Genomic DNA, 109080 nt, shown 5'->3' with positions numbered 1-109080 from the left:
AAAAATCATCACGAGTCCACTTCAATTTACTTTCACTGACTCAACAGTCCCCAAACTCTTCTTCACCCAACCTGACACCAGATATGGATCAGTCAGAAGGCAAGGATCCATTCTCTACAAAAAAATCTCACTCCTACTGGGAAAGAAACATCTCTGTCATCCTTTCCTTTCTTCCCACTCTTCACAGGCATATCAAACTCAAAACCTTGCAGCTCCGAATCCGCTCCTCCTTCAAACTCTATGTCACTCTCATCAGTCTCAAGTTCTGAGCTACTGAATTACGTTTATCCATTTTTGTACTTCTCTCTCAACATCCTCTCTTGTCCCAGGTTTTCCCCCTTTTGTTTCTTCAACTTTTCCGCTTTCTTCAAAGCTACTGAAATACTGTTTTCCATTTTTGTACTTGGCACCTATCCACCTCCCGTTCTCGACCTCCATATTCACAACCCACAGGAGTCAAGCTGCCAAAAAGAACATCTTCTATTGCTCTGTAACCTCCGGGACGATTAGCACAGCTGTTGCTGGTGTGACGTCAAAAAACCTTAGTGTTGCTTCTCGACTTATGATGGACTGTTACTCGACACATTGTAAACAAATGGATACATTATAAGTAATTCATGATTGATATTTTATGTTATGCATGGCAAGGTTTGTTGTTAGTCATTTACAGTCAAGTTCCTAAATTCAATTTTGTTAGACTAAAATGCGTTAGACTTGTTTGACTTTACGTTAACTCAAGCGTTTTGCAAATTGACTACACATTGAAAATTCATGAATAAGTAGAAATGGTCACCATTTTACCCCATTTCAATATTGTGCACCTGCTCCTCAGTTGCACACAAAACAAAATACATCATGATGACACAAGCTGTTGGATCTGGTTGCTGGGCTTTGCCTGCATTTTCAAACAGGCCCTGCTCTCATGTTACACATTACTGTTAGTGAGAGGAGTGTTACTTAGAGGCACTTGCTCTGTAGTGTATTCCTTCATCTTCTCAGGGACTTGAAAGGTAAGACTGCATCTTATTCTACTCTTTCTGAAATAATAATGTTGCTTGTAGACTCCACAGTTTGTTTAGTGTTGGGAATCTCCACATTTTCTTCACTTCCACACTGAGTCACCAGCTGCTTCAATTTAGGCTGTTGTTACATGAGGATGGTTTCAGCAGCTATCAACTCTTGCAGTTGTGTTCATTTGTTTTCCGTATCTAAATGACTTGATTGAATATTGCTGTCGTTTTGGTCTCGTCGGTCTCTGCTTTAAACAACGTAATGTCTTGCCAATGTTGCTGAATGAACAAATAGTCCAGTACCTACGGACCATTGTGGGTCATCCTACCTCAGGCTCACTGACCTGTATAATGTCACTTGCTCTCACTTGCTCTTCCTTATTCCTCTATACATGTGACGTGACCATCTTGAGCGAGGTGTAAGATGAGAGTTTGGAGATACAAGCATGGCTGGAGAATAATTCACCTGGCCCTGTATGTATAACCTGGGCTGTGCTGTTTCTTTAACTTAAATATGACATGGGTACTTCTGCACTTCTGCTGTTTTCTGTTGGAAAATAAGTCATTTACGTAGCTGTCTTAGTATACATACTAGTGTACAGTATTTAGGCCAATTATAGGCCATGTCTTATTACTGTTACTACATCCATTTGTTATTACTATGCTATTACAATGTGATTACTGATTTCATTTAGAAGAAAAACTGAAAACCACTCTCACAGTAGCCCCGTTGCTGTGCTCCATAAAGTCCCTCATCTCCAATAAAAGTCTCTCTCTACAATGAACCCCTCTCATTAACCCCCTGCTATTTTGTGTAGGTTTATTGTTACACCCTCCTCTGATCAGTAATTCAATTATCCGGATTGTATGTGTGATGAACCTTTTTCGTTTTGAATGCATGTACTGCACATGCACTGACATACTGTATATAGCACAACTCACTGGCAGTGCTCAATTACTATTGACTGAGGGCCACGTGACTAACTAACTAGCCTGCTGATTGCCCCTATGTTTCCCAATACTCTATTTCACTGTAAATTACCCCAGGGACAGGTTGCTGCAGCAATGTTGTAAAGTAACCCAGATCAGAGGCATACATACGCACCACTGAGTCCGTGTGGATATCTCCACAACCCTAACCCTAGTGAAGGGGGGCATGTGTCCCCGTCCTGATGGGGGGTGGAGGGGGAGTTTACGATTCAGCCTGTAATCCCACTAATCCAGAGCAAAGTCTTAAATTGCCCCTGCTCCTTCTCAATGGGACTGAGCATTGTGGCACACACTTATACACCAACACACATAGACTACAATACACACCACACATATTAACGCGCCCAGGCAGACGCTCCAATTAGTGTGCTCATCGACCCCTCGCCGATCGACACACACAGTGATTCTGGGCCAGTCTCCGTCCCTTGGAGAGGTACCTAGCCGTGAGAGAGAGCAGGAAAAGAGACAGAGGAGTATTTATAGAAGAAAATGGGGCCTCACAATACCCTTTTTGGAGAGAGGTTTTATTAAGGAGCGGAGTGGAGCGAGGGTGTCCCAGTTTTATGATTAACACTGTGCAAACGGGCTGGAGGACTGCAAGGGCACATTCTGAGAGGAGATGCTGGAGCAACTCTGTGTCAAGCCTCCACTGGTGTTTCATGCACTGTCACCCTTTTCTCGTGTTGAGGTGGCAATGTGGATGACTCTGAATATAAGTTCTTTTTAATTGGCAACCCCTCTTGTTTAAATGGGGGTTGTTGTTGTGGTCCGAGTTTTTTTTTTAACTCTTGTGACACAGTTAGGGAGCCAGGTTGGATACTAGCTCACATGCAGGCCACCTGCAGTTTGATCAAGTCTGATACAAGATGAAGAAATTTCTGCAGAACAAGAAAGGCAGATACTCTTTCAGGAACCAGAACAAGCCCGCCGTTCCTCGCTATCCATCTAAGGATGACTGTAAGTCTCTGTATGACTTTTATCGACTTGTTGAAACACATGACTGTACTGTTTCAAGGCTTTTGAGGTTGCAAACAGAAACTGTCTCTGTTGTAGGGTTAATGTTAGATTATCTGTTGCACATGATCAAACAGAATAGATATTTGTATAATTCTATATTTGGTATGTGTGACCAGGAACATTTTTGGAAGCAAACGCATGTATTCATTCTGATCCTGTTTTAATGCTGTATACCTGTTATAGTTTATATAATGTTGTAAATCTTCCAAAATGAAACATTAGTGATTGGAGTGTATTACCCCAAAAAGCACAATAATCTGCACTCCTAGATTTAAATGTGTTTTCTGTGTTTGATTATGGCAGATATTTTTGCATAGAAAACATTGCTTCTTGTACACTTGAGTCATTCTCATGCAAGTAATAGAGTGGTATTATTTCCTAGCCTTCCGTCAGATAGAGATTCCATGAACTTGGATTCACTTTGGAAGAGAGTGCTTCCCACTCCTCAAGGTCAAGTACTCTGAGATGCCTTTGGAGTTTTGTTCGAGGTCGGCGACCCCAAGGGTTTGACAGGGGCTGAGAGCACCGCACTGCTTCTCTTATTCTCGTCTCAATCTGCAGGCGACAGAACATCTTTCAGTTGATCCTCATCATACTCCATGTGTTTCTTCATGCTCCTCTCCTCTTTGTCATTCTTATTTTCTCTCGTGTAGTCATTGCGATGCCGACGTCCAATCAGTGCTGGCCAGAGGAGTTTGGCTTCCAGCTGGGAGGAAGTGGTCCTAGCTACATCCTGTCTGTGGAGGAGGGGAGCAGTGCCTACTTGGCGGGGCTGCAGCCAGGTGACCAGGTCAGAGAAATTCTAGGTTCGAAGCTAAACCGAAAGGCCTAATCAGTCATTATTTAAATCCTTTATTTAACCATTATTTAACAAGGCAAGACAATTGTCAAACATGCATTTAATAGTACTACAGGTATGTTATACTACGATGTTATGATCATAGTGTAATAGTATGAACAGGGATTTATACTGGAAAAGCTGTTTCTCGGTCTCTTCCTTATACTGTCTTCCTTATACTTGTGGGGTCCCACAAGGGTGCGTTCTGAGCCCTCTCCTGTACTCCCTGTTCACCCACGACTGCGTGGCCACGCACGCCTCCAACTCAATCATCAAGTTTGCTGACGACACAACAGTGGTAGGCTTGATTACCAACAATGACGAGACGGCCTACAGGGAGGAGGTGAGGGCCCTCGGAGTGTGGTGTCAGGAAAATAACCTCACACTCAACGTCAACAAAACTAAGGAGATGATTGTGGACTTCAGGAAACAGCAGAGGGAACACCCCCCTATCCACATCGATGGAACAGTAGTGGAGACGGTAGTAAGTTTTAAGTTCCTTGGCATACACATCACAGACAAACTGAATTGGTCCACCCACACAGACAGCATCGTGAAGAAGGCGCAGCAGCGCCTCTTCAACTTCAGGAGGCTGAAGAAATTTGGCTTGTCACCAAAAGCACTCACAAACTTCTACAGATGCACAATCGAGAGCATCCTGTCGGGCTGTATCACCGCCTGGTACGGCAACTGCTCCACCCACAACCGTAAGGCTCTCCAGAGGGTAGTGAGGTCTGCACAACGCATCACCGGGGGCAAATTACCTGCCCTCCAGGACACCTACACCACCCGATGTCACAGGAAGGCCATAAAGATCATCAAGGACAACAACCACCCGAGCCACTGCCTGTTCACCCCGCTATCAACCAGAAGGCGAGGTCAGTACAGGTGCATCAAAGCTGGGACAGAGAGACTGAAAAACAGCTTCTATCTCAAGGCCATCAGACTGTTAAACAGCCACCACTAACATTGAGTGGCTGCTGCCAACACACTGACTCAACTCCAGCCACTTTAATAATGGGAATTGATGGGAAATGATGTAAAATATATCACTAGCCACTCTAAACAATGCTACCTAATATAATGTTTACATACCCTACATTATTCATCTCATATGTATACGTATATACTGTACTCTATATCATCTACTGCATCTTTATGTAATACATGTATCACTAGCCACTTTAACTATGTCACTTTGTTTACATACTCATCTCATATGTATATACTGTACTCAATACCATCTACTGTATCTTGCCTACGCTGCTCTGTACCATCACTCATTCATATATCTTTATGTACATATTCTTTATCCCCTTACACTTGTCTATAAGGTAGTAGTTTTGGAATTGTTAGCTAGATTACTTGTTGGTTATTACTGCATTGTCGGAACTAGAAGCACAAGCATTTCGCTACACTCACATTAACATCTGCTAACCATGTGTATGTGACAAATACAATTTGATTTGATTTGATTTGATCTATGTGATCAGGTGCTGGAGATCGAGGGCCAGAATGTGTCCACTTTGGGATTCCAGGCTGTCATCGCCATCGCTCAGACCCAGAGGAACATCCCTCCCAGCATCGGAGTTGTGTCTCGCATCCAGCAGGTCTGAACTCGCTCTGACTGGGACTCACCTGGCACCATTATGTTGTAGCACAATGTTTGATACTTCTGATTGATTTTAAGTTCCTTTTTCTGTATTTCTGTTTGTGCCTACTGAAAATCTGACTCACTGTATTTCTTATTTTTTTCGTTGTTGTATTTTACCCCCTTTTTCTCCCCAATTCTTTCGATCTTGGCTCATCGCTGCAACTCCCCAACGGGCTCGGGAGAGGTGAAGGTGGAGTCATGCATCCTCCAAAACATGACCCACCTAACCCCACTCCTTAACACCTGCCAGCTTAACCCGGAAGCCAGCCGCACCAATGTGTCAGAGGAAACACCGTTCAACTGGCACCCGTTGTCAGCCCGCAGGCACCCGGCCCGCCACAAGGAGTCGCTAGAGCACGATGAGCCAAGTAAAGGTTCACCGGCCAAACCCTCCCCTAACCCAGACGATGCTGAGCCAATTGTGCGCTGTCCTATGGGACTTCCGACCACTGCCGGTTGTGGCACAGCCCGGGATATGAACCCGGGACCGTAGTAAAACCTCTAGCACTACAGCATATAATGCAGTGCCTTAGACTGCTGCGTCACTCAGGAGCCCCCGACTCACTGTATTTCTGATACCTCATGTAACCTCAGAAACTGTAGGGGCAATCCTGGATTTGCCATGCTAATTTCATCGGCAAAGCCATACTTTTCAATTCATTAGTGAAAATAAATTATCTCTATCTTAATATAATACAGTGAAAGTTAAATAAGAATGAAATCTCTGCTTCTCAGATGGACATCGTCCCGGGTCCTGACGGTCGTTTTGGCTTCACCATCGTGGGAGACTGCCCCCTCCTGGTGGAGGATTGTTCCCCCTGCTCTCCGGCAGGACGAGGTGGCCTGCGGGCCGGCGACTACGTCATGGAGGTCAACAGGATCCCGGTGAGGCACCACGAGATGGCGGCGGCGCTGATCAAGGCGTCCCAGGGGCGTACGCTGAGACTAGGGGTGCTGTGTCTGGGGCCCAGACGGAAAATACGCAGCAGTGAGAGTATGGATGAGATACAGCTTGAGGGAGACGGGATGAGGACGGACCGCAAACACAAGGCCCTGGAGTTCAACAGGAAGGTGAGGCTTTCTATTAAACTAACTGTTGAATGAGTTGGAGCTATTCAGGGGAGTATTGATGTCCGGAGAAAACAACATTTTGAAAGAGAATACTTTACTGTTAAAAAATCATTACGCAAGCCTACTGAGCTTACTTCCTTAGTTAGCTAGTTGGATACTTTTTTGTGAAGGTATACCATCATTCTTTAGGGAGTCTGTGTACTATATAGGCCCTTCAACAACAGTTATTGATATATTTCAGATTGACCAGATTTTGGGGGAGGAGCCTGAGGTGAAGGAGAAGCTGTTTGCAGTGCTGAAGCAGTATGCTGCGGAGAAGAAGGTTGATTGGTTGGCCTCTGTCCTCCCAGACATCCTCACCACTGACGAGCAGCAGACGCTCATCGGCCACATCAGGTACCTACCCTTGAGTCTCGGCTCCCAATGGTATCATCCATAGAATGTAAATAAAGATACATACTGTAGACTTAATCTGTAGTTGTGTTCGGTATAGGCTCTTGAGAAAGAGGAGGTAGCCTACCACCTGTACTCCCTGCTGAATTTGACTCAGATTATGCCCACAGAGATACATTCAAACCTTCCCATTTTGATATATAGACATCCTAGTACAACCCAGGTGGGATGCAGCCTCCTAAAATCCCAATTTCGGAGTCCCAATGAAAAGTAATGGTAATCTATGGGGATTATTTTGCGATGGGTGTGTAAACAGGCTTTTCCAATTGCTCATTTTGCTGGTGGAGGGATTACGGTGAGCTTGCTTAGTGTCAAGCATTGTGAACGTTATCACAAGACCCCATCTGCTGCAGACAGGGCTCCAAGACCAGACGGAGAGCACACGACACCGGTACCTTGGTCTTGTCTTGAATCTAAATTCAGTTCAGAATCTAAAATGACACCTAGTGTCTTATCTTTATTGCCTGTGAATTCAAATGTGAGGCCAGATTCTCTCTCTGTGCTTTGACACCAACAAGAAGTACCTTGGTCTTGTCTTGATTTAGCTGGAGGAAGTTGTGAGCCATCCAAGTATTTAAATCACAAATACAGTCTAATAATCCGTGGAGCTAATATCAGACCCCTTAACTTTTTCCATCTTTTGTTACGTTACACTTTTTCCACCTTTTGTTACGTTATTCTAAAATGGATTGAATAGTTTTTTCCCCCTCATCAATCTACACACAATATCTCATAATGACAAAGCAAAACCAAGTTTTTAGACATTTTTGCAAATGTTTAAAAAATGGAAAACTGATATCACATTGACATAAGTATTCAGACCCTTAACTCAGTACTTTGTTGAAGCACCTTTGTTAGCAATTCTAGCCTCAAGTCTTATTGGGTATGACGCTACAAACTTGGCACACCTGTATTTGGGGAGTTTCTCCCATTCTTCTCTGCAGATCCTCTCAAGCTCTGTCAGGTTGGATGGGGAGCGTTGCTGCACTGCTATTTACCGGACTCTCCAGAGATGTTCGATCGAGTTCAAGCCTGACCTCTGGCTGGGCCACTCAAGGACATTCAGAGACTTGTCCAGAAGCCACTCCTGCACTGTCTTGGTTGTGTGCTTAGGGTCGTTGTCCTGTTGGGAGGTGAACCTTCACCCCAGTCTGAGGTCCTGAGCGCTCTGGAGCAGGTTTCATCAAGGATCTCTCTGTACTTTTCTCCATTCATTTTTCCCTCAATCTTAGTCTCCCAGTCCCTGCTGCTTAAAAACACCCCCATAGCATGATGCTGTCACCCCCATGCTTCACCGTAGGGATGGTACCAGGTTTACTCCTGACGTTCCGCTTAGCATTCAGTCAAAAAGTTCAATCTTGGTTTCATCCGACCAGAGAATCTGGTTTATCATGGTCTGAGAGTGCCTTTTCTTTTTAGGTGCCTTTTAGCAAACTCCAAGTGGGCTGTAATGTGCCTTCCGTCTGGCTACTCTACCATAAAGGCCTGATTGGTGGAGTGCTGCAGAGATGGTTGTCCTTCTGGATGGTTCTCGAATCTCCACAGTGGAACTCTGGAGCTCTGTCAGAGTGACCATCAGGTTCTTGGTCACCTCCCTGACCAAGGCCCTTCTCCCCCGATTGCTCGGTTTGGACGAGCGGCCAGCTTTAGGAAGCGTCTTGGTGGTTCCAGACTTCTTCCATTTAAGAATGATGGAGGCCACTATGTTCTTGGGGACCTTCAAGGCTGCAGAAATGTTTTTGTACCCTTCCCCAGATCTGTGCCTCGACACAATCCTGTCTCTGAGCTCTTTGGACAATTCCTTCGACCTCTTGGCTTGGTTTTGCTCTGACATGTGCTGTCAACTGTGGGACCTTATATAGACAGGTATGTGGCTTTCTAAATCATGTCAATTGAATGTACCACAAGTGGACTCCAATCAAGTTGTAGAAACATCCCAAGGATGATTAATGGAAACAGGATGCACCTGAAACAGGATGCACCTGAGTTTCTAAATACTTAAGTAAATAAGGTATTTCTGTTTTTTTAAAATAAATTAGCAAACACTTCTAAAAACTTGTTTTCGCTTCGTCATTATAGGGTATTGTGTAGATTTATGAGGAAAACAAATAATTTAATCAATTTTAGAATAAGACTGTAACATAACAACATTTTTAACTGGAACGGAAAGGCCAACCAACCTCTCCAGTCTGTCCAGAAGGACATCATGGTCAACAGTGATGAATGCAGCACTTAAATCCAAGAGTACAAGGACAGAGAGCTGTTTGGAATCTGTGTTAGCTCTAAGGTAATTTATCACTTTAACTAAGGTGATCTCTGTGCTGTGGTGGGCACAACAACCAGATTGTATTTCTTTAAAAATATAGTTGGCACTTAAAAACCTATTTTGCTGTTTGAAAACCAATTTCTCCAGAAATGAAAGGTTGGAGATTGGTCGAATTTGCTAAAGAGCTGAAGAATCTAGATTACTTTTCTTCCGAAGGGGTTTCACCATTGCAGCTTTTAGTGCAGTAGAGAAAGTGCGTGTGAACAGGGAGTGATTAACAATAGCTTGCACTTCTTCAGATATGCAACTAAAAACTGGTTTGAAGAAGGTGGTGGGGATAGGATCCAGAAGGCAGGTAGAAGGATTAAGTTGTGATATCACTTTCCTGAGCATGTCTGTGTCCACCAGGGAAAATAAATCCATATTAACTTTGCGTGGTAGGCTAGGACACATATCAAACTTCTCATCAGGTCTTGCTTGACTGCTACCCAACCTAATGTTGGTTAACTTATCTCTGAAATATGCCACAAACTCATCACATTTAGATGTGGAGAAAAGTTCACAGGTTTGCGGGGGTAGGATTTATCAGGCCATCAATGGTCAAGAAGAGCACTCTCTCATTATTCTGATTATTAGTGATCCAGTTAGAAAAATTAGCCCGTCTGACATTTATAATTGACTTGTTATATATGCCATTTAAGACTGAGATTTGCTTTTCCTGGGTTACAGCAAGGTCAGTGTACTTAGAAAGTAGGTTTTCCTTTTCTCGCAGCCAAGCTAACAGCCAAGCTAACAGCCAAGCTAACCGCCAGAGGATCTCTTCCCTAAGATGCATGATGGTGGTGCATTTTCCAGTTCCACCTTGTCTTCATCTTGTGATTGTGTGGAAATCATCTCACACCTGACAAATTTGTGCCCAGCCATTTGTGCCCAGTTCACGATAATCACTGGTTGAGTTGAGTGCCATTGATGATCAGAAGTTGAGCTCAACAATGGCAAAGCCAGTTTTAGTGTGGTCATTTCAAATTCTACCCGATGTCGACAAATCTTGCCAGCCTTGTTCCTGTCTGAGATCAGCTCAAGGATCTGCCAATTGTATTCATCACTGTCTCTGCCTTTTTGAATTAAATTTGTTTGTTTGTGACCTCAACTGAACTCAGAGAATACTGGCTGCTATGGCTAAAGACTGATGTTGTCAGACATTTTAATGAAGATATATTTGCATAACCGTTTGTCTTATGTTTTTTCTTGTGTGGAAACGACCAACAAGACTCTCACTAAACCCTTAATCCAAGTACACTTTTTCCTCTAGAGTTGTCGCGATTACTGTTACTTCTATACTCTATGAAGGGAATAAATTAGAGAGGGGGATGGGCATATTTAATGTGAGATCACACTTCCTGTCGGTTTCTAAGTCGTTAATCTGATTGGTTGGTCTGAGGAATCCATCTGTGGGAATGTGGACCATGTGGTCATCCGGGTGGGGTCTTACCAGACCATATCTTTGATTATCTGACCTTAACTTGTATTTACTAGAGGGAGGCAACGACACAGAGGTAAACAATGTGGATGTGGTGGATTGTGGGTATTGTATCTCAATGTCACTTACTGCTACAGTCTTTACCGTGAAATACTTGTTTACGAGCCCTTCCCAACGACGCAGAGTTTAAAAATAATCATAAAAATACAAATAAAATAGTAACACAAGAAGAATAAATTAAAATACACAAGAATGGAGCCAGTACCAGATCACTGTGCAGAGGTATGAGGTATTTGAGGTAGATACACTACCCTTCAAATGTTTGGGGTCACTTTTTTCCATGAACTCATACATGAAATGAGTATAGTCAAGACGTTGACAAGGTTATAAATAAAGATTTTTAATATAAATAATAATTGTGTCATTCAAACTTTGCTTTCGTCAAAGAATCCTCCATTTGCAGCTATTACAGCCTTGCAGATCTTTGGCATTCTAGTTGTCCTTTTGTTGAGGTAATCTGAAGAGATTTCACCCCATGCTTCCTGAAGCACCTCCCACAAGTTGGATGGGTTTGATGGGAACTTCTTACGTACCACACGGTCAAGCTGCTCCCACAACAGCTTAATAGGGTTGAGATCCGGTGACTGTGCTGGCCATTCCATTATAGACAGAATACCATCTGACTGCTTCTTCCCTAAATAGTTCTTACATAGTTTGGAGCTGTGCTTTGGGTCATTGTCCTGTTATAGGAGGAACTTGGCTCCAATTAAGCGCCGTCCACAGGGTTTGGCATGGCGTTGCAAAATGGAATGATAGCCTTCCTTCTTCACGATCCCTTTTACCCTGTACAAATCTCCCACTTTACCACCACCAAAGAACCCCCAGACCATCACATTGCCTCCACCATGCTTGACAGATTGAATGAAGCATCTCACGAATGTCTTTGTGATCCAAACACCTCAAACTCTGTCCCATGTCTGTGTTTTTTTCCCCATCTTAATCCTTTCTTTTTATTGGCCAATCTGAGATATTACTTTTTCTTTGCAACTCTGCCTAGAAGGCCAGCATCCCGGAGTTGCCTCTTCACTGTTGACGTTGAGACGGGTGTTTTGTGGGTACTGTTTAATGAAGCTGCCAGTTGAGGACTTGTGAGGCATCTGTTTCTCAAACTAGACACTTTAATGTACTTGTCCTCTTGCTCAGTTGTGCACCGGGGCCTCCCACTCCTCTTTCTATTCTGGTTAGGGCCAGTTTGCGCTGTTCTGTGAAGGGAGTAGTACACAGCGTCGCACGAGATCTTCAGTTTCTCGCATGGAATAGCCTTCATTTCTCAGAACACGAATAGACTGACAAGTTTCAAAAGAAAGTTCTTTATTTCTGGCCTTTTTGAGCCTGTAATCGAACCCATAAATGCTGATGCTCCAGATACTCAACTAGTCTAAAGAAGGCCAGTTTTATTGCCTCTTTAATCAGAACAACAGTTTTCAGCTGTGCTAACATAATTGCAAAAGGGTTTTCTAATGATTAAATAGACTTTTATAATGATAAACTTGGATTAGCTAACACAACGTCCCATTGGAACACAGGAGTGATGGTTGCTGATAATGGGCCTCTGTACGCCTATGTAGATATTCCATAAAATATCTGCCGATTCCAGTTACAATAGTCATTTACTACATTAACAATGTCTACATTGCATTTCTGATCAATTTGATGTCATTTTAATGGACAAAAAACATGTTTTTTTTGAACTTTTGAACGTATGTACATGAAGGCAGAGTAAAGTGACTGGGCATCAGGATAGATATTAATAGAAGTAAAATAAAGTTTGCGTATTGTGAATGTCTGTGTGTTTGTGTTGTGTCGTAATGCGTGTGTGTGTTATGTCGGTATGCATGTGTGTGTTGTGTTTGTGTATGCATAGGTAGTGTATGTGAATGTGTGTGGGTTTTGTGTGGGAGTGTCAATGCAGTGTGCGAGAGTGAGTATGTATATGGTGTGTATATATAGTCTGGTGAGTGTGCGTAGGGTCAGTGCAATATAAAGTCACATCCTTTGGGTACCATTAATATGGTATATCAGGTAGGTAGTGATGCCTAACAATTTGGGTCCTGAGTTTTTCCTGAACACATGACCAGACCAGAGAAAAGTCTTAGTGATATGATTAGACACTCAGTATAGAAATGGTTATACTGTAAGATCCTGTACTATCTAAGGTTATACGGTTGTGTATGAATAATTTAATATTCAAATGCAAAGCCATTTTGTTCAATAAGACAGTGATTCCTGATCCCCAGAGGACAGCGACACTTCTTTCCTTCTTTATTCTCTAAATATAGACTGAGTGGCATTTAACAGGCCAGGAAAATGTGTTTGTTGTATTCCACTGAATTGGACTCTCTCCCTCCTCTCCTCCTCTTTATTTTATTTTTTCTTTCTTTCTCTCTCTCTCTCTCTCTCTCTCGCTCTTGCGCTCGCTCTCTTTTTTGTCGCTAACCCCCCCCCCCCTCTGTGTGGATTTTCTGTGATGGATTTTTATCTTAATTATTGTGCTTTAAGCTCTTGCTCGTCTGTGGTTGGTGACCGTTCTCCCTTGACAGTTCACTGCTGGCGATGGTTCTTGGATGCACTATGCTGATTTTGTCCCATACCGTTATACTGCATTAAGACTTCAACATACCATTTGTGAACCTATGCACTTATTCACATTTACTATTGTACAAACCTCTTAACGTTCCTTCTGATTCTGAAATATGACAGACTACTGACAGTAATGAGCTGTTTGGGGTGAGTACTGGTTTTATTGTTGGGTGTTTTGGGCTGTGGTACTTGCCTTTGTCTTGCAGTGGTGTACTGCTGAATGCACACATCTGTTTCAGTACAGGTAGAGACACCGCAGTATAGTGTGTCCGACTTGCCGTAGGTGGGCAGATAATTATCCTGCTACAGTACTGTACCTGTGTACTTTTACTTTGAGGGGTAGTGTGTGTTGGCTGGCAGACCATACTCTTTTTCAGAGACTTGTTTGAGTGTTTTCTACTATTTATTGTTGTGCAACGATTTAATGCAGTGGTCTGAATTGCTTTTTTGCAGAATTGAATTCAGTGTTAACTGTATACTTTCTTGCTTGCGTATTGACTCTCGTCACTTGAGTGAGACAACGTGAAACATTCCAAGGATTTTCTACCAGATTATATGAATCATACTTTTTGTCTCTAGCGATTCCTAGAATACGCGATAACCTAGAACTCATCATGATAAGTGATGAGGCTTTTTTTTTTGTATCTAATCTCTTGTGTTGTTTTTTCTATAGCTAAAACTGGATTATGGAAGCTCCAGACTATTATGGAATTGTAGTCTGTGGAAAAGTTACCCTAAAAATGACTGAACTGAAGGTGCTATTGATCATTTGATTTATTGATCCTGCCATGTTTGATGTATTGGTATATGAGTTATTGCTGCCATATTGATTGTGTTTAAGGAAGCTAAACTAATGCCAACAAAAAAAGAGTGTTCTTTAATGTGGTGGTGCATACCATAGAAGTGTAATGTACTGTAACTACAAAAGCCTCCTCACACATTTACAGTAAATTACAGCATTACTGCATCTAGCAAATCACTTTACAATTTACATCCACTCTCAACCATTGATCTTCCCTCATAGGTCATCATCACATTGCTCTCCCACTGCAACGCTCCCTTTCCAGACAGTTTGCAGTGTATTTGATAGGTGTATTAGAGAAATAAAGGAGGTTTCAGCTGCGTAATCACCACCATTACTGGTCAATGCTTTATTGGCCTTAAAAAGCTTCCTAATGCTGGAAGACATCTGGGTCTGATGGCCACTGACCAACGACATAGTGACCCTAATCACTGGTTTTCAAACCACATAATTATCTCCTAAATCCCTCCCCTCAATCTTTAATGTCCACCGGTCATTTAGTGCCTGGCAAGGGACAGTGTGGCAAAGCAAAGTAATAAATAGCGACAGTACAGTCTCTCACATCTGGAATAGAAATTAAATGAGGTCTCCCAGTTAGATTTCTATTTGTCATTTCTCCCTTTGGAGACATCCATCCTCCCTCCACCGTCTTAGATAATTATAGAGCACCACTCAACTCTGCTGCAAATGAGGTCACATTGGCTGAAAACTCAATTAGTTCCAAAGATAAGACAGTTTAGACAACTTTTATGATGAGGCGGCTGTTTGAAAAAAATAAAATCGTGTATTGAGTCGTGAAGGCTCAATTGTAGTTGTGGTGGCAGATACGGTTTTCTTAGAAATACCACTGAAGAACACAAGGATGCCAGGTAATAATGTGGCTAGAGATGTAGAAAAGCTAGTAGAGAGAAAGCAACTCTGTGGGTTGGTGAGAGACCAAGCTAAACGCTGCTGCATAAGTACATCACAACAGTAATGAGTGTCCACAAATCGCTTTCCGTGGAACAGCAGGTTCTACACAAGTTCCAGATAGGTCTCCATGTGTCTGGATAACTCAGGAGCACTGTGGAAGAATCCTAGCTAATTAGCAGAACATTCCCCAATGATGGCTAGAATCCTTATTGTCTCTGTGTCCAATTTGCTTGATATAGCTGTCCAACTGGTTTGAATTTGCATAATTTGCGAGTTCATTTTTACAAGTTTCTGCACGTTGCTTCTCTCTCTCTCTCTCTCTCTCTCTCTCTCTCTCTCTCTCTCTCTCTCTCTCTCTCTCTCTCGTTCTCTCTCTCTCTCCCTTTCTCTCTCTCTCGTTCTCTCTCTCTCTCCCTTTCTCTCTCTCTCTCTCTCTCTCTCTCTCTCTCTCTCTCTCTCTCTCTCTCTCTCTCTCTCTCTCTCTCTCTCTCTCTCTCTCTCTCTCTCTCTCTCTCGTTCTCTCTCTCTCTCTCTCTCTCGTTCTCTCTCTCTCTCTCTCTCTTCTCTCTCTCTCTCGTTCTCTCTCTCCCTCTCTCTCTCTCTCTCTCTCTCTCTCTCTCTCTCTCTCTCTCTCTCTCTCTCTCTCTCTCTCTCTCTCTCTCTCTCTCTCTCTCTCTCTCTCTCTCCCTTTCTCTCTCTCTCGTTCTCTCTCTCTCTCTCTCTCTCTCTCTCTCTCTCTCTCTCTTCTCTCTCTCTCTCTCTCTCTCTCTCTCTCTCTCTCTCCCTCTCTCTCTCTCTCTCTCTCTCTCTCTCTCTCTCTCTCTCTCTCTCTCTCTCTCTCTCTCTCTCTCGCTCTCTCTCTCTCTCTCTCTCTCTCTCTCTCTCTCTCTCTCTCTCTCTCTCTCTCTCTCTCTCTCTCTCTCTCTCTCTCTCTCTCTCTCTCTCTCTCTCTCTCTCTCTCTCTCTTTCTCTCTCTCTCTCTCTCTCTCTTTCTCTCTCCCTTTCTCTCTGTTCTGTTTGTGTCACATTATTTGTGTTTGTAGCCAGTTAGTCTGTTTCCAGGAAATTCTCCACTTCATTATAATTGATGTCTCGCCACTCATCCTCACCTGTGCCTCATGACACTCACCTGGACTCCATCACCTCCTTTATTATCTTCTCTATATCTGCCACTCTCCTTTGGTTCTTCCCTCGAGTGTTATTGACTCTGTTTCATGCCGGTGTGTTTCCTGTTTATTGTTTTGTTTATTTATGAAAACACTCACTCCCTGAACTCACTTCCCGACTCTCAGCACACTCGTTACATTTATACTGTATGTACTCACATGATCTGTATTGGATGATGTGTTCATTGGGAGCATGTGTTTTAATTCCCATAAACAATTCAATCTGTATTAATGCAATGTGGTTCATCAGTTCTAATTTGCTAATGCATACACACCATTCCTGTTTAAACCAGCTGTCCGCTGCCCTCTGTGTGTGTGTGTGTGCGCGTGTGGTGTGTGTGTGTGTGTTGTTTTCATCATCAGCTGTTGCTTTTACATCTGTGTCACAATTGCTGTAATGAACCGCATGTTTTATATCTTCAATTAGCAAAGAATTAGTTCTCTGATTAAATAACACCATACCGCTGTTCTCTTGGTTACGTTATTAAAGACAGACAAGACGATGGCTTTTGATCAGTGTGATTGTCTACATGATGAGAAGATGATAATCCTTCAGCTCATATCATTCTCCCTCTGAGAATCCCACAGTTCCTAGAGAGGCTCAGAAAAGCTATTGTTCTGCTCCTCAGATAGATAGGCAGGCAGATAGATAGAGAGATGACAGCACGAGAGAGAACAAGAGAGGGAGAAAGGGAGAGAAAAGTGATAGAGTAATATATTGCTGACTCCCACACCTTTGCTGTCGCTGTGTTGGTATCTCAAGCTGCAGCAGAGTGAATCCACATTGTAGCAAATGACGCCACTGCACAGAGGGCTGCCTCACTGACTGGCTCTATAGACATCTCTCTCCCTCTTTCTCGCTATCCAACCTTCACTTCTCTTCTTTATCCATGGACTACAGCGACTAAATGGAAACGTAGCGACTTTTTAGAAGAAGTGCGTTTGTTTTGTTTCTCGTCAATCTATGGATTTCTAAGTATGTTTTATGATGATTCTCTTTCACCAAGTCAACAGTGATATGTATTCAGCTGCGTGAATTTTCTTCTCCAACCTGGATGCTTGTTTCTCAGTTCTAGCTCTGACTTTTTCCTCTGAATCTCAGATCAGGGCTTTGGTATGAGTGGTGTGTTTTTTGGCACCAGAGTTGATACAGACTACTGAGGTATCTAATAATACCTTCTGATTCCCGGAGATCTCCAGAGATCTACATAATTTCTCTCTTCATCATCTCTGATTCCTCTGGGCAGAGGTGACAGACTGTTGAAGGGTGACTGCTGAGGTCTACCTGGTGGTAGCCCCTTGGATCCAGGGGGGAACTCCACCCATCCACATCTCCACCCTCCCCCTACTTTCTCTTCCTCTTTACATGCTGGTCCCTCTCTCACCATGTTCACCAGGATCTTCATCCCCAAGAAGCACCGGCAGCGGTTTGACGAGGCCGTTTCCCAGAGCCTGATCCAGAGGATCTGTCGCAGTAAGAGCATCAGCGAGCCGGGCCCACAGGGCCGTCTGAGACGTAGCCGCAGCGAGGACCACCCCGACCGTCACTACGGCTCCAAACGGGCCAGCTCAGTACCCCGGGACCCCGGGGAGGACAGAGGGGGAAAGGAGAGAGGAGAGAGGGGGGTACAGGAAGTCTATGTCGGGCATACCTGTGCATCAATCAGGAGCCAATCAGAGGTTAGTATACAGTATGGTGTATTTAGCTATGACTCCCACTCACCTGAGAGAGAGAAGATTTAGAATATGCTGTTTGTGTGGTTGGAGTTAGAAATAATGGACATTAATTGGACTTAAAATTACTACTGAAGGACATTTAAAAAACAAGTGTTCCAACCCTCTGGTTAATATCTGGGTAATTCTGTAAATGTTTCAATGTGATGTTTGTTGATAGATGATTTGGAAGCACCTGTTGATTAGAGAACCGTCTCTGTTAACCATTGAGTCTGTTTACTCACCTGACATTATAACGCCACACAACGATTATATCTTTCAGGGTCCAACCGATAATAACATGGAGGAATTAAGATTATGACTCAGAAAGTCAGTACCATACAGCAGGCTCAGCTCAAGCCATACAGTAGCTCACTCCATTCCAGTTTTACAGATATACTTTGCAGTAGACTCAAGTCCGTGTTTTACCAACAGCCCCTCCCCATGGCCTATATCCTAATGAGCAGCATGTTGGAATATGTCCTGTGTAATCATCTACCATTATTTATGGTAAACTGCCTTTTGAGGGGTAGGTTTCAAGTCAATATGGAATAGTGAATAGAGCAATATTGAAATCTCCAGTGATGATAGGTTACTTGATTGATTGTTAATTGAATCATCAACATCATGTTTTTAGCTCCTCTTCTGTGCTGCTTCTTGGGTTATGGAATGGTACTGATGTATATAAAGTACAAATGGTAGATGAGGGGAGAGATGAGATCTGTTTTCTTCACCTTTTCTAACCCACCAGGTTCTTATCCCCAGTGCTTTGCAGTGCTGAGCCTACCCTCTGTGTCTCTGTACGTATAGCACAGTACAGTACTCTAAAAGCCCATTTGAATAGTTTTCATCTGTCCCATTTTACATAACGAGCATAAAGACAATCAAATAATGGATTTGACCCGTTTCCTCTCCTCTCCTTCTTCTGCTTTATGGAACTCCTGTTAATATCATATGATGTTGCCTTGAGTAGTTTCCATGGCAACCGTGATATCTCCATCCCAGTCTTTGATGGTAATGCTTCTTTCTGGGAGCCAGGGAACAGAGGCATGACTGTCTGAGCTGGAAATGATACCTGTTATGTGGTATTCCTACTGGACACACTAGCTGCTGTTTATTTTTTACTCATTCACATTCCTTTATTGTTCAAGTTACATAACAGACACCGTGATGTGGGCATGATAATATTAAATCCCTGTATAATTGTTATTTACTGTTGAGAATGCTATGCTATTCTAACCACCCAGTAGTACTTGATAAATACAGTTGAAAGCTGTTGAAAGCCCATTGATAAAACATCAGTACACAACAAAGGTAGTAATGTAGTTCCTGAAATATTACAACTATAATGTTACAACCATATCTTTTACTACTTCTACTGTAAAAAATGTATACAAATGTATGTTCTGACAGAAGATAATACACACTTTGTAATGTTCCCTCAGCCTCCATGCTCCCCCTAGGACAGTAAGGGTTTACAGAGGGAAGAAGAGTTTTGGGTTCACCCTGAGGGGGCATGCCCCTGTCTGTATCGACTCTGTCATCCCAGGTAAGTGATGACACACTGCTGATTACACTTCTCTATGTGGTGCGTTGGGTGGATGAAGTTCTATGTTTTGTGTTGGGTAACACTGTATTGTACTGGGCTGGTATCAGGTGGGTGGTGTTGGCTGTTGGGGATGCTGTAGTCAGTAGTGGGTGTTGGGATGCTGGGAAAGTGGGATGCTGTGGCCAGTAGTGGAGGTTGTTAGGTGTTGGGGATGCTGTGGTCAGTAGTGGAGGTTGTTAGGTGTTTGGGATGCTGTGGTCAGTAGTGGAGGTTGTTAGGTGTTGGGGATGCTGTGGTCAGTAGTGGAGGTTGTTAGGTGTTTGGGATGCTGTGGTCAGTAGTGGAGGTTGTTAGGTGTTTGGGATGCTGTGGTCAGTAGTGGAGGTTGTTACATGTTGGGGATGCTGTGGTCAGTAGTGGAGGTTGTTAGGTGTTGGGGATGCTGTGGTCAGTAGTGGGGGTTGTTAGGTGTTGGGGATGCTGTGGTCAGTAGTGGAGGTTGTTAGGTGTTGGGGATGCTGTGGTCAGTAGTGGAGGTTGTTAGGTGTTTGGGATGCTGTGGTCAGTAGTGGAGGTTGTTAGGTGTTTGGGATGCTGTGGTCAATCGTGGAGGTTGTTAGGTGTTGGGGATGCTGTGGTCAGTAGTGGAGGTTGTTAGGTGTTGGGGATGCTGTGGTCAGTAGTGGAGGTTGTTAGGTGTTTGGGATGCTGTGGTCAGTAGTGGAGTTTGTTAGGTGTTGGGGATGCTGTGGTCAGTAGTGGAGGTTGTTAGGTGTTTGGGATGCTGTGGTCAGTAGTGGAGGTTGTTAGGTGTTTGGGATGCTGTGGTCAGTCGTGGAGGTTGTTAGGTGTTTGGGATGCTGTGGTCAGTAGTGGAGGTTGTTAGGTGTTTGGGATGCTGTGGTCAGTAGTGGAGGTTGTTTGGTGTTTGGGATGCTGTGGTCAGTAGTGGAGTTTGTTAGGTGTTGGGGATGCTGTGGTCAGTAGTGGAGGTTGTTAGGTGTTGGGGATGCTGTGGTCAGTAGTGGAGTTTGTTAGGTGTTGGGGATGCTGTGGTCAGTCGTGAAGGTTGTTAGGTGTTGGGGATGCTGTGGTCAGTAGTGGAGGTTGTTAGGTGTTGGGGATGCTGTGGTCAGTAGTGGAGTTTGTTAGGTGTTGGGGATGCTGTGGTCAGTAGTGGAGGTTGTTAGGTGTTTGGGATGCTGTGGTCAGTAGTGGAGTTTGTTAGGTGTTTGGGATGCTGTGGTCAGTAGTGGAGTTTGTTAGGTGTTTGGGATGCTGTGGTCAGTAGTGGAGTTTGTTAGGTGTTGGGGATGCTGTGGTCAGTCGTGGGGGTTGTTAGGTGTTTGGGATGCTGTGGTCAGTAGTGGAGTTTGTTAGGTGTTTGGGATGCTGTGGTCAGTAGTGGAGTTTGTTAGGTGTTGGGGATGCTGTGGTCAGTCGTGGGGGTTGTTGTTGGGGTGATCTGATCTTGAGGGGAGTTACCTGAATATACAGTATGTTTCAGGAGGTGGAGGCGTGTCTCTGAGTCAATAACTAATCAAATCAAATGTTATTTGTTACGTACACATTGTCCAACATCCACCCACCAACATCCACCCACTGTTAAATAGCCACCACTAACATTGAGTGGCTGCTGCCAACACACTGTCATTGACACTGACCCAACTCCAGCCATTTTAATAATGGGAATTGATGGGAAATGATGTAAATATATCACTAGCCACTTTAAACAATGCTACCTTATATAATGTTACTTACCCTACATTATTCATCTCATATGCATATGTATATACTGTACTCTACAACATCGACTGCATCCTTATGTAACACATGTATCACTAGCCACTTTAACTATGCCACTTTGTTTACTTTGTCTACACACTCATCTCATATGTATATACTGTACTCGATACCATCTACTGTATGCTGCTCTGTACCATCACTCATTCATATATCCTTATGTACATGTTCCTTATCCCCTTACACTGTGTATAAGACAGTAGTTTTGGAATTGTTAGTTAGATTACTTGTTGGTTATCACTGCATTGTCGGAACTAGAAGCACAAGCATTTCGCTACACTCGCATTAACATCTGCTAACCATGTGTATGTGACAAATAAAATTTGATTTGATTTGAATAAGACAGACAGGACAGTCATGCTGGGCCATGCTTTTATTGTTGTATTAGTTTGATGCAGGGCCCTTAAAGGGGATGAGAGGATAGTGAATACATGGAGTGATGGGGATGTTGCTGTATGCAGTGATGGAGATGTTCTGCTGTAGTTCTAAATGAAGAGGTTGGGGCAGCAGATTGTTAAGAGTGTTGGGCCAGAAACCGAAAGGTAGCTGGTTCAAATCTCCAAGCCAACTAGTTGAGAAATCTGTGACATGCCCTTGAGCAAGTTACTTAACTCCAATTGCTCTGGATAAGAGTGTCTGCTAAATTACTAAAATGTCAAATGTTGTACCAGAGTATAATAATATGGGGTTTACCGGATGCTCATCTTTGTTAGGACTGAGGCGGGGGAGGAGTGTGTGTGTGTGTGTGTGTGTGTGTGTGTGTGTGTGTGTGTGTGTGTGTGTGTGTGTGTGTGTGTGTGTGTGTGTGTGTGTGTGTGTGTGTGTGTGTGTGTGTGTGTGTGTGTGTGTGTGTGTGTGTGTGTGTGTGTGTGTGTGTGTGTGTGTGTGATGCCGACCACCCACTACAGATCTGAGTAGAGGCCAGCAGTAAGTTACTCACTGACTCAGGACAGCTGTATATGGAGATGCTGTGGGTGGATGAGATAAGATCGTGATGTACAGGCATCCATAAGAACACACTGTCTCGTGTCAGAGAGCCTGCATGGCCATGTGGTACTGTACACCTACTTAAGAAGGATAAATAATAATAATATTATGCTAAATTGGTTCCTGAAGGCCTTCCGGCAGAACCCAATACATCAGGCAACACATGGTGCATAAAAACAACAACAGTCAAATACCACGTACTGATTTGATTAATGAGGCTTTTATAAATGTTGTGTTTTTGCGTATCATCTTGAATTGTTATGTGTCTTCCCTCCTTTTCTCTCTGACTCTCATCCCCTTGTCTCTCTCTCTTCAGACAGCCCTGCTGAAGACTGTGGTCTCAAACCAGGAGACCGTATCCTTTTCCTCAATGGGCTGGACATGAGGTACACAAACCTGTTATGTCTTTACTTTACCTTATGATGCACACAAGAGAGTGAGTCAAGCTGGGCTGGTGTGTTTCCTTGTGCACGCACATGCGTGGATGTGTGTGTGGAATGGCATTTGCGAAAATTCTTGTGGGAAGTCCTTTTACGCCCTTTAAACTGACTTATTTTCCCTTTTTATTCTGAACTTGAAGAAGTGTAGGAGTGCCCATTAGAACACAGCCTGGCTGGAATCACATTTGTTCAGGAGGGCTCTGTCAATATTTCACCGCCCATAGCACAATATCACCCACAGTATCACCCACAAATACCTCATTATACCACCCCAGTAACCATGTAAACTATGGGTCACATGGGTGAGTAGTCGAGCATACTACTGAATACTGTAGATAGTAACTCTCTGTACCTTTCAGTGTCTGTAGGAGCTTGTCCAATGACAGCACATTGATTTTATTACTGACAGTGACTGTGTGTGTGTGTGTGTGTGTGTGTGTGTGTGTGTGTGTGTGTGTGTGTGTGTGTGTGTGTGTGTGTGTGTGTGTGTGTGTGTGTGTGTGTGTGTGTGTGTGTGTGTGTGTGTGTGTGTGTGTGTGTGTGTGTGTGTGTGTGTGTGTGTGTGTGTGTGTGTGTGTCTTCAGGAGCTGTTCCCATGAGAAGGTGGTGTCCATGCTGCAGGGCAGTGGTGCCATGCCAACCCTGGTGGTGGAAAGCGGCCCCTCTGGTTACTCCCTCCCTGACCAGGAGGACCAGGAGGACAATTCCCCAAGCGTGGCCCCTTCAGTGGCCCCAAGGTCCCGCTCCCCGGTCCCCCTCAGCTCTCTGCAGTGGGTGGCTGAGATCCTCCCACCCAGCATCAGGGTCCATGGACGCACCTTTAGCCAGCAGCTGGATCACCTGCTCACCGTGCAGGAGAGATACACCATCTGCAAGGCCCTGGAGACCTTCTTCCAACACAGGTGGGGGGGTGGGGTATTAGAGGATGGAGAGAGACAGAGAGGGAGAGAGGGAGAGAAAGAGACAGAGAGGGAGAGAGAGAAAGAGACAGAGAGAGAGAGACAGAGAGGGAGAGAGGGAGAGAGAGAGAGACAGAGAGAGAGACAGAGAGAGAGACAGATAAAGAGACAGATAGAGAGACAGAAAGAGAGAGGGAGACAGAGAGAGAGAGAGACAGAGAGAGAGAGACAGAGACAGAGAGAGAGAGAGAGAGAGAGAGAGAGAGAGAGAGAGAGAGAGAGAGAGAGAGAGAGAGAGAGAGAGAGAGAGAGAGAGAGAGAGAGAGAGAGAGAGAGAGAGAGAGAGAGAGAGAGAGAGAGAGAGAGAGAGAGAGAGAGAGAGAGAGAGAGAGAGAGACAGAGAGAGAGACAGAGAGAGAGAGACAGAGAGAGAGAGACAGAGAGAGAGACAGAGAGAGAGAGAGACAGAGAGAGAGAGAGAGAGAGAGAGAGAGAGAGAGAGAGAGAGAGAGAGAGAGAGAGAGAGAGAGAGAGAGAGAGAGAGAGAGAGAGAGACAGAGAGAGAGAGAGAGAGAGAGAGAGAGAGAGAGAGAGAAAGAGAGGTATTTTATCTCCTTTCAAATGTCAGGAATTATGTTTTATTCATTTGAAATGGCTTACACATCAATAGTAGATATTACATACATTTTATGTTTACCTACCCTAAAGGAGAGTTACAGAAAAATAATCTGATAGTTCCCTACCAAATAACATCCTACCCCTCAATAATCTGCTTGAATCCTAACATGGTTCATTACATCTTATTACATGCACTAAATGTAAATGATATAATATCTACATTATATAATGGTAAACTTGTCTAATCTAAAGCAATACATGTTATTTTACAGAGTACAGAATCAAAGAGTCACCAAGACAAATTCCCTATCAACGTTACTGAATAGCAATAAACCTTTTCGAAAGTAGGAATTTCTTTTGATACTTTTATTTTGGCATGTTTGAGAAAGTGAACTTGCAGTTAACAAGCTACCAGGTGCATGGGGAAAAAGTATTCTTAATGATAAAAAGAAGAAAAACTCCAGCACACTGGTAGGAGTTGAGTTGTACCTCCCCAATACCCTGATGAAACATTGGTTAAAAAATCTATTCAATTCATGGAAGAATGAATATTACCAGTGTGCCTGAGATTTTTATGTATTTTTATTTTAGCATGTTTTAAAATACTTTTTGTAGCAACAAAAAGGTCAGATTTCGATTTGTTTTGTCTGTGCCGTTCAGAAGTCTCTAAAATAGTGACCTTTTTCATTGTATATGTTCAGGAACGTAGACACCCTGATTGTTGATGTGTTCCCGGTGTTGGACACTCCAGCCAAGCAGGTGATCTGGCAGTTCATCTACCAGCTGCTGACCTACGAGGAGCAGGAACACTGTCAGAGCAAGATCTCACGCTTCCTGGGCTTCAAGACCGCAGGTGGGTTAGCCATTAGCAACATCTCTCTGCCTGCTTGGTTGGGTCTGTTGTGTGTGAGTGATTTGAGTTGGATGTGGGGTCTCTGTCTGGTTATGCTCTCACCAGTTTAGATTTGATATAATGTTTTGTCTTTCAGAGTGGAAGATTTCTTTGCATCTTTACAGGCAAGGCCTTGCAGAGGCAAAAACGTAGACAACTAGAAGTTACAATGAAAATAGCTGACAACTAGAGAATATATTTATTGTTCAGTGGGAATTGGGTGGGATGTTCTTAGATATTTCCTCCTGTCATTCTAATTCATTTGAATTCTTCTCTCTCTTTCTGTGTGTGTGTGTGTGTGTGTGTGTGTGTGTGTGTGTGTGTGTGTGTGTGTGTGTGTGTGTGTGTGTGTGTGTGTGTGTGTGTGTGTGTGTGTGTGTGTGTGTGTGTGTGTGTGTGTGTGTGTGTGTGTGTGTGTGTGTGTGTGTGTGTGTGTGTGTGTGTGTGTGCGTGCGTGTGTGTGTGTGTGTGTGTGTATGCAGCAGCAGAGCCTGAGCCAGAGCCAGGTGCAGGACATGAGCACCACAGGAGGAGCAGCTCAGTGCGTGTGTCAGGTACCTCCTACAGAGGCACCGTACGGGAGAGGAGCTCTGACGACTGCATCATCGGAACACACTTGGGGATGGGTACGAATGTGATCAGCTCAACAACTATTTGTCCTTATCCTTGATTGGAAGGGTTTCCTCTCAACTAGCCACTCCAGGGCTGAGGGTTGACTTGCTGCTTCTAACAGAGAACATCTATCCAAGCCAATTATTGCATTAAGCCCATCTTAACTCTCATAGGGCCAAATCCTAACTTGAGAAATGCCTACAGTAACTTGGAATTTAGCATAAACCTTACATTGACGCCAATGGGAGATTTGTGCAGAAATTCAAGTTACAGGTGTACTGTGTAGTGTACAGTAAATCTCAAGTTAGGATCCAGCCCATTGCTCAAAATGCACTAGGCCTCTGTCACTTCTCCATGCTGTTAAGGACATTATGACGCTTCCTGCTGTCTCCTGCTGTCTCCCCTCCTCTCTGGGCTTGAGAGGAGGTGGATCCTCATGACTGTTTGTCCCTTCATGTGGACACAGGGATTCATGTGGATGCACCAGGGAGTGGGACACCTGGAGAGAGACAGTGTGGAGACGGCACCTCCTTCCCAGAGTCCCCTGACCTGAATCACGTGGGTATAAAACTGCAACACAATGGTCAGCCATGCAGAGCCAGTGGTGCTAATGACGAGCCATCTGTTTATAAAGAGAAATACTTACAGGGCTCCGCTGTACTGCAATGCTTTTACCAGGAAACACTTTATCTGGACGTCTGCTCACAAACCGTCTGGAAATAGTATTACATAGTTACAGTATGTTCATATTTAAAAAAAATACAAATATGACGCATGTTGTTTAGGATTTTTACGCAAGGTTAATAATGGTTAACAAACTATCTAGTAATGATTCATAAAGCGTTTATAAGCAGACCTTGTGATAAAGAGTTCCTAGTGCTTTGTGCTAACGGCCTGCTCACACCCCCTACGACCCCTAGATGTCAGGAGTGTACACAGAGCTGGAAAGTGTGTACACAGGGAAGAATGCCATGCAACAGAGTCACAGTCGTTGCTCTCCACTGACCCTACCAGACTTTGAGGAGCTGGGACAGACTGACGCCTATGGCCAGTCTCCTGCTCGTTCCTCCCTCAGTCAAGGTAGCACAGGTAACACAGACACACACACACCCCCCCACACACCGTTGACATGGCAACCACTTGAAGCCAATGGTCAGTATATCATAAAGGTTACAACGACATCACCATTAACGTTGTCACTCATGCTCGCTTTAAGGATGACAAATTAGATCATTTAAGATGGAACCCATCTGGTTTAAGATACTTCTTTAGAGTAAATTGAACAAACAGCTGCCACGTGGGTCAAGTTTTATTTCAACCAAATAAAACGCAGAGTCACAAAGTCCTTAGTTAGATATCTTTGAAATAATGCAGCGTTTCTTCTCCCCCCCCCCACAGGGAACCGTAAATCAGGATTGTCTCTGACATGGAAGGAGCCTCTGCCCGACCCTCTGTATGAGTTCTATCATGAGGGAACCATCCCGTCTCCCGGTAGCGTTGACTCCAACCCTTACGTGAGCCTGGAGAGCCCCCCTCCGTCTCCCCAACACTCGGATGACCCCACCAGCCCCCTGTACAGACGCAGGAAGCTCTTCACCTTCTCCAGACCCCCCCGGAGCAGGGACACGGACAAGTTCCTGGACGCTCTGAGCGAACAGCTGGGACACCGTGTCACTCTGGTGGATAACTTCCTCCCTGGAGAGAACGATTATGAGGAGGTGAGAGACAGAGACAGTAGATGAAGAGATAGTCACTGTGAGGAGGTGAGAGACAGAGATAGTAGATGAAGAGATAGTCACTGTAAGGAGGTGAGAGACAGAGACAGTAGATGAAGAGATAGTCACTGTGAGGAGGTGAGAGACAGAGATAGTAGATGAAGAGATAGTCACTGTGAGGAGGTGAGAGACAGAGACAGTATATGAAAAGATAGTCACTGTAAGGAGGTGAGAGACAGACAGTAGATGAAGAGATAGTCACTGTGAGGAGGTGAGAGACAGAGACAGTAGATGAAGACATAGTCACTGTGAGGAGGTGAGAGACAGAGACAGTATATGAAAAGATAGTCACTGTAAGGAGGTGAGAGACAGAGACAGTAGATGAAGAGATAGTCACTGTGAGGAGGTGAGAGACAGAGACAGTAGATGAAGATATAGTCACTGTGAGGAGGTGAGAGACAGAGACAGTAGATGAAGAGATAGTCACTGTGAGGAGGTGAGAGACAGAGACAGTAGATGAAGACATAGTCACTGTGAGGAGGTGAGAGACAGAGACAGTATATGAAGAGATAGTCAATGTGAGGAGGTGAGAGACAGAGACAGTAGATGAAGACATAGTCACTGTGAGGAGGTGAGAGACAGAGACAGTAGATGAAGAGATAGTCACTGTGAGGAGGTGAGAGACAGAGACAGTAGATGAAGAGATAGTCACTGTGAGGAGGTGAGAGACAGAGACAGTAGATGAAGAGATAGTCACTGTGAGGAGGTGAGAGACAGAGACAGTAGATGAAGAGATAGTCACTGTGAGGAGGTGAGAGACAGAGACAGTAGATGAAGAGATAGTCACTGTGAGGAGGTGAGAGACAGAGGCAGTAGATGAAGAGATAGTCACTGTGAGGAGGTGAGAGACAGAGACAGTAGATGAAGACATAGTCACTGTGAGGAGGTGAGAGACAGACAGTAGATGAAGAGATAGTCACTGTGAGGAGGTGAGAGACAGAGACAGTAGATGAAGACATAGTCACTGTGAGGAGGTGAGAGACAGAGGCAGTAGATGAAGAGATAGTCACTGTGAGGAGGTGAGAGACAGAGGCAGTAGATGAAGAGATAGTCACTGTGAGGAGGTGAGAGACAGAGACAGTAGATGAAGACATAGTCACTGTGAGGAGGTGAGAGACAGAGACAGTATATGAAGAGATAGTCACTGTGAGGAGGTGAGAGACAGAGACAGTATATGAAGAGATAGTCACTGTGAGGAGGTGAGAGACAGAGACAGTAGATGAAGACATAGTCACTGTGAGGAGGTGAGAGACAGAGACAGTATATGAAGAGATAGTCAATGTGAGGAGGTGAGAGACAGAGACAGTATATGAAGAGATAGTCACTGTGAGGAGGTGAGAGACAGAGACAGTATATGAAGAGATAGTCAATGTGAGGAGATGAGAGAGCCAGAGAGTCACAATTAGACAATGTGAGCTCTAAGAGAATTGGTTTGAAATGTTAATGATACCAGATCAAATTGGCCAACAGGCCGCCTGGGCCTACAGTAGTGTCATTGAGTTATTTAAGTATCTACAGTGTAGTAAATCGAATGTTTATGAATAAGATACAGACGGTACAGTATGTGAAGTTGTTACTGTGTCGACAGATACAGTATTTATGGAGTTGGTTTCCATTGTTTCTGAAGAAAAGCGGTGCATATGAATAGGAAATGATTAGATACATTATCGTCGTACAATAAAGGTCGTTTATAAGGTGTGTGCAGACTATTCAGGATGTATACAGTGATAAAATGACCTTCAGATTATATACAGTATGTGTGCATCTGATTGTAAGGTTTCTGAAAACTGTATAAGGTTATAATATGTAAATCAGATGACATGGGTGTGTCTAATTATAAAGAATGAGAACGATCATTATCTGCTGTGTCCAGATGAGTTTCCAGGATGAGCAGGAAGTGAGCTACCTCCCCCACCAGCTGAGCAGTGCCAGCAGTGAGGACATCAGCAGCAACGATGACGCCACCTCCCTCACCTACTCCTCCGGGTCAGAACACATCCCCATTCCCCCGCCCCCCCAGAGCGCCCCGCCGCCCCCACCCTTCCCCACCCCCTACCCCCGCCACCATTCGGCTTCTCCGACCCCCTCCCCATTACCTCGGTCCTCTCTCGCTTTTCCCCGAACACATCCCCAGGGCGCGCATGTCCTTCCAGCCGCAGCACCCCATCATCCCCCTCCCCCGCCCCCTCCACGGACCTTCACGTACAACAGGCCGACCCTACACAAGGTGCTGCCGACCAGGGATGAACTACAGGGCCGTTTCCACCACCAAGCACCCCAGATGACTCTCCCCCTGGCCCCTTGCTACTCTCCCCAGCCCTCTCGCCCCAGGAACCTGCCACGCCAGGCCAGCCAGCCTCAGCCCCTGACCCAGCCCATCCTGTGTCCCCAGCCCTCCCCTCAGCCCAACAGGCAAAGCCAGCTCGCCCTCCAGAGACACCACCAGCTTCACCACCAGCCCTACCAGCCCAGGCTGAGCCACCAGCCCTACCAGCCCCAGCTGAGCCACAGCCTGCCCCCCCCAGACCCCACACCTGTCCCAGCCCCAGAGTCACCCTCTCCAGCCCCCTCTCCTGCCCCAGCCCCAGAGTAACCCCCCCCAGGCCCCTCACCTGTCCCAGCCCCAGAGTCATCCCCCCCAGGCCCCTCACCTGTCCCAGCCCCAGAGTCACCTTCCCCAGCCCCTTCACTCAAAGACCTACGAGACCCCTGTCTCAGTGTCAGAGCTCCAGAAACACAAGGTCCCCCCCACCGCCCCCTCCACCACTGCCGCCCCCATGCGACCCGCCTCCACTGCCCAATTCCAGTCCCTGTGCTGGGGACACCAACCACATGAGTGTCAAGAGGCTACGCTGGGAGCAGGTAGAGAACTCTGAGGGGACCATCTGGGGACAGGTACGTGTGGAGTAAATTATGTTAACCCTGAACCTGGAATAATACTGTTTGTTGTTGTTTTGTTCAGACATGTATTGACATATACTTTGTCTGCTTTAGCTTGGAGAGGACCCCGACTATGACAAACTGAGTGACATGGTGAAGTACCTCGATCTAGAGCTGCACTTTGGTACCCAACAGAGTTCCAGTAAGTTCTTTATTATGACCTCTTTTCATCAAACATCTCATCTCGGGGTGTCATATCATATAATGTATTCATATCACTGTTTCTGTTTTACCAGTTAAACCACCTCTATGATGCAATGTTTTAATATTGTCCTTCTACCGTCATTGTCTCTGATTTGATATTTATTTATTTTAACATGGAGTCCCACTGAAGGTCTCTTTTGCAAGGGAGCCATGCATATATAATGCAATATAATGATTTTATATCATCGCTGTGTAAGAGTACATCACATTCATTAATTCAACATGGCTTTTTTTTGTTTGTTTCATTGTGTAAGTGTATTGCTGATATTCCATGTTGTTGCCTTCACAGTTCACCAAGTTGTCCCATGGTCTACTAAGCGCCTCCATTCACCTGCTCATCAAATCCATTATCCATATGGCACCACCTCCCATCCCATCTCTCCTCTCTTCTCTCATTACCCATCCATCTTTAGTGCCTGTTAGTGTTTCCACCTCTGGTGCCTGGAGAGCAGCATCCTTACACTGTGATTAAATGTGTCAGTCTCTCTTCCAGAGCCAGCCTTCCTGCCCGAGAGCTTCAAAAAGAAAGACGTGGTGGAGATTCTGTCTTATAAGAAGGCCTACAACGCCTGTGAGTATGACCATGCCGTAGCCCCCAGGGATCTGAACCTTTCTCTCAATGATCTGAACATACCCTCTATGGCCACGTGGGTCAAACACAGGTTCTCTGATTTCTACAGAAGCAGTTGAATGGTATTGTTATTGTTGTTGTTTTTGATCAATGAAGGCCTGTGACTGTCAATGACTGCTTTGTAGTGTGTTTTCTGTGAACCCCAGGATGAGTATCAGTTGCTTTTGTAACAGATCCAAATCAAATACAAATAAACCTAGTCTCCTCCATCCCTCCATTCCATTCCTCCTCTCCTCAGCCATCCTGATCGCCCACCTGAAGCTGTCTCCAGGTGAGCTGCGTAAGGTGCTGATGACAATGACCACAGACAGGCTAGAGCCGGCCCACATCAAGCAGCTGCTGCTCTACGCCCCCGATGACCAGGAGGTCAAACAGTATCAACGCTTCGACCAGGACTCCGCCAAACTCAGCGACCCTGACCAGTTTGTCCTGCAGGTAACAGAGACACTGTTGTGTCAATGTTTCCCAAATGGTGGATCGGGACGTTGTTTATATTGGTCCAATCAAATCAAATGAAATTTGAATTGTCACATACACGTGTTTAGCAGATGTTATTGCGGGTGTAGTGAAAATCCGTCTAGGCTGCGGCTAGAATATTTAAAAAGATCTATTTCAGTATTTTACTGTATAATATAGTAGTAGTTTACCACAGTATTATGCTACTATCCTAGCAATAGTAACAATATTTTTCAAGTTCATAATCTGTGTGCCCAGATGCTGATGGTCCCTGAGTATAAGACTCGACTGCGGAGCCTCCATTTTAAGACGACCCTGCAGGAGAAGACAGAGGAGATGAAGGCTGGATACGAATGTATCTACAAGGCCTCAGTGGAACTCAGGAGCAGCAAGAAACTGGCCAAGATCCTCGAGGTAATACAACCACTGTAACTCGCTCCGTGGGAGATGAATACAGGAGCTTAATGGTTGAGAAATGGCAAACGACTGTTGATTTCATATTCTTTATGGTACCCTGCTGTCAAAATCTATGGTTATTAAAGAACCAGGAGGATTTAAGACCAAAGACCCAAGATGATTCAGTTAAGAATTGCAATTTTGAAGATTTGTCTGTCTGTAAAATCATATAGGATAAGGTAACAAGAAACAGACTCTGAGGTATGCACAATGTTTTTATCGTGTTGTGTTACCTGTAAGCGGTTTCTAAACCTCTGTTTCTGTTGACAGTTTGTGCTGGCAATGGGGAATTACCTGAATAATGGTCAACCCAAGACGAACAAAACCACTGGCTTTAAGATCAACTTTCTCACTGAGGTATGGATGGATGTTCATGCTCTTGCTGACTGTGCTTTAGCCTCATTTGCCTCTATAGCATTGGTTCTCAAACTAATTCTCAGGGATCCCCAAATGTTTCACAATTTTGTTGTAGCCCTGAACTAAGTCACCTGATTCATCTAGTCAAGGGCTTGATGATTAGTTGACCATTTGAATCAGGTGTGCTAGCTGTGGAATAGTTCAAATACGTGGAAAGTCCCCGAGGAGAGGTTTGAGAACCCTTGCGCTATAGTATTTGTGTTGTCTTTGCTTTCTAATGCCAAATCCTATCTCACCTTAATTCTTACAGCTCAGCGCCACTAAAACAGTGGATGGTAAATCCACCTTCCTCCACATTCTTGCCAAATCGCTATGCCAACACTTCCCAGAACTGTTGAACTTTGCCAGGGACCTCACGACCGTACCACTCGCAGCCAAAGGTACAGTGAGACGACACCACACAATGTTCTTTACCTGGTTCCATCCTTCAGCGGGACTCTGAGGTTCACTAGCAGAATGAAGACCTTCTATTTAGTACATTGACACAGTCCACAATATGTTCTAAAAGTCATGTTCTTATCCGTTTCCTGATAATCCCCGGTCGTTTCCTGATAATCCCCGGTCGTTTCCTGATAATCCCCGGTCGTTTCCTGATAACCCCCGGTCGTTTCCTGATAACCCCCGGTCGTTTCCTGACAACCCCCGGTCGTTTCCTGACAACCCCCGGTCGTTTCCTGATAACCCCCGGTCATTTCCTGATAGTTCCTTTTCAACATTCCGACATGCCTTACAGCAGTCATCGCATAAGACTGAAACACGACAGCAATTACTTTATAATGAATGGCATTCACATTAGACACTAGACTTTGCAATGGATTTGTCTCATATGAGTCATACTGTGTGGTTTTGTATTGAACTTTCTCTGCAGTGAATCAGCGAATCCTGACAGCTGAGCTGGGTGACCTCCACTCCACCATCCAGGACATCAGGACAGCGTGTCAGATGATCCCTGCCACGGCTGAGGACCACTTCGCTGCTGTCATGAGTGTATCCTTTTATCGACAACAACAATTCCCTTCACAACAGAACATTTCCCACACACACACATAATCACGGTAGGCAGTATAGTTAGTGTGTGCCACACAGTAACACACTGTAGTGATTAGTAGTAAGTAATTACACTGTAATTGTATATAATTACACCATACATAACAGTCATCAGGATGTTACTAGTCAGAATGTTTCACTGTGCTTCAAATGGTCTGACAGTTTGACAGTTGTATCCTTGACCCTGGAGATAAAGGGCTTCCTGGAGAACAGTCACCCAGCGGTTCAGTCTCTGGACTCTCTGCAGCTGAGAGCCATGGATGAGTTCACTAAGGTGGCCTCTTACTTCGGAGAGGACAGCAAAGTCACCTCCACTGAGGCCTTCTTCGCCATTTTCGCCGAGTTTACTTCCAAGTTTGAGGTGAGCCGGTAGCCATAGTGATGCCCTTGATAGGTCTCTGACCGTACAATTTGACAGCATTCAAGTGTGTCTGTGACTCATGCATGATTTTGATTGGTTCATGTTTTCCAGAAAGCACTGAATGAGACCCAGGCTACAGAGAACCCCTGTATCCCCAGAGTGGCCTCTCCCCTGGCCTGGTAGAGATGAGAGACTGGATAACCCCTCTGCTCTCCTCAACCAAAGTGCCAAGACAACACAAAGAAACAGTCACAGCTACTGGGACACAAACAACATGATCTTCAACACCTATGGCCAGGAATTCTTCCTGAACATGTCATCTGACCAGAAAGAACTCTGAGCCCTAGGGCCCACAGTTGTCCCTGGTAAGGTCTAGTAGTACAATAAATTAGTAATGAAGATTAATATGTTTAGATAAGAGTATATATTTGATATTGGATTATATAAAATTGAAATTATATTGAAATTGTAAAGCATAGATGTATATGGAAATGACATTTTAGATGGCTGATAGTCAAACGTATATGAATGTTATCTAGAGCTGAGCACTATTTTTAGGACTTGATCTGAAAAGTGCACAACAACAGAAACTCAAATTCCATTCACACACACTCACTGCCTCTTAGATTATGTGATGATAGAACGCAGTATTAACCTACCAAGAATCATTACATTGGCATGACAATAGTACTGTGAATTATTATTTTAAAAATTAGAAGCTTTCTGGTGTCAACGTACCTGCAGTCATCCTGACCTGCAGTCATCCCTGCAGTCATCCTAACGTACCTGCAGTCATCCTGACGTTTGGCATTTCAAAAGTTCCACTCGGCAGGGGAAACAAAGAAAATAATGCCAGACTCCTGCGGGTTTTAAGCGTTTTATAGTATGAACCACATGACATAAGAGGGTTAAACCCACCGGGGCTAGTATTTGGATAGCTGATAACAGAAAGACATCAATTCATTTGAGTGGTCTTGGCAGCTCTTACTGTCACTGTGGTTGGTATTGATGAACCGTCCATCTCTGCCACATCTTGTTTTAGAACAAATGTTCACTTTTTTCCTGATGTTAATTTAAAGCTGTTTTGATGGTAATTCTTTAATACTGTACGTGTTTCTACTTTCCCTCCATAATTCCTTTTTACATTGGAATTTCAGTCAGAGCTGCCATCATGAAAATACAGATGTATTTATTTACAGACCTGTCGTACCAGGCAATTTGTCATCATGTTCAAAAAGACACTGCAACACATTTAAATATTGCCACTAGTGCAGTACAGTGTTGACAACTGTCCGAAGCATTTGCATGTTTGTATAGGTGTTGTTTTGTGTTATATCTGGATTTGTTTACTTTTATTATATTCTGACAAATTGGGTCTGAAATGTAGGCCTATTATAACATTTGGTCGATTGAAGTTTATTGTTAATTTATTCAAATGTTCATTTTGTAAAAGTGTGTTTTATATGTTTTCATTGATATTATTGGAGTACTTTGTATAGTTTAAAAAAATATAGACTTTTTATGTTGGCCATACGGTTGCTTCTGGATCGGTTGTATTTGGATCTGTAAAAAACAAAACATGAATGTTTGACAAATAAATCTGCCTGAGACCCTCGTGCTTCTTTGGCACTAATGACAATCATGGACCAAATACAGTGGAATTTGTTTTGTGGTGATGCCGTTGCCATAGTAACAGGAAATGGCAGTAAATCCTTTGCCATCATCAAATCAAATCAAATTGTATTAGTCACATGCGCCGAATACAACAGGTGTAGGTAGACCTTAAGGTGAAATGCTTACTTAGGAGCCCCTAACCAACAATGCAGTTTCAAAAAATATGGACAAGCATAAGAGATAAAAGTAAAAAGTAATTAAAGAGCAGCAGTAAAACAACAATAACGAGACTATATAGAGGGAGGTATATGCGGGGGCACCGGTTAGTTGGGGTAGTATGTACATGTAGGTAGAGTTATTGAAATGACTATGCATAGAGAACAACAACAGAGTAGCAGCGGTGTAAAGGGGGGGGGGGCAATGCAAATAGTCTGGGTAGCCATTTGATTAGAAGTTCAGGACTCTTATGACTTGGGGGTAGAAGCTGTTTAGAAGCCTCTTGGATCAAGACTTGGCGCTCCGGTACCGCTTGCCGTGCGGTAGCAGAGAAAACAGTCTATGACTAGGGTGGCTAGAGTCTTTGATAATTCTTAGGGCCTTCCTCCAACACCGCCTGGTAAAGAGGTTCTGGATCGCAGGAAGCTTGGCCCCAGTGATGTACTGGGCCGTTCGCACTACACTCTGTAGTGCCTTGCGGTCGGAGGCCGAGCAGTTGCCATCCCAGGAAGTGATGTTACCAGTCAGGATGCTCTTGATGGTGCAGCTGTAGAACATTTTGAGGATCTGAAGTCCACAATCATCTCCTTTGTCATTTGTCATGATCACGTTGAGGGACAGGTTGTTGTCCTCACACCACACGGCCAGGTCTCCGACCTCCTCTCTATAAGCTGTCTCGTCATTGTCAGTGATCAGGCCTACCAGTGCTGTGTCATTGGCAAATTTAATGATGCTATTGGAGTCGTGCCTGGCCGTGCAGTCATGAGTGAACAGGGAGTACAGGAGGTGACTGAGCCTTCACCCCTGAGGGGCCCTTGTGTTGGGGATAAGCATGGCGAATGTGTTGTTACCTAGCCTTACCACCTGGGGGGCGGCCCGTCTGGAAGTCCAGGATCCAGTTGCAGAGGGAGGTGTTTAGTCCCAGCATCTTTAGCTTATTTATGAGCTTTAAGGGCACTATGGTGTTGAACACTGAGCTGTAATCAATGAATAGCATTCTCACATAGGTGTTCCTTTTGTCCAGGTGAGAAAGGGCAGTGTGGAGGGCGATAGAGATTGCATCATCTGTGGATCTGTTGGTGCGGTATGCAAATTGGAGTGGGTCTTGGGTTTCTGGGATAATGGTGTTGATGTGAGCCATGACCAGCCTTTCAAAGTACTTCATGTCTACAGATGTGAGTGCTACGGTTCTGTAGTAATTTAGGCAGGTTACCTTAGTGTTCTTGGGAACAGGAACTATGGTGGTCTGCTTAAAATATGTTGGTATTACGAGCATAGAAGTAGTTTAGATCGTCTGGTAGTCTCGTGTCACTGGGCAGCTCTCTGCTGTGCTTCCCTTTTGTAGTCTGTAATAGTTTGCAAGCCCTGCCACATCCGATGAGTGTCGGAGCCGGTGTAGTACGATTCAATCTTAGTCCTCTATTAACGCTTTGCCTGTTTGATAGTTTGACGGAGGGCAAAGCGGGATTTCTTATAAGCTTCCGGGTTAGAGTCCCACTCCTTGAAAGCGGCAGCTCTAGTCTTTTGCTCAGTGCAAATGTTGCCTGTAATCCATGTCAACAACAAAAACAACCAAAAAATTGTTACAAACAACGCAAATAAACTACCAAAAGAAACACAATAGGTTAGGGGACACGTAAAACCTTTGCCTTCCTCTCCGGTGCCGTCAATCCATATGGCAGCATCAATCCATATTTCAAAGCCTTTGAGTTGCTCACCGTTTGCTCGGCGTCATTCCAGAATACTATGAGCAATTTTTGTCAAAATTCCTGAAAAGCACACTGAAAAAGTCGCTGTCATACTATTATATCCCAAAGATATGTATCATTTAGTTGATTGAGATGTTGAGATGTTAACAATTTTACTTTGCTTACAGATGTAGGAGGATCTATATTAGCCTATTAATATTCATATTATAAGTGACATTTGTTTGGTTTTAGTCCTCATCAGAGGTTCTCCACATGATTCTGGAAGATCTGAATGACATTCAAAAACGCCCAAAGTAAGTTTTCTCCTCTGACTCCTCATTGAGGCATGGCCCTTGCTTTGCTCGGTTATCTGACTGTGGTTGTTTTTGCCCCATCTGCCCACTGAAGGAGGTTTGTATCCTGGTGGTGTCTCATTGTGTGCTGAGCCGTATGTTCCCGTTGTGGGGATACCACTTTGTGATGCAGCCCCTCAGCCTCCAGGACCCCACCCCACAGACCCTGGTTCCAGACAGCCTGGCCATGATCTGTGCGTGCCTACTCAAACACAGGGTAAAGCAGATGCGGAACACTGTTGGTGGCAAATTTCAACATCATTGTTGCATGTCAATTTGTCCATATCACAGACATACCAGTTGTGAGACAAATTCATTGTTTCCTTTGTAAGGTATTTTGATATGATGTACACCCTCCATGGTTTTGTGATCTTTGAGGGGTTGTGTCACAGGCCTGTCTGTGTGTGTTATATAACAGGGGTATTCAACTCTTACCCTACGAGATACACGGGCTGCTAATTTTCTGTTTTACCTGATAATTTAACACATGTGGTGTCCCAGGTCTTATTCAGTCCAGGATTAGAGGGGAGCAACAACAAAAATGCAGCGGAACTGGCTTCGAGGTCTAGATTTGAGGGTTCTATAGGTTAGCTGTTCAGTGTGTTGTTCTATAGGGTAGCTGTTCAGTGTGTTGTTCTATAGGGTAGCTGTTCAGTGTGTTGTTCTATAGGGTAGCTGTTCAGTGTGTTGTTCTATAGAGTAGCTGTTCAGTGTGTTGTTCTATAGGGTAGCTGTTCAGTTTGTGTGTAGTGCTATAGGTAAGCTGTTCAGTGTGTGTTGTGCTATAGGTTAGCTGTTCAGTGCGTGTTGTGCTATAGGTTAGCTGTTCAGTGCGTGTTGTTCTATAGGGTAGCTGTTCAGTGTGTGTGTTGTGCTATAGGTAAGCAGTTCCGTGTGTGTGTGTTGTGCTATAGGAAAGCGGTTCAGTGTGTGTGTTGTGCTATAGGTAAGCTGTTCAGTGTGTGTTGTGCTATAGGTAAGCTGTTCAGTGTGTGTGTTGTGCTATAGGTAAGCTTTTCAGTGTGTGTTGTGCTATAGGGTAGCTGTTCTGTGTTTTGTGCTATAGGTAAGCTGTTCAGTGTGTGTTGTGCTATAGGGTAGCTGTTCAGTGTGTGTTGCGCTGTAGGTAAGCTGTTCAGTGTGTGTGTGTTGTGCTATAGGAAAGCTGTTCAGTGTGTGTTGTGCTATAGGTTAGCTGTTCAGTGTGTGTGTGTTGTGCTATAGGTAAGCTGTTCAGTGTGTGTTGTGCTATAGGTAAGCTGTTCAGTGCAGGTTGTGCTATAGGAAAGCTGTTCAGTGTGTGTTGTGCTATAGGTAAGCTGTTCAGTGTGTGTTGTGCTATAGGTTAGCTGTTCAGTGCGTGTTGTTCTATAGGGTAGCTGTTCAGTGTGTGTGTTGTGCTATAGGTAAGCAGTTCAGTGTGTGTGTGTTGTGCTATAGGAAAGCTGTTCAGTGTGTGTGTTGTGCTATAGGTAAGCTGTTCAGTGTGTGTGTGTTGTGCTATAGGTAAGCTGTTCAGTGTGTGTTGTGCTATAGGGTAGCTGTTCAGTGTGTGTTGTGCTGTAGGTAAGCTGTTCAGTGTGTGTTGTGCTGTAGGTAAGCTGTTCAGTGTGTGTTGTGCTATAGGTAAGCTGTTCAGTGTGTGTTGTGCTATAAGGGTAGCTTTTCAGTGTGTGTTGTGCTATAGGGTAGCTGTTCAGTTTGTGTGTAGTGCTATAGGTAAGCTGTTCAGTGTGTGTTGTGCTATAGGTTAGCTGTTCAGTGTGTTGTGCTATAGGGTAGCTGTTCAGTGTGTGTTGTGCTGTAGGTAAGCTGTTCAGTGTGTGTTGTGCTATAGGTAAGCTGTTCAGTGTGTGTTGTGCTATAAGGGTAGCTTTTCAGTGTGTGTTGTTCTATAGGGTAGCTGTTCAGTTTGTGTGTAGTGCTATAGGTAAGCTGTTCAGTGTGTGTTGTGCTATAGGTTAGCTGTTCAGTGTGTTGTGCTATAGGTAAGCTGTTCAATGTGTGTTGTGCTATAGGTTAGCTGTTCAGTGTGTTGTTCTATAGGGTAGCTGTTCAGTGTGTTGTTCTATAGGTTAGCTGTTCAGTTTGTGTGTAGTGCTATAGGTTAGCTGTTCAGTGTGTTGTTCTATAGGTTAGCTGTTCAGTGTGTTGTTCTATAGGTTAGCTGTTCAGTGTGTTGTTCTATAGGGTAGCTGTTCAGTTTGTGTGTAGTGCTATAGGTAAGCTGTTCAGTGTGTGTTGTGCTATAGGGTAGCTGTTCAGTGTGTGTTGTGCTGTAGGTAAGCTGTTCAGTGTGTATTGTGCTGTAGGTAAGCTGTTCAGTGTGTGTTGTGCTGTAGGTAAGCTGTTCAGTGTGTGTTGTGCTATAGGGTAGCTGTTCAGTGTGTTGTTCTATAGGGTAGCTGTTCAGTGTGTTGTTCTATAGGTTAGCTGTTCAGTTTGTGTGTAGTGCTATAGGTTAGCTGTTCAGTGTGTTGTTCTATAGGTTAGCTGTTCAGTGTGTTGTTCTATAGGTTAGCTGTTCAGTGTGTTGTTCTATAGGGTAGCTGTTCAGTTTGTGTGTAGTGCTATAGGTAAGCTGTTCAGTGTGTGTTGTGCTATAGGGTAGCTGTTCAGTGTGTGTTGTGCTGTAGGTAAGCTGTTCAGTGTGTATTGTGCTGTAGGTAAGCTGTTCAGTGTGTGTTGTGCTGTAGGTAAGCTGTTCAGTGTGTGTTGTGCTATAGGGTAGCTGTTCAGTGTGTGTTGTGCTATAGGTAAGCTGTTCAGTGTGTGTTGTGCTATAGGTAAGCTGTTCAGTGTGTGTTGTGCTATAGGTAAGCTGTTCAGTGTGTTGTGCTATAGGGTAGCTGTTCAGTGTGTGTTGTGCTATAGGTAAGCTGTTCAGTGTGTGTTGTGCTATAGGTAAGCTGTTCAGTGTGTGTTGTGCTATAGGTAAGCTGTTCAGTGTGTGTTGTGCTATAGGTAAGCTGTTCAGTGTGTGTTGTGCTATAGGTAAGCTGTTCAGTGTGTGTTGTGCTGTAGGTAAGCTGTTCAGTGTGTGTTGTGCTATAGGTAAGCTGTTCAGTGTGTGTTGTGCTGTAGGTAAGCTGTTCAGTGTGTGTTGTGCTATAGGTAAGCTGTTCAGTGTGTGTTGTGCTATAGGTAAGCTGTTCAGTGTGTGTTGTGCTATAGGTAAGCTGTTCAGTGTGTGTTGTGCTATAGGTAAGCTGTTCAGTGTGTGTTGTGCTATAGGTAAGCTGTTCAGTGTGTGTTGTGCTATAGGTAAGCTGTTCAGTGTGTGTTGTGCTATAGGTAAGCTGTTCAGTGTGTGTTGTGCTATAGGGTAGCTGTTCAGTGTGTGTTGTGCTGTTGGTAAGCTGTTCAGTGTGTATTGTTGTGCTGTTCAGTGTGTGTTGTGCTGTAGGTAAGCTGTTCAGTGTGTGTTGTGCTATAGGGTAGCTGTTCAGTGTGTGTTGTGCTATAGGTAAGCTGTTCAGTGTGTGTTGTGCTATAGGGTAGCTGTTCAGTGTGTGTTGTGCTATAGGTAAGCTGTTCAGTGTGTGTTGTGCTATAGGGTAGCTGTTCAGTGTGTGTTGTGCTATAGGTAAGCTGTTCAGTGTGTGTTGTGCTATAGGGTAGCTGTTCAGTGTGTGTTGTGCTATAGGTAAGCTGTTCAGTGTGTGTTGTGCTATAGGGTAGCTGTTCAGTGTGTTGTAGGTAAGCTGTTCAGTGTGTGTGTGTTGTGCTATAGGAAAGCTGTTCAGTGTGTGTTGTGCTATAGGTTAGCTGTTCAGTGTGTGTTGTGCTATAGGTAAGCTGTTCAGTGTGTGTTGTGCTATAGGTAAGCTGTTCAGTGTGTGTTGTGCTATAGGGTAGCTGTTCAGTGTGTGTTGTGCTATAGGTAAGCTGTTCAGTGTGTGTTGTTCTATAGGGTAGCTGTTCAGTGTGTGTTGTGCTATAGGTAAGCTGTTCAGTGTGTGTTGTGCTATAGGGTAGCTGTTCAGAGTGTTGTAGGTAAGCTGTTCAGTGTGTGTGTGTTGTGCTATAGGAAAGCTGTTCAGTGTGTGTTGTGCTATAGGTTAGCTGTTCAGTGTGTGTTGTGCTATAGGTAAGCTGTTCAGTGTGTGTTTAGGTAAGCTGTTCAGTGCTTGTTGTGCTATAGGTAAGCTGTTCAGTGCGTGTTGTGCTATAGGTTAGCTGTTCAGTGCGTGTTGTGCTATAGGTAAGCTGTTCAGTGTGTGTTGTGCTATAGGTAAGCAGTGCAGTGCGTGTTGTTCTATAGGGTAGCTGTTCAGTGTGTGTGTTGTGCTATAGGTAAGCAGTTCAGTGTGTGTGTGTTGTGCTATAGGAAAGCTGTTCAGTGTGTGTGTTGTGCTATAGGTAAGCTGTTCAGTGTGTGTGTGTTGTGCTATAGGTAAGCTGTTCAGTGTGTGTTGTGCTATAGGGTAGCTGTTCAGTGTGTGTTGTGCTGTAGGTAAGCTGTTCAGTGTGTGTTGTGCTGTAGGTAAGCTGTTCAGTGTGTGTTGTGCTATAGGTAAGCTGTTCAGTGTGTGTTGTGCTATAAGGGTAGCTTTTCAGTGTGTGTTGTGCTATAGGGTAGCTGTTCAGTTTGTGTGTAGTGCTATAGGTAAGCTGTTCAGTGTGTGTTGTGCTATAGGTTAGCTGTTCAGTGTGTTGTGCTATAGGGTAGCTGTTCAGTGTGTGTTGTGCTGTAGGTAAGCTGTTCAGTGTGTGTTGTGCTATAGGTAAGCTGTTAAGTGTGTGTTGTGCTATAAGGGTAGCTTTTCAGTGTGTGTTGTTCTATAGGGTAGCTGTTCAGTTTGTGTGTAGTGCTATAGGTAAGCTGTTCAGTGTGTGTTGTGCTATAGGTTAGCTGTTCAGTGTGTTGTGCTATAGGTAAGCTGTTCAATGTGTGTTGTGCTATAGGTTAGCTGTTCAGTGTGTTGTTCTATAGGGTAGCTGTTCAGTGTGTTGTTCTATAGGTTAGCTGTTCAGTTTGTGTGTAGTGCTATAGGTTAGCTGTTCAGTGTGTTGTTCTATAGGTTAGCTGTTCAGTGTGTTGTTCTATAGGTTAGCTGTTCAGTGTGTTGTTCTATAGGGTAGCTGTTCAGTTTGTGTGTAGTGCTATAGGTAAGCTGTTCAGTGTGTGTTGTGCTATAGGGTAGCTGTTCAGTGTGTGTTGTGCTGTAGGTAAGCTGTTCAGTGTGTATTGTGCTGTAGGTAAGCTGTTCAGTGTGTGTTGTGCTGTAGGTAAGCTGTTCAGTGTGTGTTGTGCTATAGGGTAGCTGTTCAGTGTGTGTTGTGCTATAGGTAAGCTGTTCAGTGTGTGTTGTGCTATAGGTAAGCTGTTCAGTGTGTGTTGTGCTATAGGTAAGCTGTTCAGTGTGTGTTGTGCTATAGGGTAGCTGTTCAGTGTGTGTTGTGCTATAGGTAAGCTGTTCAGTGTGTGTTGTGCTATAGGTAAGCTGTTCAGTGTGTGTTGTGCTATAGGTAAGCTGTTCAGTGTGTGTTGTGCTATAGGTAAGCTGTTCAGTGTGTGTTGTGCTATAGGTAAGCTGTTCAGTGTGTGTTGTGCTGTAGGTAAGCTGTTCAGTGTGTGTTGTGCTATAGGTAAGCTGTTCAGTGTGTGTTGTGCTGTAGGTAAGCTGTTCAGTGTGTGTTGTGCTATAGGTAAGCTGTTTAGTGTGTGTTGTGCTATAGGTAAGCTGTTCAGTGTGTGTTGTGCTATAGGTAAGCTGTTCAGTGTGTGTTGTGCTATAGGTAAGCTGTTCAGTGTGTGTTGTGCTATAGGTAAGCTGTTCAGTGTGTGTTGTGCTATAGGTAAGCTGTTCAGTGTGTGTTGTGCTATAGGTAAGCTGTTCAGTGTGTGTTGTGCTGTAGGTAAGCTGTTCAGTGTGTGTTGTGCTATAGGTAAGCTGTTCAGTGTGTGTTGTGCTATAGGGTAGCTGTTCACTGTGTGTTGTGCTGTAGGTAAGCTGTTCAGTGTGTATTGTGCTGTAGGTAAGCTGTTCAGTGTGTGTTGTGCTGTAGGTAAGCTGTTCAGTGTGTGTTGTGCTATAGGGTAGCTGTTCAGTGTGTGTTGTGCTATAGGTAAGCTGTTCAGTGTGTGTTGTGCTATAGGGTAGCTGTTCAGTGTGTGTTGTGCTATAGGTAAGCTGTTCAGTGTGTGTTGTGCTATAGGGTAGCTGTTCAGTGTGTGTTGTGCTATAGGTAAGCTGTTCAGTGTGTGTTGTGCTATAGGGTAGCTGTTCAGTGTGTGTTGTGCTATAGGTAAGCTGTTCAGTGTGTGTTGTGCTATAGGGTAGCTGTTCAGTGTGTTGTAGGTAAGCTGTTCAGTGTGTGTGTGTTGTGCTATAGGAAAGCTGTTCAGTGTGTGTTGTGCTATAGGTTAGCTGTTCAGTGTGTGTTGTGCTATAGGTAAGCTGTTCAGTGTGTGTTGTGCTATAGGTAAGCTGTTCAGTGTGTGTTGTGCTATAGGGTAGCTGTTCAGTGTGTTGTGCTATAGGTAAGCTGTTCAGTGTGTGTTGTTCTATAGGGTAGCTGTTCAGTGTGTGTTGTGCTATAGGTAAGCTGTTCAGTGTGTGTTGTGCTATAGGGTAGCTGTTCAGTGTGTTGTAGGTAAGCTGTTCAGTGTGTGTGTGTTGTGCTATAGGAAAGCTGTTCAGTGTGTGTTGTGCTATAGGTTAGCTGTTCAGTGTGTGTTGTGCTATAGGTAAGCTGTTCAGTGTGTGTTGTGCTATAGGGTAGCTGTTCAGTGTGTTGTAGGTAAGCTGTTCAGTGTGTGTGTGTTGTGCTATAGGAAAGCTGTTCAGTGTGTGTTGTGCTATAGGTAAGCTGTTCAGTGTGTGTTGTTCTATAGGGTAGCTGTTCAGTGTGTGTTGTGCTATAGGTAAGCTGTTCAGTGTGTGTTGTGCTATAGGGTAGCTGTTCAGTGTGTTGTAGGTAAGCTGTTCAGTGTGTGTGTGTTGTGCTATAGGAAAGCTGTTCAGTGTGTGTTGTGCTATAGGTTAGCTGTTCAGTGTGTGTTGTGCTATAGGTAAGCTGTTCAGTGTGTGTTGTGCTATAGGGTAGCTGTTCAGTGCTTGTTGTGCTATAGGTAAGCTGTTCAGTGCGTGTTGTGCTATAGGTTAGCTGTTCAGTGCGTGTTGTGCTATAGGTAAGCTGTTCAGTGTGTGTTGTGCTATAGGAAAGCTGTTCAGTGAGTGTTGTGCTATAGGTAAGCTGTTCAGTGCTTGTTGTGCTGTAGGTAAGCTGTTCAGTGCGTGTTGTGCTATAGGTTAGCTGTTCAGTGTGTGTTGTGCTATAGGAAAGCTGTTCAGTGAGTGTTGTGCTATAGGTAAGCTGTTCAGTGTATGCGTGTGTTACAGGGTAGCAGTTCAAGCCAGGATGCTCAGGAGCCAGCTTTACTGTTAGAGGATACAGTAATCTACAACTTAGTCTTGAATCAGGACTGTTAAACAATTATTTGGTTTTTATTTTAGAAATTGTTTGTCCGACACACCAGACTTTACTGGTAGCCGGAGATTGAAGAAATGATTACTAGACAATCATCCTCCATCAATAAGACCAAATGAATCATTTTCTTACTCATGTTGTGTGTTCATGTGTGAGCATGTGAGTGATAAAGCCATGACTCACAACCTTTTCACATTTTTCTTCATATACTTTATTCAGAAAGGGAGTATAACCAAGCAGTCATTTTACATTTGATTTATTTCTTGTTTCAGCTCAGTCTGCATACAAAACTAGCTGAGCTCAAAACGCAGCTTTAACATTTGTAGTTTAATGGCATTTGTTCATCTTTCAGAGCCCCGAAACAAGGTACTCTTTCTGCAGAAGGATAAGGCAGCAAGTTAAAGGAAAAGATGAGATAGAGGGGAATCTCAGCAAGACTACATGGATGATGGTCTCTGAAAAGCAGTACAAATACTGAACATGTTTTCAGTGCAACTAAAGCATCCAGAAATATGCCCTTTAGTTGATCCCATTCAGGGTCTCTTCTCTAGGAGCACAACCCTGCATTACACTCAAGGAAAAAGCAACGTGTATAAAAATAAAAGATAATTAAGCTTTTCTGGTCTAGTGTATCCAACACCACCTCACTACTAGGTTGTTACATTGGTTTGTGTGTAAAACCCAGCTCAGTGGGAAAGGTAGAGCAGAATGATCTTCCATATAGAAACCTGTTCACTGGAAAGCAAGCGCTTGTGGGGTTTAGACTTGGTTCAATATCAGCTGTTGAAGTGATTCACTAGTCAGATGACAAGGTAGCTACAGTATAAGCGCTTTAAAACAGTCCTTTCCTATATTCACTTATACAGGAACTGTCACTTTAATGCCCCAGCAACATTGACGTAAACGCAGAAGATTAGGAAGGCACCTACAAGCCAAGAGGATCAGCATGTACACTGAAAGTATATAGACCTATCCCTGCTACGAGTTATGGAACCAGTAAGGCCTGCTTCAGAAAACTGCATGATTATTACCTCAAGCTACAGGGAATGTGTTTTAGGAAATAAATACAGAGAGCAAAGGATGGGTTTCATACAAAAACAGGGATAAAAAAAAGGTATAATTGTGAGATAGACTGGAAACCTGCTACACTTCAGCAACAGTTATTATTTTGGCGGGATTCTACTTTTACCCACGTTTACTGTGCTTCACATTTACAAATAGTATTTTTCATTTCTTGAACTAAGGCCATCATCAAGAACAACACACCAATATCAAAGAAGTCTGTCGGTCCACTGTTAACAACCCACTCTACTAGCAGTTCCTTAAGCATCATAAAACAATTCCGTATGTTAGCTTAGAAACCCAGCCCCGGGCCCTTAAAACTCATTAAGGTGCAACATCCCATGCAAATGCATACCGTTTTCATTCCAAACCTCATCATGCCCCCAAAATCTACAAAGCTTTATCGAGGCTTCATCAGTGCTACAGTTACGATTTCCTGGTGGGGAGGGGCCAGGGGGAGGCCTGTTCTGTAGTTCCACTGGGGTGGTTGAGTTGATTGTATGGAGTTGTAGCTGTAACAGGCCTGCAGTAGAGCAAACCAAGGGGGTGGTGAAGGGAAAGTTAGTGTGTGGAGGACACCGGGAGTTGGAGTTGAGAGAGAGCAGCAGATGTGTGGTGATCTGAAGGGAGCTTGAGGTAGAAGTTGACAGTAACCACAAGTCTAGGACCAGATCACCCTACCCCTAGACCTAAAGTTAACCATTAGGGGATGACACTAATATCTGACCCTGGACCTGTGGTTAGGGTGAACTTCTAACCACACCTGGAGAGGAGATGGAGAGGGGACAAGGCCAGTCCTCTTCCTTATAGAACGGTACTCTCTGTGTCCAGATCTGAGTCTTTGGGCTGGGGCACGGACGTCATGGAGGGGGCAGTCACTGGCTGCTGGTCCACAGCAAACTCAGGGATGAAGGCTCGGGTCAAGCCTTTGAGAGACAGGGCTGGGTCTGGACAGGACAGAGACAGTGAAATGTTAGTGCTGCAGCTGACTGAGGAGTTCATGTTAAAAGTCTGCTAAGCTGTAGTTGTTTGTTAAGAGACTGTATAAAATCACTCACTTATTCTTTAGCTAAATATTGTGGATTAACTAAGTAAAAAATACTAAGAATTCAATAAATAAAAATGCCTAAAGGAGAAAACAAAAGTGGATTTTAAAATCAAATGGTGACTTGTGTTCAATGTTAGTTTGTTTTGGCAAGGATGGTTGACATGCTTAAAAAAGACAAGCATAATGCAAATTGAACCTGCAGTACAGACAATCACTCCCCCCATGCTACTACCTTCAGGGTCATCATCTGAAGGATCTGACATCAAAACAGTGGTTTCAACCGATGCAATCTATGACCATTTTCCATTGGCTTAAATATAAAAATAGCAGTGCACCATCAAGTAGCGTTAAATGCCAGCCACACTATGTAGCATATCAGAGATGATGCTGAGACAGATTTATTCTTAAACAGAGTCATGCTAATGCTATCCACATTCCATCATAAAGGCAAATAATGCAGCTCTCTTTATTGAAAACCACATCACAGCCATCATCCGCACAGAGTTAAAGAGAGCTTCAAAATGCATCCAAGGCTTGCACCTTTAGTACAATCCTGTTCCATGCATACCAGAACACTAAAACCTGATGAGGTTGGGTTGCCAAACTAAAACACACCTTAAGTCAAGTTAGGCATTAGGCATGCAGTGTGTTTAGCCTAAAGTGAATATGTATGAAAGGCTATGATCATGCTTAATATTCGGATGTACAATAGTATAGGCCAAAACAAGGAGCAGGCCATTATGGGGACAAGTCTTCCAATCAAGATGACAACGTCTTAACAAAAAAACATTTCCAGAGGGCGAAGACTGCAATTTAAGGCTTTGCAAAAGACATCATGACACAATCATCAAATTCAAAAAGTTTATATTCTGCCAATTCCATGAATCAAATTGTTTTTTTAGTTTCCCGGTATGCTTTCATCATTTACAGACGTCCTTTGCAAATTCCACATCAAAATGTTACTGATATTTAAATGATTTAATAATGAAGGTTGGAAGTCATGATGATTCACAACCAATGGGAACAATTGTAAAAGCAGGCACAAGTGGCATGTTTCTAAAAGTATGATGTGGTAATGGAGTAATGCCGAAACGGATGGAGTGCAGGAGCTGCAAAATGCAAGTATCACCTGACAAACCTTTCATAAATGCTCCTGAACCTGTGGACACAGGACTTTTAGATAAAACATTGTCAATATACTGTCAACACTAGAGGAAAAGGAGGTACTGAATACTGAACCAATACTATAAACTGAAAGAATGTCGTGATGTCTGTTCTGTCTGTTTATAGACTGTTGTGAATATATTATGTGGCGTGTTGCCAAATGAATCTCCCTTCATGGGACAATAACACATCACTTGACTGGACTCACCCATGATTTTGTAGGCTGTGCTGCAGATCCCGTTGGTATCGTTTCCCTGTGTGGGGGGCTGAGGGGGCGGAGGGATGTTGGGCCTGTTTCTGGGTTTGGGGACGGGGCGCGGCCGGGGGAGGGAGCCTGACTGGAAGGGAGAGGGGGCCAGGATGGGCACCGGGTATGTCCAGGAGGGTGGTGGAGGGTGGAGGGGTGTCAGGCGGGGTGGGGGTGTCTGGAGGAGACTGGTCTGTCCCCAGGTAGTCTCCTGCGGGCTGGCTGAGGGCCCTAGGGTGGGGCGGGGGACTGACCTGTGAGGGTGTGGGGGCTGTGGGGGCGGGTGGTTGGGGGCCTGGATGGGGGCTGGTTGCTGGATTGGCGGCGGGGGTGGTAGAGGGCTGGGAGATGGGGGAGGTAGGGGAGTGGCTTGAGGAGGAGAGGGGTCTGGGAGAGGGGCTGAGGGACTGGCCCTGGCCCGAGAAGGGGTGGTGGTTGGTTGGGTTACTGGACTGGCCTGAAGGGGGATTGATCGGCTTGGGAGGGGCAGGGGCCGGCTTCTTTGTACCTGGTTAGTGGAGAGGGGTGGACTTCAGAAAGGATCTTATGTCTACATATACTTTATTTTAGGCTACTTGAAATTGTAGGTCTACGTCTAACAGGGGAGCTACACTGGGGAGTCACAAAAACAGTGGGTTTTCAGCTGCTACACTGGACTGGTTAACTATCGCCAGGCTGAGCAGAGCCCAAGTCACTTTCTGTAGTGTTCTCTGGCATGAGGCGCGCATTCAATTCCTACAAATAGAACCAGAGCGCCATTTTACACTAAGCAGCACAGGCTCTTAAAGATCTGCGTTGCTTACACAGGTTTCATTGAAATGAATAGGAATGTCTTACACTCTGCAACAGTTACACATCCAGTGTAGCATGCTTGTAAATCTATGTCAAATGTAACAATATAACTGCTAGTGGAAATTACCTTGTAATAAGAGGCTTACTAATGAAAAAGAAAATAATAGGTTCTTGATAAAAATGTCCTCATGATACCATTATGCATATAGCTCCAAATAAATGTCAAACAACCTAATACAGCTAAGCTGAATTGCTTTAAGGAGTGTCTCACCTCTGCGCATCATGTGTGGACTGGGCCCCATGGATCCAGCCCCAGGGCCTCCCACTCCCAGCTGTCCCCCAGCTCCCCCTCCTCCGGCTGAGCTGGCTGTGCACGGGTGGCCACCACCTGAACCGTTCCTCTGGTGGAGGGTCGGGGTGGAACTGGGTTCACGCTTTGGGTTGCTTAACAGACAGACAGAGGCCCTAATTTTAAGTACAAGACTCAGAATTTAGCGTAGTGCTATGAAAATGTCCATCAAATTGAAGGCCTGTTCTGTGAGCTTTTTGTCCTTAACTGCACTGGGCGGTGTCTTCGGTTTACCTTCTATATTCTGTCCAATGGGTCAATAGAACAGTCAAAATGAGATTGAATGGAAACCTTTCATAAACGGATTCAAACTCATCCTTCAAAAACTACATAAGCTCAATGAGAAACGGACCTAATGGTCAAACAACATCTCTGCTGATTCATGTGTTCTAGCGTGAGAGCAGAGGCGTGGGGAGGGCCCTCGGAGGACGGCTGGCTCACACCAACCATTGTTGTAGAGCCAGTGGTCTGAACTGAGATGTACCCACAGTGTTATTATAATGATTACTTGTTAATTGTTTGAGGAAAATGCAGTTAGACAGCGAGAGAAAAAAACTCTAGGAAAATAATATGTGAGAAACCCATGCGGTCACGTCAACATCTTCTATCTCTGTAGTCATTTTCCATTCAAAAATGATTCAAATTACCATGAAACGTTTATATTTGTAGAAGAGCAGTGACATCACCATAAACAGTGCACACATACTTATCAGCAAATGATCATCAAAAGGTTGCAGGCAAAAGGATATTTCCTTCCCATGCAGTGGAGTGGCATGCGTGTCTGTGCTCCCCAGTGCACCACACACCCTTACCTGAGTTCCTCAGCGGTAGTAGCGAGAAGCTGCTGCGCTGCCACCAGGGCAGCCATACTCAGTGCCAGGCTAGGCTGGCAGCCCTCCAACGCCAAGCCCCCCGGTGGGGCCTGGAGCTCAGCCACGCACCCTGTGAACTGCCCAGGCCCTGGGGCCTCTACCGGGGGTAAAGGGGGCTGGAAGGCGGGTGAAGCATGCTGCTTTCTACCTAAGGTGTTGCTGCCTCTACGGGGGACGGTGTTATGGTCCGACAGTTTGTTAGCAAAACTACAGAGAGGAGAGAGGACAGAGACGGCAGAGCCACGTTGAGAAAGAAACCCGGGCGACAGGACAGAATCACCAAGTCCCAGAGTAGAGAGCGTGAGAGAGTGGAGAGAAAGAGAGCGAGAGAGTGGAGAGAAAGAGAGTGAGAGTAGAGAAAGAGAGCGAGAGAGTGGAGAGAAAGAGAGCGAGAGAGTGGAGAGAAAGAGAGCGAGAGAGTGGAGAGAAAGAGAGAGAGTGGAGAGAAAGAGAGCGAGAGAGTAGAGAGAAAGAGAGCGAGAGAGTAGAGAGAAAGAGAGCGAGAGAGTGGAGAGAAAGAGAGTAGAGAGAGAGAGAGTGAGAGTAGAGAGTGAGAGAGTGGAGAGAAAGAGAGTGAGAGAGTGAGAGAGAAAGAGAGCGAGAGAGTGGAGAGAAAGAGAGCGAGAGAGTGGAGAGAAAGAGAGCGAGAGAGTGGAGAGAAAGAGAGCGAGAGAGTGGAGAGAAAGAGAGCGAGAGAGTGGAGAGAAAGAGAGCGAGAGAGTGGAGAGAAAGAGAGCGAGAGAGTGGAGAGAAAGAGAGCGAGAGAGTGGAGAGAAAGAGAGCGAGAGAGTGGAGAGAAAGAGAGCGAGAGAGTGGAGAGAAAGAGAGCGAGAGAGTGGAGAGAGAGAGAGCGAGAGAGTGGAGAGAGAGAGAGCGAGAGAGTGGAGAGAGAGAGAGCGAGAGAGTGGAGAGAGAGAGAGCGAGAGAGTGGAGAGAGAGAGAGCGAGAGAGTGGAGAGAGAGAGAGCGAGAGAGTGGAGAGAGAGAGAGCGAGAGCGTGGAGAGAGCGAGAGCGAGAGCGTGGAGAGAGCGAGAGCGAGAGAGTGGAGAGAGCGAGAGAGTGGAGAGAGCGAGAGCGAGAGAGTGGAGAGAGCGAGAGAGTGGAGAGAGAGAGCGAGAGAGTGGAGAGAGAGAGCGAGAGAGTGGAGAGAGAGAGCGAGAGAGTGGAGAGAGAGAGCAAGAGAGTGGAGAGAGAGAGCAAGAGAGTGGAGAGAGAGAGCAAGAGAGTGGAGAGAGAGAGCAAGAGAGTGGAGAGAGAGAGCGAGAGAGTGGAGAGAGAGAGCGAGAGAGCGAGAGAGTGGAGAAAGAGCGAGAGAGTGGAGAAAGAGCGAGAGAGTGGAGAGAAAGAGAGCGAGAGAGTGGAGAGAAAGAGAGCGAGAGAGTGGAGAGAAAGAGAGCGAGAGAGTGGAGAGAAAGAGAGCGAGAGAGTGGAGAGAAAGAGAGCGAGAGAGTGGAGAGAAAGAGAGTGGAGAGAAAGAGAGTGGAGAGAAAGAGAGTGGAGAGAAAGAGAGTAGAGAGAAAGAGAGTGGAGAGAAAGAGAGTGAGAGATACTCCACACCAAATAGTCAAAAGGGATGTTATGTAGATTTGTATTCTAAAGTCACAAGGATAAACTAGAAGCAACTAGAAGCCTATAGCACTTAAGACATCCAAAAATACACTTTAAAAAACCCATGTAAGTATGATCATCAGAGCTACCAATCAAACCAAACATTCAAAGTGTAATTTAATATATTATTGGTTGATTTATACAAGTGAAAATCCTTTTGATTTAAATAGCATATCCTCAGCTCAGAGCACTGGCAGGTATAGGATCAGTCTTTGACCTTTCACCCCATGGCAGTTCAAAGTAGAGGGATGGAGCTAGTTAATTGACCATTAATTAACACATTTAGCATCTCCTGGCTTCCACACACAGCCTACAAGCCACTGATGCAGACCTGTGGAACATCTAGATTTTAAAAAGTCTAATAAATCCATGTAATATAGTCTAAACTTCACAATAAATCCATTATTTATTTTAGACCGGTCTAAAGAAACATGATATGAACAAAATGTAGTCTATTTCAGTACAAGAGAATAGCATACTCGGAGTTGTCCTTATGTTCGGTCCTGATCTGGCATTATTTTATAGTGAAGAATACAATGGAATAAAATATAAATTATAGTTTCTCCAAACAATCTGAGGGAGTGCGTTGAGCAGTTAAAGAAACAGGTACTCCAATATGCTTAATTTAGAGTTATTCATGTAACTTTTGTGGTGATACAAACGTTGGGCTATACGTTTATACATTCCAAGGCTGCATGACACGACTAATGATGATTTGAAAAGTTGCATGAAAGGCATGAGCTCTGCTGTGTTTTTTTGCGCAGGTTGTATACACTTCATCAGTCTCTCATTCCCAATTTGACAAGCACTAGATAATGCCTCGAATTGTCCGGCAGCATCCCCTTTGTGTGGTCGTAATGCCCCCTAAAAATATCCAGGCCTTTTGTGGCCAGTGGCAGATGTGCCCTTGGGCTGAATATAACAATTTTAATTCACTTTCCCCTGCGTGCTGTTTACTCCAAATCACCTCTCACTCACACGGTTCTCCGTCACGTGATCGGCTCTTTCTCACAGGCTACAAGTGAAGACGGACATCGAGGACACAACTGTGGGTGTTCTTATCAAATTCTGAGGTGCATATTGAAGATATTGGAAGAGGAAGAACTGTCCACATCTACTTTTTCAGCTAACAAGATGAGTAGGCCTAACAAACAGAAAAAGCACTAACCTACATCAATCTACGATCCCCCATAGTACAAAAGTTGACCTATTCTGTGAGAGAAATAAATATTCCAAACAGTCTGGGACAGTTGTGGGATGCGATAGATCCCTAATAAATACAACCACTAGCAATCAAAAAAAAAACATAACCAATGAGGCTGATGCAACAGATCAGAACGTTTAGCTTAAAATATTGATAGATAAGGCTATTTCATCACATAAGCGCAGCAATGCTCACACGGCAGGAGGGTATAAGTGTGAATGTTCCATTAGCAGGAAAACACCATTATCAAAAGTGACCAGAAATGGGATTATGCATGTAATGCTATTATTATAATTTTTTTTTTAAAGGTGCATTTATGGTGAAAATTAACTTACCCAACTTGAAACTCACGTGCTGCATATGTATGCCAGTTAGGCTCTTACAGTCCTCGGGGGCGGCAGCGTAGCCTAGTGGTTAGAGCGTTGGACTAGTAACCGGAAGGTTGCGAGTTCAAACCTGCCCTGAACAGGCAGTTAACCCACTGTTCCCAGGCAGTCATTGAAAATAAGAATATGTTCTTAACTGACTTGCCTGGTTAAATAAAGATAAAAAAAATAATGTGCTTAAATTTAAAGTTATTTGGCCACTGTAGTTGTGATACAAACCTTATCAAAATATGGGCCTACATGAGGTGTGCGACTATGATATGAAGGGATACATCGTTTCTTGCCTGCGCTGGGCATCATTCACAAGTGTGATGGGTGACAATATTAGCCTATTATTGATTTCATCTTGTCTTTACAAAGAGTAAATAATAAATGTGTGAAATTTCTTTTGCACCTGTCTTGAAACGGGCAGCGGGGGAAAATACATGTCAGCTATGCACTTAAAAAGCAAATGGAGGATGCTTTTCCTGTGGTTAATTTTCGTGCCAGCCATGTTGTAAAGAGAAACAATGTGTTTAACATTAGGAAAGTTGATAAATAAATATAGTAGCCTATAGAAAGCTGATGGGTTCCTAGTCTTTTAAGAGGACATCACTCTGTTTTCTCAAGCAATTGTATGGCCTATTGAAATGTTGCGCAACATGAGCTCTCATGAAGTGTTTGATTAGATTTTCAAAGACATTTCCATTGATGTCAGAGTGACTAGAGGGACAATAGAGTGCTGAGTACCAGGCAGTTAGCCAGTTTGGTAGACTACTAATGAGCATAAAAATAAAATAAAAACTTTATTTAACTAGGCAAGTCAGTTAAGAACAAATTCTTATTTTCAATGACGGCCTAGGAACAGTGGCAGAACGATAGATTTGTAACTTGTCAGCTCAGGGATTTGAACTTGCAACCTTCCAGTTACTAGTCCAACGCTCTAACCACTAGGCCACCCTGCCGCATCATCAGAGCTCGGAGAAGCCTAACTACCGTGACTAAACGGTCACGTTGAATTTGACTGCCTTCGTGACTCGTGACCACTGGTGTGGCGGTAATACAGTCACCGTAACAGCCCTAGCTACTGTTGGTGGTTACCTGTCCTTGCGAGGGTTATCGTTCTCTGGCCCCACCATGCTACCAGGCCTCTTCCTCTCGATGGTGGAACAGTCGTACTCCATCGAGTGGATGGAAGGAGGGGTGGGCATGGCGAACATCCCCGATACATTAAACTCCACATCTATGCAAAGGCGGAGAACAGACAAGTAGAATTCCTTTAGGCGCCATTTAAAAACAAACAGATCTATCTTTTTGAGTAACCTGGGAATCAGATTTATACCACTGAAAGAGTAATCTGATGACATTCCCATTGTTCATGATCCTGTACACAGGAGACTAAGTACCTCCCTCCTAAGGACCCGGTCAAAGGTTACATATACATACCCTCAGGGAAGAACCAGTCAGCGTGCTGTATGATAGGTTCTATGATGGTCACCACATGAACAGAGGTAGCAGCAGCCATCTCAGCTAGAGTCCTGCAGGCATACAGAGGACAGCAGACATGTTATAAACAAACACTAACAAACATTTGTTTTTTAGTTTGAAAAGTAAGTAACTCCCCCCTTTCTCACCCCTCTGTTTTGGCCCACAGCATGTTTGGTCCCAGTACAATGGCGATGTTGCTAGGGGTCATCTTGTTGACCTCACTGTCCTGAGCCAGCTTGGACAGGAACTTCACCAGATACCTACGACACAGACGGGCACAGGTAAGGCAAAACATTAGATGTTAAGAAACAGGGTAACATATCTTCATAATACACACATCTTTGTTGTGAAGCAAAGTTGTGTGAACCAGTCCATCTGTTACCCACCGTAGGTTGGCTTTGTTGTTCTTCGGTAGTTGATCACACACAACCCATAGGGCCTGCAGACGCTTGTCTGGCTCTGAAACGCTGGGCAGAGAGACAGAGGGACAATCACAGACCCGTTTCATGGTTGCTATAATTTCACTCCTTTTTACATTTGATTTCTCATACTTTTATTCCTGCTCTACTTGGTGACACTTCATTTCACAGCTATACGAGACGGTGTGTGGTGGCTTACTTAGACGCCTGAATCCACTCGTCATAAAGCTGGAAGCTCATCAGAGGTTCTGGCAGTTCTCTCAGGTAAGACTTCAGGGCTCCTGGAATGAAAGGACAGTTACGTGAGGAATGGTCTGACAGTCATTTCAGTTATATTACTTGAAAACTCTTGCCGAAACATGTATAAAACGTGAGTAGGGCTTAGCACCGTACCAGCGACAGCATGGGGGTCTGAGTAGAACTCCTCCAGCTGTGAGGTGGAACAGTCCAGAGCAGCCTTGAGCTTCTTCAGTTTAGAGGCCCCTGCTGCGATCCTAAACAGGCCCTGATACAACAACACAGACACACAATCCGCAAACAATGCTTAAAATGATACATTTCCTTTTGTCATAGAAGGGTCCAGACACCTTTGGTCATTTCACTTGATTAAAATAAATCAATAAATCCAACAATCATCCTCGCTGTGCAGTACGGGGGCTCTGAAAGAACATGAACAAAAACACAAATACGTCCTTTTAGAAACAGAATCACTTTCAGTATAGTGATGCAGGTCTTTAGATGTTGTACACGTGAAATTGTGTCATTTCGAACTTTATCCGCAACGTTACATTCAATTTTGTACGACTCGAGCAGTTTACCCTGTACAGCTGTTCCATGGTGTAGCCTGCTGCTAGAATGGACGGAACGGTGTTGTTCGAGTCGCCAAAACATAATGTAATATAACGTTGCGGATACGTTTCAGAATTACACAATTTCACGTGTACAACTAAACACTATACCCTATTGTTCATGTATTTTTCCCGAGCCCCCAAACTGACAAAGAGGATGAGGAAGTGAAATCGCTGGTTGGGTAAATAAAATAAAAATGAGTGAAATCGCAAAAACATAACATTAACTCCAAAATAGAGATTTGGTTGTAAAAGAGCTAAATTCTCCTTTAAATCACTACACAGACACCCAACCCTGTATGTATTCATTCATTCACACACACCTCCACTCTCTCTCTCCCAAACAAACAGTCCCTCTCTTCTCACCACACTGACTGTGTTGTGTTCACCCATAGAATGAACGGGAAGATAAACAATGTGTTGAGAACTAAAGACTGGGAGGAGTAAACACACAGCTGATATATTATGACCAACAAGATACTTTGTTGTATTCTAAAACCGTGCAAACACAAACATAGCGTCCTAATAAATCGCAATTACAGAATAATTGCTGACATTTCTAATAAGTGAAAAGAACTTTGAACATTGCAACAGATTTCAATGTTTTTGTCCAGTCTCTCCTCATGTTCATTTTGGTAAACATTTCAAATGGATGGGTTCAATTATTTCTAGGACCAGTTTAAGTGCATTTTGTGTTTCGTATTTGGGTCCACTTGAGACAAAAATGTTCAATCCATTTCCTCCATCCTATTATTCCACCCATCCATAATTACATTTCAGTCCTCATCTTACTATGATCCCCTCATTTCCCCCCCCCTCCAGCCAATGCTTCCCTCCATCTCCCTACCTCCTCCTTCATGCCAGTCTCCAGCAGCATCATGACGCAGGCCTCTAAGGGCAGAGCGATCTCTCTGCTACTCCTCTTCAGATGCTCCTCCAGCCCCGTCCCAAACGCTGGCTTCTCCGTCCACGAGTCTGAAGGGAGAGCGAGAGCGTGGTAGAGAGAGAATGGTAGCACTAAGCATGGTGGTAACAACACTACAGTCGTTATGGGTCTGCAGCGAGAGAGGTAGGTAGTCACCCCAGGAAGAGCAGTGTGTGGATGAGAGGTTTGGAGGCCTGGGAATGGTAGCACTAAGCATGGTGGTAACAACACTACAGTCGTTATGGGTCTGCAGCGAGAGAGGTAGGTAGTCACCCCAGGAAGAGCAGTGTGTGGATGAGAGGTTTGGAGGCCTGGGAATGGTAGCACTAAGCATGGTGGTAACAACACTACAGTCGTTATGGGTCTGCAGCGAGAGAGGTAGGCAGTCACCCCAGGAAGAGCAGTGTGTGGATGAGAGGTTAGGAGGCCTGGGAATGGTAGATTTCTAGGTCAACACTGTCCCCTCTAGTCAACCATCAGTCACTCCCTCCTCTAATAAAGCCAGCTGTAACGAATAACCAGTCTCCATCCATGGTATGTGTTCCCACTCTGTGGAAAGGAAAGCCCAGGTAGGTCTGACGTGAGCTGTAAATAGTGTTGGACTTTGAGTCATCATAACCTACATGCTGAGAGCAAGGCTGTCTGATTTAGACCAAATGTGTTGGGTTTCCTAGATAAAAACAAGCGAACAGGACACAGCTTCACCACCACAGAGAGGGAGAAGAGGGAGGGAGGATGCCCATACTAAAAACAGAGTGGAGGCACCAACATAAAATGTCTTCTCTGTAATCCTTTTCAGTCCTACAGAAACAATAAGCAATTCTCTATATTTGACAGAGCCTGCCAGTTGCATTCAGCCATCATTGAGAATAAGCAATTACTTTGACTGAGAGATGGTTGATGTGGCATTTTACTTTACGTATAAGTGATTGAAATGTTCTAACATATGTTAGATGTTAAATGTTCTAACCAAGATGCTAACATCTGTAGACAAGCCGGCAGGGGGAAATAAAGGAGACATTAAAAGGAAAGACACCCATTTTGAACGTTATATCGTTTTTGGGCATCTCTAAACAATGTTCTATCGATTCTGGGGGTCATTCCGTTTTCATGTGTATCTGAGCTCTTGCCGTTCACGCAGGCAGAAATATAGCCGGTATGGCATAGCATTTGTTTGATTTTTTATTAACTTTTATTTAAATCAGGGAAGACCAATTGAGACCAGGACCTCATTTTCAATGGTGTCCTGAGACCATAAAGTAAAATGCAAAAAATATATATAACAAGACACAATAAAAAAGTACATTAGAACATCAGCCATCATAAACAAGTTATTCAAATCAATCAAAACAATTGCACACCTCGTTGAACTCATTTATCGTCAAGGTTATAAACTGCCTTAGTGGAACCAGGAAATCCAAATGTCATTCTTTTTGTAACTGATTCCAAACTTTCGGAGCGTGGAAACTAAAAGTGGATTTACCTAATTCCATGGAGACCTGAGGAATCTGAAGAGTTAACCAACCCTTTGAACGGCTTTGGCATGTCATTCTTTAATACGTTCCGATTCCTTTTAGACCGCGAAAATGTATATCACACATGTCAAATTTCAATACTGGCCAATGTCAAAACCCGGGATGTTGTTCTCTCTTGAATGAGCCATTGATCAGATTTTTTTGCGATATTCCTACCTCGAGAAATGTATAATTTAACAGAGGGTCCACCACATTTCTCCTATTTTTCTGCTTCTTCAGTCCAGGGTGCAAAGGCATGCTGCTGTTGCGGACCACTCCACTCGGCGAGGCACACGATCTGTGGTTGAACATGGTGAGATTGTAGACCCCTAAATTGATAGTGCAGTTTGTTTAAGCGATTTTACAGACAACTAGCTACTTCATATGCTGATATTGACTTTAAAAATATTATTGTGTGTAGCTACATTTGCTAGCTAGCCAGCCAGCCCATAGAGAGAGCATTGTACTGTGGGTTTTGTAGTCGACTTGACCTGCAAAAGACATCAACATTTCACGTTGCTACCAACCTTATAACAAAATGTTCTCGCATAGTGTTATTTTTAACACTGCAAATTATAAAGAATTGGTGCTTTTGGGTGGATGTTTCCTTTAAGACTTCAGCCTAATTTAACAATAACACCATAATATACTGGACAGAGTTCCTGTATCACGCTCAGTTAAACCTTTATGAGCCTGAAGTAGAAAAAAAGAGCCTGTGGCTAGAGGGGGTGGGTTGGAGAGAGAAAGTGTTTTTTTGGAGGATGTGAGGATTGGTCTGTACAGTGCATTCAGAAAGTATTCTGACCCCTTTACTTTGTCCACACTTTGTTACATTACAGCCTTATTCTAAAAAAATTGTTTTCCCTCATCTACACACAATACCTCATAATGACAAAGTGAAAACAGGTTAAGAAATATCTGCAAATGTATTAAAAATAAAAAACTGAAATATATTTTTTATGTACGCATTCAGACCCTTTGCCATGAGACTCAAAATTGAGCTCAGGTGCGTCCCGTTTCCATTGATTATCCTTGAGATGTTTCTACAACTTGGAGTCCACCTGTGGTAAATTCAATTGACTGGACATGATTTAGAAAAGGCACACCTGTCTATATAAAGTCCCACAGTTGACAGTGCAAGGCAGAGCATGTCAGAGCAAAAACCAAGCCATGAGGTCGAAGGAACTGACCGTAGAGTGCCAAGACAGGATTGTGTCGATCTGGAGAAGGGTACCAAAACATTTCTGTAACATTGAAGGTCCCCAAGAACACAGTGGCATCCTTCATTCTTACATGGAAGAAGTTTGGAATCACCAAAACTCTTCCTAGAAATGGTCGCTCGGCCGAACTGAGCAATCGGGGGAGAAGGGCCTTCGTCAGGGACATCACCAAGAACCCAATGGTCACTGACAGAGCTCCAGAGTTCCTCTGTGGAGATGGGAGAACCTTCCAGAAGGACAATCATCTTTGCAGCACTCCACCAATCAGGCCTTTATGGTAGAGTCGCCAGACGGAAGCCACTCCTCAGTAAAAGGCACATGACAGGATTCTCAGACCATGAGAAACAATATTTTCTGCTCTGATGAAACCAAGATTAAACTCTTTGGCCTGAATGCCAAGCGTCACGTCTGGAGGAAACCTGGAACCATCCCTACAGTGAAGCATGGTGGTGGCAGCATCATGCTGTGGGGATGTTTTGCAGCAGCAGGGACTGGGAGACTAGTCATGATTGAGGGAAAGATAAATGGAGCAAAGTACAGAGAGATCCTTGATGAAAACCTGCTCAGGACCTCAGAGTGGGGTGAAGGTTCACCTTCCAACAGGACAGCGACCCTAAGCACACAGCCAAGACAACACAGGAATGGCTTCAGGAGAAGTCTCTGAATGTCATTGAATGGACCAGCCAGAGCTCGGACTTGAACCCGATCAAATATCTCTGAAGAGACCTGAAAATAGCTGTGCTGCAATGCTCCCAATCCAACCTGAAAGAGCTTGAGAGGATCTGCAGAGAGGAATGGGAGAAACTCCCCAAATACAGGTATGCCAAGCTTATAGCATCCTACCCAAGAAGACTCGAGGCTGTAATAACTGCCAAAGGTGCTTCAACAAAAGTACTGAGTAAAAGGTGTGAATATTGTGTAAATGTGATATCAGTTTTACATTTTTAATACAGCTGCAAAAAATAAAAATGTTTTTTTGCTTTGTCATTATGGGGTATTGTCTGTAGATTGAGGGGGAAAAACAATGTAATCCATTTTTAGAATAAGTCAAGGGGTCTGAATACTTCCCAAATGCACTGTACAGACCAATCCTCACATCCTTCCAAAAAAATCTATAACCTCTCCACCCCACCCCCCTCTAGCCACAGTTCTGAATACTTTTCCGAATGGACTGTATCTTGCTGCGAGAGGTTTTAGGGGGGAGTACAATGAAGTTGTCTCTAGACAAATTTGACGTAGTACTGCATTTCCTTCCATCATGGTTAAGGCTAGGATTGGAGGAGGATAACTTCTGGGCATGTTCAACCAGCACGGGGAGAGGAAGACTGTGTTGTACTGCACCTGGCTGTCGGAGGGTTTTGGGGGGGCAGGAGTGTACCTTGCTGTGCTTGGATGGTTGGCAGGACACTCTCCAGCACAGTCAGAGATTTTCTATGATAATCAGCTTGGGCCTCTAAGAGCTGGGAACACAACAGAACATTGGAGGGGGGGGGGGTCGAGAGAGATGGTAGAGGGAGAGTGTTAATCATCAACAATGAGGACTTAAAAATGAACTGCTCACCCAGTCAATCTACAGCTGTGAACATTCCCACACATGCACAAAAACACCCACCATTACATAGTAGCGGGCATAGTCCCCTTCCTTTGAGAAGAAACTGTACATGTCTGCAGCCAGTTGGTCCTGAGAGAGGAGCAGACAATAGATCATTACAACCAGATGACAGAGGAACCAGCTCTCAGAACTTACATTTCAAACTTAAAACACATCCATTTAATGACAAAACATCACATCAACAGTAATTGCCCTATGCCCGTTTTATTATTGACCTAAGTGGTGAGTGGCGAAGGGGTCCAAGGCACTGCATCTCAATGCACGAGGCGTCACTACAGTCCCTGGTTCCAATCCAGGCTGCATCACATCCGGCCGTGATTGTGAGTCCCATCGGGTGGCGCACAATTGGCCCAGCGTCGTCCGGGTTTGGCCATCATTGTATATAAGAATTTGATCTACACTGACTTGCCTATTTAAATAAAGGTAAAATATATATATTTTTTATCCACCTCTCTGGTCTCCATTATATCAACATCCAATCAATGCATTTCAGGTGGCAGCTCTGTTAGTGTTAGCGGTGGGTATGGCCATTGGGCCTTCGACCGTCAATCAAATCTGTCTGCTGTTAACAGGGCCTGGGTAGAGCTGTAGGGTTCGTAGGGCTAAACAGGCTTGGAGAGTAGAGGAAGGAAAACACACAGGCATGTCGTTTCCTGGACAGATGAACTGACACACACCACTCCATACAAACGCAATACACTGAGTCAGCAACATACACAGAGGGGCCACATGTGCACACAAACAGCTGACTGGGCATTCTTCCTAAAGCAAGCAGCCACGACGTCACTGAGGTTGGAATGTCCACTTCTGCTCTCATGTACAGTACCAGTCAAAAGTTTGGACACATCTACTCATTCCAGGGTTTTTCTTTATTTTTTTACTATGTTCTACATTGTAGAATAATATTGAAGACAACAAAACTATGAAAAACACACATATGGAATCATGTAGTAACCAAAAGTGTTAAACAAAATAAAATGCAATGTATTTTTGAGATTCTTCAAAGTAGCCACCCTTTGAGTTTACAAAGCTGTCATCAATATGAAATATATTCTGACTTGTTCAACACTTTTTTTGGTTACCAGATGATTCCATAGGTGTCATTTCATAGATTTGATTTCTTCACTGTTATTCTACAATGTAGAAAATTGTCAAATAAAAACCCTTGAATGAGTAGATGTGCCCAAACTATTGATTTGACAGAAAAACTGTACCAATCATTCCATATTCCAACTTCCTCTTCTGCAAGCAGTTAACATTCGGGACTGAGGTCTGTGATTTATCCTAATTCATACAGCGGACTGGACGTCCGACACACTTACCTTGCAGAGTTCCATTTTGTTCATAGCTTCATCCACCTCTTCTTTCAGCAGGTCTGCCTTGGCCGTCAGTGCCTGCGTGTTTGTTCCTGAGATTATTGACTTGGTTGCCTGCAACCACCTGGAAGGGGTAGACCCCACACACACACACACCAGGTTAGAAACTTGTTACAAACTTCAGAAAACATGTCATAAGCACAATATAACATGAATAAAGGTCATACATGTAAATAAAGGTGATACAGGTGATACAGTTGAGGACAGAAGTTTATATACACTTAGGTTGGAGTCAACTGGGGAATTTTTACTAGGATTAAATGTCGGGAATTGTGAAAAACTGAGTTTAAATGTATTTGGCTAAGGTGTATCTAAACTTCCGACTTCAACTGTACATAGGCTCACCTCGCTCTGGCAGAATCGTAGTCCAGCACTAGCCTGGCTAGCTGCTTCCTCTGTTTCAGGATGTTGGGAATGTCCACCTGAGAATATGGACAGATCACATTCATATTAAGAATGTATGGTACTTTTCCAAGTACATATTGACTCAATGGTTCTTTGATGCTGTGTTGGAGTAAGAATTGACTTCTATATATTGGCTACTCTTGAGACCGGTTTGGGATGAAATAAGGCACTAGCTAGATGTCTCCTTCTCACCTCTGCTAGCTGGTTGAGTGGGTCTAGGACATCCTTCTCTATCTGGACCTCATGCTGCAGCAGCTCTGACGCCAGCCTGTTCTCTGCCTCCCCACACACCTCCATCATCTTCCTGTCAGGAGGAGACCCCATACACACAGGTCATTCAGACGCCACAGGAAGAGCCACCGGATCAGCAGTTAATTACTTTCCTTCAAATAATATAAAGGACTGATAACGGCAGAGAGGGCCATCTACATGTCGCATTCGTCACTAGTCTTCGTTGGGACCACCTTTCAAATTCCTCATCCACACATACTGTACATCATGCACAAATGAGAGATTGACCTCCTCCTAAAAGCAGACAGTAGATCGGTTTCCATCCAATTGGTGACAGCGTTTCATTCTAAAATCTGCATAAAAACAATATAGGCAATTTCCCACCAGAGATGTGTTTCCATCTAATTGACTTGTGTATAAAAGCCTGTGTGTGATGACGTACTGCATATAAAAATAACTTTTGCGGTTAAATTCCCACGTACCGAATAAAAAATACAAGTTAGATGGGTTTCCATCGCATTTAACTCTACTGATGGTGTTCTCACCAAAATAAAATGGGTGTTATATAGCGAGTGCGCCCACTCTGGTATTGGCACGTGTGCTCTAGCCAACAGCTCACAGATACAGTGCGGGTATAGCCTACTAGATGATGAGATTATTAGGGACATAAAAGCAAGATCATGTTTATTTGTCAAATGGCAGCCAAGCATCGATGATCATGTAACCAGAATAAGACACTCAATATTTATTGGAAAGGCGAATCAATCTCATCACCTTACACTTTCACCACCCTGTGAAGTACATCGTCATTTATTTAATCTGTAGCCTAACAAACTGCACGCTTTCCCAAGTCGTAGTGGAGGACTAGAGGTCAACCGATTAATCGACATGGCCGATTAATCAGGCCCGATTTCAAGTTATAACAATCGGTAATCTGCATTTCTGCACGGCAATTACATTGCAATCCATGTGGAGACTGAGTAGCAGGCTGACCACCTGTTACGCAAGTGCAGCAAGGAAGCAAGGTTAGTTGCTTGCTAGCATTAAACTTAAAACAACATCAATCTTAACATAATCACTAGTTAAACTAGTAATATCGTCAACCATGTGTAGTTATCTAGCTTGTCCTGCGTTGCATATAATCAATGCGGTGCCTGTTAATTTATCATCGAATCACAGCCTACTTCGCCAAACGGGTGATGATTTAACAAAAGCGCATTTGCGAAAGAAGCACAATCGTTGCACCAATGTACCTAACCATAAACATCAATGCCTTTCTTAAAATCAATACACAAGTATATTTTTTTACCTGCATATTTAGTTAAGATAAATTCATGTTATCAGGCAATATTAACGCGGGAAATTGTGTCACTTCTCTTGCGTTCTGTGCAAGCAGAGTCAGGGTATATGCAGCAGTTTGGGCCGCCTGCGAACTGTGTGAAGACTATTTCTTCCTAACAAAGACTAATTAATTTGCCAGAATTTTACATAATTATGACATAACATTGAAGGTTGTGCAATGTAAGAGCAATATTTAGATTTAGGGCTGCCACCCGTTCGATAAAATACGGAACGGTTCCGTATTTGACTGAAAGAATAAAAAAGTTTTGTTTCGAAATGATAGTTTCCGGATTTGACCTATTTAATGACCAAAGGCTCATAGTGTGTTTTATTATATTATAATTAAGTCTATGATTTAAAATTTGATAGAGCAGTCTGTCTGAGCGGTGGTAGGCAGCAGCAGGCTCGTAAGCTTTCATTCAAACTTTACTGTGTTTGCCAGCTGCTCTTAGCAATGCTTGAGGCACAGCGCCGTTTGTGACTTCAAGCCTCTCAACTCCCGAGATTAGGCTGCCAATACTATCGTGTCTATAAGAACATCCAATTGTCAAAGGTATATGAAATAAAAATGGTAGAGAGAGAGTCCTATAATTACATACCTAAAACTTCTTAACTGGGAATATTGAAGACTTATGTTAAAAGGAACCACCAGCTTTCATATGTTCTCATGTTCTGAGCAAGGAACATAAACATTAGCTTTTTTACATGGCACATATTGCACTTTTACTTTCTTCTCCAACATTGTGTTTTGCATTATTTAAACCAAATTGAACACATTTCATTATTTATTTGAGACTAAATAGATTTTTATTTATGTATTATATTAAGTTAAAAATGTAAAAAGTGTTCATTGTTCATTGTTCATTCTGTATTGTTGTACTTGTCATTATTACAATAATAATAATAATAAATATATATTTAAAAAAATCGGTATAGGCTTTTTTGGGGCCTCCAATAATCAGTATCGGCGTTGAAAAATCATAATCGGTCGACCTCTAGGGAGGACCACACAACTTGTCATCGCCTGACTCAAAGTTTACTTCGATAAGATAGTTCTTATAGAAATATTTATGCATAAAAGCATTTCAACTGACATTTCTCACATAATGAATTTTACATACACAAAAAGATCCAACCTTATCTAGGGTATTTTGTTTTGATGACATTTGGAAAGTTAATGACAAATGTTCAGTTTCAATCAGGCCTGTCAAGACATTTTTTATCCAACATGTACTTTACTCTCATAAAAAGGTCAGATGAACACCTTGGTAGTAACAGTAAAATCGATGGGTAGCTTCCAGTCAGTTTCTAGATCCTCTTGTTTGAGTGCCTGTCCATTTCTGTCACTGTCTTACCATGCGAACAAGGCAAGCTAGTGCTGTTACATGGAGGAACTGTCTGGCACACATCCTCATTATGTGGATACACACAACCACACTAAGCACTTTCTGATCCGCCACGAAAACAAAAATTTACAAAATACAGACGATAATAACAAATTAGGCCAGTTTGTTAGCTCTGAAAACATAGTCCCACATTCTCCATCCCCCTGAGCAAGGCAGTTAACCCACTGAGTGCCAAAGACGTGGATGTCGATTTAAGGCAGCCCCCCACCTCTCTGATTAAGAGGGGTTGGGTTAAATGCAGAAGACACATTTCAGTTGAAGGCATTCAGTTGTACAACTGACTAGGTATCCCCCTTTCCCCCTCTCTAAGGTTCATCTGTTCCATATAACCAATGTCAGAAAAATGGTTGGTTGTCTAACCTGTCACCCTCACTCACCCAATCAGAGACTCCTCTCCCAGCTGACTGCCACCGTCCACCATGGCTTGAGACAGCGCCGTCAGAGGAAGCTTTTTCTGTGAGGTGTGTGTGTGTGTAGAGAAAAAGGGAAGAGAGAGATGTATATATTTATTAGATACCATCTGAGGCACCAACAATTGACTCATTCTAATAATGTCAACAAAATGTTTATGCTTAGTTTTTTAGGGTTTATCAGTGGAAAGTCATTTTCCAATGTCATGAAGTTGGTCAATAAAGAATAGTAGAAAGAATGAGGATGTTACTGTTATTGCTCTGTTAATAGCTACAGTACTTTGACATACTGTAAAAACTAGATACAGTATGATGCCTTTTCATTCCTTTCTATTCTCAAAGCTGGAATGAAAAGCATGGGAGGAGGGATGAGCAGAGCTGGAAATGTAGCTATGAGAAAAGTAAAATGTGTGTTTTTACCTGACCATTTCCTGTGTAAAGGCGTGGTACGGACTGGCATTGACACAATTGTACATGTTGGAGCATGAGAAGTAAACAAAAAAAACAAAAACAAATTGCTGATATAGAACATTATTTTCAAGGGGGTGAGATAATCTAGTGTTAAAATCGGGATAAGTGAAGACTCAGTGGTATATACAGTACCAGTCAAAAGTTTGGACACACCTACTCATTCAAGGGTTTTTCTTTATTTGTCCATTGTAGAATAATAGTGAATACATTGAAAATATGAAATGACACATGGAATCATGTAGTAACCCAAAAAAAGTTAAACAAAAACAAAATAGATTTTCTTTTCTTCAAAGTAGCCACCCTTTGCCTTGATGACATCTTTGCACACTCTTGGCATTCTCTCAACCAGCCTCATGAGATAGTCACCTGGAATGCAGTTCAATTAACAGGTGTGCCTTGTTAATAGTTCATTTGTGGAATTTCTTTCCTTCTTAATGTGTTCAGTTGTGTTGTGTTGTGACAAGGTAGGGGTGGTATACAGAAGACAGACATATTTGGTAAAAGTCCATATTATGGAAATAACAACTCAAATAAGCAAATAGAAACAACAGTCCATCGTTACTTAAAGACATGAAGGTCAGTCAATCCAGAAAGTTTCTTCAAGTGCAGTCACAATAACCAAAAAGCACTATGATGAAACTGGCTCTCATGAGGACATCCACAGTAAAGGAAGACCCAGTCACCTCTGCTGCAGGGGATAAGTTCATTAGAGTCACCAGCCTCAGAAATTGCAGCCCAAATAAATGCTTCACAGGGTTCAAGTAACAGACACCTCAACACAAGTATTCAGAGGAGACTCTGAATCAGGCCTTCATGGTTGAATTGCTGCTAAGAAACCACTACTAAAGGACACCAATAACAAGAACAGACTTGCTTGGGCCAAGAAACACGAGCAATGGATATTAGACCAGTGGTTCCAACCGCTGTGTCTTTGTGAGACGCAGAGTAGGTGAACGGATGATCTCTGCATGTGTGGTATCCATCGTGAAGCATGGAGGTGGTGTGATGGTGCTGGTGACACTGTGGGTGATTTATTTAGAAATCAAGGCACACTTAACCAGCATGGCTACCACAGCATTCTGCAGCGATACACCTTCCCATCTGGTTTGCGCATAATGGGACTATCATTTGTTTTTCAACAGGACAATGATCCAACACACCTCCAGGCTGTGTATTTGACCAAGGAGAGTGATTGAGTGCTGCATCAGATGACCTGGCCTCCAAAATCACCCGACCTCAACCCATTTGAGATGGTTTGGGATGTGTTGAACCGCAGAGTGAAGGAAAAGCAGCCAACAAGTGCTCAGCATATGTGGGAACTTCTTCAAGACTGTTGGAAAAGCATTCCAGGTGAAGCTGGTTGAGAGAATGCCAAGATTGTGCAAAGCTGCCATCAAGGAAAAGGGTGGCTACTTTGAAGAATATAAAATATATTTAGATTTTTTACATTTATTTGGGTTACTACATGATTCATTGTGTATTTCATAGTTTTGATGTCTTCACTATTTAAAAAAAGAAAAACCCTTGAATGAATGAGTAGGTGTGTCCAAACTTTTGACTGGTACTGTAAATCATAAATATATGTTAATATTTGATCTAGTAATTCAGACAATTTGGCCAGGAATAATGTTAATAATATGTGTCTTACATGTCTCTTCTCTGCGTCGGTGCCAATGTGGCCCTGCAGACACGTGACCATCCTCTTGTGTGTATTGTGGGACACCACGCGCACCATCTCCATGCGCCGCTCAATCTATGCACGAGAAGAGAGAAACACACATGACCACTTACATACAGACAGACCTTTACTGTGAAGTAGCATGCAACTACAGCCTATAGACATGGGGAACTAGTTTCATCGAGGCAGTGTGTTGAATAAGTAAACCCCTGTCAATGCATTGTTTTGTTGTTCATTGTGTAAAAAAGTTAGGAATTCCATATGTTCCGCCCTGCTCTCACAGGCAATGTTAACTAAACGCGTTGTTTATTTTAAAAAATAATGTTGGTGGAGGAACTTTGTAATGCAGACAAAAGTTCCCGGGGTTAGGGACAATGAGTTGAAAGGTTATGCTTGTAGTTTATAAATACACTGAGCCATCTTTCCCAGCCCTTTTGGTCCTCTGATAACTGTCTGTAGAATGAATGGTGTTGACGTCTTTCCACAGGTTACTATATTCCTCTAATCGCCATCATTCCTGCCTGTTGACTGCTGTCTCATGGAAGTCCATTCAGATACATGGCCTGTTTTGATTAGTGGCCGGGGCTGGATGTCAAAGGTCAGGCACGATTGATACCGACCGCTCCCAGCGGGGCGACACAGGAATGTTCTCTATGAAACGGATGACTCATCCGAAGCGTCTCCATGGAGACCGTAGCTGGGCTGTGACTGCTGTTTGGAGAGTGAAAGGGCAGATCACCCCCCCCCTTTTAAGATTTAGATGCACTATTGTAAAGTGACTGTTCCACTGGATGTCATAAGGTGAATGCACCAATTTGTAAGTCGCTCTGGATAAGAGCGTCTGCTAAATGACTTAAATGTAAATGTAAATTAATGCTCTCCCCTTGGAAGTTGTGATTTCAAGGCACTGAAGACAGGGCAGAAAACAACTTCATACTAGGCCATAAAAGACAGCCAGCCTTGTCGATCTCCCAAATGAAGAGCTGATATACAGTGCATTTGGAAAGTATTCAGACCCCATGACTTCTCATTTTGTTACATTACAGCCTTGCTCTAAAATGTATAAAAACAAATGTAAAAAATGTTTGTCAATCAACCCACAATACCCCATAATGACAAAGCAAAAGCAGGTCAAGAAATATGTGCAAATGTATAAAAGTAAAAAAACAGAAATACCTTATTTACATAAGTATTCAGACCATTTGCTATGAGACTAGAAATTGAGCTCCGGTGCATCCTGCTTCCATTGATCATCCTTGAGATGTTTCTACAACTTGGGAGTCCACCTGTGGTAAATTCAATTGATTGGACATGATTTGGAAAGGCATACACCCATCTATATAAAAGGGTTCCACAGTTGAAAGTGCATGTCAGAGCAAAAACCAAGCCATGAAGTCGAAGGAATTGTCCGTAGAGCTGCAGATCTGAGACAGATCCGAGACAGATCTGCACCAAAAAATGTTCTGCAGCATTGGAAGTCCAAGAACACAGTGGCCTCCATCAGTCTTCAATGGAAGAAGTTTGGAACCAACAAGACTCTTCCTAGAGCTGGCCACCAGCCAAACTGTACAATCGGGGGAGGGGCCTTGGTCAGGGAAGTGACCAAGAACCCAATGGTCATTCTGACAGAGCTCCTCTGTGGAGATGGGAGAACCTTCCAGAAGGACAAGCATTTTCTGCAGCATTCCACCAACCGGGCCTTTATGGTAGAGTGGCCAGAAGGATGCCACTCCTCAGTAAAAGGTGGCAGCATCATAATGTGGAGATGTTTTTCAGTGGCAGGGACTGGGAGACTAGTCAGGATCAAGGTAAAGATGAACGGAGCAAAGTACAGAGAGATCCTTGATGAAGACCTGATCCAGAGCACTCAGGACCTCAGACTGGGGCAGAGGTTCACCTTACAACAGGACAATCCCAAGCACACAGCCAAGAAAACGCAGGAGTGGCATCAGGACAAGTCTCTGAATGTCCCAGCCAGAACCCGGACTTGAACCCGATCAAACATCCCTGGAAATACCTGAAAATAGTTGTGCAGAGACGTGCCCCATCCAACCTGACAGAACTTGAAAGGATCTGCAGAGAATGGAGAAATACAGGTGTGCCAAGCTTGTAGCGTCATATCCAAGAAGACTCTAGGATGTAATCACTGCCAAAGGTGCTTCACAAAATACAGAGTAAAGTGTCTGAATACTTTTTAAAAAGTGGTATCGGATGTAGATTGTGGAGAGAAAAAATGATTTCATTAATTTTAGAATAAGGCTGTAACATAACAAAATGTGGAAAAAGTCAAGTGGTCTGAATACGTTCCGACTGCACAGTAAATGGTGAAACAATGTTATTTCCAACGCTTCTTTAGAGCATTGTTATGCCATTTATTGTCAGTTCAAAACTAGTGTCGGTTGTACCAACTTAGGTACAGAACATGCGCAGTATGGAACATGGGGTGTGTCGGTTTTTAAAAAAGGTGTGTGGGGGGGGACAGAACAATGCGTTGGGAACAGGGCAGAGACGGAGCAGCCAGGGGACAGACCAACACAGTGTCAGAACAGATAAACAGAAACCATGGCAATTGTGTTCTAAAACAGAACTCTGGAATTCCACTGGCTGGAAGAGGACAGAGGAGATCGGTGTGCAGAGACTCTTTCCACCTCTCTCTCTCACACGTCTTTCCCGACTCAAGGAGGCCCCTATAGCATTCCCAAAGCAGCTGTTATGACAGAAACTGTGAGGAGGGCGTCTCCTGCCTCTTCCAAAAGCCCATGGCTTAAGGGGGAAAGTCATGTGTTCAAACTGGGCCCTGCTAGTACCTGGCACAGGAAAGGGAGATTCCTCTTACTGGAGTGGGAGATCCTGGGAATGTGTGTGTGTTTTGATTACATGGAGCTAGGGGTGCCACTATGTTTCCCTTTTCCACCATATTCTTACACGCAGAGAGACAACCCCCCCCCCAGAGACAAAGACTTCCCACACACAGCAAATGTTCCGGTGTTGAATCAACACTGAGGGTTAAAATTAAAACTGTTCCTGTGTCTATAGCCCAATTTGTAAGTCGCTCTGGATAAGAGCGTCTGCTAAATGACTTAAATGTAAATGTAAATGTATAGCGACCCACACGTTTGTGTTAATTTAACACTGCTTAGTGCTGACGCTGTCACACTTTCTCAGTGTAAGAAATTAACACCTGTAGTGTTAGTGTTTTAACACCGCATGATGTAAAGCCTCATTTACATATTTCTGTGGGATCCTGCCTTGCATTATCGAGTGAATTGTGGAGTTACCAACCATGACTGTATTTGTTAGTGACAGACCTAGCTGTTGAATTCATTCCTTTTAAGTCCTGTGGAATTCAAGTGAGTTCCTAGGCAAATGTTAAATACTTTACTCTGACAATAAAATTACACACACTGAGTGTACAAAACAATTGAAACACCTTAATATTGAGCTGCACCCAGGGTTTCCGTTAGGAAAATGTGGCGCTGGACATTTGACAGGCAAAATTTGAATTTTACAGACGTTTTAGAAATGTACCGGACCCATATGCATTGGGCGAGTAACCCGATTAGGGCGTCCACCCACGGTGCTCATTGGGCGAGTAACCCGATTAGGGCGTCCACCCACGGTGCTCATTGGGCGAGTAACCCGATTAGGGCGTCCACCCACGGTGCTCATTGGGCGAGTAACCCGATTAGGCGTCCACCCACGGTGCTCATTGGGCGAGTAACCCGATTAGGCGTCCACCCACGGTGCTCATTGGGCGAGTAACCCGATTAGGGCGTCCACCCACGGTGCTCATTGGGCGAGTAACCCGATTAGGGCGTCCACCCACGGTGCTCATTGGGCGAGTAACCCGATTAGGGCGTCCACCCACGGTGCTCATTGGGCGAGTAACCCGATTAGGGCGTCCACCCACGGTGCTCATTGGGCGAGTAACCTGATTAGGGCGTCCACCCACGGTGCTCATTGGGCGAGTAACCCGATTAGGGCGTCCACCCACGGTGCTCATTGGGCGAGTAACCTGATTAGGGCGTCCACCCACGGTGCTCATGACAGAAATAATAGTTCAAATATGGCAATTCATATTAAAAGAACATGGAAGTTGATTAATTCTCATGTGCACTTTGAACATGTTACAATAACTGTCCAAATGTACTTTTCCTCAGCCAACAAGATGAGTAATGAACAGCACAATCACAAGCCTATGTCAATCTACTATAGTAGAAAGGTTTAGGCTATTCTATAGATCTGCTTGTCAAGAATGAAATACCCTATTCCAAACCAGACTCTGGGACAGTTGGGGGACGATAGATCCCAAATTCATACAACCAGTAGGCCTAGGCTACATAAAAAGTTTACAAGCAATGAGTCTGATGCAACAGATCAGAACGTTTAGCTTAAAATGTTGATAACCTATTATTTCTTCACATTATAAGCGCAGCAATGCACACAAGGCAATAAGACCAGCGTGAATGTTTGTTCCATAAAGCAATTTGCGGGAAAACAGTTGTTAAAAAGGGCACTGCACATGCAAGTGGTTTCATGTGACAGAGACGAAAATATCCATTAGAAATGTATGAAGAGAGGAGATCTAATACGCTACTTTGAAGAAAGGTAAGACATTTTACATTACATTTAAGTCATTTAGCAGACGCTCTTATCCAGAGCGACTTACAAATTGGACATGCCTCATAGTATCTATTAAAATGTTCAGGTTTCAAACAATTAAGTACACAGTACCAGTCAAAACTTGACACACCTACTCATTCAAGGGTTTTTATTTTTTACTATTTTCAACATTGTAGAACACAAATAAGGTTCCGTATTTCACTGGAAGAATAAGCATTTTTTCTCTCGAAATGATAGTTTCCAGATTTGACCATATTAATGACCAAAGGCTCATATTTCTGTGATTATTATATTATAATTAAGTCAATGACTTGATATTTGATAGAGCAGTCTGAGCGGTGGTAGGCCAGCAGCTGTGTTTGCCAGCAGCTCTTAGCAATGCTTGAGGCACAGCGCTGTTTATGACTTCAAGCCTATAATAATATAATATATGCCATTTAGCAGACGCTTTTATCCAAAGCGACTTACAGTCATGTGTGCATACATTCTACGTATGGGTGGTCCCGGGGATCGAACCCACTACCCTGGCGTTACAAGCGCCATGCTCTACCAACTGAGCTACAGAAGGACCACAACTCCCGATATTAGGCTGGCAATACTGAAGTGCCTATTAGAACATCCAATTGTCAAAGGTATATGAAATACAAGTGGTATAGAGAATAGACGTCGACCGATAGAGAGAAATAGTCCTATAAATACTATATTAACTACAACCTAAAACCTCTTATCCTTGGAATATTGAAGTCTCATGTTAAAAGGAACCACCAACTTTCATATGTTCTCATGTTCTGAGCAAGGAACTCAAACGTTAGCTTTTTTACATGGCACATATTGCACTTTTACTTCTCCAACACTATTTTTGCATTATTTAAACCAAATTGAGCATGTTTCATTATTTATTTGAGACCAAATATATTTTTATGTATTATATTAAGTTAAAATGAGTATTTATTCAGTATTGTTGTAATTGTTGTAATTGTCATCACACACACACACACACACACACACACACACACACACACACACACACACACACACACACACACACACACACACACACACACACACACACACACACACACACACACACACACACACACACACACACATAAATTTGACCAATTGATCGGTATCGGCTCTTTTTGGTCCTCTAATAATCGGTATCAGCGTTAAAATCATTATCGGTCGACCTCTACTCTGCAGTGACGCCTCTAGCACTGAGATGCAGTGGCTTAGACCGCTGCGCCACTCTGGAGCCCCGAGATTAAGCATGTGGCATAGGATTGGGATTCTGTGTTTTCACATGCAAAAGGGATTGCTTTTGATGCTTTATCTGCCTTCCAAATGAAAACTAGTTAGACAATTAAATACACGAAAGTATGTGGAGACCCCTTCCAATTAGTGGATTCTGCTAGGTCAGCTGACAGGTATATAAAATCGAGCATACTGCCATGCAATCTCCATAGACAAACATTGGCAGTAGAATGACCTTGCTGAAGAGCTCAGTGACTTTCAACGTGGCACCGTCATAGGATGCCACCTTTCCAACAAGTCAGTTGGTCAAATTTCTGTCCTGTTAGAGCTGCCCCAGTCAACTGTAAATGCTTTTATTGTGAAGTGGAAACGTCTTGGAGCAACAACGGCTCCGCCGCAAAGTGTTAGGTCACACAAGCTCACAGAAAGGGACCGCCAAGTTCTGAAGTGCGTAGTGCGTAACAATCGTCTGATCTGTTGCAACACTCACTATCGAGGTCCAAACTGCCTCTGGAAGCAACGTCAGCACAATAACTGTTTGTCGTGGCGCAGAACAAGCCTAAGATCACCATGCGCAATGCCAAGCGTCGGCTGGAGTGGTGTATAGCTCACCACCATTGGATTCTGGAGCAGTGGAAATGCGTTCTCTGGAGTGATGAATCATTCTTCACCATCTGGCAGTCCGACGGATGAATGCGTGTTTGGCGGATGCCACGAGAATGCTACCTGCCTCAATGTATAGTGCCATCTGTAAAGTTTGGTGGAGAAGGAATAATGGTCTGGGGCTGTTTCATGGTTTAGGCTCCTTAGTTCCAGTGAAGGGAACTCTTAACGCTACATTATACAATGACATTCTAGACAATTCTGTGCTTCCAACTTTGTGGCAACAGTTTGGGGAAGGCCCTTTCCTGTTTCAGCATGACAATACCCCCGTGCACAAAGCGAGAACTTGACTGGCCTCACAGAACCCTGACCTCAACCCCATCGAACACTTTGTGATGAATTGAAACGCTGACTGCGAGCCAGGCCTAATTGCCCAACATCAGTGACCGACCTCACTAATGCTCTTGTGGCTGAATGAAAGCAAGTCCCAACATCTAGTGGAAAGCCTTCCCAGGAGAGTAGACTCTGTTATAGCAGCAAGGGGGGGGACTAACTCCAAATTAATGCCACCGAGTTTGGAATGAGATGTTCGAAGAGCAGGTGTCCACATACCTTTGGTCATGAAGTGTATGTTTTATGTTTCTGGACAATGCACAATGCTGCCTTGTTGACAACATGACTGCGCAGTGCAGATTACTGTTCTGTTTTAAGAAGGGCACTCTTCCCTCACCACGTTTGCCCGTTCATGTCACGGGCCATAGACCGGTACATCACGGCTCAGGTTAATAGAACTCCCTCAGTGACTCGGATAATCCTACAGTAGTATCAGTGTTGTCCATGGCAACTGTAACAAGTCAGCTGACCTTCTGTGTGCTGTGCTTAAGCGCCATGCTGAGGGTATTGATCAACTATTTAAGCTCAGCCAGTGTTTTCTCCTCTCCCTTTAAATTAATCTAATCTGTCTGACCCTCACTATGGTGACTATTAATAGCCCTGGGCCCGTGGGTAAATGGAAGACAGACAAGCTAAGGCCTGGTCTGGCCCTGGGAAAGTGGACCAGAAGAACCCCTTACCCATGTCTCTTAACAAAAAAAACTAATCAAATGTTATGCGTCACATGCTTCATAAACAGGTGTACACTAACAGTGAAATGCTTTCTTGCGGGTCTGTTTCCAACAACGCAGAATTAAAGATGAATAAATATAAAGTGACATGAGCAATAAATACACAGTGAATAACAAAACCTAACTTTTCAGTTTTTGATTTGTTAAAAAAGTTTGAAATATCCAATAAATGTTGTTCCACTTCATGATTGTGTCCCACTTGTTGTTGATTCTTCACAAAAAAATACAGTTTTATATCTTTATGTTTGAAGCCTGAAATGTGGCAAAAGGTCGCAAAGTTCAAGGGGGCCGAATACTTTCGCAAGGCACTGTATGTAACAGTTTGGGCCGCCTGGCTCGTTGCAAACTGTCAACTAATTTGCCAGAATTGTACATAATTATGACATAACATTGAAGGTTTTGCAATGTAACAGCAATATTTAGAACTAGAGTTGCCACCTGTTCGATAAAATGCAGAATGGTTCCGTATTTCACTGAAAGAATAAACGTTGTTTTCAAAATGATAGTTCCGGATTTGACCATATTAATGTGTGTTTATTATATAATAAAGTCTATGATTAGATATTTGATAGAGCAGTCTGTCTGAGTGGTGGTAGGCAGCAGCAGGCTCGTAAGCATTCATTCAAACTTTACTGGATTTGCCAGCAGCTCTTAGCTATGCTTCAGGCACAGCGCTGTATATGACTTCATGCCTCTCAACTCCCGAGATTAGGCTGCCAATACTATAGTGTCTATAAGAACATCCAATTGTCAAAGGTATATAAAATACAAGTGGTATAGAGAGAAATAGGCGCCGCGTCATAATTCCTATAATAACTACAACCTAAAACTTCTTAACTTGGAATATTGAACCACTAGCTTTCATATGTTCTGAGCAAGGAACTTAAACATCAGCTTTTTTACATGGCACATATTGCACTTTTTTGCATTATTAAAACCAAATTGAACATGCTTCATTATTTATTTGAGACTAAATTTATTTTATTTATGTATTATATTAAGTTAAAATAAGTGTTCATTGTTCATTCTGTATTGTTGTAAATGTCATTATTACAAACTAATATATATATATTTTTAAATATTTTAAAATAGATAAAACCCGGCCGATCAATCGGTATCGGCTTTTTTTTGGGACATCCAATAACAGGTATCGGCATTGAAAAATCATAATCGGTCGACCTCTAGTATGTACCTTATTTCAGTCCACTTATCAGTCTACTCTGGCCTACTTGGAGTAGGATAGGGGAAAGGGGGATACCTAGTCAGTTGTACAACTGAATGGATTCAACTGAAATGTGTCTTCTGCATTTAACCCAACCCCTCGGAATCAGAGAGGTGTGGGGGACTGTCATAATTGACATCCACATCTTCGGCGCCTGGGGAACAGTGGGTTAACTGTCTTGCTCAGGGGCAGAACGACAGATTTTTACCTTGTCAGCTCAGGATTCAATCCAGCAATCTTTCGGTTACTGCCCCAACAACACAAGTGAGAGCGTGCGTAATTATACATGCCACATCGGGCAGCAGGTGAGCTAGTGTCGGACAATGTGGTGATGCGGCTTGTAGAACCTTGGGTTGGCAAGGGGAGACATTTCTTCACTTCACTGTCACCGGCAAACAAGTTTCTTGCAAAGAAAACAAGTCTGGATGGCACCATGAACAAAATGAGACTGGAGCTCCCTCCCTCTGCGCAAACAAGGCACCTGCACAGCTGTTGTATGCCTTCTAAACATTCCATCTCTGAGATCTACAGACAGTTCCTTGGACTTCACGCTATAGTTTCTGCTCTGACATGCACTGTCAACTGTGGGACCTTATATAGACAGGTGTGCTTCCTTCTAAATCATGTCCAAACAATTGAATTGGCCACAAGTGGACTCCAATCAAGTTGTACTGATGTCTCAAGGATGATTAAAGGAAATTGGATGCACCTGAGCTCAATTTGGAGTGTCATAGCAAAGAGGTGTGAATACTTCTGTAAATTAGATTTCTGCATGTCATTTTCAATACATTTGCAAAAATATGTTTTCACTGTCATTACTGTGTGTAAATGGGTGACAAAATAAACATCTATTGAATCAATTTTGAATTCAGGCTGTAACAAAATGTGTAATAAGTCAAGGGGTATGAATACCTTTTGAAGGCACAACAACAAGCAGACTAGGTAAATAGATCAACTTTTCTACTATGGGTTGTCTGACTTTTATATTCATTACTCAGCTTGCAGAGGTAAAGTAAATGTGGACTGTCCTAGCATCATTAAAGTGCACCTATTTTTACATGTTCCATATTTTTATGCCGTGGCGTAGCGCCACAGCTAAAAATGACTGCAGCGGAAACACTGACTAAACAAACAAACAAACAAACCAGAAGGATGTGAAAGAGCCAGACAGAAGTTGTTGTACTAACTGTGATCAGCTCAGAGCCTAGTTAGGTCTATGACGCATCCACTGAGCTGGGAATCGCCACTGTAATGTGACTGAGGAGTGTGTGTGCCAGGACTGATGAGAACACGTCCAGACAAGCACACAACACACTTAGCCAAAGAAGGGTGTGAGAGCTTGTCTGTGTCCAAACAAAAACAGCAGTAGCCTAAACCAGGGGTTCCCAAACTTTATCACGTCGGCTCCACTCTCGGCATTGGGAAACACCCCTCCCCCAGCATTGGGGAACATCCCTCCCCCCAGTCTATTTCTATGGGCACAAGCACAGTTCATGACCAACTGTTCACACCCCTCATTTGTGGAGAGAACATTTTGAAGGTTTAAAGCTTTTTCCTGCAGTTCTATACATTATGTCATGGGATGCAGAGCAAAGTTTACAGTTTTAAAGTGCATATCCTGCAATTCTACACATCCAGCTCTACTAGAGGTCTCATCTGTTTGGGCTGTTGACCACTCTTTAGCCTACTCATGTCATCTCAAGCATGCCATACATTTACAGCAGGCAAAACCAGAGCCAGCATGGATGCCAAACCCACTAACCCAGAGCATGCACGTATGGAATGACAAACACCGCAGAGAGGAGTTGGCTGAAGCAGAAACCCGATCAGTGGTGATCAAGCACCAGACACTCCAGTGCTTCTAGGGACACGAGAAAGATCCAACCGTGTGTTCTCAGACTAACATGGTAGCGTGAGAGACGTGACATGTGGAATACAAAGGAGTCTGAGTCACAGTGGGCCATGGAAGGTTGTTAGAGGAAGGTCGCACACAAAACGCCTTGGAGGGAAAAGAGAGTCAACTGTCAGATACGATAAAGTGTCCCCACCTCAGTAGTAGCTATTCATAACTGCTGTTGGACAGACACTTACTCCTTCCATGACAACGCCTCATACTGCTTCTAAATAGGACACTGTCATGCTAGTTGTCACTCAAATGCTGTGTGTTTGGGTCCCATGACGTTTTCATTCCAGTATACTTCTCTCCAGTCAAACGCATGCTATTTATCTAACGTGACTGAAAGAGAACAAGGCTTGAAACAACAGCAGGAGCCTGTCTTTTCAACAGGGTTGTTTCTGTACACGCCCTCTCTGACTTTAAATGGGGTGGAGAAAACCAAAAGAACAATAACATTCCGGAATGACAGAAATAAAAGTGTTGAGTGTATGGAATGTCTTCACTGAGCAACAGGAATTCTGAAGGACTCCACCTGCTGTCTCTAGACTCAATGGGAATTTCCATGGGAACCAGACTACACACAGCACCGGAGGAGACCCAGAGCATCAAACTAAATTGAACTGAAATTAAATGAATATAATATACACACACATTGTCTTTACTTTGCACTACTAGTACCAAAGATTGTCAAATTTCCTGGCAGAGTGTTACATTTTGTCACCAACATGAGGAAGAATGACATCTGTAACTCAGCTAAGAGCCTCTTGTATTCACATATGCTGAGTCCGCAGTTCCATTGACTTACTGTACAGCACGTAATGGGAGAGTTGGTAGTGTAAATGCAAAAATGTAGCCTAGGTAATGATTTATTTACCTGTAGAAGGTCATCGCTGAGGACTTCTGTTTTCTCTGCTCTGTGGATGAGAAAACACAACAGGAGATTAGGTTTGACAGCTACTGATTAGAGACACTTTGTATATGCAAACACTGTCAATACAATGAGGCCTTTCCAGACAGACTAGATTCCACACAGTGCAGAAGAACAGGGTCAGGTATTATGTGGGTAGTGATCATGTGAACCACTGCACTAGCCTGGGTACCAACCACACTGTTTGAAATGTATTATACAACACAACTATGGTACATTGTTGCCTCGGTGAGACAGAAGCAGACTGGCACCTAGTATAGAAAACCACATGAAAGCCTGAGCACTATCGGTTTACATGGTGGGGTTTAGAGCCCGACCGATAAACAGGTTGACCGATATTGTCGGCTGATATTAGCCTTTCACAGAAATATTTGTATCGGTCTTTATTTCACATATAAAGAACAGATATTATATACAGTACAAGTCAAAAGTTTGGACACACCCACTTATTCAAGGGTTTTTCTTAATTTATTACTATTTTCTACATTGTAGAATAATAGTGAAGACATCAAAACTATGAAATAACAGATGGAATCATGTTGTAACCCAAAAAGTGTTCAATCAAAATTAGAGGTCATCGGACGAGTTTTATATATTCGTTTGTAATAACGACAATTACAACAATACTGAATGAATAATTAACACTTATTTTAACTTAATATAACGCATCAATAAAATCTATTTAGTCATTACATTACATTTACATTTAAGTCATTTAGCAGACGCTCTTATCCAGAGCGACTTACAAATTGGTGCATTCACCTTATGACATCCAGTGGAACAGTCACTTTACAATAGTGCAAAATAAATAATAAAACATGTTCAACTTGGTTTAAATAATGCAAAAACAAAGTGTTGGAGAAGAACGTAATAGTGAATTATGTGCCATGTAAAAAAGCTAACGTTTAAGTTCCTTGCTCGGAACACGAGAACATATGAAAGCTGGTGGTTCCTTTCAACACGAGTCTTCAATATTCCCAGGTAAGAAGTTTTAAGTTGTAGTTATTATAGGACTATTTTGCTCTATACTAGAGGTCGACCGATTCATCTGAATGGCCGATTAATTAGGGCAGATTTCAAGTTTCATAATCATCGGAAATCAGTTTTTTTGGGTGCCGATTTGCTGACTTTTTAAAAATACCTTTATTTTACTAGGCAAGTCAGTTAAGAACACATTCTTATGTTCAATTACGGCCTAGGAACGGTGGGTTAACTGCCTTGTTCAGGGGCAGAACGACAGATTCTCACCTTGTCAGCTCGGGGGATCCAATCTTGCAACCTTACAGTTAACTAGTCCAACGCAATAACGACCTGCCTGTCTCTCATTGCACTCCAAGGAGACTGCCTGTTACGCGAATGCAGTAAGCCAAGCTAAGTTGCTAGCTAGCATTAAACGTACCTTATAAAAAACAATCAATTATAATCCCTAGTTAACTACACATGGTTGATATTACTAGATATTATCTAGCGTGTCCTGCGTTACATATAATCTGACTGAGCATACAAGCATACAAGTATCTAAGTATCTGATTGAGTGGTGGTAGGCAGAAGCAGGCGCGTAAACAATCATTCAAACAGCCCTTTTGTGCATTTTGCCAGCAGCTCTTCGTTGTGCGTCAAGCATTGCGCTGTTTATGACTTCAAGCCTATCAACTCAATAGAAGACAAAACCAGGAACAAACCAAAAAAGACAGGCTTTTGAAAAATTAACTATTTTTCATAAAATTGTACAGTTATCTTAGCTAGCTGAATTGCTAGCAGAATTGTTTACTTGTTGCTAAGCAGTTGCTAGGGACTCTCCTGGAAGAAGCTAGCTAGCTTATAAAGAATAACAACAAAAAATATCTAGTTAACAGAAGAAAGGAAGACAAAATAAGGACAAAAGGACAGAAGAAAAAGGAAAAGAAAGAGGACAACAAAGTGAAACAGTCAGCACTTCTATTGCAACTTCGTATTTCGTCGTCCTAACGTAGTCTACACTGCTATCTGCCCAGCAGCTAGCCAGCTAGCAAACGTCCACCGTCTACCGAATAGCAGCACTGTAGAAACTATTACACTCAACTGAACGACTTGATTAGTGTAGTGTTAGCTAGCTACATAGTTGTCTTTGCTGTCTTCGTATCCAAGATAATTGTGTAGTTTAGAGCATGTAGTCTTAGAGTGATTATCTTAATTTACCGAGGTTAGCTAGCCAGCTATTTGTCGTCCTTAACGTAGGAGACTCTGCTAGCTAGCCAACAGCTAGCCAACAGCTAGCCAACGTCTACTGAATAGAACTTCCGCACTCAACAACCCGATCGCATTCCGCTTCGCTCCACAGGTAGTATCACATTTTTCATTTAATTTCTTTACAGCACAACGGTTTGATTTGTTTGATCGTAGCTAGCTACATAGCTAGCTACATAGCCGTCTGTGTATCAAAGATAATTGTGTAGTCTAGAGCGATTTTCTAGGTTAGCTAGCCAGCTATTGTCGTTCTTTTAACGCAACGTAACGTAATCAACACTGCTAGCTAGCCAGCTAGCCCCCAAATAGCAGCACTGTAGAAACTATTACACTCAACGGAACGACTTGATTCGTGTAGTGTCAACAACGCAGCCACTGCCAGCTAGCCTACAAAGTCAACAACGCAGCCACTGCCAGCTAGCCTACTTCAGCAGTACTGTATCATTTTAATCATTTTAGTCAATAAGATTCTTGCTACGTAAGCTTAACTTTCTGAACATTCGAGACGTGTAGTCCACTTGTCATTCCAATCTCCTTGCATTAGCGTAGCCTCTTCTGTAGCCTGTCAACTATGTGTCTGTCTATCCCTGTTCTCTCCTCTCTGCACAGACCATACAAACGCTCCACACCGCGTGGCCGCTGCCACCCTAATCTGGTGGTCCCAGCGCGCACGACCCACGTGGAGTTCCAGGTCTCCGGTAGCCTCTGGAACTGCCGATCTGCGGCCAACAAGGCAGAGTTAATCTCAGCCTATGCCTCACTCCAGTCCCTCGACTTCTTGGCACTGACAGAAACATGGATCACCACAGATAACACTGCTACTCCTACTGCTCTCTCTTCGTCCGCCCACGTGTTCTCGCACACCCCGAGAGCTTCTGGTCAGCGGGGTGGTGGCATCGGGATCCTTATCTCTCCCAAGTGGTCATTCTCTCTTTCTCCTTACCCATCTGTCTATCGCCTCCTTTGAATTTCATGCTGTCACAGTTACCAGCCCTTTCAAGCTTAACATCCTTATCATTTATCGCCCTCCAGGTCCCCTCGGAGAGTTCATCAATGAGCTTGATGCATTGATAAGCTCCTTTCCTGAGGACGGCTCACCTCTCACAGTTCTGGGCGACTTTAACCTCCCCACGTCTACCTTTGACTCATTCCTCTCTGCCTCCTTTCCACTCCTCTCCTCTTTTGACCTCACCCTCTCACCTTCCCCCCCTACTCACAAGGCAGGCAATACGCTCGACCTCATCTTTACTAGATGCTGTTCTTCCACTAACCTCATTGCAACTCCCCTCCAAGTCTCCGACCACTACCTTGTATCCTTTTCCCTCTCGCTCTCATCCAACACTTCCCACACTGCCCCTACTCAGATGGTATCGCGCCGTCCCAACCTTCGCTCTCTCTCCCCCGCTACTCTCTCCTCTTTCATCCTATCATCTCTTCCCTCTGCTCAAACCTTCTCCAACCTATCTCCTGATTCTGCCTCCTCAACCCTCCTCTCCTCCCTTTCTGCATCCTTTGACTCTCTATGTCCCCTATCTTCCAGGCCGGCTCGGTCCTCCCCTCCCGCTCCGTGGCTTGACGACTCATTGCAAGCTCACAGAACAGGACTCCGGGCAGCCGAGCGGAAATGGAGGAAAACTCGCCTCCCTGCGGACCTGGCATCCTTTCGCTCCCTCCTCTCTACATTTTCCTCCTCTGTCTCTGCTGCTAAAGCCACTTTCTACCACTCTAAATTCCAAGCATCTGCCTCTAACCCTAGGAAGCTCTTTGCCACCTTCTCCTCCCTCCTGAATCCTCCCCCCCCCCCTCCTCCCTCTCTGCAGATTACTTCGTCAACCATTTTGAAAAGAAGGTCGACGACATCCGATCCTCGTTTGCTAAGTCAAACGACACCGCTGGTTCTGCTCACACTGCCCTACCCTGTGCTCTGACCTCTTTCTCCCCTCTCTCTCCAGATGAAATCTTGCGTCTTGTGACGGCCGGCCGCCCAACAACCTGCCCGCTCGACCCTATCCCCTCCTCTCTTCTCCAGACCATTTCCGGAGACCTTCTCCCTTACCTCACCTCGCTCATCAACTTATCCCTGACCGCTGGCTACGTCCCTTCCGTCTTCAAGAGAGCGAGAGTTGCACCCCTTCTGAAAAAACCTACACTCGATCCCTCCGATGTTAACAACTACAGACCAGTATCCCTTTCTTTTCTCTCCAAAACTCTTGAACGTGCCGTCCTTGGTCAGCTCTCCCGCTATCTCTCTCAGAATGACCTTCTTGATCCAAATCAGTCAGGTTTCAAGACTAGTCATTCAACTGAGACTGCTCTTCTCTGTATCACGGAGGCGCTCCGCACCGCTAAAGCTAACTCTCTCTCCTCTGCTCTCATCCTTCTAGACCTATCGGCTGCCTTCGATACTGTGAACCATCAGATCCTCCTCTCCACACTCTCCGAGTTGGGCATCTCCGGCGCGGCCCACGCTTGGATTGCGTCCTACCTGACAGGTCGCTCCTACCAGGTGGCGTGGCGAGAATCTGTCTCCTCACCACGCGCTCTCACCACTGGTGTCCCCCAGGGCTCTGTTCTAGGGCCTCTCCTATTCTCGCTATACACCAAGTCACTTGGCTCTGTCATAACCTCACATGGTCTCTCCTATCATTGCTATGCAGACGACACACAATTAATCTTCTCCTTTCCCCCTTCTGATGACCAGGTGGCGAATCGCATCTCTGCATGTCTGGCAGACATATCAGTGTGGATGACGGATCACCACCTCAAGCTGAACTTCGGCAAGACGGAGCTGCTCTTCCTCCCGGGAAGGACTGCCCGTTCCATGATCTCGCCATCACGGTTGACAACTCCATTGTGTCCTCCTCCCAGAGCGCTAAGAACCTTGGCGTGATCCTGGACAACACCCTGTCGTTCTCAACTAACATCAAGGCGGTGGCCCGTTCCTGTAGGTTCATGCTCTACAACATCCGCAGAGTACGACCCTGCCCCACACAGGAAGCGGCGCAGGTCCTAATCCAGGCACTTGTCATCTCCCGTCTGGATTACTGCAACTCGCTGTTGGCTGGGCTCCCTGCCTGTGCCATTAAACCCCTACAACTCATCCAGAACGCCGCAGCCCGTCTAGTGTTCAACCTTCCCAAGTTCTCTCACGTCACCCCGCTCCTCCGCTCTCTCCACTGGCTTCCAGTTGAAGCTCGCATCCGCTACAAGACCATGGTGCTTGCCTACGGAGCTGTGAGGGGAACGGCACCTCAGTACCTCCAGGCTCTGATCAGGCCCTACACCCAAATAAGGGCACTGCGTTCATCCACCTCTGGCCTGCTCGCCTCCCTACCACTGAGGAAGTACAGTTCCCGCTCAGCCCAGTCAAAACTGTTCGCTGCTCTGGCTCCCCAATGGTGGAACAAACTCCCTCACGACGCCAGGACAGCGGAGTCAATCACCACCTTCCGGAGACACCTGAAACCCCACCTCTTTAAGGAATACCTAGGATAGGATAAAGTAATCCTTCTCACCCCCCTTAAAATATTTAGATGCACTATTGTAAAGTGGCTGTTCCACTGGATGTCATAAGGTGAATGCACCAATTTGTAAGTCGCTCTGGATAAGAGCGTCTGCTAAATGACTTAAATGTAAATGTAACTCCCGAGATGAGGCTGGTGTAACCGAAGTGAAATGGCTAGCAAGTTAGCGCGCGCTAACTAGAGGGACGGAAGCTATACTGTTACACTGGCAATACTATAGTGCCTATAAGAACATCCAATAGTCAAAGGTTAATGAAATACAAATGGTATAGATGGAAATAGTCCGATAATAACTACAACCTAAAACTTCTTACCTGGGAATATTGAAGACTCATGTTAAAAAAGGAACCACCAGCTTTCATATGTTCTCATGTTCTGAGCAAGGAACTGAAACGTTAGCTTTCTTACATGGCACATATTGCACTTTTACTTTCTTCTCCAACACTTTGTTTTTGCATTATTTAAACCAAATTGAACATGTTTCATTATTTACTTGAGGCTAAATTGATTTTATTGATGTATTATATCAAGTTAAAATAAGTGTTCATTCAGTATTGTTGTAATTGTCATTATTACAAATAAATAAAATAAAAATCAGCCGATTAATCGGCTTTTTTGGTCCTCCAATAATTGGTATCGGCGTTGAAAAATCATAATTGGTCGACCTCTATTGTCTATACCACTTGTATTTCATATACCTTTGACTATTGGATGTTCTAATAGGCACTTCAGTATTGCCAGCCTAATATCGGGAGTTGATAGGCTTGAAGTCATAAACAGCACTGTGCCTAAAGCATTGCGAAGAGCTGCGGGCAAACACAGTAAAGTTTGAATGAATGCTTACGAGCCTGCTGCTGCCTACCACCGCTCAGACTGCTCTATCAAATAGACTTAATTATACTATAATAAATCACAGAAATATGAGCCTTTGGTCATTAATATGGTCAAATCCGGAAACTATCATTTCAAAAACAGAACGTTTATTCTTTCAGTGAAATACGGAACCGTTCTCTATTTTATCTAACGGGTGTCAACCCTAAGTCTAAATATTGCTGTTACATTGCACAACCTTCAATGTTATGTCATAATTATGTCAAATTCTGGCAAATTAGCTCGCAGCAAGCCAGGCGGCCCAAACTGCATATACCCCGACTCTGCGTGCAATGAACGCAAGAGAAGTGACACAATTTCCCTAGTTAATATTGCCTGCTACCATTAATTTATTTCAACTAAATAGGCAGGTTTTAAAAAATCTACTTCTGTGTGTTAATTTGCAGAAATGCATTAATATTTATGGTTAGGTACATCCGTGCAACGATTGTGCTTTTGTTAAATCATGACCAGTTTGGCGAAGTAGGCTGTGATTCGATGATAAATTAACAGGCACCACATTGATTATATGCAACGCAGGACAAGCTAGTTAACCTAGTAATATCAACCATGTGTAGTTAACTAGTGATTGTTAAGATTGATTGTTTTTTATAAGATAAGTTTAATGCTAGCTAGCAACTTACCATGGCTCCTTTCTGTACTCCCGTAACAGGTGGTCAGCCTGCCACGCAATTCCTCGTGAGGTGCAATGTAATCGGCATCCAAAAATGCTGATTACCCATTGTTGTGAAAATTTGAAGAAAAATAAATAAATAGGCCCTTATTAATTCAGCCATGGCGATTAATCGGTCTACCTCTACTACAGACCTTGGTTCGATTCCAGGCTGCATTCATTTAGGAACCGGGCTGCTTCCCGAGCGTGAGCCAGGTGCCCCGTACAAAGCCAATGGTGAAGTTAAATTTAGTCTCAAAAGAAAATTGACATAACCTAGCTAGATTAAGCACGTGGAATAATGAGTAGGATTCTGTCATTTCATACCTCAGCAAAGAGACGATGTAATATTGCATGTGACCAACATGTTGAAAATGGTGCTTTCACACAAGACTCCATAGTCCATTCCCTCTCTCCCCCTCCCCCATACCTTTCTATTCCTCCTACAAGTCAAGTAACCCGTTTTGTAGCTTGTAACGTTTCCCCTTGCCAACTGGTCCTAGTAATAGTTTCACTGTTAAGGTCCCACTGCTTAGGTTTAGGCTGATGTACAGCGAAAAGTTCTCAGGTCAGATGTTAAACAGCAGACAGTCAGTAACTGGAGCCCTAAACTCAGCAGAGTCCCTCCTCTCCTCCAAAAACTGGGCTCTTTGCACTATAGTAACCTTGTGACAGTGGTGGACAGCTGCTTCCAATTACAACCCAGAGAGAGGCATGGTAAGTGAGCGAGAGAGAGAAAAAAAAGAGAAAGAGATGGAGGCTAAGAGAGAAAGATGGAGGCAGAAAGAGAAGGAGAACGAGAGAAAGGGGCTGCGAACCAAGCCCCAAAACCAAATCCAGCGAGGATTCAAGTCAAAGTTTTCTGGAGACGTGCCTGAAGCCAAGCAGCTTGGTGGGGTCACATGGTGTGTGGACATTCAACCTCAGAAACCAGAAGACATGGGGCTGCGTTCCAAATGGCAAAAGTAGTGCACTAATAGGGGGCCATTTTTGTACAAACATGGTTCGAGCAGCAGCAGGCAGCCAGGGCCAGAGGGGACATATGAGACTCACATCACTCACCACATCTACAGCACTCCAGAGAGAAACACACTTTAAAACATATTACTAAACCACAGGTCAGAATCCCTCTAGCTGTCTCCCATTTATTGCCTCTGTGTTATATAGCAGTTCAGAGTACATGGAATGAGTCTGCATGGAATTATTGACTAAGAGCACCAATCAATTATATTTGCATGGTTATTTGGTGTATAAACAAATGAGTAGCAGTAGCCTATATCTAACAACATAAAAGCCACACTCGCTCATCCAGACAAACTAAACTGCGTCACTAAAAACAAAAATAGACCTAGTATAATGTCCCAGCCCAGGAGCAACAAAACAATTGTTTAGCATCTCTCAGCTGACCTGGGCTATCAAAGTGAATGGAGCTGAGTGACTACACAAGGCTCTGTAGAACTGTTACACTCACCACGAGGTATCTTTGTGACCTAGCTAGCTATAGCAACAACAGTCACTTGGATCACTGAACAACATAACAGTTAGGCTGCACCCTGCCACCTAAGAATTATCCCCATGGCAACGTGCTGGAGATGGTAAATGAATACTCTATCCGGTTTCTACAATGGAGGGGCTGTTGCTGGCCTTTTCACCACAATCAATTTGGAGAAGAGGTTGAGTTTGTCATATTAGCAACAGTTGGCAGCTCAGGGCTCACAACATAATGGATATTGGACAGATGAAATTATAGGACTTGTGCACAACTGAATACTTACAGGTGTGAAATAGCATGCTGTTATGCTGTTGCCGTCTGGTTTCATAGCCACGGGAAAGTGTGGGGTGGTGCGATTTTTTTCCGGCACCGGGGGGGGGGGCTAATACAGGACTAGAACAGGCCCGGAGCACTACTCTTGTGAAGATTTTATTTGTAAAGGTTTTATTATTTATTTGTATTATTCTGATTTTGCAAGGGGTGCTGCAGTATCTTCAGCACCCTTACTGTGTCCAGTTTTACAAGGAGATGTTGTGCCACTGAGCACACTTCTGACCAGTCAATTTCAGTGTTGCATGGACCTACCACCTAGACACCCAACCCTTTGAGAACTAGGGAACTGAAGAATGTCTTGTGGTTTTAAACAACTTACTGTGTAGAGATGTGCAACCTGTCTGCCTGTGACAAACTGTGCCTATATTCTTTCCTTAATCCTTCTACCACTCTGCTGGAACAGGCTCAGTCTTATCACCAGATCTTATCACACTAGATTCAGCAGAGTTACCTCACCAGGTCCATCAGAACTTGGGGAGTTGAGAGTTAAAATCAAGAAACAAGAGTAGGCAAGGATTCACATCCTCTTCTACACAGGTACTTCTGTAGCGTTCGTCACACCAGTGTTTTTCACCCATTTTCTCTTCTTAGAAACAGCACTTCTCTGGCAGGCCATTTCCTGTTTGGAGAATAATAAGGAGAGATTTCCTCTGAGTGGCTGACTGCTGAACGCAGTGTTCTGCTCCGGCACAATCACAGGAACCCAGGGACAGGCTAAAGGCCCTTCTCTATCACACACAACAAGCACACACACATTCATGCTCACATGCACGCTCGTAACTCGCACATGCGCTCACATGTATACTTGTACTCCCACACTCCCACAGGTCTGCTTTCCACATCACACACACTCCTGATTCAATGTTAGTTAAATACAGTGAGGAAATGATTAGTATTCCAGCAGTCCTGTCTGTTCACCCTGAGCCAGTGGCACAGCGCTGAAGGTACATTAAAGGGATACTCTGAGCACTCAGGATACGGTTACACTCAAACTCACCAGGATTATCTGGGTATGGCAACTTGGATGTCTCTCTATGCTAACTACACTGTCATTCAAAAGATGCCAATTGGAAAGATGTACAGAGTAGCTTAGCCTTGCAGATCTTTTCTAGAATTAGAGCTAGGCCCTGAACATTGTTTCTCCCCATAGAATTAGAGTTTGTAGAACGGATGGACATTCCAATTCAATGCTATGTTCCATTCCACAATCCACATGTGGCATTCTAGGTGACTTTTGATCCTTAGACCAGAGCAGAGCAAGATTCCCCAGTCTGAGATCTTATCTTGGCTGTGTCTCAAAACTCTGCAATTGCTTCCTTTCCAAGTCACCTTTTCTCCATCAGCACTGAAAGGACTGGATAGGTTTCCAACTTGTTCTTTCACCTATCATTATGTTCTGCCAGATCAGAGATCATGGCAGTAGTAACATTAAGCTAGTTAAAACTATTAGAGCCACAACCATTGCGTGTTGTGCAATGTGTATCATCTCTAGTCATGTGTTCACTCAGAGAAGCCAAGGAGACCTTCTGTACCATCCTGTGCTGGGCTCTCCCCAAGCCCATAGCTAAAAGTTATATTCATACTCCCACGCAGTACCCCTCACACTTCAGCCCCACGTAATGATAACAGGTCAGGGCCCGGTTTCCCAATAGAGATGGAATTTAGGTGTTTTAAGGATGCACCTTTCCTACAACGGCCGAAGATGTAACATGTGTTTCCCAAAACACCATGCAGAGAGAAAGGTAGCTAAGTGCGTCGTTAGAGAATATGTCGGTACTGATATGATCGAAAGAAAGTGAAAGTGCTCTCGGATCAGCTTTCGCGATTCAAATCTTTACTTAACATTAGAATTATATTACCACCTATAGCTGCAAATATTGAGGCGGCTTATTCCAATAAAAATCCAACGAATCACAGATTTGGCACATCATTGTGCACATGAAAGGCTACACATGAAATACCGAGACAAATTAGATAGTGGTCTACAAGTAGCTAAATAAAACGCAATTGAACATTAAAATGTATTTCAATATGATTAATATAGGCCTATAGCCTACTGTTTTAATTTCATGCATATTTTTTAAACAATGCTTGTTTATACCATTGAAAAGACATTGGTAACATTGTATTTGTGGTCAACTTTGTTCTGAAGTTATCAGCGGTCAGAGAGAGACAAGTAACTCATGTGATTCTACGTTTAGCGGATATCTTGTGTATAAAGTGATGTGGGAGAGCAAAAAAAAGCATCTTACGACACACTTTGCTGTTCTACAAGTGGTCTGAGGCAGGCGTTAGATTACGAGCCGTTTTCAAGTTCAACATTAATAACGATGGTTTTGGGAAACCACTCAGATATTAAACGATGCTCCTACGAAGGTTCTAAAGATTAATTTAGCCTCAAGATTATTTTGGTAAACCTGGACCTGGCCAGACAACAACACTGGCTGTGTATTCTACTAGCTACTGTCTGCAAGGCAGGGCAGTCCTCCTTTTCAAGGATACTGTTACAGGGAGGTTCTATATCTCTCTCCATGGATAAAAGCCTACGGAATTAGTGATTCGTTGACAAGATATTACACTTATTCAAAGGGCTGCTCTCTCAAGGGTAGATCCATTACTGGTGATTAGGCCAGGGGCCCTAGACTATGGTTGAGAGTGAGAAGAGACATTGAGGCACTATCGTGCCATACTTATCTCAGGCATTAGACACTAGCTTGGTTAATGCATTAAATCTTGCTGACTGTGTGTAGTTTTGCATGCCAAATGCAACTCGACTGTTTGAATCGGCAGTTTCAGTTTAAGTCTGAGTGAAAGTGGAATGGAAGAGCATGGCGTGGCTCCATTACCGCAAGCACACCTGTGCTCTTTTGAGCCACACAAGGGTAAAAAAGCATGTTATCTCTTGGTTAGCAACAGTTAATATGAACTTGATCACTCATCCTGGCTACCTCAGCAGATTAGGCTGACATGGCATTGAAGTGACATGGCCAGCCAACAGAGCTGGAGGACTGGTGACTCACTGATGGACTGGCATCCCAAAACATTGCTTGAATATCTTCACTAGGTAGGAATCCATCCAATTTCAGACAGATTTTCATGTGAATATTCTAAAACCTTCATAAAACAATGAGCATTTTCCTACCAGAGATGTTTCCATTGAACTACATTTTGGTGGATAAATGCCTGTGCGTTAAATTGGTTTCCATCGCATTTTCAACTCTGCTGACGTTTGACACAAACTTGCGTTATATCCAGTAGCAAATGTGCCCACTCTGGTCTTGGTATATGAGCTCTAGCCAACAGCTAGCAGATACAGTGCGGGTAGACTACCAACCTACAGTATGAGATTATTATGGATAACATTGATCATCATGTCACCAGAATAAGACCCTCGATATTTATTGGAAATTAGCATCAACCTCATCACCTTGCACATTCACCACCCTGTGAAGTTCACCATTTACTTCATCTGTAGCCTAATAACCTACATGCTTTCCGGAGTCCTAGTGGGAGGACCACACGACATATCATAGCGTGACTCCCAAGTCTACTTCGATATGATGATTATCAATATTTGGCATGAAGGAGTTTCCACGGCCATTTCTCGCATGATACATTTTACCGACACAAAAATATCCCACCATGTCGAATGAACAAATTGCATTAATACAATTGTTCCGTCACTTCACCTTTCCATCAGCCCGGACGTGATTGTTTTTTTTGATGAATAACCAGCCAGGTTAATGTCAGTTAAATTGGGGACAAAAACTGTTGCAGGGCATGCACTTTTTGTACCATTTCCAGCGTAAGCCATTTGTGGCTCGGCCACGTGAAGTAGGTCGTCACAGTCCTTGGATAACAGCTGTCAAATGTCTTTAAGCTCAGCAGTAGATGATGTGCAAATCTGGCCGTTACCGATGTAAATGTGCGATATGCATGCTGGCGAAGAGACGTTACATGGTGAATTTAGCATCACATGTTTAGACTTCCAGCCATGGTACAAACCGTTCATAGCAAGCAACAGATGTGAACTGTTTAGGAAACCTCACCACTTTTCCTCGATTAACAAAGCTCCAAATTAAATGGGACAACATTCACGTTAGCTCTAGCCTTGACATGACCAGTTATTGATAGAAAACATGTATTTTCTAGACAACTGAACTGACAATACGGCATACGAACGCCATAGAAAATCAGGGCAACATCCCTACCCCCAACGCCGCAATAAAGACAAAACTAGCTAACGTTAGCTAGCTAAATTTAACAACAGCCAACATTACTTGCCTGCCAACTGTTTGGTTGGCGAGTTGTTTCATCCGATTGAACTGTTTCTTCATTTTGCGTCCTTCTCCAGTGGAGTCTTGCGACGTTTTAGAGCTGGAAAAGTAACTCCTGCGATGTGCTTCATCAGACGAGGTTGGTCATGAAGTTCACAATAGCCAGCTAGCTTTTTGTCGAAGATTAGCTTGCAGCTAGCTAAGCTATGAACCAATTAAAATAGCTAACTTACTGTGGCTAGTCACTTTTTAGATAGTTTAGTCTAGCCTTCAAGTAGTTGTTTCAGAAAAAAGCTATTCCCTCGCAAGCTGACGACATGGTTAAAGCTATGTATATGATCAAAAAGCTATCCAGAGTTCCACTGACTGGTTGCAGCCTTTACATTGCTGAATATCTGGCTGGCTACTCAACGTCGACCGCTTTTCCCAACCAGCTTGCAGCTCTCCCCTCTTTGCCAGCACAAGCTGAGGGCGTTGAATGGGTGGCAGGAAGTATACGTAGCAAAAGCATCCATCCGTCTAACACCATCCCCAGCACTGCTAAATGTGCAGACTGTGTAATTTGGGCTAGTTTACGAAAGTAATCTTTCTCGCTCCCGTGATACAATACAGTACTGCAATAATTTGCACTGACCTCACAACCTCACTAGAATTGTGATCATGAAGACATTGAACATGCCTACAGAATTATACAGTAACATTTAACCATACCTATTAAAACAGTCAGTTGAGTTGAAATATCAAACTGTTATTCAATGACATACAGTACCAGTCAAAAGTTTGGACACACCTACTCATTCAATGGTTTTTCTTTATTGTTTTACTATTTTCTACATTGTAGAATAATTTTGAAGACATCAAAACTATGAAATAACACACATGGAATCATGTAGTAACCAAAAAAAGTGTTAAACAAATCTAAATATATTTTGTAAGAAGCCACCGTTTGCCTTGATGACAGCTTTGCACACGCTTGGCATTCTCTCAACCAGCTTCACGAGGTAGTCACCTGGAATGCATTTCAATTAACAGGTGTGCCTTGTTAATAGTTCATTTGTGGAATATATTTCCTTCGTAATGTGTTTGAGCCAAACGTTGTGTTGTGACAAGGTAGTGCTGGTATACAGAAGATAGACCAAGTCCATATTATGGCAATAATAACTCAAATAAGCAAATAAAAATGACAGTCCATAATGACTTTAAGACATGAAGTTCAGTCAATGTGGAAAATGTCAAGAATTTAAAAAGTTGCTTCAAGTGCAGTCGCAAAAACTATCAAGCGCTATGATGAACTGGCTTTCATGAGGACCGCCACAGGAAAGAAAGTTCATTAGAGTTACCAGCCTCAGAAATTGCAGCCCAAATAAATGCTTCACAGAGTTCAAGTAACAGACACATCTCAACATCAACTGTTCAGAGGAGACTGCGTGAATCAGGCCTTCATGGTCGAATTGCTGCGAAGAAATCACGACTAAAGGACACCAATAAGAAGAAGAGACTTGCTTGGGCCAAGGAAAACAAGCAATTGACATTAGACCGGTGGAAATCTGTCCTTTGGTTTGATGAGTCCACATTTTAAATGTTTGGTTCCAACGGCTGTCTTTGTAAATACAGCAGCCAATGGAACTCACCGGTAGTTTGAAGAAAGAGTGAACGCGAGATGGGGGATAGGTTATAGCAGTTATTTATTCCGACCCATAACCATTCAATCAATCTTTGTGAAGAGAAGTCAAAGCATTCTGCATCTAATTCTAGTCCTGTATTATTCAAGGGTGTCATTATAATGATGAAGATATGGACAAGGGAACGTATTTAATTTAACTGTTTAAAGCGGGGAAGGGCTGAAGCAACAATAGAGAAAGAAAGAATCGGTAGGCTAATAACATTAGGGGAAATATATATGCATCAGCCTACTAATTATACAAATAGTCCGTATTATATTTCAAAAATGAAATAAAATTCGTTAGCCTATACTTGTAACTTTGTAGGCCGCATGTGTTGCAGCAGAATCGCATGTTCTCTTCTGCTTTATCATGGTTTGAACTATGTGCGTAATTCCAGTCCATACAATACTGTATAATACAGTACAGTAATACAGTTCATACTCAAAAAGATTAGCCTACTGATTCATTTATTTACCTAAGAGAGCATATAGCTAGTTACATCTATGGGCGTTCATGTTTTTCTGTCGTGCGTAATGCGCAGTAGCCTATATCATATAGGCTATGGATTGGATAACAGCACAATCATTTGGCCTTTTTTGGGCTTGGGCTCATTAACATTAAATGTTGTTTATGTAGGGCTCGTAAAATGTATTTAATATATGGCTCATCAGGCTCAGGTAGTATCAGGTTTGAATTTTCATGCTGATCAAAGCTTTAATCAAATCCAGACATATTTAAATACTTTATAATGCTTTTGAATGGCACTTCCGGTTTTGGCGGGAAATATTGGGTTCCCCGGGAGAAAAGTTCAGCCCTAATCAGGAAAATATTCAGCCCTAATGAACATGTGGTGTCATCTGATTCCTCAGGAAAAATGTAAAACAATTCCATTCATTAAAATAATCTTGAAGGAGAGAAAAGAAGATAAGAAAAACAGAGGAGAGAGACAGGTTTTACTGATAAAGTTGCCATGGCCACGGGGAGTATGGATCATTTATTAGTATGGCTGCCATTCTTTATTGATCCAATTCCATTTAGATTGGCACCACTTGCATAGCCTGGCTGACGCAAATCATGAGTTAGGTGTCAACCAGATTTAAACTTGCCCTCGAGGCCGAGCTCACCAAGCCTGGCATTAAACTAAATGTCATTATTACATGCACAAAACTAGATGTCTTTAATTGAAGTCAACATGATCAAAACCCCTGTCAAATGTTATTTCTATAACTGACCCATACTTAATACCATAGAGATAAAATATACGTGTAACATCATAACAATCCCAATGAAATTTGATGCATCTAAAATGACAATCCCAGATCTGTTGAGAGGTTATCTGATGTCATTATAATGCATTTCATTTATTGGTTGTGGCGGCTAGAGAGTAGGGCAATGAAAACGTTAGAAAATGACTACAGCGTTGCATTGTGGGACAACTACACCGTAGCCCAAGTTCCAAAGAAGCAAGACTGTGGATGGTGGTTGGAAGAGCACGCTTGTTTGAAATGGAAAATGCTTTGCGGTAGCTTTTGATAGAGAAGAACATCAAGACAAGGCGGCTGCTTTACAAGTGGGATGTACTGTTGAGCGCTACATCCCGAGGGATTTGTGCTGATTGTACGGAGATTGTGACAACTGGTTAAATGGCGTCCCTTCAGAAGGCAAAAACAAGATGCATGTCAGGAGAAGTGCAGTATTATCATAAGGAGATGTATACTTGGAATACGGAGAAGGAATGGAGGGAAAAAGAGAGGCAGATGAGGTCAGAGAGGGAGGGAGGGAGGAAGAGGGTGAGCTTGAGTTGGTTAAAAATGTCTGAAAAAAGGGAGATGGTTTGTTAAAGAAGAATGGTAGAAAGTGTAAGCAGAGTGAGCTGAAGACAGGATGAGAAATGGAAGTGAATGAGGTTGAAGTATTGGAGGTGGTGTGGTGAAGTTCTCGGAGCCTGAGGCTTGCACCGAGGGTCAGGATAAAGATGAGTCTGTGGCAGTAGGAGTGAAGTTTTTGGAAAAAGTGGTCCCTTGCCTTTTGGTTGATCTATTTGTGGTTTCAGGGTGGGTGCTGTGGAATCGGTGAGGGTAACCAGAAGTGGTCTTGTGTTTCTCCTGGTCAGAGGGAGAAGGAGCTCCGCGTTACACGAATAAGGGCAAGAAATGTGAATTGTTTTGCTCTCAAGAAAAGGGCGCCATTGAAAGGAGTGATTACTGGGGTAGCAGTAAATGTCAAAGTTGACCAACTGAAGGGGAAGATGCTCGCCGTTTGGTGCGACGCAGACATGGTGGCGTGAATGGTGAAACAGAAGAGTCATTGTCTGTTCTTTTGAGTTTTGATGTTGAGTCTTTGCCCAACAAAGTGATGATAGGATATATAAGTTATCCTGTACAAGCTTTTGTGCCGGATACATTACGTTGTTCGCGGTGCCAAGCTTATGGGCATGTGGCAGCAGTGTGTAGGAGGGAGGTCCCTAGGTGTGAGAAGTGTACAGAAGGGCATGAGACAAAGGAATGTGTAGCATTGGAGAAAGTAGTGGTATGTGTTAATTGTAGGGGTGCCCATGGGGCTGGAGATCAGAAATGTCCCATGTGAAAGAGGCAGGTTAAGGTTTCCAGAGTTAGAGGAGTGCAGAAGTTGTCATATGCTGAGGCAGTGAAGAAAGTAGAGGAAGATGGGTCAAGGGGGAGGGATCCTGAGAGGAGTGTTGTGAGTAGTAGATCTGTACCAGTACAGAGGGAGGGATCCTGAGAGGAGTGGTGTGAGTAGTAGATCTGTACCAGTACAGAGGGAGGGATCCTGAGAGGAGTGGTGTGAGTAGTAGATCTGTACCAGTACAGAGAGAGAGGCCAACAAGTGATATATGTTTCAGTAAGATTGGATTTTTAGCATTGATAGCAATGGTTATCAACTGTACTGCAGGGATGGAACGTAAGTCGCAGAATATTGAGGTTGTGGTGGCAGCTGCATGGAGGTATTTGGGTGTGCGAGACTTGACATCAGAAAAGTTCAATTAAATCAAATCAAATACAATTGTATTTGTCACATGCGCCTAATACAAAAGGTAGACCTTACAGTGAAATGCTTACTTACAAGCCCTTAACCAACAATGCAGTTTTAAGAAAATACCCCCCAAAATAAATAAGAGGATAAGAATAACAAATAATTAAAGAGCAGCAGTAAATAACAATAGTAGGGCTATATACTGGGGGTACCAGTACAGAGTCAATGTGCAGGGGTACCGGTGTCAAGGTAATTGAGGTAATATGTACATGTAGGTAGAGTTATTAAAGTGACTATGCATAGATAATAACCGAGAGCAGCATCAGCATAGAAAGGGGGGGTACAAGTCTGGGTAGCCATTTGATTAGATGTTCAGGAGTCTTATGGCTTGGGGTTAGAAACTGTTTAGAAGCCTCTTGAACCTTGACTTGGTGCTCCAATACCACTTGCCGTGCGGTAGCAGAGACAACAGTCTATGACTAGGGTGGCTGGAGTCTTTGACAATTTTTAGGGCCTTCTTCTGACACTGCCTGGTATAGAGGTCCTGGATGGCAAGAAGCCTGGCCCCAGTGGTGTACTGGGCCGTACGCACTACGCTCTGTGGTGCCTTGCGGTCGGGGGCCGAGCAGTTGCCATACCAGTCAGTGATGCAACCTGTCAGGATGCTCTCAATGGTGCAGCTGTAAAACCTTTTGAGGATCTGAGGACCCATGCCAAATCTTTTCAGTCTCCCGAGGGGAATAGGTTTTGTCATGCCCTCTTCACGACTGTCTTGGTGTGCTTGGACCATGTTAGTTTGTTGGTGATTTGGACGCGAAGGAACTTGAAGCTCTCAACCTGCTCCACTACAGCCCCGTCGATGAGAATGGGGGTGTGCTCGGTCCTCCTTTTCCTGTAGTCCACAATCATCTCCTCTGTCTTGATCACGTTGAGGGCGAGGTTGTTGTCCTTGCACCACACGGTCAGGTCTCTGATCACCTCCCTATAGGCTGTCTCATTGTTGTCGGTGACCAGGCCTAGCACTGTTGTGTCATCGGCAAACTTAGTGATGGTGTTGGAGTCATGTCTGACCGTGCAGTCATGAGTGAACAGGGAGTACAGGAGGGGACTGAGCACGCACCCCTGAGGATCAGGATCCTGTGTTGAGAATCAGCGTGGCGGATGTGTTGCTACCTGCCCTTACCACCTGGGGGCGGCCCGTTAGGAAGTCCAGGATCCATTTGCAGAGGGAGGTATTTAGTCCCAGGGTCCTTAGCTTAGCGATGAGATTGGTGTTGAACTCTGATCTGTAGTCAATGAATAGCATTCTGACATAGGTGTTCCTTTTATCTTGGTGTGGAAGGGCAGTGTGGAGTGCAATAGAAATTGCATCATCTGTTGGGGTGGTATGCAATTTTGGAGTGGGTGTAGGGTTTCTGGGATAATGGTGTTGGTGTGAGTCATGACCAGCCATTCAAAGCATTTCATGGCTGCAGACGTGAGTGCTTCGGGTTGTAGTCGTTTAGGCAGGTTACCTTAGTGTTCTTGAGCATAAAGTTATTTGGCTCATCTGGTAGGCTCATGTCACTGGGCAGCTCTTGGCTGTGCTTCTCTTTGTAGTCTAATAGGAGCCAGTGTAGTACGATTCAATCTTAGTCCTGTATTGACGCTTTGCCTGCTTGATAGTTCGTCGGAGGGCATAGCGGGATTTCTTATAAGCTTCCGGGTAAGAGTCCCGCGCCTTGAAAGCGGCAGCTCTACCCTTTAGCTCAGTGCGAGTGCTGCATGTAATCCATGGCTTCTGGTTGGGGTATGTACGTACAGTCACTGTGGGGACGACGTCATCGATGCACTTATTGATGAAGCCAGTTACTGGTGTGGTGTACTCCTCAGTGCCATCGGAGGAGTCCAGGAACATATTCATGTCTGTGCTAGCCAAACAGTCCTGTAGCTTAGCATCTGCTTCATCTGACCACTTTTTTGTAGACCGAGTCACTTGTGCTTCCTGCTTTAATTTTTAGCTTGAATCAGGAATCAGGACTATAGTATTATGGTCAGATTTGGAGTGCCCTCCAAATGGATGGCAAGGGAAAGCTTTGGGGGAGGTTAAGTGGTGCTGTCACATCATCATAGGACTAAATATATTTAAATAGTGGATTAGGGTGGTGTTATTTTTTTATTATTTGTGTGTGTGTAGTGTTAGATGGTAGGGTATATATTTATTTATTTTCAAGCGAGGGAGGTATAAGGGAGTTGTACTCCAGTTTAGTAGGTGGCGGTAATGCAACATTTATAGGATGCCAACCGCACTTAAACCTCATCGAAGAAGAAGACATACATTGTAGGCACCGGATGTTGAAGGCTGGCAAGCTCCTTCAGCTGAGCAGTGGTAGCTAAATAATGCCAATTTAACAGAATTTCTTGCACATGTTATGTGACGGTAGTTAAATTATTTAACTGCTTCTTATATCAATTCGTCCATCTACTATAGAGTTTCACCAACCGGCTGGTCAAGTTGTTTTGCCTGGCTTCAAAGCTACGGTCAATGTTATACAGTGTTAGCAACTAGCTAACGTTAGCCACATTGGAACAGCTGATGCATTTGGTGTTGCAGAGAATATCGTTTTCTTTTTAAATATCAACAACAGGGACTTTTGTATGAGGTGTTAGATGGCTGCCCGACAACCCTTCACAGATTTAGACACTGCCGACGAAGCAGTGAGGTCGACTTGTGACGATGCAACGACATGCAAAAGGTAGCTAGCTAGCTAGATTAATAACATGTACAAGCTGCTGCTTAGCTAGGTGATCAGAATTGCAACATGGTTGCTGTGCGTTTGCAACACGTCAATTGCCTCCCCCAGTTGTAGCCACCTGCTTATCAGCAACATGAAAAGTGTATCTATTGAACCACATAGTGGTGGAATAAATAATCAGCTTGCCATTAGTATTTATTCAGATTTTACCCAGTAAATGACACAACCATATTCATTAAGACTTATTTCATAAATGGGAGTGTAGTTTTTTCTATACTGCATTTGGACATGCAATACTTACCATTTGTTTGATTTTCAGATATGCAACCAGTAAAGGCTACTGGACGGACCCCTATGTCCAGTATTTTGTGAGGTCGGTAGGGGAACGAAAAGCTCCAGAAATTAACCGAGGCAAGTCAATGTTGGCCAGAGACAAAAACACATTATTTTTTTTGGCGTGAAGAAGGCTTGCTTAATACTGTATTACTAAATCTTTGTTGCCCTCTGTTAGGTTACTATGCCCGCGTGCAAGGAATGAACCATCTCCTGGATGCCTTCCTCAGGAAAACAAAGTGTGACTGTCAGATAGTGAACCTGGGGGCAGGGCTGGACACCACTTTCTGGAGGCTAAAGGTACAGTCTAATAATCCCATTAAAGAAATGCATTAATCTCAAGAGTACAATTCATGCTTGGTCTTGGTTTTTACTTGCATTGTCTTTCATTTGTATGTTTTTAGGATGAAAACCTCATGCCTAGAAAATACTTTGAAGTTGACTTTCCAATGATTGCTGCCAGGAAAATACACAACATAAAGTAAGACGTTCTACTTTTTCTCTTTAGAATAATTCATATACATCAGTTTTTGGTGTAATTTGTTTTGTGTCACTGTGGTCTCTGTAATGTCAGAAATTGACCTGTAGAGGGAAGCAGAGCCTGTCTATAAACACTTTTGGAAATAGTCTGTCCAGCTACACTTGTAGTGTGCTAATCTGTTAAAAAGAAACACAATTTAGTGTGTAGTTATAATGTTGTGAACCTTCTCTTCAGGACAAAACCACCACTGTCAAAACCTCTCATTGAGACCCACTCCACAGACTCACTATTACTAGGTAATGAAGTAAAAGACATTGGCTGATACAAATCAACATAATACTTGTATGTAGTTGTCTCTTATGGTAACATTTCACCTAGTCATTTGTATTGTCTGTGTCTGTTTCAGATGGCCACAGCCTAGACTCAGACAGGTACTGCATCATCGGTGCTGACCTCAGGGACATCCCAGGCCTAGATGACAAACTGAAGAAGTTCCACCTCAACCCAGAGTCAGTGAAAATAACATTATATTGAATATGTTTGGCCTAGAATTCACCGTTGCACTATTTTGATTTAATTTTGTTGGACAGCTTTGCAAGAGTCTAGCCATTTTTGAGGTAGCAGTATCCAACCATATCAGTGGATCACCAGTTTTGCTGTAGCGCTACAGTAGGATGTTTGGCAGACTATTGATGTCTTGGGCTGACAGTGTTCTTTCCCTGTACCTAACTCGTATTTATGGTCTTGGCCAGACGTGGCTGAGTGTTTGGCAGTCAGTTCCTGATGACAACGATCATACACTTGGGTGCTCTTTGATTTTCCATCCTTTCCACCTGTGCTTTCAAAGAGACCCATCTCCTTTGATCTCAGCCTATGAGACTTGGAAAAGCCACCATAGCCACTGGCCCAGTGTCAACCAAGGGTTCTGCTTTTCTTTGAGCTTATTGTTTTAGTGCATATATTAACTTCTTCCTGTGAGGTCTGGTCTACCAGCCAAGCCTCAATGACGTTAGAATACGTTTTTTTTATGTGGATTCAAGTGTCTACTAAAATGTCTGGCACTTGTGCCAAAGGCTCTGTGGATGTGGTGTTTTATGTCACAGATTCTGACATTCAAGGGAGAAATTAAGCAGATTGCAAATAAATGTTGTCTATTTCACCTTTGTTACATGTAGGATGCATCCCAGACATAAAATGTATACCTTTTTCTACATGCAGAACTGATTAGGAATCCTCTGGCTTTTTCAAACTTGGGGATGTTTTGTTCTCCTAGGTTGCCTACGTTGTTCCTGTCAGAGTGTGTGCTGGTCTACATGACTCCAGATCAGTCATCCAAGCTGGTGAACTGGGCCTCAGTCACTTTCCACACAGCCATGTTTGTCAACTATGAGCAGGTAAAGGATGAACAAGATCAGACTCTGAACTATGGCGAGATAGAATGCCTCTGCTGAGTCCATCTATATTGCTGAGCATCTATGCTAATTGCCTCTCTCTCTTTCTAGGTGAACATGCTGGATCGTTTTGGCCAGGTGATGATTGAGAATCTTCAGCGTCGTCAGTGTAATCTGGCTGGAGTGGAGGTGTGTCAGTCACTGGAAACGCAGGTACAGCAACTTTACAACAACACTTTTGTATTAGATCAGAAGTGACGTTACAGAATTAGCTAAATAAATCTGAAGGCAGCAGTGATTATGCAGCACAGTTAGATAAGGTTCACTTTGTGACACAAACACGGTGTATACATGCTGAGTGGGTGTGATTAGAAGACTACAATTCTGTATGTACAGCAGCTGTGTCAGTCTCCAGATCTCTGTCTGTGGAACCAAACTTAAGGTCTCAGGGCTGAAGACTTATGAGGTCACTTGGTCCTTTTGAAAGTTTCACAGTCATTATGACTTAAATCCTTTGCTTGTAAATATTCTGTATTGAAACTTGATCAAATGTCACCCCAAACATATATATGTACTCAATCATGACAATTAAACAACAAATCCCAAGTGTTGATTTTGTGCAAGACATGTCCTGAAGTGAAACATGCTTGCATTTGTAGAAAGAGCGCTTCCTAAAGACGGGCTGGGAGAATGCAGATGCTCTGGACATGATGACTGTGTACAGTGTTATACCTCAGGACGACGTGGCAAGGTAAGACACTTAAGTGTTAATGCTAGAGAAGCCAGTGTTTGGAGGATATATTGGCACGGGTGTTGTTAGTCGAGGGCCTGCAAACCGTGCCGGTATATCCTCCAAACACTGGCTTCAAGGGCATCATTCCTTTTATACAACATATTCAAATAATTATATTTTCAATCTAAACGTTATTTTGATAAATTGATTCATACAATTTCATCCTTCCACAAGAATCACTTTTATAATGTTTACATATTTTGCATTACTCATCTCGTGTGTGTATATACTGTATTCTATTCTACTGTATTTTAGTCTGCCGCTCCCACATTACTCGTCCAAATATTTATATATTCTTAATTCCATTCCTTTAGATTTGTGTGTATTGTGAAATTGTTAGATATTACTGCAGTGTTGGAGCTAGAAACAAGCATTTTGCTGCAACCGCAATAATATCTGCTAAACATGTGTATGTGACCAATAAAATGTTATTTTATTTCTATAGTCCCGAAACAAATATAGGGTTGCTACCCAATCTGACTGGTCGTTCGTTCTATTGGTCCGGTTGCCAGAGACGCCCAGTCGTTCAGTCTTTTCGTTCTGTATTTACAGACACGACCCCGTCGTTCGTTCTAAATGTTCCATTGCTATACCTGCTGGCAACTTTCTTATCCCTTTCTGATTAACTTAGTCACGTCCAACAGTGCAGACAGAATAACAACAGTAGCTGCATTTGTTTAAGCTGTTTTCTAGTGACATTTATTTGGATACATCCATAACAATTAGCTAATGAGGCGTGCTTTTACCTGGCATAGAAAATGTGCTCTCTTGTCAGGACTGTTCAGAGGACACAGCTCACGCAACTTCAAACTGAAGCAGGAAAGACTACAAACTAGCTGCACTTCGTTTCATTTGACCTTTTTTCGATTGTATATTCTTTGTATGTATATATTTATATATATATATATCCATAAAATGATGCCAGCTGATTAATGCTTTAGACTGTCTGAGAAACACTGCCTGCCTCTCTCGTCCCGACCCCTACACATTCATTACAATGGGACAGTGGGGAATCTAAATTAGAACATTTCGGAGAGACCGACAGCAAGGTTTATACAAATCTCCGCTGTTGAAAACTAAATGTTAGTCTAAAAGAAGTGTGAGATAATGTGTACATTTTTATAATGGAGATCCAAGTTTCTAACTTCCCTGGCTGGGATGATGAGACAGTCGATTGTGCAGTCAGATAGAACAGAGTAAATAGGCATTTTAACGTCAAAGATTCAGCCGGCGGTAACTTGTGGAATAGACACCGGCTGGCATGCGCTTTTAACCAATCAGCATTCAGGATTAGACCCACCTGTTATATAAAGTCTTTTCAATACATTAGGCATCATGTTATTTCTCCGTTGTCAGTTTCACATTGTTTAGCTCAAGTTTTTAATTTAGTTTCTCCATCTTTTTTTAATACAGAATAGAGCGTCTGGAATTTCTGGATGAGAAGGAACTTCTGCAGCAGCTCCTCCAACATTACAGTATCTGCTGGGCCACCAAGGACAAGCTCAAGCTAGGTACATATGGGTTAGAGTACTGCCACAAAGTTTATTTTTAAGTCTTTACATTTGGATACAGAACGTTGTTTTTAATTTACATCACTGTTCTTTATAAGATCACCAATGACACTATCGTCTGCTTGTTCCAGGACTCTCACAAGTTGCTTTCTGAACCTGGACTGTGGACCGACTGTCTTAAGCCTGTTTCTCTGTGATCAACACCACCATGCAAGGAAGAAGGATCCCGTTAGCATCCGACTCCAGTCCTGTCTGTCTTTGCTTCAAATAAAGTGTGGGAAACTTCTGGCATCAGCAGAATTCTACTTAATGTGTTTCCTTTGCATCCCATAAGTGCACCCACTGCCTTCCAGCATGGTTTTGGGAAAGAAAAGAGAAGTGTGATATGGATGACAAGACTTTGGAAAGGACAGTATCCCTAGACTTCATTTCATTGTTTCTAATGTACCTTCAGACAACATTGAGAAGGTTTGCTGGATGTTGGAGAAAGTACAAGCCAGGTACCGGTCAAGTTTTTAATGTGCCATTGTGTTGTGAACTAAAAAAGTGTATGTATTATTAAGACTCTAAAAATGTATTGCCAAGACCGATAGTGTCTTACGAATAGAAATGTGAAGTTAATACATTGAATGCACTTAAAGATTTCTTTGATTCAATTAGGAAATTGCTGGATTTAAGGTAGCAATAGATACATTTGCATGGAACAAGGATTCTAGTCAAAGAAATAGGAGTGGCATTTTCAATCAGAGCAAACTCATTTCAAGTTCTTGCAGGTGATACAACAGTACCAATGCCACGACAATGCAGGTCTAGAGGTTGAATAAAGCTGTTAATATTTGTGTTTGAAAACCTGACTTCCATTTCATTACCTATGGTCAACAGACTGCATTAGATGCCATGAAAGTCGATGTCATTTCCACATGGAAGACACATTGAATAGTTTGTCACCCTCTGAGACCCTTATGTCCTTCTGGTCAGATCCTGTGTTTTGCAGAGAAACATTAACCCAAAATGACCTTGTGTACAGTGTGGTATGGATACAGATAGCAGCACTAGAGCACTGAAGACAGTGATAGAAGAGAGATGTTTATAACACATATACAGTGTCTAGTTAGTCTACACACACCTTGCACAGTCGTCACATTTTGCTGTCTTAAAACTTAACCCCAAAAATGGACCTACAAATTATAGAACATTTTCCAAATGACTTGTAAATAAATAAAAAGTAGTGTGACATACAGTGGGGTTTGAACATTTTTACACCCTTCATAGAGATGAGCAATAATCACTGCATAAAATATTTCAAATATTGAGCTTTATTGAATGTTAATAATATTGGGAAATTGTTTTATACTAATATAATTGCTCAGCGAAAGATTTTGTTTGACGAGTTATATATTTTTCCTCAAAGGTAGGGGGTTAAAACGATTGACACCCCTAAAGAGTCTTATAAAGTAGTTATAGTTCACTATTTGGTCCCATATTCCTATCACACAACGACTACAAGCTTGTGACTCTACAAACTTGGATGCATTTGCAGTTATGGTTTTTCATCTTATTTTGTGCCCAATATAAATAAATGTTGTCATTTGTGTCACTTTTAAAAATAAGAATTGAATATGTTTCTAAACACATTCATGTGGATGCTACCATGATTACGAATAATCCTGAAAAATCGTGAATAATGATGAGTCAGAAAGAGTTCAAAGATCATATCCCCAAGACATGCTAAACTTTCACAATTACCAATAACGGAAGGTTTGCATGGGGGTATGATCTTTGAACTCTGAAACACAACCAAAACTAACTGCAAATGCATCCAACAAGCTTAGAGTGTCACAAGTTTGTATTCATTGCATGCAACGAATATGGGACCTAATACGTTATTTATAAAAATCTTTAGGGATGTCAATCATTTGAACCCCTACCTCTTCGGGAGAAAAAATATATTACTTGAGCAATTGTATTAGTATAACATCATATAATTTCACAAATTTGTTATCATACAATATCTCAGTATTTGAATTATTTATTTTATTGAGTCATTATTGCTCATCTTTATCAAGGGTGTTAATAATTTCGGACCCCACTATATTCATTGTTTTTGTCAAAATTGCTCAAGCTCAGCAAATTGTGTTGGTCATTGAAGAACAGCAATATTAAAATCTTGTCTTTGATTTGCACAGCGATTTATGTCAGGACAGAGACTGGAACATTCAGGAACACAACACCTATTGGAAAGCACCCAGCAACAGTCAACAAAGAGCTATTTGAAAGTTTAATACTTAAAACCAGCCAATCAAATTGTTTGAGGACAGACTTGGTGGAGACAACCGAGCACTGAAGGTGATCCTTGGTAAAGATTGCCACTCCCCCAAGATCTGTCTTGCCGAAAAAGGTTATAACCAGAAAGGTTAACATCAGTATTCAAAACACTCTTCCTTAATCATGTCTCAGTAATGACCAACACATCTGAATTGGAGCTGTGAACCCACACTTACAATTTATCAATTTTAGGAAATAAGCTTTGAGTGTTAATGTGCAGAAAACCAAGCCTTTTACGAGAGCAGAAATCAGTGAAGCAGATATCAGAGCACAAGTCAGAATTGTGGCTAACAACAGTAGATGGGCCAGGGTGTACATGCACATTTCCAGATATCATCAACAGTA

General features: G+C 43.4%; 2 protein-coding genes across 2 annotated transcripts; one reads left to right on the top strand and one right to left on the bottom strand.

Moving 5' to 3' along the window:
* Positions 1 to 45594: 45594 nt before the first annotated feature.
* arhgap17a (Rho GTPase activating protein 17a) lies at positions 45595 to 95072 on the bottom strand. The gene is given in 23 exon segments (XM_046357096.1): positions 45595 to 47416; positions 48890 to 49043; positions 49045 to 49194; positions 49197 to 49245; positions 49247 to 49436; positions 49992 to 50164; positions 50882 to 51148; positions 55220 to 55361; positions 55565 to 55656; positions 55753 to 55866; positions 55993 to 56073; positions 56225 to 56306; positions 56419 to 56530; positions 57721 to 57848; positions 61911 to 61992; positions 62145 to 62213; positions 63467 to 63584; positions 63866 to 63942; positions 64118 to 64229; positions 67281 to 67357; positions 69433 to 69537; positions 81060 to 81099; positions 94516 to 95072. Coding segments are annotated over 23 exon segments (2610 nt in total). The 5' UTR covers positions 94569 to 95072; the 3' UTR covers positions 45595 to 47273.
* A 6403-nt stretch (positions 95073 to 101475) lies between these two features.
* On the top strand, positions 101476 to 108007 carry lcmt1 (leucine carboxyl methyltransferase 1). The gene is made up of 11 exons (XM_046355261.1): positions 101476 to 101901; positions 102221 to 102312; positions 102413 to 102534; positions 102639 to 102715; positions 102950 to 103011; positions 103122 to 103224; positions 103989 to 104109; positions 104218 to 104319; positions 104766 to 104857; positions 106313 to 106410; positions 106542 to 108007. The coding sequence occupies exons 1-11, from the start codon at positions 101816 to 101818 to the stop codon at positions 106562 to 106564; spliced, it is 978 nt and encodes a 325-aa protein (XP_046211217.1). The 5' UTR covers positions 101476 to 101815; the 3' UTR covers positions 106565 to 108007.
* Positions 108008 to 109080: the final 1073 nt, after the last annotated feature.

The sequence above is a fragment of the Oncorhynchus gorbuscha genome, linkage group LG07 (assembly GCF_021184085.1).
Source record: "Oncorhynchus gorbuscha isolate QuinsamMale2020 ecotype Even-year linkage group LG07, OgorEven_v1.0, whole genome shotgun sequence".
In the NCBI taxonomy this organism is placed as follows: domain Eukaryota; kingdom Metazoa; phylum Chordata; class Actinopteri; order Salmoniformes; family Salmonidae; genus Oncorhynchus; species Oncorhynchus gorbuscha.
Note: the sequence above shows the minus strand (reverse complement) of the source record. Positions and strands in the feature narration are given on the sequence as shown.

Coding starts and splice junctions, on each gene's coding strand:
- lcmt1 (XM_046355261.1), top strand. CDS start 101,816: ATGGCTGCCCGACAACCCTTCACAGATTTAGACACTGCCGACGAAGCA. Junction 102,535..102,638: donor CCACTTTCTGGAGGCTAAAG/GTACAGTCTAAT, acceptor GTATGTTTTTAG/GATGAAAACCTCATGCCTAG. Junction 104,320..104,765: donor GTCAGTCACTGGAAACGCAG/GTACAGCAACTT, acceptor TTGCATTTGTAG/AAAGAGCGCTTCCTAAAGAC.